Source organism: Canis aureus, chromosome X (genome assembly GCF_053574225.1).
Source record: "Canis aureus isolate CA01 chromosome X, VMU_Caureus_v.1.0, whole genome shotgun sequence".
Taxonomy (NCBI): Eukaryota; Metazoa; Chordata; class Mammalia; order Carnivora; family Canidae; genus Canis; species Canis aureus.
In genome coordinates this window covers 104,902,831-105,019,605 of record NC_135649.1, presented here as the reverse complement: position 1 = coordinate 105,019,605, position 116,775 = coordinate 104,902,831, and the positions used below count along the sequence as shown (strand labels likewise).

General features: G+C 40.2%; 2 protein-coding genes across 21 annotated transcripts; one reads left to right on the top strand and one right to left on the bottom strand.

The window, feature by feature from the left end:
- Positions 1-17,515: 17,515 nt before the first annotated feature.
- Positions 17,516-79,714, bottom strand: APOO (apolipoprotein O). Of its 17 annotated transcripts, XM_077887873.1 has the most exons (13): positions 79,375-79,710; positions 59,108-59,215; positions 57,917-58,025; positions 55,989-56,071; positions 55,337-55,391; positions 52,227-52,322; positions 45,228-45,319; positions 41,208-41,288; positions 30,541-30,606; positions 25,848-26,384; positions 25,464-25,584; positions 19,971-20,967; positions 17,516-19,861 (listed from the first exon to the last, which is right to left on the bottom strand). In XM_077887873.1, exons 1-9 carry the CDS (start codon positions 79,381-79,383, stop codon positions 30,571-30,573), a joined length of 669 nt encoding a protein of 222 aa, XP_077743999.1. In that variant the 5' UTR covers positions 79,384-79,710; the 3' UTR covers positions 17,516-19,861; positions 19,971-20,967; positions 25,464-25,584; positions 25,848-26,384; positions 30,541-30,570. The 17 variants fall into 17 exon arrangements, with proteins under 17 accessions (XP_077743999.1, XP_077744011.1, XP_077744012.1 ...); XM_077887885.1 differs by lacking the exon at positions 30,541-30,606 and adding an exon at positions 44,539-44,712 and having other exon boundaries at positions 17,516-20,967; positions 79,375-79,712; XM_077887886.1 differs by lacking the exon at positions 41,208-41,288 and adding an exon at positions 44,539-44,712 and having other exon boundaries at positions 17,516-20,967; positions 79,375-79,712.
- CXHXorf58 (chromosome X CXorf58 homolog) lies at positions 79,693-105,071 on the top strand. Of its 4 annotated transcripts, none has more exons than XM_077887870.1 (10): positions 79,693-79,901; positions 80,142-80,192; positions 83,151-83,286; positions 86,348-86,447; positions 88,705-88,817; positions 89,607-89,718; positions 96,283-96,414; positions 101,719-101,948; positions 104,098-104,260; positions 104,811-105,071. In XM_077887870.1, exons 3-10 carry the CDS (start codon positions 83,171-83,173, stop codon positions 104,985-104,987), a joined length of 1,143 nt encoding a protein of 380 aa, XP_077743996.1. In that variant the 5' UTR covers positions 79,693-79,901; positions 80,142-80,192; positions 83,151-83,170; the 3' UTR covers positions 104,988-105,071. The 4 variants fall into 4 exon arrangements, with proteins under 4 accessions (XP_077743996.1, XP_077743997.1, XP_077743995.1 ...); XM_077887871.1 differs by having other exon boundaries at positions 80,142-80,196; XM_077887869.1 differs by lacking the exon at positions 80,142-80,192.
- The last annotated feature ends 11,704 nt before the right edge of the window (positions 105,072-116,775 follow it).

Below are 116,775 nucleotides of genomic sequence, written 5' to 3'. Positions count from 1 at the left end.
GAGATCTCCCTTATAAATGTAAATGTTTCTTACAAAAGGGTAATTTCTAGTTGATTTTCAGAGCTTCTCCTGTGTCTACTGTCTCTCTCTCTCTCAAAAAAAAAAAAAAACAACAACAACAACAACAACAGCTCAAGATAATCTTTATGCCAAAGAGACCTATTTTGCGATGACATTCTGCTCCACTTCACCAGCTTCTCAGATTGCTCAGAAGCACAGAACAAGGTTTTATTTCAAACTCCACAAAGGAAGAGTCTCCTAAGCAAGCCAATTCAAAGATTCTCTCTTGGTAGAGATGTCAGTGGTATAATACAGAGACTACTAGTTAAAGAGCATTAGCAGTCATTCAGCTGTGGGTAAGCATAACATTCCATGAAGAGACTGCTCAAGGATTTTGTCAGGATTGGATTGTTAATTACCTTCCAGAAGAGTCTGCAAATTACATTAGACATAAAAGTTCTATCCCCAACCAGATTTAGGGTAATTGTCTCTCTCAAGACCTAAAAAGAAATGGATAGAAATTGCAACTTATTTTATCCAGGTGACAAATTGCTTTATCTAAGCAATTAGAATGAGATAATATTTCATGTTTACTTGAATTGAAAAATGGAAGTGAGATTTTTCTTTGAAGATTTCCATTCCCCTTCACCTAATTAGCTACTATCTCTCCTCAGGGCTCAGCTTAAACTGTCACTTCCTCAGGGAAGCCCTCCCAGACCACCACCCACCCACCTCCTATTGCACATTCCTCTACACTTCCTGACTGGCACTCTGCCCAGTTGTGATTTGTTGTTTGTTGAATTAAGATCTGTCTCCTCTAGTAAAGCACAAGTTCCACAAAGGCAAGGATTATGTCGGTTACAGGTCCACCATTGTTTGGTGAGCACGAAGAAGACTAACATTTTGCACAATTCTTTAACAGTGAGTTTGATTTGTCTGATTGGTTTGACAGCGAGGATTGGCTTTGCCATCAGGTTAACAGAGCATTCACCATCCAATAATTGGATGAGAAATGAGCTGTGCCAAGATTTTGAAACAATAACAACAGATTTAAAGTAGCTGCATGATGTATAGTATATCAGAAATCACATTCTTTGCAATTATTTAACCTATGTTTTTCACAAATATATCAATTTGAAATACGCAAGAGAACATTTAAAAGTTAAAAAGTTAAAAGACAAAATGCATGAGGGGATACACAGTTGTTCAAAATTCTCTTAGGGCATACGTGAGCGGAAATACTTGAACAAAACTGAAATAGTACAGTCACTGCATAACGCAGGACTCTTATCTCAACTGTTCCTGGGTGGGTATCAGTCAGCATCTACTTGAACACATTTGTTGATAGGTAGACTACCTACATGGCAGCTCCAAGGATTGCTGGAAAGTTCCATTTATGCAAAGCTTCAGCTAGCTTGGAGTTGAAAGCTGCCTCTTTGTTATTTGCATTCACCCAACGGTGCCCTTAATTCTGTCCACTGGAGCTGGAACAGCTCTTCATCCACTGAGCAGGCTTTTGATGATTCCAAAACAGATGCATCAGATATCCAATCCTTCAATCATTCTTGATGAAATATAATTTCTAGGCAGGGCACCATCCTTCTTTGAAGATCTCAGTTTCCCTTTGCCTAATTAACTCCTACTCTTCTCAGAAGTTAGTTTAAATGTCTCTTCCAGCACCTCCAAGCAACGTGTCCATTTTCTACACAGGGAAGGTAAGAAGGCAGAGGGTAAAATACCCAGCCTGTCCTCATGTAGCTGGACGCCCTCCCCACCCCCGCTTTTTTTTTTTTTAATTCTGAAGGAAAGCATCTCAGAACACATCTACCTACACTTCATTTGCTGGGATATATCACATGGTAATCATCAGTTGCAAGGGAGGCTGGAAATTCTAATAGTTTGCTTTCCAGTTACTCTTGTAGAGAAAGTCATGGTTGTAAGATGAGCAAAGTGACAAAAGCACACATTGCAAGAATTACAAGCTATAATTTTTAAAGTACTTTGGAGGACTGCAAGGTAAACTAAATAATCAGTTAACAAAATAGTTACTTAAACAAAACAAAACAAAACACACTTTTGCAACTGGGTAATGCTGTGCGACTTTGTAATTGGGTTAAAGCAGAATTATAAACAGGTCACCAAAAATGCAAATTCTCAAAAAAAAAAATAAAAAGCAGTACGTATGGCCTGACACCGCTCTGTTCTCAAACTTTTCTCTTTTTTAAAATTTTTAAAAAATATTTTATTTATGTATTCATGAGAGACACACACAGAGAGAGGCAGAGACACAGGCAGAGGGAGAAGCAGGCTCCATGCAGGGAGCCCAACGTGGGACTCAATCCTGGGACTCCAGGATCATGCCCTGGGCCGAAGGCAAGTGCCAAACTGCTGAGCCACCCGAGCTGCCCTGTTCTCAAACTTTTCCAAGGACTTCTCCTTCCACTTCCAACTCCATCCACCTTATCCCCAGATATTAATGGTTGTGACTTTTGTGTTTCCTAATCAACGTGTAAGTCAGAAATTCTTAAAATACATTTTAAATTGTGGATCACACCAACAGATGACTTGGTCTATAAAGCAACGTGATTTTTTTTAAAGGCAACTTAATTTTAGAAACACACACAAATGTTCAGTTGATTACACTGAAGACCATTTTCTTCTGGTGCGTCAGCATGATTTCTTCATCAAATTAGGCACTTGGTCTGCTTTGTGAAACACTGGCAGTTTCATTTCCTGCTAAGGAAACAGTATCTTCAGAACTCAAATAAATCTTTGCCTTTACAATTTGCACACTGAAAATAAACAAAGAGAAATTTTAAACACATTTATGTACATTTGGGAATAGTGTAGCAAGTGTGTTTTTAGAATCATTTAAAGGTTTAGAAAGGGATTATTGTGATTGAAAGAAACCACTTTTTAATATGAGTATTTACATATGGGAGATCTATTTTTTTTGAGGCGGGGGGGAGATCTATTTTTGAAGTTATTCTGGTTGGTGCTGTTAATTTGTGCCTAGTTTCTTTCTTTTTGTAAAATCGTTAAAATCACATCACCACAATCTACACATGCCCACCTGGACTCTTAGAGTGAAGTCTGGTGTGGGTCTGGGGCCAAGGGCCCCCCAGTATATGTTGCATACAACATCCTAAAAGCTTTTGGGAAAGTTTTTCATTATTAGTGTTTTGTTTTAGAAAGAGTCCAAAAGAGGACATGGTGAAAATCTAAAGGCTAAGTCAAGGAGGAAGAGAAAACACTTAAAAATAGAATCACACAGTCTCCAAGCTGGGAAAGAGCAAGGAAAAGGGGGATTTGGGAGAAATTGTAGAGAAAATATGCCAAAGGTCAGTGAAGAAAGGCAAGCAATGTAGTGAACATTTTCTCAAATGTCTATATAGGGCTCAGTATGACAATGACCTCAATGTAGCATCCAGTAGATAGTGGAGGGGACCATCCACTTGGTTGGTTGGTTTCTGATGTATTTAGGAAACAGTCCAGATTTTTTGGTTTTCTGTCCAGAAAGCAAAAAATCAGAATTCCAAATATCGTGGCCTGTGGTGGCTCATCTTTGCCCCAGCCCACTCCCCATTTCCCTTCTTCGGCTCCTTTGCAAAACTCCCCATCCCATCTTCTTGGCCCTGGTGTTACAGTAAGGTTAGCAGCCATGGTACCCTGCATCTCTCTCACCTCCTGCCAGGAACTGGCTCAGAGCTGGGTGAACCCAGGCTTCACAGCTCCCACTATTTCCAAATAGTTCGCAAGCTGGAGGCTATAGCCTAGGGCTGTTGGCTTCCATCTTCCCTGCCTTGAGGGAGCGTCTGCTGCAAATGTAGCCAGGGCCTGTGGGAATCAGAGCCAGTAACTGAGATAATGGCCTAGCCATTTGAGCTAGGAGGAGTTCTAAGAAGGAGGAATCTGTCCTTGAACTCCCAGGTCAAGCTCCATCCCAGCCCGTGGGAAAGAACCACAGCCTCTGCTTACAGACTGCCTCTTATTATTAAATATATCACACAGGCGTGGCGCTTCTCCCCATCTAGGTAGGTCCTAAAAGGCTTCGTAGGGGCCATGTTATTGTTTTTTCTGCCTCATTTTCCGCACAAGCCTGGCATATAGAAGAGTAACAAATAATACTTGTTAAATTCCATTTTTTCAAAGATTTTATTTATTTATTCATGAGAGACAGAGAGAGAGGCAGAGACATAGGCTGAGGGAGAGGCAGGTTCCCCAACAGGGAGCCTCATGCGGGACTCGATCCCGGATCCGGGATCACGACCTGAGTCAATGGCAGGTGCCCAACCACTGAGCCACCCAGGCGTCCCAATTCAATTCTTTTCTTGTGACAGAAAATATACTAAAACCAGAATGTTTTTCTAATAAGTGATTCCATTAAGTGGCTGCTTAAGAAAGCTTTACTGTGCATAACTTGTATTATCTCATTTAATTTGCACAACCCACCTGGGGAGTAGACGTTCAAGTTAATGACCTCGGGATTCTGAAGTTCTGAGTGATAAACTGCAACGGACACAAATACCGCTGACTCCACATTCTGTTTAAGAAAATGTACCGCCCGTAGTGCCTCCTCTCCAGCCCTCCTGCCAGCCAACAAGCCAACTTGTAGCACAGTACTACCCCCGGCACCTCCAGGGTAAAGGACATTCAGGGACAAGGCCTTACAAGCTCAGTAAACTGGGACAAATCACCCGTTTTGAGTTCTATCAGACGCAGTTCCCAAGCAACAAACTATGGGATTTAGCATAGAAACAAACTAACCATTCGCTCAGATAACACATTTTTTGAGCAAGCCTTTGGCCAACCTTAGTAACCCTGCCGCCGCAGGAGAGGCCTCGGCTTGGGGAAGGAGGGAGGACAAGCCAGTCGTTGGATTGGGACCTTCCAGAACCACAGCTGTGACCCTTAACAAGACAGCTGACCTGGGCCTTTCGTTTGCTTTGACTTCATTTGTGTGTTTAATTCCAAAGTTGCAAATAACAGGAAACGAACCACAGTTTAGCCAGTTCACATCAAAGGTAGGAGACTAGGAGGCTGACCGGGACAAAGAATTAAAAGGGTAAAAAAAAAAAAATCCAGTGAGTCACACCCTTTCAATATTCACCAGAACCACAAGAAGCAAAATGTGTGGGAACCTACAAGTGGACACCCCAAATTGGAGCAGACCTGGAGCTCTTTGAAAAATGTAAAGTTTCACACAAATGTGAGAAATAATACATAAGCTGTAGCTTGGATCAATACTCCTCCATCTGCTGCAAAAACGATTTTTAATGGTCATTAACCTGGGGACATACTGATCTGGAGTGCATTACATTTCATCCATTTTTTATTTTTTTTAAGATTTATGTATTTATTTATTCATCAGAGACACAGAGACGTAGGCAGAAGGAGAAGCAGGCTCCCTGCAAAGAGCCCGATGTGGGACTCGATCCCAGGACCTCGGTCGGGATCATGCCCCGAACCAAAGGCAGACTCTCAGCCATTGAGCCACCAGGTGTCCCTCATTTTTTATTTCTTGTAGAGAGAATAATCCTTGCAGGAACTTGCTCTTGTATTTCAGACCAGAAAAGTCACAGATTGTGTGGCACTTCGACTCTGAAATAAAAGTTTGTATGCTGTTCTTTAATAAAAATGGCAAATTTACAAATCTCGCTGCTGGGAAGAAAGCAGTAGCAATCTGTTCTCTCTTGTCACAGCCGTTCTCAGCCTTGGGAGCTTTACAAAAATACTGACTCCTGCTCGCACCCCTCCCCACAGTGCTCCTGAGATTCTGATGTCACCGGTTTGAGCATCCGAATTTTGTAAATTGCCCCAGGTGACTCAAGTGTGTGCTTAAAGGGCAAGAAGAACCACTGTCTTCAGGGCTTCTTAGGAAGCAAGGCAGCTGCCCAGAGAAGGAAGGAGATTTCTGGAGGTAGGCGGAATCCAGTCTTGATTCCATACCCTTTAGCTTAGCACCCTCCACTCCAAGAAATGTCCTCAGAGGGTTTCTACTACAAGAGATCTGGACTTCAAACAGCACCTCTTAACCTCCCTATTATTTCAGATGTTTGGGAGAAAAAGGTAATGAAGGAAAATTTCCATGGCTGCCAACTGTAGTGCTGGGGTTGCTCGACTCCACTGCTCAGGCTGAGTTTGGACAAAAAAAAAAAAATTCAAAATGAGACTGCTTAAGAGAGGAGACCCTCTTAGAGTGTGTGTGTTAGTTGAAGTACAGTTGACATGCAATAATATATTAGTTTCAGGTGTGCGATCTAGTGATTTCAACAATTCTATAGATTACGAAATGCTCACCATAGGTGTAATTATCATCTGTCACCATACAAAGTTATTACGATATCACTGACTATATTCCCTTGCTGTACTTTTCATTCCCATGACTTATTTATCTATTTTTAAAAGATTTTATTTAGGGCAGCCTGGGTGGCTCAATGGTTTAGCGCCTGCCTTCGGCCCAGGGCCTGATCCTAGAAACCCAGGATCGAATCCCACATCAGGCTCCCTGTGTGGAGCCTGCTTCTCCCTCTGCCTGCGTCTCTGCCTCTCTCTCTCTCTCTCTCTGTCTCTCATGAATAAATAAGTAAAAAATATTTATAAAAAAATAAATAAAAATAAAAGATTTTACTTATTTATTTGAGAGAGGGTGAGTGCACAGAGGGAGAGAGAGAAGCAGGCTGCCCCCTAAGCAGAGAGCCAGATGTGGGGCTCAATCCCAGGACCCTGAAATCATGACCTGAGCTGAGGGCAGATGCTTAACCCACTGAACCACCTAGGCATCCCAACTTCTTTGTTTTATAACTAGAAGTGTTTACCTCCTGATCCCCTTCATCTAGGTGTGTGTGTTTTAACAACCATCAGAGTAACTTGGTACAAAGGTGTAGCACAGCACAGCATAGTGCTTGACATCAAATTTATGGCTAGTACCTCTGACCAAAAGTGCACATAACCTTAGCCATAAAAATATTTATGTAATGATGCACATGCAGGGGCTTTGCTTTCTGTCTTGTTTTATTTCACCTAATAATTAAAGCTAACTAGGAGAGAAAAAAGTGATCTCTCTTATATCTGACAACTCATCCGAGTAAAGGAGAATGAGGTTTAATGAGAAAGGGCCAAAAACAGTATAAAGAAGTGAAAATTGGATTGAAAACAAAGACAAATTGTCAAGAGTCTGATTTCAAAATGAAAGGCTCATTGCTATGACTTTGCTACAACTTCATTTTGATAATTTTGATTTGATTTAAATTTGGCCCCCCTCTTTTTCTCAAGTGTCTGCCAAAAACATTGGTGTTTCCCTGATGTACACTTCTGAATCCGCAAAGTGATTAAGATATCCACACCTCTGGGTTAACACGGAAAGAGGAAAACTGTATGGAAATCTCTCAAAAAATTAAAAATAGAACTACCACATGAAAAAAAAAAAAAAGAACTACCACATGATCCAGCAATCCCACTTCTGGGTATTTACCCAGAAGAACTTAAGGCAGGATCTTGATGAGATATTGGCACCCCCATGTTCACTGCAATATTATTCACAGTAACCAAGACAGGAAAGCAACCCAACTGTCCAGTGATGGATGAATGGACAATAAATTGTAGTAGATACATACAGTGGAATATTATGCAGCCTCAAAAATGAAGGACATCCTGGGGTGCTTGGCTAGCTCAGTTGGTAGGGCATGTCACTCTTGATCTCAGGATTGTGAGTTCAAGCCCCACATAAGGCATAAGGACTACTTTAAAAAAAAAAGGACATCCTATCAATCCTATCACACGCTACTACATGGATGAATGTCAAAGACATTATGCTAAGTGAATAAGCCAGTAAGAAAAGACAAATACTGTATGATTTTATTTATGTGAGATGTCTAAATTAGTCAGATTCCTAGAAACAGGGACTGAGGGGAGGAGGGAATGGGGAAGTTATCATTTATTGGGTCTCAGTTTTGGTTTTGCAAGATGAAAAGGTTCTGGAGCTCTTTTTCATGATAACGTGAATATATTTAATGCTACCAAAATGTACACCTAAAAATGGTTAGGATGGTAAATTTATGTTGTGTTTTTGCCACAAACTTAAAAAAAAAAAAACTTGGTTTCAAGCATCAAAAACAGAATCCGGGCAACCTAAAGGAAGAAAAATTTGAACGTGGATGGAACTGGAGGGTATTATGCTGAGTGAAATAAGTCAGTCGGAGAAGGACAAACATTATATGTTCTCATTCATTTGGGGAATATAAATAATAGTGAAAGGGAATAGAAGGGAACGGAGGGGATCCCTGGGTGGCGCAGCGGTTTGGCGCCTGCCTTTGGCCCAGGGCTCGATTCTGGAGACCCGGGATCGAATCCCACGTCGGGCTCCCGGTGCACGGAGCCTGCTTCTCCCTCTGCCTATGTCTCTGCCTCTCTCTCTCTCTCTCTGTGTGACTATCATTAAAAAAAAAAAAAAAGAAGGGAACGGAGAAGAAATGGGTAGGAAATATCAGAAAGGGAGACAGAACATAAAGACTCCTAACTCTGGAAAACGAACTAGGGGTGGTGGAAGGGGAGGAGGGCGGGGGGTGGGGGTGAATGGGTGACCGGCACTGAGGGGGGCACTTGACGGGATGAGCACTGGGTGTTAGTCTGTATGTTGGCAAATTGAACACCAATAAAAAATAAATTTATTATTTAAAAAAAGGAAGAAAAGTTTGGAAGACTATTTGATCACCCTTGGAATTTCTGGGAAGCCCAAAGATCCATGGTTAGCCAGTCAGAACAAGAAAGGGTGGGAATCTGGAAATTCGGTGTTCCCTTTAAGTTGGAGACCGGAAAGCATCCAATAATAAATCTCAGGTTTGTAAATATCATGAAAAAAAAAAACCTAAAAACAAAACACTAAAAACTACAAGAGGAAGACTGAGCTAAAGGAAGCCAAAGGGTTCAGGCAGCAGGTGCACTCTGTGCTAAATTAGGACGGGAACACTCATTCAGTGGCAGACTCGGAAACAAAGAAAGGCAGGGGACTCGACAGTCCCGCTAAAAGGTACTCCATTATGATGTCAGCATTTTGATCTAAGTCTGAGTCTATTCTCCCAGTATTAAAAAAAAAATCGGCCTCTCTTTGGTGGGAACTAACAACACGATCTGATTCATACTGAATTTTTCCCAAAAGTTACACAAAGGGAAGTAATAATGCTGACTGTGAGAACTGAAGTGGAAATCAGATCTCAGCCCAACCAGAACAACCAATGGAGACAATAGACAATAACTGTGACTCTAATGAAATTCATTTCTCAGCTGAAGGCACCGGGCCCATGTTTCTCTTGCTCTATTCTTAGTACTAAATCTAACTGTTTCCCTTTCAGGGAAACAGCTCTCTTCAGTTTGAAACAATAGATATTCACACTGCATTCCATATTTTCTAGGTTCTCAGTGTTGCCTAAAATGTCATGACCAGCTCGCTTCCCCCACAAGACATGGCCAAGATTTCCCCATCTGTAGGGAGTCACGGCTGTTTTCAGAACATGAGTGTGCAGAGTCAGGCTAAGTGGCCTGAATCTATGCAGCAGGAACAGTAGTGATAAAGGGAGGGAAGCCTTAAAAGCTGTGTCTTACTCATCATTTCATCTCCTGGGCTATGCTTGTCATTTTTTGGCATTCAGCAAATGCTTTTGAAGGAATAGGACAACTTTGGGATCTCTACACATAACACATTAAAAGGAGCTAAAAGTTTTATGGTTAAAGTGGTTCTTGCACTACAACCCCTTAATAAATGTTAAAGGAACATGTGGTTCAATGAACTGGATTTCCTAATGACCATGATAGGCCTAGCTGCCCACCAAATATCTATTCTCCAATTCGCTCTCAAATTAAAAGAAGTGCAGTTTCTCAGTTGGCATATTACTTCCCAGCTGAAAAACCACACTTGTCAGGCCCCATTGCAGCAAGGTTAAGTTATAGTCAACAAGTAAACTCAAGTAATGGGTACAAGTTCTGTGAAGTCTTGAAGGGGTGGTGGCATGTGCTCCTTCCTCTCATCTTCCATTCTGCAGCTTGGAACTATGATGTGATGGCTGGAGTTCCAGCAGCCATCTTAGACTGTAAGGATGATGACCATATCCTAGGGAAGGCAAGGTGGAAAGCTTGGAGGGAGCCTGGGTCCCCTATGACCATGATGCTGTCACAACAGCCCTTGATTGGTACCTTCTAAACTTCTTTTATTTGAGAAATAAATTTCTGTCTTTTTAGCCCTTAGTTTTAGGGTCTCTATTACTCACAGCTGAACCCAATCCTAACTGACACAGCTATCAGAAAACACAGAATTAGGGGAAAGGTCTCAGGAATACACACCCCTTCTCCCCTTCCTCTCCACCAAGACATCGAACTCTGTCTAGGGAAGGTACTAGTCCTATACCTTATAAAGACATTCCAGCTTAGATTGTTTTTATGATATATTCCTATAAAACTGCAAAGGTGGTTTAACTTGACTGGCAATATCTTGGCTCCTGACTTCTCTCCCCTGCTCCTAGACGCCAGTACAGTGCCATGATACTAACCAAAGATTCCCTTTGGCCTGTCCCCCTCACTCCTGACCCTTTCTTTTTTTCTTTTATAAGATTTATTCATTTATTTTAGAGAGAGCGCCCATGTGAATGAGTGAGTTGGAGGAGGTACAGAGGGAGAGGGAGAAAAATCCTCAAGCAGTCTCCCCTCCCCTCGACACGGGGCTCGATCCCAGGACCCTGAGATCATGACCTGAGCCAAAACCAACAGTTGGAGATTTAACTGACTGAGCCACCCAGGCACCCTAACTCCTGACCCTTTCTAAGCCTGCCTTATTCATACAGCAAAATTATCTAGTGCCCCCTTGCAATCTGATTAAACTGATTCACAGTAAGAAAATAAATGACTAATGGTCTTATTCTGACTAGGAGACCACACATTCCACAAGTGTATAATTCAGAATGCACTTGTGACAGGTGGGGGGAGAATGAGAGTGGAACACGGTTGTAAAACGACTTGTTTGGGCCACATGGGCACTGAGGTGCAGACCTGGGACGTGAATTCAGGCCTTCTAGCTTCCAGTTCAGCATTCTTTCCTTCAAGCCAAGGGGCCAGACACCTTGAGGGCTCCACTTCAGAATTGGCGATATCAAGTCCAGGGGCACCACAGGGAGCATGTGGGCGAGATGTGTGCCTTATGAGCTCTGCCAAGTTGGAATCTGTTGACAGAGCTGAAGTCACAGGAAGCCACAGGATCGGGAAGCATGTGGGGAAAATCATGGGTTGAACTTTAAACTCCAAGGCTCTCAGTGGCACATGACAGGAAAGGGAAGTGGCTCACACTGTGTGCACTTGACTTCTTTTTCTGTGTAGCTCTTCCACAGAAGTCTTTTGAGGAAGACATGAAATTGTCCCGAAAGCATCTCTATTGCTTCTTCCAGGGCTGAGTCTGTGTAATGGATCCCCTAGCTTGTTGGTGATATTCAAAAGTAACAGGTTACACAGAAATCTTTTTTTTTCCAATGTGGTAAAATTTACCATCGTAATCATTTTTAAGCATACAGTTAAGGGCCATTAAGTATATCCATGTCGTTGCACAACCGTCCCCACCATCTATCCACAGCTCTTTTCATCTTCCCAAACTGAAACTCTATCCCCGCTAACCACTAACTTCCCACTCCCCTCCCCATTGGCCCTGGCAACCACCCCTCTACTTTCTGTGTCTATGAATTCCACTGCTCTGGCTGTCTCATAGGAGTGGAGTCACACAGTCTTTGTCCTTTAGTGTTGGGCTCATTTTTTACTTAGCATAATGTCTTCAGGGTTCATCCATGTTGTAGCAGGTGTCAGAACTTGATCCATTTTTAAGGCTGAATAATGTCCCCTTGTATGGATATATATAGGAATTATTTTTAAAGAAAAAATACACACACATACATACATAAACACAGCTACGGACTATATCTGATATTGTGCAAAGGGTCTGGATTTTGAGTCTATGGTTCAGGCAGTGAGTACACAAGGAGCTGTTAGCCTGCCACACATCAGGTGCCAGTGAAGAGAGAAAATACGTGGGACTGTCCTCCAAGACAGCTCAGAGTTGACCTGGGATGCGGACACAAGTAGCTTTAATGTAATATGATGAATGTTATGTCAAACCAGGTGACACAGATGAATTCTCCCTAGGAGGTGTCAGCATGATTACACAAAGGTTGACCTTCGACAAAGCCTTTAAAAGCAATGAAGACAAGGGGTTTCTGGGCTGGAGACCTCAATGGCAGGGCTGTAACTCTCACAGGTACGGGGTGGGTGTTTCAGTTGTGACGGCTGTATGACAAATTACCCCAAAACTTGGGAAGCATTTAAAAAACCCATTTCTTACGCTCATGGATTCAGTGAGTTGTCAATTCCATCATGGCACAGCAGGGACAGGTTGTTGTGTCAGCTGGGAGACCGGAAGGCTGGCTCTGTCACGTTTGACAGTTGATGCTGGCTGATTGCCCAGATTGCAGCTGGAACTGCCAGTGGAACACCTACATGTGGCTTCTCCGTGAGACCTGTGCTTCCTCACAGCATGGTGACTAGGTTCTGAGGGCAAGCAGAGCGAGGCAACCAGGTGGAAGGAAGTCACATCACCTTTTATGACCTACCCTCAGAAGTCATGCAGCCTCACTTCTCCTGCATCCAATTTGATAGGAAGAAGTCACTAAGGTCAGCCCGTATTCAAAGGGAGGAGATTTGTACTCCACCTTTTGGTGGGAGGGATGGCTAGGTTCTACAAGAACACGTGGAACCAGAAATATTGCTGAGGCCCTATTTGATCATCACGGGTTTGGCGGTACATGCCTGAGGCTGGAACCACCTTGGCGTGGGGACTCCCTTTGGGACAGTGGCTGAGTCCATGAGTATAAATCAGCTGCTCTGGGAGTGCAGAGAGTGGTAACCTTGGGCCACCGCTCCAGCCCTTGTAATGACTAATTTCAGTAGTGACCAGGCAATAAGAACCATGTACCTATCTTTCATTTAGAACTGATGAATTCAGGCCCAGTAAATCTCTGGGGTTCAAAGACCTGGTGTTCTTGAAAACAATCTGGGGAGGAGGGAGAGGGACAGAGAGAGGGAGAGGGAGGGAGAGGGAGATGGAGAGAGAGAGAGAGAGAGAATGAGCACACAGTACTGGGTTGCCTACTAATTTGGATATGTGAGTGTTTGAGCAATTAACATGATTACAGGGAAGTGACACTTGTACCTCCAAGCTGGTGAAGAGGCCATACCTACTCTAACTTTCATACACTAATTTGTGGGCCCACCTGCCCCTCCACCAGATTGGAAGCTCTTTCCAAGAGAGGACTCTTCTTATCTGGTCTCCCCAAAAGATTTAACAAGCTTGGCCTTCGGAATCACACCTTTGATTTAAATCTCAGCTCTGCTACTTCCTAGTTGTGTGGCCATAAATGTTATTTGATTGTGCCAGACTTGAGTGTGCTCTCCTTAGACTTATTAAAAAGATTAAGATTATTTTGCCCTGCACCTAGAAGGCACTCAATAAACAGGAGACCCTTTCTTTCCCACTAAAAGTGGTGAATGGCCAGGTACACTCAGACTCCCCTCCCCCTGCCCTTCCCCATTCAGCTCTTTTACTTTCTAGGAGTCCTTCCTCCCCAAATGCTCCTCTAACGGTGAAAGTTCCAAGGACTCTTCCTGAGTCCTGCAGCTCTGCTTTTCCCAGGGACCGCCCCCAGGAGTTTCACTCCTTCCCTGTTCCCACCACAGTAGGAGGAGGAGTTGGGGAGGCAGGATGGGGTCTGAGGCCTCAGGACAAAGAGAGAAAGAGGAGTTGGCATGCCCTAGGGGACAGGGAGGAGGTCAAGTTACTAGAGCAAATGAAATCCTTTTCAATCTTTGATGAAACAAATACCGAACGCATCTCTCTAGGACCCAAACATATGAGAAGCTGGGGATACAGCAATGAGGAAAGAGGTCTCTAATCTTTGCAGACTTCTGGAATTTGTATTAGTATTTGTATTTTTGGAATTGTACAAATTGTACAAATTTGGAATTTGTATTGTTATTAGTATATTGCTTATGGAGGGACAGGGGAGACGGTGCAGACAAAAGACAGACAAGCAAAATATAATATAGTGACAGTGTAACAACAACACCAAACACTATGCTGGCTGACCAGAACCCACCCAAGCAAAGACTGATTGGGGTCAAGACCTGGGTGATAAGGAGCTAGCCCTGCAAATGTCCAGGGCACCAGGGCAAGGTTGCTCACCTCCAGTACCATGGGGTCATTTTTTGTTGGGGGCTGTTCTGTGGTTTGGAGGAAGTTTAGCAGCATCCCTGGCCTCTCCCCAGAAGATGCCACTAGCACCCACCCTCCCAAGTTGAGACAGCCCAAAATGCTTCCAGTCATCGTCAAGTGTCGCTTGGGGGCAGAACTGCCAGATTGAGAACCACTGGGCTAAGGCACGGGCATTCCCGGCAGAAAGAACCAGGCCCCCAGGCTGCCTGACTTCACCACTTCCAGCTGCCTCTCCCCCGGGGTGAATCTGTCAACTGCAACAACTGGCAGTAGATCTTAGAGAGGAAAAGGGGTAAATAAACCAGGAAGTTAGAGTATGTTCTGGTTCAACACTTCAGCTGTTGGCTGTTCTGCTTCCTCACTCACAGCCTGAAACAGGCCACACAGCCTCAGAATAGTCTGCTCTGCATCACTTCCCCGAGGATGACCAGGTACCCTGCTGTCCCCTAAACTCAGAGAAGAGCCAGGCAGTCACATTTCCATCATTCAAGACCAGATTTTACCATCTTAACCATTTCCAACTGTGCAGCTGAGTAATGCTAAATGTTCACATTGATCTCCAGAACTTCTTCATTTTGCAAGTCTGAAATTATACCCATTGAACAAGAACCCCTCATTTGCCCCCCCGCCCCAGCTCCTGGCAATAATCATTCTATTTCTATGAATTTGACTCCTTTAGATATCGTCATATCAGTGGAAGCAAGCAGCAATTGTCCTTTTGCGACTAGCTTTTTTCACTGAGCATACTATGTCCTCAAGGTTCATCCATGTTGCAGCATGTGACAGGATTTCCCAACTTAAAAAAATTTGTTTTGGATTTCCTTCCTTTCTAGGGGTAATATTCCACTGTATGGATATCTCACATTTTGTTTATCAATTCGTCAATGGGCATTTGGGTTGCTTCTAACCTCCTGGCTATCATGAATAGTGCTGCTGTGAACGTGGATGCTCAGCACACAGTGTGTATTTATACCTTATTATACTAATATCTCTATTGAGATATAATTCACAAACCGTACAATTCACCCACTTAAAGCATATAATTCAATAGTTTTCCATATATTCACAGAGCTTTGCATCCATGACAACAATTTTAGAACATTTTCATCAGCCCAAAAAGAAACCCATTAGCAGTCACTCCCCCTTCATGGCCCACCCCACGAGTTGTTTTTGTTTTTTTTAGTAGGCTCCACGCCCAGCATGGAACCCAATGGGAGGCGTGAACTCAGGACCCTGAGATCAAGACCTGAGCTGATATCAAGAGTTGGAAGCTTAACCAAACGAGGCACCCAACAATGGTCAGTTTTATGTGTCAACTTGATACTGCTGTGAAGATATGTTGTAGATATGATTAAAGTCCATAATCATCTTTAAAAAAATCCATAATCAGCTGACTTTAACCTAAGTGGGCTTGATCCAGTCGGTTGAAAGGCGTAAGAGCAGAAGTGAGGTTTCCCCTAAGAAGAAATTCCACTTGCGCACTGTGGTTCCGGCTCACGCTCCAGAATCCCAGTGTGTCCTTCCTGATGACTTGCCCTATGGATTTTGGACTTGCCTGGCTAACCCCTACAATCAACCTAAGCCAATCCCTTGCAATAAACTTCTCAATATATATCTCCTACTTGTTCTGTTTCTCTAGTTGAAGCCTGATTGATATACCACACTCCCACCCCCCAGAGTACTAAGTGACCACTAATCTACTTTCTCTATGGATTTGCCTATTCTGGACATTTCAAATGTATAGAATCATACAATATGTGGTCTTACCATATAGTATGTGACCGGCTTCTTTCATTTAGCATAACGTTTTCAAATGTTATCGATGTAGCACATGCCAGTGCTTCATACCTTTTTATGGCTTAGTAATATTCCACGGTATGAAAGATATTTTATCCATTCATCAGTTGATAAGACATTTAATTGTTTCTACTGTTCAGCTGATAGACATAACGATGCTATGAACATTTGTAGGCAAGTTTTTATGTGGATCATGTTTTCATTTCTCTGGGGTATTTACTGAGGAGTGAAATTTGAGTCATGGGAGAACTCTATGCTTAACATTGTGAAGAACCACTGGACCACTGGACCATTTCCTCCCCATCCTCATCTACACTTGCTACGGCCTTTCTTTCTCATCATAGCCATCCTAGTAGATGTGAAGTGCTATCTCATTGTGGTTTTCATTTGCACTGCTGTAACTAACACTAATGACGGTGACAATCTTTTCATTTGTTTATTGGCTACTTGTATATCTTCTTTGGGAAAATGTCTGTTCCTATGCCCAGTTTTAATTGGGTTGTTTTTTATTGTTGAGTTGTAAAAGTTCTTTATATATCTGGATACATCTCTTATCAGATATATGAATTCCAAGTATTTCCTGCACTCAGTGGGTTACCTCTTAATTTTTTTGATACTACTGTTTACATAGAGCACAAAGGTTTTTTAAATGTTGAGGTAGTCGAATTTATCTGTTCTGCCCCTTTGTGCTTTTGGTTTTGTAACTAAGAAAGCATTGCCAAATAGAAGGTCATTATTTACTCCTTTACCAAGATTTACTCCTATGTCATCTTCTGAGAGTTCTAGTTTTAGCTCGTACATTTAAGTCTATGATTCCCTTACAGTTTCCTAAAAGTCTTACCTATTTGGTAGTGCTTTCCCAGAAAATATTTATGGCACTATTAAAAAACAATTAAACTGTTGTGTTAAAAACAAAATGTGCAATGTGTGCTCTTTAGCATTCTAATCTAGCCTGAGAACAATATTTGAAATGAGCCAGTACTCTCTCTGTAGGACAAATAAATGCTTTCATAAGTACGTCACTTTTGAATGGAGTGCAGTTTATGACCTATTTACTTATGAACCAGCCCAAACAGCTTGCTTCCATAGTGTGAGGGAAGGAAGAAAGAGTCTATTGTGAGAATCAGAAAAAATCTAATCGCTAATTTGGTCTAAACAACGGAGCTTAGAGCTTTCTGTGGCTTTCAAAAACTACTTTCTCTTTGCTTGAGAAAGATGAATAAAAACTGTTTTTTAATGTCTTGTGACCTGGAAATATTTAATGTAAATATAACAGTCCTTTTATTTATATTTTTCCTCTAATGCTGAAGGGAAGATAGCATAACATGAATGAAACAAGTATCATCTCAACATGCTGTTTCAGGGGATCCCCAAGATTATTCACACGTGGTAATTCACTAAAATAACTCACAGGACTCGGTATACGGTTGTACTTAGGCTTGATTTATTATACCAAAGGGTATATGACAAGACCAGCAAAGGAAAAAGATACAGGCAGAGTGTGAGGAAATCCATGCACAGGCTTCCTTCATAGGCTTTCCTTCCCCGCCTGCGAGGGATACACTGAATGTGTTCCTTTTCTGGCAGAAAAAATGCAGCCACATTTGTATAGTGCTTCTACCTAGACAAGTCCATTAGAGACTCAGCACCCAAGATTTTTATTGGGGGCTAGTCACATAGGCAGGCTGGCCTAGCAAATACCAAAATTCCCAACCAGAAGGAAATCAAGTATTTGCCATAAATCACATCATTTACACAAACAATATATGTGTAAGGTCTGGTGTCCCAGCTTTTACCAGCTTGGGAAACTTCTGAGAAGCTGAGTTTCCTAAGGCCAACCATGCAAGCAGGTCTTTCTAAAGATGGCAGTCTTGCACCTGCTATGTTAACTGCCTTCTGCACAGAGGCCGTGGTACTTATTCAAGCGGTAGTTTAAAGTTTACTTAAGGAAACATTCAAATTTGGTGTCTAGGACTATTCTGAATTTATCATTATTTCAGTGAGTGGAAGTTTATCCCATCTATGAATTTTTAAAGAGTCAGTATATTACTATAGTAAATACTGTCTAGTGGCATGTTTAAGCTACTAAGAGATTTTTAAAGGTCAGTGGCATACCTTATTATGCAAATGGGTCTTAATTTTAAATAAAACATATCTATTCATTAAAGCAGGACATTCAGGATCTCATCTGGTACTACTCTTAGGCAGATGTTGAAATTCCCATTTGTACTTGAAAGTAATAAAATATTAAATCTTATCTGCAATAACATTAAGAATGAGCTAGAGGAATCCATCAAGGGTGCCCCCAAAGCCCAACCCTAAGGTAACTTTTGCCAGTCTTGCTGGGGACAGAAGGTGTTCTGAAAGGAAAACAATAAGCACACAAAGAAAGCATAGGTTAGGTCCTAACAGACTAAAAAGTAAAAACATCCATATAAAAGCAATATCCTGTTGTACGAGGCTTGTTTCCTCTGATTACTCTTCTTCCTTCTCTAAAAAAGTTAGTGTACAAAAAAAATGTAAAATCACTCCTAGGCACCTTATGTTCCCGTTTTAGACAAACATCCTTGGGTGCTTTTTTGCATAAGACCAATACATGGAATCACTATCTGTCTGATAGTTAATCTGTACGTTATGATGGCACTGCCTCTAATTACTGTTTTGTGTACTTGCTTTGTCTTCACATCTGAACTGTACACTGTATTTCTCTTCCCTGCACAATATAACAGGATATCTAGACCAGGCACTCAAGGGGTGCTTAATCAATCTAAGGGGAAAAGTCACAGGGATTAAAGGCCTTTAAAGAGTACCAAGCTCAATCTCCTCTGTTTTTAGATTCCAAAGTCAGAAACAGAGGGACACACACTCTTGGATCGGTGGCAATCAAACAAACCAATGCTTATGGGTATCCTCAAAGGCTCAAATAAAACCAAATCATAATGCTATTTTGAACATTAAAGAATACCCCCAACACACATTTGGCCACGTATACGTCGGTGCATTCGGTCAGCGCTGTGGGCACGCTAGGGAGAAAGACACTCGCCCTGGTCTCAGGGAGAGCAGTCTGCTAGAGAGCAGGTGTAAACTAACAAGGGTAGAACATGCACGAGGACGCGGAAAACCTACAAAGTGATCCAGGACTTCAGAAAGAGGAGGTTTTCATGTCAGGAAATTTAGTTCTTTAGAAACGGAAGAGCAGGGACTCAGTGCTCAGCAGTTGAGCATCTGCCTTCGGCTCAGGGCGTGATCCCAGGAATCCCAGGGAGCCTGCTTCTCCCTCTGCCTGTGTCTCTGCCTCTCTTATAAATAAATAAATAAATAAATAAATAAATAAATAAATAAATAAATAAATAAATAGTAAAAAAAAAAAGAAAAAGAAATGGAAGAGTGATGGTGAATTCAATAGGAATGCCAAACAACTTAAAAAGGTTTTATAAAGGTGCAAGCTTTTCCTACATCTCACAACCTGCCGAGAAATGAGGAACAAGAACAGAAGAAGGAAACCCAAGGGAAAAGGAAGAGTTACACAAAGAATCTATTAGTAAATTAAGCATCTTTAGATCAGTGGGGCCCACAAAGAGCCAGGAGCACAAAGCGAGGAGCAGAAAACAATGTCACAGGGATCCCTGGGTGGCGCAGCGGTTTGGCGCCTGCCTTTGGCCCAGGGCGTGATCCTGGAGACCCAGGATCGAATCCCACGTCGGGCTCCCGGTGCATGGAGCCTGCTTCTCCCTCTGCCTGTGTCTCTGCCTCTCTCTCTCTCTGTAACTATCATAAATAAATAAAAATTAAAAAAAAAAAAGAAAACAATGTCACGTTGCCTGACAGGACAGAGAGGAGATGCAGAAAGGAGGACATGCGTCCTCAGCAGCCTCACCAGCAGGAGGCAAGTGCGGACTGCGAAGTGGGGAAGGCCCCAGGGCATGATGGCCGCTTCCAGGTCTAGAGAGCTTCGCCTAGTCGAACAATACACGAAGCAGTTTGTCTTTCTTCATGGAAACAACACGACTTTCGATCCTGGGGAACATGCCCCCAAACGAATCAGAGCCTCCCTCTGTAGTAATGTTGTAATCAAGGGTTGCATTCCTGAAGAAGGAATCAGAAAGTAAATCAGAGAGAGATGACCCACAAAATGCCATAGATAAAAGTCACACCAGAACCTTCTAAAAATTGACAAAATGGAGAGCAATGGATCATACTGCACTCATGACAGGAAAGGCCCCATTGAACGAACGCACGGAACCGAAGCTTACGAAGTAAGTAGGAGACTTTTAATGTTAGCTTCCTTGCTTTTCTTAGAATTCTTTTAAGAAATGTTTTTGTTACTTTTGTTTGTGTCACTGTTATATGGGTGCAGGGTTTCAAGGGTCAAACAGTTCCACTAAGCGTGTTGCAAAAACCAGGAGTCCCATTGTTTCCCTCTCCCCATCCTTTCCTTGCGTGCTAATGCCAACTTAAAAAATCCCTCTCTTCCTAAGGGGGAAAAGCATTCCCTCTCTTACCGTCTTCCTGGGGTCTCAGGAGAAAGTCATACATACGTGCATTCAGACACTCATTACCTGAGGGCCATTTTCTCCCAGTTTAGAAGATATGAAAAATAAACCAGACAGCTGATTTTTAAAAGCAGTATTTTCCCTGCAGCGAACAAAGCATCTAAAATCATGCCCCCAACCACCCTGAAATTTGGAGTCATTAACAAAATCTGAGTATCGCGTCCTCTAAGTTTTGGAAGGACTGGCTACGACTTCACTTTTGAGTGTGGGGAGCAGTCTCCGAATCCTGGATTCTTCAGCTTTGCCTTGACTTCTGTGCCCACTTGTCCTTTACACTCCCAAGGCAGGCCAGCGCTGGACGGAGAGTGTTCCAAGGTGTACCTGAGAAGAGAGAGTTTACGGACTGACTCTGCAGGTACTGAGTCTGAAGACTCTCACAGGTTGGGGGTGGGCAGGGAGAAGAGTCACGTCCTACGCTGTTCTGCCTTCCAGAAGAACTGTTGCCCGCAATAACAAAGCTCTAGAATTAACTGAGAAGACAAAGGCCCTTAAATATGAAATACAGGTCACTCATTCAGCACTGCTAAGTGAACAAAATGTAAAACAGTGAAACTCTTTGCTTATGAAAACAAACCTGCTCCATCCAGAAATTTCTTTGGCTATCATTTCCCAAATATAAATAAGCCTGAACTTCGGTCATGTCTAGAGTCTGATCTAATTGTACCTTTAGAACTATGTCCAAGCTAATTGTGGACTTGCAATTTGAATCTATCAAAAGGGAAACAAAACATCAGACAGGAGGTGTACAGGGTAAAAACCAAAACCGCAAGCAAGTTTCTTTCAGCTGGTCGTGAACGAAAACATTATTTCTTTTATCATTTTTTTTTTCCATCATGATAGGTGTACTCTTTAATTTCCATCTCCTATTTCACCCATTCCCACACCCTCCTCTCCTCTGGTAACCATCAGTTTGTTCTCTATAGTAGAGACTCCATTTCTTTCTTAGTTTGTCTCTTTTTCTTTGCTCATTTGTTTCTTAAATTCCACATATCAGTGAGATCATACGGTATTTGTCTTTCTCTGACTTATTTCACTTAGAGGAACTCTCTCTAGCTCCAGCCATGTTGTTGCAAATGGCAAGATTTCATTCTTTTTCATGGCTGAATAATATATATATATATATATATATATATATATATATCTGTATGTAACTGTAACCACTTCTTTATTCATTAATTGATGGGACAGTTGGGCTACTATTTCCATAGTTTGGCTATTGCAAATAATGCTGCTTTAAACATACAAGTACATGTAACGATCGGAATTAGTGTTTTTGCATTTTGGGGGGTAAATATCCAGGAATGCAATTATTGGATCATAGATAGTTCTATTTTTATTTTTTTTTTGAAGAACCTCCATACTGTTTTCCACAGTAGCTGCACCAGTTTACATTCCCACCAATGGTGCACAAGGGTTCCTTTTTCTCCACATCCTCACCAACACTTACTGTTTCTTGTGTTTTTGATTTTAGCCATTCTGACAGGTGTGAGCTGATATCTCATTGTGGTTTTGATTTGTACTCCCCTGATAATGAGTGACGATGAACTTCTTTTCATGTGTCTATTGGCCATCTGGATGTCTTCTTTGGAGAAATGTCTGTTCATGTCTTCTGTCCACTTTTTTTCACTGGATTATTTTTTTTTGGGGTGTTGAGCTGTATCAGATATATATATATATATATATAAAATACTAATCCTTTATTGGATATGTCATTTGCAAGTATCTTCTCCCATTCTGTATGTTGCCTTTTAGTTTTGTTGATTATTTCCTTTGCTGTGTAGAAACTGTTTATTTTGATGTAGTCCCAATAGTTTATTTTTGCTTTTATTGCCCTTGCCTCAGGAGACATACCTTGAAAACTGCTGCTACTGCCAATGTATGATAAATTACTGCCTGTGCTCTCCTAAAGAATTTTAAGGGTTTTATTTATTTATTTGACAGAGAAAGTACAAGCAAGGGGAGAGGCAGGCAGAGAGAGAGAGAGAGGGAGAAACAGGCTCTCTGCTGAGCAGAGAGCCTCGTGGAGGGGCTTGATCCCAGGACCCTGGGATCATGACCTGAGCTGAAGGCAGATGCTTAACTGATTGAATCACCCAGGTACTCCTCCTAGAGGATTTTTATGAGTTCCAGTCTCACATTTAAGTCTTCAACCCATCTTGAGTTTATTTTTGTGTATGGTGAAAGAAAGTGGTTCAGTTTTCATTCTCTTGTCCTGTTTTCCCAGCACTATTTGTTGAAGACTTTTTTCCCACTGTATATTCATCCCCTCTTTGTCAAAAATTAATTGACAATATAATTGTGGGTTTATTTCTGAGTTTTCTGTTCTATTCCATTGATCTAGGTGTCTATTTTTATGCTGGTACCATACTGTTTTAATGATTACCCTTTTGTAATATAACTTGAAACCTGAGATTGTAATACCTCCAGTTTTGTTTTTCTTTTTTCAAAATCACTCTGGCTATTTGAGGTCTTTTGTAGTTCCATACAAATTTTAGTATTATTGGTTTAAGTTCTATGAAAAATGCTCTTGGTACTTTGGTAGGGATTGCATTAAAGGTGTGGACTGCTTTGGGTAGGACAGACAACCCAATTCTTCCAACCCATGAGCAAGGAATGTCTTTTCATGTCTTTATGTCATCTTGAATTTCTTTCATCAGTGTTTTATAGTTTTCAGAGTATAGGTCTTCCACCTCTTTGATTAAGTTTATCCCTAGATATTTTATTGTTTTTGGTGCAACTGTAAATGGCATTTTAATTTCACCTTCCGTTGCTTTATTTTTAGCATACAAGAACACAACAGGTTTCTATACATTGATTCTGTATCCTGAGACTTTACTGAATTCATGTCATTGATCCACTAGGGAAGTACTTTGCAGTACAGGGGCCACTTGTGGGCTGGGATCCAGCAGTGCATTTATAATAAAAACTGCTAACCCACTGGCCCAGGCACCTGCTACTGTACCACCAAGGTAGGCATTCCCTCAGCTGGCCTTGGTTCTTCTAGCTACTACTATTGTTTTGATTTTGTCCCAAATGGCAGCACAGGTGGTAAGATTGATGAAGGCATTCTTTAGCATCTCTAGTCCCTTTCCTCCCACTGAAACAACTGCTTTACAATCTTGATTTGCGATAAAGCAATCTTTCTTAGGACTCCAACCACCACATTATTACAGAACAGACTACACCACATTTGTCTCTTCGGAGTCCCTTAAATCACTCTGTATGGTAGACAGCGTTCCCTCCAAAGTCTCTAAAGTTATTAAAATAGAATTGTCCTGGGCAGCCCGGGTGGCTCAGCAGTTTGGCGCTGTCCACAGTCCGGGGGATGATCCTGGAGACCCGGGATCGAGTCCTATGTTGGGCTCCCTACATGGAGCCTGCTTCTCCCTCTGCCTGTGTCTCTGCCTCTCTCTCTCTCTCTGTGTCTCTCATGGATGAATAAATAAAAAATCTTAAAAAAAATAGAATTGTCCTGATTAAGTCACAGATAAACTGAACTGAGATTCACAGTTTTATCATAAGGGTAATTGGTCATAAAAAACAATAAAAAGGGGGATCCCTGGGTGGCTCAGCAGTTTGGCGCCTGCCTTTGGCTCAGGGCGTGATCCTGGAGTCCCGGGATCGAGTCCCGCGTCAGGCTCCTGGTGTGGAGCCTGCATCTCCCTCTGCCTGTGTCTCTGCTTCTCTCTCTCTCTCTCTCTCTCTCTCTATCATAAATAAATAAATAAATAAATCTTTAAAAAAACAATAAAAAGTATAAACATAAAAACAGAGTACAGATGTACTGATGTCAGGAATAAGCCAAGGAAGGAAAGATATAAACTAGTACTGTGAAAACTAGAAAGAGCTGGAAAAATGCAAGATCTTATAATATGCAAATTTTTTATTTTCTACAGTTCAGGGTTCATGGAAGGCAAGCAAAAAGTGATAAATGTAAAAGGCAGGCAGCATTGGATAAAAATCACCAGATAAGGAAAAGATTATATAGTATAAAGAGCAACTGAGTTAGCCTGGTTGGAAAGTGATGACCTTGCTGACCTAAACAGAGACCACATACTGCTCCGAGCCGGCTCTGTGACCCCCCACCCCCATTCCCCCCACTTGGAGGATTTAAGAGGTTTTAAGGCAATGTTTCAGTATCATCTAAAGGATTAAAAATGGAAGTAAGGGATCCCTGGGTGGCGCAGCGGTTTGGCGCCTGCCTTTGGCCCAGGGCGCGATCCTGGAGACCCGGGATCGAATCCCACGTCGGGCTCCCGGTGCATGGAGCCTGCTTCTCCCTCTGCCTGTGTCTCTGCCTCTCTCTCTCTCTCTCTCTGTGACTATCATAAATAAATAAAAATTAAAAAAAATGGAAATAATACTTTACAGTTAGGAGGCACTCAAATACCTTTTGATTAATGATCTCAAGAGCAATTTCTTCTCTAGATAAGCAATCTCAAGAACGAGGAAACTTGGGGAGTTTCTACTTTCTGTGGGTGATATAGGAAGCCAAGCCAATGGGAAAAGGCTGAAATAATAATAATATATTTATGAGATATTAAATTTTGGGCACAGTAACACAAAAGTATCTCAGCAAAAAAAAAAGAAATACAGACTTCTGGGTCACTATGGGGATTATTCTAGGGACAAATTTGCTTCACCTCATTAGTCCGGTGATAATGCTGGAAACATTCTTTGCCATTTTGGCTCTATCATATGTATTTAACATTAACACGAGCACATTCCATTTGTGTACTGCTATCGTACCAAATGCTATCAAATCTGGAACGTCAACAATTAGGGATTAAATTGACACTACAAGAATACAAAGATACCTTTTAACTTCCAATCTCATTTCAATTCGGAAATTCTCAATTTTGCTTCAGAGGCCGCTCCCCGGCCATCTTCCCTCGCTGGCTGACATGTCAAAAGGGGCTCCTGCTGTTCCCATTGGCACTGAAAATACAAAGCTTAATAAGCTGCACATTCAGGGGTCACAAAAGTGAATACACAGCCTACATACACAAAATCAACACACATGACCACATGTCATTCCTCTGCTGGCAGAGGACAGAGACTACTTCATTACGTATCTCCCACTGGCATTCAAGAAGTGCAAGATCTGTATAAGCTGGGAGGCAACAGAATGCAACCAGGGGTCACGGTTACTGTTTTCTTTTGTATGTCTTCTAATCCCCATCAGGCCAACTATTACTTACAAGTTATGTTCTCGTGCTGGCCATTGAAGCATTATCTGTCAACTCTAGAGCCACTCTGCTTGACTCCACACTTGTGGGGCTTGGATCTGGGGCTTGGACTGTGCAGACTGCCAGCTGGTGCTGCCCTAAGGGGAGTTAATGGTTTTCTTTAACACACACCCACATCACACACATACATGTACAGAGAGACATACCACACGTACAACCATGCATACATACCACACACATGGGCACCAGATATGCTTAAACTGTCACTCAATAATACATATTAACAAAAACCAGAACAACTTTTTTTTAATTCAGAATTTTAATTATGTACATAAATAGCAACATGAGAACCAGGAGTTCTAATGCTGGACATTATCTCTAGGTGAAAGGATTTCCGATTAGTCCACTGGTAGTATGGTATCACCCAAGATAACAAAGAAGCCTGGTATAATTTTTCCTGAAGAAGAAAGCCAATTTACTACATTCAGTACTGACTTCTCTGCCATTTTTCTGTAGAAAATGCATGGAGTTTCCAATGTTTACCTATAACTAAAAGAAAAAGAAAACCATAAGTAAATTGCCAGGAAAAAAAAGACTTTAAAATTTGGCTTTTTGAAAATTCACTAGGGTTAAATTGAGAAACCATATCAGATATTTACATTACCATTATATGACCATGAGGATCATAATGAGCCATAAAAAAACTTATTTCCATTTTACAGACACTTAAACTACAAAGCAGAAAGGTTTTGTGTTTCATCCAAAGTACATTCAGATTCTCAACTGGCTATGTACCTGAGCATAATTAAACAGATGGATGGATGAATAAATAAAAAATAAATGCTTAAATGGCACAGCACACACCACATGTCTCCCCTTCTGAAAAACCAAACAACTACATTTCCGTCCATCTGCTGAAGGAGAACGTGATTATATCTCCGTCTGTCTGACGTATGTATACCTTTCTTCATATCATCCCATTATTCTTCTCTGGAATGCAACACACATCATCCAAAGACACATCAAAGACAAACTGATTATTTTTTCCTGCCCCGCCCCCTAACAAACTGATTCTTCTTCAGATTGCTTTTTTCCCCTAATACGTAAGTAATCTACTTAGCAGTTAGAGATTTTAGAGATATATTTTTAGACATAAATATATCTTCTATTTTTTTAAAGATTTTTATTTTATTTATTCATGAAAGACACAGGGAGAGACAGAGAGAGAGAGAGAGTGAGAGAGTCAGAGATATAGGCAGAGGGAGAAGCAGGCTCCACGCGGGGAGCCCGATGTGGGACTCGATCCCGTGGACTCCAAGATCACGCCCTGGGCCAAAGGCAGGAGCTAAACCGCTGAGCCACCCAGGGATTCCCAAATATATCTTTTAATATAAAACCAAACCTTAAGTTAAACATATACACCTCTAGCTTACCTTTTCCATCTCAGTTTATTGATCTGTTTTGGACTTATCTAAGAATCCAATACATTTACTGAATTGTTAAAACTGCAAAATGGAAATGACCAAATTGATAAGGATTCAATAGGCCATGGTAGTCCATATTAGGAAGTTATTAAGCAGCTAAGAGGAGGAATGAGATAGATCTCTAAATACTATGAGAAAAAGCAGCACATAATATATTAAGTGAAAAAAGGCAAGTTACTTCATTTGTTCAACACAGCTAAACATAGCACTGTCTATGAAGTATCCTTACCAAAACTAAACCTAAATCTGATGGAGCCTTCGGATCTATCATCTTATGGGAAATGCAGAGAAGAGAAGAACCAAGAGATAAACAGAATGACACTAAATGGATGCCCTCAGCCAGCCAGAATATGGGATCTTCTAATGAATAGGCCTGTTTTTCAAAAAAAATAATGACAGGGGGGAAATGAAGGAGAAGGAACTATTACAGTTTATTTTTTTAAGATTTTATTTATTTACTCATGAGAGACACAGAGAGAGAGATGCAGAGACATAGGCAGAGGGAGAAGCAGGCTCCATGCAGGGAGCCCAACATGGGACTCGATCCCGGGTCTCCAGGATCACACCTTGGGCTGGAGGTGGTGCTAAACCACTGAGCCACCTGGGCTGCCCCACTGTTACAGTTTAAAAGGGACTTCAGAGACCTTCGGTCAACTGTAATGGGTAGATCTTGTTTGGATCCAGATTCAAATAAACCAAGTGCAAAAAGACAATTAGGGAAATCTGCATACTACCTGAATATGAAATATTAAACAATTAGTGTTAATTTCTTTAGGTGTGATAATAAAATTGTGATACGTTCCTTCATGGAGGTTTCAGTGTACTTGCAAAACAATTCAAGAAATATGAGCTCATTCTGTCAAAAAAACAAAAGCAGGTATGGATGTGCACACATTTATTTACATAGAGAAAAAAAGTCAAATGGTATGCCAAACTATTACTAGAAATTAACCATGGAAAAGGAATAGAGGATAAGACAAATTTTTAAAATATTTATCTAAGAAAATTTTTTTCTTAAAGATTTTATTATTTATTTGAGAGAGAGAGAGAGAGAGAGAGAGAGCGCGCATAAGTAGGGGGAGGGGCAAAGCAGACTCCCTGCTGAGCAGGGAGCTGGACTTGGGGCTCAATCCCAGGACCCTGAGATCATGACTTGAGCCAAAGTGAGACACTTAACCAACTGAGCCACCCAGGCACCCGTAAACAAATTTCTTTACAACAAATATGTATCACTTTTATAGATGAAAACTCCATCTCCAATAGAGAAATAAAAATTAATCAAAAAATCAAAGTTGTGCATACAGTAAGCTGAAGTCTGGCCCAGAGTATTTTGGAAAGATGAAAGAGATATTTAAGTAGTTTCCCTATATTCCAAGTTTCATGTTTCCTGAAGAGAAACATAATATATTCAATGTCAAGTTTCTGGAGGACATATGTTGTTTCCTGGCTGCTCGTGTTCTAGTCTCTCTTCCAATAGCAGATCCATCCAGTGCACATCTGGCCCTGCTCTCCAGAGATGCTGAGGATTCTTGGGTGGGGCTTAGGCCTCTTTTAACAAGCTCCTGCGGTAATTTGTTTGTATAATAAAATTTGGGAAGTACAACTTGGGGTTACCATATGAAGGGCTGTGATGTGAAAGAGGATCTGTGTTTGTTTTCTGTGACCTCTACGGCAGGATCAGAACCACTGCACAGGAGTTACAAAAAGACATATTTTTGCTTAGTGTAGCAAAGTGATTAGTAACACTTACTGATTCCGAAAAATCAGAAGCATCCCAAGATGGCTGCCCTGTGGGGTGAGCTGCCTATCAGTGAAGATGAAAGGTGAGACCACACAGGGCTACAGGGTATTTATGCTTGAGACTTGCTAGGGGGCCAGATGACCCCTCTCAAATTCTAAGAGTATATGACTCTGGATCTCTAAAAATATGGAGAAAGCTTGAAAAAGAAAGACTTCACAACTGAGTGCTTTCATGGACTGTAAATAGCAGTCATGATTTATAATAAATATAGTGGTGATTTAAAAAAAAGACTATAAAAGAAAATTCATATTTGCTGCAGAAAATTTTAAAACATAGGACGTTACATAGAAGAAAAACTATTTAAAAAATCCATAATTCTACCATCCCAAGATATATACTTAAATTTTTTGTTGTATTTCCTGGTCTTTATCCTCTCTAAAAACGTATCATACTACCTTGTTTTTTTCATTTAACAAGTTTCCATGCAATTAAGTATTACTGAAACATAATAACATTCTTCTTCATGGATGTACCAGAATTAAGCCACTTTTTAAGAAGATTTTTATTTATTTATTCATAAGAGACAGAGAGAGAGAGAGAGATGCAGAGACACAGGCAGAGGGAGAAGCAGGCTCCATGCAAGGAGCCCAATATGGGGCTTGAACCCGGGAATCTGGAATCACGCCCTAGGACAAAGACAGGTGCTCAATCACTGAGCTACTCAGGCGTCCCAAATTAAGTCACTTTCGGCAGCTAAATATTTAGATTGTTTCCAAACTCAATATAATCTTATATAATGAAGAAATCACAAGTGCCATTATATAATTTTTAATATATATAAAAACCAATATTAATATAACTAGGGTTTTGTACTTAGCTGGTACTCATGAGTAAATATTGAATAAATGAATGAAAATAGTGAATTGAGTGTGAGAAGGAATAATACTGATTTTTCTGACTTCATCTGGTATCCTAAATTTCTCTAGCCTCAGGTTACTCAATTTTTAAAGAAAGAATAATTATACCTATGAATTCCCTATGGCACTTATAATAATATTTCTATATAATCTTGAGCTTCTCTACAACCATCATTCATTCAATAAATGTTTATTTAATGACTATCAGATGAATACAAGGGTACCTACTATAGTAAAGTGCTATTTGAAAAAAAAACATAAACCTAAGAAATAATGACACTTTTCAATTGTTTGAAACAGTTTTGTAGACAAATCCCAACTGCCAAGTTCTAGCTTGTCTAAAAAAAAATAAAAACAAAAAACCCAGGTGCTTAAGAATGAACACAAACAAGTGAAGGCACTTAAGTCCACAAATTAAGGATGGAATGAAACATCATCCCAGCCCTTTTATGTATCTACATGAGGCTGAAACTGATATAATTAATTAAGTTAAATTAAGGACAAGTCATTTCAGCTGATGCTAACAATACTAAAAATGACTATAGCGTTCTCTTGTTCTTTACCTGATTAAAATGGGCAGAGCATGGAGCATTCTACTTATTTCCAGGTGAATTCTTCACATTTCCTGGCTTGTAAGACAAAAAGTAAGAATATTAATACAGTTTAAAAAGGAAATAGTGAAACTTCTAAAGAAAGAGTGGAATGTCTCAAAGTGCCCATCTTTAGTATTTGGCTGAATACAACATTAAATATTCTTATAATGCAACCTGACCTACTTCTTAGTTAACTGAAGGAATTACTAGGGTTCCCTGAGGGCTCCACTGTAGACAGTGACTTAGGCTTGGAGTAGAGCTGGGACTAAAGCTTCATTAATCCTCACCACAGAGAACAGCTGATTCTATAAAAAAATCAACAGTGAAAAGATCTCTTTACTATTTCATGCTGCTACCATTGTTCAAGTATAAAAAAATCAAGAATAAAGCTGTTCTGTGTGCATCATCCACCATAGGGGTCAAATCACAAAACACGTTTACAATGAAAGTGGTTATAATTGGACCACACCCATTCCACCTGGCCACATCTGGGAATGTATAATTAGGTCATGTCATCTACCAGAAGTGATGTAGGAAAGTTTCTAGTAGGAAAATTACATGCGCCAGATGTTTAAGGCTTTACTTCCTATATGTTTTCAATACTCTGCGAAAACATGTTGGTAAGAACTGATATCCACCATGGACGTGAACGCTCATGACATGGCAACTGCAAACAGTAGGCTGCAAGTGAGTGGTCAATGGGGCTGGAATTCTGGAGTCTAGACTGGGCGCAGATTCTCTTGGTGGCCTTCTCGCAATTATCCATGGGTGAAGGAGCAGGGGGAGTGAGAAAGCAAAAATACATAACTAACCCCATAATTTCAGAGCATGGTTTCTAAGCAACTCCAGGCTTACTGAAGTGATTGAAAACTGGTCTCTCAACACAGTGATCATATATCCCGGCTTGCCAAGTTATACTGGTTTATACCCACTGTCCTAGCATAATTAATAGCACCCCCCCTTCACTTTCAAGCCTATCCTGACTTGGATGATAAATTATATGGTTACCCTGTCTACAGACCACATCCATTTGATGATGAACTTCTGGGCAACAAGGCCTTATGTATTACTTGGTGGATCATCATACAACACCCATGTCTTTTTGCTCTGAACAGAGCTCTACAGAACTCAGTACTGTGTGCCTTGCTGTATTCTTTGAGAGCCACAATCACACAAACACAAACACACACCCAGAGGCCTTCTTGCTGTTGCTTTTCCAACCTGCCAAGCTCTTTCCTAGGATGAGAACTTTGCAAAATGTATCTCTTGACCTAGATTGGTCAATCTCAATTTCTGCCTAGCTAAATGTTATTCATCCTCTAGATCAAGGCTGTCACATGTCCTTCAATTTACATGAGAACCTTTTATTCACATTCACAGCATCATATGCTTCCTGATTTGTATAATTCTTCCATTCATTTACTAATACATAAGTTGAATCATTTACTAATATATAGGCTTCATGAGGGCACAATATTCCTAGGACCTCCTAGCACATGGTATTTAAACATTTGTTGAATAAACAAATTAAATGCAGTACAACCTAGAGATCTGATGAGGTTAAAAAAATGTTTGGGTATGTAATTAATGAAGAAAAGAAATAAAAAAAAAAGAGGCTTCATTTACGAAGCTAAGTGAGATAACCACGTGGCAGTGGGGTCTGTCATAAAAACCATGGAGTTCTCTACCTAGTTAAATATATTTTAGGTGCGAACTACCTTATGTAATGCTTGCCAAGTACTTCTAGTGATAGTCTTATATATTCTACTATCTATACTTGCCAGCATCTCAATCTCAAAAATATAATTCATAAGTTTTTTTATCTTTTGGACATTAAGAAAATGAGCACATGAAATATTCTGGTTGAGGAAAACAACTCTGTTGCTAGGAAATTTTTCTTGTTTGGTTATGTATCACTTATAGTATAACAAAACATGACAGTCAAATATCTCACTAAAGAAATATTGAGCCCATCCACCCTATTACAAATCAGATCTCTCTTGGCATAAACTGACATGATCTCAGAAAAAAAATAACATTCTCCAACTTCAAAAGACAGATTGTGATTTAGTACAAGCCAGAAATTAATTTTTTTGCATTTTTCAGACAGCTGTATTTGAAATATTTTATAACTGATTCTCCTTATAATTTAATTTTGATACCTATCAGGTTTCATTGGTTTTTTTAAGATTTATTTATTTAGGGGTGCCCTGGTAGGGCGCCTGTTCTCAGATTTATTTATTTTAGAGAGAGACCACACACATGACTGGGGGGGGTGGAGAGGGAGAGAATCTTAAGCAGACTCCCCACTGAGTACAGAGTCTGACACAGGGCTCAATCCCAGGGCCCTGAGACCATGACCTGAGACAAAATCAAGAGTCCGAAGCTCAATTGACTAAGCCACTGAGGTGCCCAGGTTTCATAATTTTTAAGCAATTATTATATTTTATTTAACCCAACATATCTAAAATACTATTATTTTAACATATCAGTATAAAAATGAGATAGTTTACATTCTTTTTATTTGTACCATGTCTTCTAAATTTGCTGTGAATTTATACTTACAGCACACACCTCAATTCACACTAGCTATACTTCCAGTCCTCAATAGCTTGTGGCTGCCATATTGGACTATATAGAGCTAGAGGAATAAGCTAAATAGCACTGTTATGGTTAGTTTGATGTGTCAACTTGGCTAGGCTAGAAAAGAAAATGTATTTCCTTTCCACATCCATGAACATGAATGATCATTTCTATTAGCAAAATCAAAACATTTGTTTTAGTCTAAACATTTATTCCTAATTAGTATGCACTGCCATGTAAAGAGGGATTTCTGGACAAATCTCTGAGGTATAGCATCCCACTGAAATGTCTGAGCCCCTCACTAGTTGATTATTTTAATTACTTAACTTCCCCAAATGCAGTTTCCTCATTTGTAAAATGGAGATAATAACAGAACCTGCCTCAGAGACTTTTCGTGAACAAAGAGTTTAGTACCCAGGGCCAAGCTCACAGCAAGTGCTCGATAAACATTACTTATCCTATGTAAAAAGTCACTTAACTTTTTGACGAGGAAACAAAAGGTACAGATAAACAATCTGTTAAAGACCCCAGTGAAATCCCAGTTCACTGATACCATCAGCAGAATACTGCCTCCCCCAAAGATGTCTGCATCCTAATCCTGGAAACTGTGACTCTGTTACTTTACCTGGCAAAGGAGAGTTTATGTGGCATGGGGATTTGGGTTGGTAATCAGCTGACTTTCCAACAGGGAGATTAGTTTGGATTGTTACATGGGTTCCTATAGTCAAAGAGGGAGGCAGAAGACAGGGGCAGAGAAATGGGACATGAAAAGAATTTAACTTGCAGTGGCCGGCTTTGAAGATGGAGGAAGAGGGCTGTGAGCCAACGAAAGCTGTAGCCTCTAGAAGCTAGGAACAGCCCTCCACTGGCAGCCAGCAAAACAGACCTTGACCCTACAACCACAGGAACTGAAATGAGTTCTGTCAACAACCTGCATGAGGGGGGAAATGGATTCTCCCCTGGAGCCGCCAGAAAGGAATGCAGCCTTGCTGACACCTTGATTTAGCGCCAGACTTCTGACCTACTGAGTCTAAGATAATATAAATTTGTATTACTTTCAGCCACTAAATTTGTGGTCATTTGTTATGGCAGGATAGGAGACTAAAACACGGGGTGGGGGGGGCAGGACTCTTGACTAATGGATATAAGCCCTATGGTTCCATTTCCCATCAGAGGATGTTATCTTCTCAAGCAGAAGCAAAACTGTGCAGTGTCCTGTGACATCTGTCATGGCTCTTGTGTGCTAGGGTCTGTCCATTTTATAAGTTTCTTACAAGGATAAACTCATTTAGTCCTCAAAGCAGCCCCTGAGGTCCTACTCGCATTTCCCAGAGTGCCAGAGCAATTTCCCAAGGTTTCATGGTTTGTAAGAAGTGGGGACGGGGCGGGGTGGGGCGGAGCCTGGAGCACTCATTCCAGAGTCCAGTCTCTTGGCCATCAGGCTATGCTGCATTCTGCTTGGTCCACCTTTTCTGATACGAAAGCTTTATGCCTTTCAAAAAAGGAGATGCTCCCCACTGCCCCACTGCCCAGAATTTTTAACTTTTTATTTTGCTAAGTAATGATGTTAAAAAAAAAAAGAAAAATCATTGCCCAGGACCTTGATTTTTTAAACAGCCAAAACTGGAAAGGGCACGAATTCAGAACAAATTTAGCTTTATGGAAAACCCACCACATTGTCCTTATGTTTATTTTTATTTTTTTGGGTTAAGAACACTTAATATGAGATTTACTCTCCTGACAAATTTTTAAGTGTATGCTTTACAGTACTATTGACTTACAGGCACTATGCTGTACAGCAGATCTCTAGAACACATTCATCTTCCATGACTGAGACTTTATACCCATTGTACAGGAACTCCCCAATCCCCTTCCCTGTAGCCCCTGGCAACCAGCATTCCTCTTTCTGTTCCTATGACTTTGACTCTGTCAGATACTTCATATAAGGTGAATTATGCAGTATTTCTCCATTTGTGATAGAAATATCCGAGAGGATCACTTTGAAACCACGTAACTTATGGAGAGCTAAACTTGAGTGTGTTTAGCAAGCTGAGGAATTTGGAATGGAGGAAGAGAAAGCAGGGCATATTTACTCAGGGTGGTGGCTGCTGCTTCCCTTTCATTTTCCTGCTGAGCCAGCAGGGGCCTGCACACAACTATTAAAAGCCCAGCTTTAGAAGTTCTGCTCAGTTTTCACGTTAGTAACAGGTTTATATTTCTTCATGGATTTTCTTTCCCTTTAAAGACTTATTAAGATTTTGCTTTTTAGTTATTGTTGGCCTTTAAGAGTCATTCTGCAATTCTTTCAATAGTAACTTGTTATATTTTTTTAAAACCTAGTGAAAACTAAACATGCCATTTACCGAGACACTGCTGTGTTTGGCTAATTATAGGACAACTCCAAAAGAGCCATCTGTAACCCTGGGGCCCCACGCCCACAACTGGCTTCCATCTCAGATACTCCGATGTTGGGCTGATACTATTGTGAAAGGGTTTCAGATTAGCAATGGACAATCAGTAAATAGTTTCAGGCTTTTATTAAGCTCCTAGACTCAGAGTGAAAACCATAATGGAAAAAAATCAATAAAACCAACTACAATAAGAACTTCTGATGGTTAAAAGACACCCAAACTGAAAAGAAGCCATCTGCCAACACATGATGAACAATATTAGCATCTAGGAAAAAAATAAAGAACCTTTATAAATTATTAAGGAACGAACAAATTACTCATGCAAAAAATGGTCAAAAAACATGAGTAGGCGTTTCAAGGAGGAGAAACCAATAAACACGTGAAAAGATGTTCAACCTCATTAGTGATCAAGGAAATATACATTACAACTACAATGAGAAATTCTGAGACCATTGTGACATGCTAGATAGTGAGGAAACTATCATATTTAGGTCATGTCAAAAGGACTCAAAGCCAACTTCTATCAGCCAAAGTGTGACAATCTGAATTTTAATAAGGAGTAAGAATCATGAAACATTCAAATCCAAATATATATAAATCTACAAATTCATAGCTATATTTAAAAAACTAACTAGTGACCTTCTGAGGATGAGAGGGAACCAATCCATTATTTTGAAAACTGGATACATAGGAGAAAAAATAAAGCATCTATCCTGTCTCTCCTCTAACTGAATGAGTAAATAGTAGATGAGGGGAAGTGGTTCCTTATTAAAGTATTCCAGGTAATATGTGAAAAATGACATGACAGAGGTCAGTGAATTAATGGATCTGGGCACTGGGCATCAATAACCACTAACCCCAAAACAGCAAAGTAAAAACCAGACTTAGGTGCCTACATAGATCTACAGCCTTGCCAAAAGGATCAAACACAAACCTCATCAAACAGTCATCTGAACCCAGCTGCCAATCTGCAGGAAATGCAGAGAAGAGAGGAACATGGTCAACTGCATCTTAAGTGTGCCATCAGCAAAGCTCAAACTAACAGAAAGTCTCTAGGTCCAATATGCTGGGTTCTTTTAACAAATACATTGTAAGGAAAATAAAAAGCTAGAAGAAACTGTAGATTAAAAGTGACTTAAAAAGGGTGAAGGGAGACTTAAAAGGTATCTAAAGTCAGAAATAATAAGAGGAAAAACTCAAGTGACAGGGATAAATACTTGGGTGATAAAACCATAAAGAAAAATAAGAAGGCTATTACTATAGAAGTCAGGGTAGTAGGTAATTTTGGATGGAGGGAGAGAACTGTAATTGGAGTAGGCTACATGGAACGGGTTCTGGGAAGGCTGGCAAAATTCTGTTTTTGTCCTTAGATGATGGTCATGAAGGAGTTTGCCTTATTCTAATTCATTAACTATAAAAAAATGACTTAAGAACTGGGGAAACCTGAATATGGACTGCATACAAGGTAATGTTTATATAAACAAGGAAATGTTACTTTTCCCTGATGTGATAATGGTATTGCGATAATAGTGTCTGCATTCTTTGGAAATACATGCTGAATTGCCGATGTGTAGAAAGCACAATGATGCCTACAACTAAGTCTCACATAGTTCAGAAAAAGAAAATACACGTGTGTGTAAGCACCCACACGTGTAAAATAAGGCAAAGCAAATGTAGAAAATGTTAACTGGTGAATCCAAGTGAAAAGGATAGTAATTATGTACTATTTCTGCAACTTTCTGTAGTTTTGAAATTTTTTCAAAATAAAAATTGAAGAATAAAGCAAAACCACACACACACACACACACACACACCTCATAGTGAAAAACTATTTTAAAGCTACCAGAATGGCAAAATTAGAAATAACCACTTATTAAGTAAGACTATTTAACGTCACCTAGTAAAACTGATGTGCAGACCCTATGAACCAGGGATCCTGCCCTAGGAACACTCTTAATAAAACAACTAGTCATCAACATGGCTATTTTCCCACAAAGGAATATTTTATAGGAGTGAAAAGGAATCAACCATAGACATATGTGGCCCATAAACATGTTAACAGGACAAAATGAGTTACAGAATAGTACAGATAGAAAGACTCTATCTAGATAAAAATCTTTATATGTGTATTTGATACGTTTATTTATATTTTCAAGACAAAAACCAGGCAAGCTCAACTACAATGTTTTAGAAGAACAAGGAAATGAAAAACTAAACTCTGGACAGTAGTTCCCTCTGGGGAGACAGAGGCAGGAGGAGGAGGGCATGAAGAACTTGGAAGGCACTGGTAATTTCCTATCTTTTATTTTTTATTTTTTTTTAATTTTTATTTATTTATGAGAGAGAGAGAGAGAGAGAGAGAGAGGCAGAGACATAGGCAGAGGGAGAAGCAGGCTCCATGCACCGGGAGCCCGACGTGGGATTCGATCCCGGGTCTCCAGGATTGCGCCCTGGGCCAAAGACAGGCGCTAAACCGCTGCGCCACCCAGGGATCCCCAATTTCCTATCTTTTAAAGGTGGATGGATGATTGTATATATGTGGTCATTTTTTTTTAATTTTTTATTTATTTATGATAGGCACACAGAGAGAGAGAGAGAGAGAGGCAGAGACACAGGCAGAGGGAGAAGCAGGCTCCATGCACTGGAAGCCCGACGTGGGATTCGATCCCGGGTCTCCAGGATCGCGCCCTGGGCCAAAGGTAGGCGCCAAACCGCTGCGCCACCCAGGGATCCCATATGTGGTCATTATACTGTTGGATTTTAAACTCTGCTTCTGTGTGTTTGTCTATAAACAGAGGTTTTGTTAAGATTTTTTTTTAAGTAATCTCTATAGACACCCAATGTAGGGCTCAAGCTTACAATCCTGAGATCAAGAGTCGCATGCTCCACAACTGAGCAAGTGGGGTGCCCCTGTAAACAGAGTTTAAAATCCAACAGATATCTTCTATCTGAAAAAACAAACAAACCCTAGACCACACTAGGCTGACAAGATTTCTGGACACACCCAGCATTGCTTCACAGTTCTGACAAAGAGTTCATTTTAGCTGAAGCAGATAAATTTCTCTTAACTGACCAAAGACAATGACAGAACTGAAAGACTACCTCATCCGAACTTTATTGGTCGAAGACTCAGTGCAAACAAACATTTAGTGTTAATTCCTAAAAGGGAAAAGGAATGTGGCAGAGCAGAAAAATGCCACTGGCTTATTTAGGGTTTTTGAGAGTACTACAGCTCCACAGAGCAAATAATATAATTGAGAACTGAGCCATCATTCATACCATTGAAAATTTCAGAGCCCTGTTTTAAACACGATGTCCACAATTTCCTTTTGACTATTTAGAAACAAAAGCACATACATTTGTTAGATCACTACAGTGATAACTACGAACCACCATGAGTTAGACTGCATCTAATTGAGACTGCTAATTTCAAGCCTGACTTGAAAACCAATTTCCAAATAAGCTAAGAAACAAACAAAAATCTCAATCATGAAGTGTCCTGTCCCCCAGGTCTCCTCAGAGACAGTTCCTGGGCCCCAAAGGATTCCTGTTCCAGGGTAACTTAAATCTTTGCTCTCATTAATAAAACAAAACAAAAACCACTGAAACCCACAAAATTCAACAAGAAGGGGGAAGAGCGATCAATAAAAAACAATGGCATTTCACTATCAAATAATTCCTGAAATCTAAGTATATCAAAATTTGATTAGCGCTTTCTGTTGTTCTTCATTTAAAACTTGTGCTAAAGGTTTAAGTAGTCAACATCAATTTTATTACCTCCACCAAGAACACACAACCATCAGGAAGATTGTGCTTTCACAGTTAACAAATGAAAAACATTACATTCTCAGTGACTGAAGAGGACAAGGGTGCAGAAGACTAATGAAAAAAACTGCAGGCCAACCATGAGCTAATTAGACATCTTTACTATCTCACTCCCCAAAGACTCACATATAAATGTGAGTAGCTTTAATATCCAATGTTTTCAAATTACCATAAAATGCTACCCTGTTTAACTTACATCCCAACCACAGTCCTGTTGCTTCTGCCCTGGGCTGAAGTAGAGAAAGCTATTTCCAAGCTAGACGCTATGGAGGGATTCCCTCCCTGGTTTTCATGTGCAGCGGGTCTGAGCTGCCCACGGACACCACAGCAAGCACTCAGAGGCTCCAGGGGACACCTCCCAACTGGCTTTGGTGCACATGTGTCTGTGTTACCCCCACAGTGAGCAACTGGAACTGAGGATGAGTTTCGTTTTCCATGTTTCTTTCTAGGGCTCTGTAGAGCTTTCCCGACATTCTATTTCCTTTCCCATATAAAGCTCAGTGTGGACCTAAGGAATTCTTTAAACAGGAAAGCAAGCTTCCAAAGAAAATGTCAGAGGAATGAAAACAAAACTATGAGTGTTTATTCTTTAAAGGGGATTGCCAAAGGGCGCTTGATATTAATGTCGAACTTCCTACTCAAAGCTAGCTTAAACAGGTTCCATAGAGACTAACTCCTTTAAATACCACTAACACAAAAATGAGTCTTTAAGATTTCATTGGTAGATTATTTATGTAAATAATGAGGAGGGCTTATGACTTTTTAAAAATTTTCATTTATCCATTCATGAGAGTCATACAGAGAGAGAGACAGAGACACAGACAGAGGGAGAAGCAGGCTCCTGCAGGGAGCCCGATGCGGGACCCAATCCCCAGATCTGGGATTATGCCCTGAGCCAAAGGCAGAGGCTCAACCACTGAGCCACCCAGGCATCCCTATAATTGATTCTATAATGTTACATCCAAATTCCAGTTCAAAATTCTGGATTTCAATTTTGACAGAATTCTTTATATTTTTTAAGAGTATTTTGATTTGAGATGATGAAGTCAAAATGAATTTCCTTCAATCTATAATGCAGAAGGTATGTTAAATGTAAAAACCCTAATTCTTCCTTATTGAACAGTGCCTCCAAGGGCTTGGAGGAGACATGTTGCCTTGTTCTATATTCATTCTTATCAGAGGAAAGAATGTTCCAGCAAACAGGGGCAACATTCAATTAGCTATGGGCTGCAAGAAGAGATGAAAGATGACACCTTCTTACAATTATACAACGTTCTCCCTCTGCTGCTCATCCACCAGTCAGCATAGAGAATATGGTCTGTAGCTGGTGGCTGATTCCCAACACACCACGACACATGCCCTTAAATGGGCCAAGAAGGCTAGGGGATGAAGAGATACGGTCCTGCTAAAGGAAAGGAGGAAGGCAGTAATAAGTGAAATAGCAAGAGGAGGAGACTTGGTTAGTTTTCTTGCCTGGGAACACAGTACGTTCCCTATGAATCCAATTTTGATAAAACTTTCAGATAATATGCTACACTTTGAACACATTATAAATACAATAGAGAGAAAATTATGACCTAAGACTACAGTGGAATGCCTTTCATGGTCACCACTTATTCAGCCCTGCTGATAATAACCAAAAGCACAGAGGTTCTATTGCTCCTCCAATAAAGGCCACCAACAGAGAATCTGAACTAGAGGTGTAATGAAAAACAAAAAAAGCAAGTTCAGGCAATGGGATTATCAAGAATCTTACAAAATCCTAGAGAAACCATATATTCAAACCAAAAGGAAGATAATGAAAAAGATCTTTCTCACCTTTTGAATGTTCTCCTTCCACAAATCTTCTACGACTATGTATCCTCGTAAACCCCAGTCATATAATTTCTCCCCACTGACCTTGAAACAAAATATAAAAGATCCATTGCTATTCCATACATGACTGGTATGAATGAGAATATTCCACTTTCCTTTTTCCTGTTTCCAAAACAACTGTATTTAAGCATGATGACCCCAGAAGCCCTGGGACATACACATTCAGGCTGTGCAACGTAAGCAAATAAAAAGATAATGAGAATCGCAGCATAAGAAGAAAACACAGTTTGGTCATGTAGTTACTGTGCAAAATAATCTGCCATAAATTATAGGTGTATAAGGAAAAAAAAAGTAGGAAGTCAACTGGTGATATGTGAAACTCCTGAAAAAGAGACATAGAAAGAAGGCTTCCGCCTATCACATCTAGCACGTCAGAGCCAACCAAGGCACATTTGCCCAGCTGAAAATCAATCATTCATTTCAAGGGCCTGGGTAAAAAATACGTGAACCTAATGAAGATGTTAGTTTTCCCAGGTCCCCCAAAACATAAAATATTCAAGTTTCTACAGGGATTTTTGCCTCTTGACCGAAGATTCTTTCTACAATATCCTGAGAGGTAGGCCCCCAGGTCAGAGAATACTTCGGAGCCAAGGAGCTCACTACTTAGTATGATATTGTAATAGCACTGCACAGTGATGGATGGTAGCTACCCTTGTGGTGAGCATGGAATAATGTAAAGACTTGTCAAAAAAAAAAAAAAGACTTTTCAAATCACTATGCTGTACGCCTGAAACTAATGTAATACTGTGTGGCAACTATACTCACATTAAAAAAAATTTAAAAATTAGGGGCGGCCCAGGTGGCTCAGCAGTTTAGCGCCACTTGCAGCCCAGGGAGTGATCCTGGGGACCCAGGATCAAGTCCCGCGTGGGGCTCCTGGCAGGGAGCCTGCTTCTCCCTCTGCCTGTGTCTCTGCCTCTCTCTGTCATGAATAAACAAATAAAATATTTAAAAAAAATAAAAATTAAAACCACTGGTCTACCTTTTGCTAGCTAACTTTAACTGTTGGAAAATTTTTTTAAGTACTGAGCTTTTTTTTTTTTTTTTGATAATTTTATTCATTTATTTGACAGAGAGAGCACAAGCAGGGGGAGCAGGAGAGGGAGAGGCAGACTCCCCACTAAGCAGGGAGCCTGATGCAGGGCTGGATTCCAAGACCCTTTTTTCCAAGAAAAAAAAGAAAAAAAATGCTTCTAGTGGGGCACCTGGCTGGCTCAGTTGGTAGAGCATTCAACTCTTGATCTCAGGGTCATTGAGTTCAGGCCCATGTTGGGCATGGAGCCTACTTAAAAAAATGCTTCAAGTAATTTGCATTCATTGGTCCTACATATGACAAACTATGGAGTTTCCACTTCACATTTCTGAAAGCAGTTATTATTCTCTCTCATTTTTGTAATAATTCATCTATGTATGGCATTTTAGTTTACAAAGCACTTTCACATGAATTATCTCTATTCTAAATAACAACTCTGTGCAGTAAGTACATAAAATTATAAGGAAATATTCAGAGGCTAAGTGACTAATCTAACTAAGGTCATGGTGCTAGTAAATCCAGTGGTCATTGCAAGACACTGGTTTCTTACAATTTATATTCTTCCAGTTGTTCTGTTCTTAAAATATATGATTCTCAGACTCACTGGGAGACATAGCAAGCATTTACCACATATATGACACTACTCTTGGTGCTTTAAATTTGAGTGGAAAACAACATTTGTCAGGTTTTTTTACAATACTTCTCTCCAAACATGACTGAACAAAAAACAATGTGAGCAATTAAGTGGCTGGTCCAAGGTCAGGGTATTCCTTAAAAAAAATTAAAACTGTGAAATAGGAACTAAATGACACTAAAACAGTAACAGAAAATCTCTTTTAATCACTGGTGTCTCTTTTGTTTTACTGTAGCAAAATATACATACAATTTACCATTTCATCCATTTTGAGGTGTACAATTCAGTGGCATTAAATACATTCACAGTGTTTTGAAACCATCACCACTATCCATTTCCAGAACTTTCTCATCATCCCAAACAGATCACTAATGTTTTATATCTAGTGAAAATAAAGTTAATTGTTGTGTTCTGGCTTACTCTGAATACAAAATAAAAGACAAAATTCCTTCCCACTGACTTTAAAAATAAATTAGAATACAACTCATAGTTGCGTCCTACTATCTTGGCTGTGAATACAAAAGATCTTTTGCAACATATGCTGTGGAATATAAATAAAAAAGACCTCTCTACTCAGGGGGCAGCCACATATGCTTCTCAACCAGCAGCTAAGCCCACTCTCCACACCCTACCCATTTACTGTTTAAACCACAACACACTGAGATGATGTATGATTATGTTTATGATCCAGGGCAGGCAGACGTGATTCACTGTTCCTGAGCTGGGGCTGAAGCAGGCAGAGGGATATTAACTGTCTGCCTCCAGGACTGTTATAAACAATGTCAAGCCCATGCTATAAAGATCTTACTGGCATTTGCTAACCAAAGCCACCAATTTCTCACAGCTGGAGCCATTGGCCTCCCACATACAATGGCAGTGCAATCTAGGAATCCAGACTCAATCCTGTCCTAAGCGCTCCAGGGAGCTCAGCATTGGATCAGTCTGGCTCAGAGCCCCGAGGGCCCAACTCCAGTGACGGCACTGCTGCTGCTCCTCCTGGGACCAAGCCTCCGCGTGACAGAGTACCTCCAGTGACTGGGTCCATGTCTCCATATGCTGTCTAGGACTTCAAAACCTAGAGCTTGCCTTGTCCTTGCCAATTTTCCATGGCACTCTGTGTCTAGAGTTGCACTAAGTCCAGACACCACTGCCCTAAGGAAGTCTAGTCTATGTCAGTGGTTCTCAAACATCAAGGACATCTGAATCCCCTGGAGGGCTGGCCAAGACACAGATCACTATCCCTAATCCTCAGAATGTCTGAGTTAGTCAGGCCGAGCTAGGGCCTGAGAAATGTGCATTTCTAACAAGCCAAGTGATCCTGATGTTGCTGGGCTAGGGACCAGATTTTGCGAACAGTTGGTCACACTGAATTGTGTCCCTGGAAATGCACATGTTGAAGTCCTAACTCATAGTATGACTGTATTTGGAGATAGGGCCTTTAAAGTAGTAATTAAGGTTACATGAGGTGATAAGAATAGGGCTCTAATCCAATATGACTGGTGTCATCATAAGATGAGGACGAGACCCCAGGGATGTCCACACATAGTGGAAAGTTGGTCACCTACAAGCCAAGGAGAGAAGCCTTAGGAGAAACCAACCATACTTACACCTTGATCTTGGACTTCCAGCCTCCAGAACAATGAGAAAATATATTTCTGATGTTCAAGACACTAAGTCTGTGGTATTTTGTTACAGAACTTTGAGCAGACTAAATCATTGCTTGACCCATCTTGCCTGCCAACTCTGTTCTCTGAATTGACAGGATGCCATCAATCTGAGGCCTGAGGGGAAAGAAAGGAGCAGCCAACTGAGAGCCCTGAGAGGGGCATTCCCAGCAGAGAGGACCATACTCCTTGAAGGCCCCAGCAAGGAAAGTGAGGCTGGGACCAGGACCAGGGAGAAGGTGCAGAGGGCCAGGGCACAGGCCTACGCCTGCAACTCCAAGGAGGACTAGGTACATTCCAAATGGAAAATGACCCGTTCTAACCATCAGCATTGGAGTCTGAGTCTTCATGTACTTGAGACTTCTATGTAAATGTGCCAAAAAAGTATCTTAATTTTCTTTGACTAATATTCAAATTAGTGTGCACTCTCTGAATACTGACACGATTGGAGAGAAGGCCAGAAGTGAGGCACATGGCAGAGAAAGACATTTAAATTTGTGGTGGTTAAGTACATATGCAAACAAACTTTAGCCTCATGCTATAAAAGCTGCAAAATAAAATATATTAAGCCATAAACCCAAACATGCATAAGCAAGAACAAGGGACACTCCAGCTTTCTGGGTCTAACTTACCTGGACAAATACAATGGCTTGTTGTGGATAATAAAGAGAGGCAGCTAGTCCCATGAACCCAGGTGGATACACCAGCTTCTTTATTTTTGACCCTATTAAATAAAAGGTTGTAGATACCATCAGACAATTCACTACCCTTAACATCACAGTTTGCCCTGGACACCTAACACTGAAAAAGACTAATTTTCTTTGGACCTAGATTAACAGAGAACATGCCTGATAATGTCATATGCACCAAAAAGAACCACCACACTTTCACAGCTTTTGTGAGATAGATTCACATCACTCACCCATTTAAAGTGTATACTCAATGGCTTTTGGTGTATTCACAGAGATATGCAACTAGCACTACAATCAATTTTAGAATATTTTCATCACCCCAAAAAGAAACGCCATAGCCATTAGCTGTCACCCTCCCTACTCCCCCATTCTGGCATCCCTGGGGAACCACTAATGTACTTTCTGTGTCTACAGATTTGCCTACTCTGGAAATTTCACATAAATGTAGTTACATAATATGTGGTCCTTGGGGACGGGCTTCTTTCATCAGCACAATGTTTTCAAGAGAACCAACACTTGTAAGGGAGCAAAAACAAAGAATGTTTTGAAAAGAAGCACACGGCTGGTTTCTAAGGTTTATGTTCTTTTAGAGTAAACTGGCTTCCTCTTTAAGTACTCAACCCAAGCACTGCTCTCCTCTCCTTTCTAATACCCCATAAAAATAACAGTAAAAGGATAAAATACAGGTAATAAACCCAAGACCAAGAGGAAACGAGTGGAGGGGCCATGGGGAGAAAGAAGTCTCATCCAATTTACAGAAAGTGGAGAGCGGACAGAAGCAAGAAGACACATGGCTTTTAGGTCCAGATGAGGGGCTGCAGGGAAGGAGGGAGCAGAATGGCCCTGGCAGCCCAGAGACAGCAGGTGCTGTGGAGACCTGAGGGCAGCCACAGATCAAGGTGAGTGGAGGCGGGGAAACAGGAGGACTACCAACATGCAAATTCAAGTCCTGTGCAGAGCCTAGGTGATTTTCTCCTTCTTCTGTGCTATCTTAGTGCAAAACTGCCTGTGGCTAGGCAGTCTATCCAGCCAGAATTTTACAAAGGTGGACAAGTGTCTCTAAAGAGGGGCGCCTGGGGGGCTCAGTCAGTTAAGCATCAGACTCTTGAGCTCAGCTCAGGTGTTAATCTCAGGGTGAGTTCAAGCCCTGCACTGGGCTCCACACTGGGCATGGAGTCTACTTTAAAAAAAAAGAAAAGGGAGTATCTCTAAAGAAATGTGATCAATTTTCTGCTGAGAACCAAAACAGCTGGTGTGTGTGGTGCGAATGTTACTACTGAAGAACAGAACTTTCCTCGCACAGAGCCCCGACTGTAGGCACCTTCCATGTAAAGTCAGTTTCTTTACAGCTCACCCTGAGGTAGAACCTGCTGGCCAGTAAGCCCCACCTGTACACAAAAAGATCCTATTAGCATTTCAATCACCTTGCTCTTAAACATGACTGTACAACCAAGGATCACTAGTCATTTGAGGAAAGCCTACAACATAAAAGAGGAGATAAAGACAAGCAAGAAAGGGGGAAAAATGACCCTACAGGAAACAAAAGAACTTAAAAACAAAACTATACCTGTTATTAAGTATCACTGAATAAATCCAAGAAGCTACTACCTTAGAAGAAAAAAAAATGTTCTATGAAAAAGGAACAATCAAAGAACAAGAAAGAGCTACTTGGAAATGACAAAAGTAAAACAAATCAAAAGGAATACAACAAAATTATCAGGAAAATAAAAGAGACATATTAGGATTGCTTAAACAGGCCCATTGCTAATTAACAGGAGTTCAGGAAGGAAAAAGAATAAGAGTAAATTGTCCAGGAAATACAAAACAGATCATCTTCCTACAGCTGAGGGCTGCAGGCCACCAAGATGCTCATCCAGGAATGAGATGTCAATGTGTTAGTCACAATACCCTGGAAGTCCAGAACACTGAAGATTAGAAGATCCTCAAAGCTTCTGGGGGGATGATGGAAAGGAATGAATCACTTCAGAAGGAACAAGCATCCAGACTGGCTGCTGACACTCACATCTGCAATGCCAGATGCTAGAAGACATGGACTTCAAAGTTTGGATGGAAAACAAATTCTATATCCAACCAACTTGATATGAAGGTAGAAAGTAATTTTCAGATTTGCAAGGATTTGAAAGTTTCCTTCCGACATGGGCTTTTTTTGAAAGTGACTTGAGCATGTAGTTCAACAACATGGCAGAGCAAACCAAGGAGAAGATGACATGGAACCCAAGGGAATCAAACCCAAGAGAGTATAGAGTCCTGTCTCAAGACCACAGAAGTATTGAGCCTCCATCCAGATAGCAAGAGGATGTATGAAAGAGGGCTTCAACTACCTCCATTTTGACCTCAGTCTGCACTTTGCAAAATTTTTAAAGATTTTATTTTTAAGTAATCTCTACACCCAATGTGGGGCTTGAACTACAGCTCTGAGATCCAGAGTCACATGCTCTAAAGATTGAGCCAACTAGGTACCCATCAATCTGCACTTTCTGAAAGATTAAATTTCCCTTTCCAGCTTATCTTTTAACTCAGGCAAAAGACCCTGCATGCAAAACATCCCCTGATAGGAATCAAAACTACCCCCTCAAACAATAGGGACTGCCCTGAACCAGCAAGACTCCATGTGACTAACCCTATGACAACTATGGGCTTGACCTTCACTGACTACCTGCACTTGCCCACTGAACTTTGTCCCACATTTTCCTTACATAAGCCTGGAAATATTTTCGGCACTTTGGAGACTATCTCTGAGACGCAAGTCCACTGTCTTCCAGGTGCTGGCCTCACTGAAATAAATTCCTTTCTTGTTTCAACACCACTCCCTTCCCCGCCTTTGGATTTTGTCAGTGACTACTGACCAAACCTGGTCTATTTAAGACTCCCAACGACAGCTGCTCTTACACCCCTGTACCCCAGCTACATGTAGAGCCCTGGGAAAAGGGGAATGGGCAGAAGAGGCAGCAGCATGGAGAACTGGAGAAGCCTGAGAATGAGGTGAAGAAAACTGGTAGAGGGTGAAACAGGAGAATCCTCTAGAAATGAACTTGGACCTAGAGAGTCTCTGCTGAGAGGCACAGGGTTTTTCACATGGGACACAGATGATAGTGCAATGTATGTTACTAACACGCAGTCAGGATAATCTAAGTGCTGTTTATTGGTTTTAAACTTTAAACAGACATATCTCCAAAGATGGAACTGGGGTTACAGGAGACAAAACAAACATTATCAATCTAGACTCTTCATAAATTAATATTTCTCTCTTAATCCTACTGCCTTGATTGAAAGGACAAAATTACTCTAGAAAACACTCTCTTATCCCTGGGGTCCCACCTGTACCCTTGAAGCTTTAAGTTCCTGAGCAGCTCATACAAGTGAGGTCCAGGTGAAGGGCAGCACACCTGACAACCAATCATTTCTGGGTCATTTACAGAAAACTGATAAGCAGCAGCTCTTGGGCCTCCAGCTTCTAATGGTTCCTACAATGAGCTGGGGGCCCCAAAAATTCAGGAAGGAGGTGGGGAGGGGAAGAGCCACCAGAAGACAACAACAGTGGGCAACAACCACCTGCCACCCTTGAGTGACCTGGCTGAGTCTACTTTCTTTGAATGATCACCCGCTCACCTCCTACTAGAGAGGTGCCTCTTGTCACCACCAGTCATGGCCATTCTCATCAAATGAGGAGGATTACCTTCGCATTTATGCTCAAGAAACCCTATCATATGATCCAGTAATCCCTCTTCTGGGTATACCCCCAAAGAAAATGAAATCAGTATCTCTTTTTTTAAAAAAAGATTTTATTTATTCATTCATGAGAGACACAGAGAGAGAGAGAGAGAGAGAGGCACAGGCAGAGGGAGAAGCAGGCTCCATGCAGGGAGCCTGACGTGGGACTCGATCCCGGGTCTCCAGGATCACGCCCTGGGCTGAAGGCGGCGCTAAACTGCTGAGCCACCCGGGCTGCCCAAAATCAGTATCTCAAAGAGATATCTCTGCTCCCATGTTCACTGCAGCATTAGTCACAACAGCTAAGACACGGAAACAACCTAAGTGTCAATGGATGAGTAGGTAAAGAAATTGTGGTACCTATATGAATGGAGTATTATTCAGCTTTAAAAAAGGAGACCCTACCATTTGCAACAACATGGATGAACACAAAGGACATCATACTATGTAAAATAAGCCTTAAACAGAAAGAACAAAAACTGCACTATCTCACTGATATCTAGAATCTTAAAGAATCAAAATGCATAGAAGCAGACAGTAGAAGTGTGGCTACTAGAAGCAGAGTGGTGGGGAAAATGAGGAGATGCTGGTCATGGGGTACAAAATTGCAGTTATGTACAATGAATAAGTCTAGAGAGTAATATACAGCAAAATGACTACAGTTAATAATACTGAATCTTGGAGATTTACTAAGAGAGATTACAGGTGCTTTCATCTCAAAAAAAGTTAACTATGATAGAAAATATGTTAAGCAGCTTGACTGGAGTAATCATTTCACTATGCATATGGATATACATACATGAGAGGGAGCTGGGGAAGCTTATATATATATATATATATCACATCATACATCTTAAATACATACCATTTTTACTAAAAAATAAAATTTTTTAAAAGTTAGACAAAAAAAAGAAATGAAACTGCCAGGAGGAATCTTCTGAGCCCATCCTGCTGCTGCCAGCATAGGGGGGCCATCCACCTGGAGGTGGCTGTAAACCACTGCAGACACCCAAAAAACATACCTACCATCCTGCTCATCTTACTCAGTATCTTTTTTTTAAGATTTTATTTATTTATTCATGAGTGACACGGAGAGAGAGAGAGAGAGAGAGAGGCAGAGACACAGGCAGAGGGAGAAGCAGGCTTCACGCAGGGAGCCCGACATGGGACTTGATCCCAGGACTCCAGGATCACGCCCTGGGCGAAGGCAGATGCTTAAGCACCGAGCCACCCAGGGATCCCTCTTACTCAGTATCTTATTCAGTGACCAAACCTGATGTTGTTTATCTCAGACCTTTTTACCCCAGCACCCCGAGGAAAAGACCCATAGTTGAATATTTGTGCATGAATGTGTGTGCACATACATACTTTTTTAAAAAAGAGTTATTTAGGGCAGCCCGGGTAGCTCAGCAGTTTAGCGCCACCTTCACGCCAAGGCGTGATCCTGGAGACCCGGGATCGAGTCCCGCGTCAGGCTTCCTGCGTGGAGCCTGCTTCACCCTCTGCCTGTGTCTCTACCTCTCTCTTTCTCTGTGTGTCTCTCATGAATAAATAAATAAAATCTCTAAAAAATTAAAAATAAAAAAATTAAAAAGATTTATTTATTTGAGAGAGAGAGCAAGAGAGAGAGAGAGCATGAGCAGGGGAATGGACAGAGGGAGAGAATATCCAAACAGATTCCCACTGAACTCAGAGCCTAATGCAGGGCTCGATCTCACCACCCATGAGATCAGGACCTGAGCCAAAACCAAGAGTTGGACGCTTAACCAACTCAGCGAACCAGGTGTCCCCATGTGTACTTTTTTGAAATAGAATTATTGGAGTTTTACATTATTTTAATGCTACTGAGTCCTCCGTGGAAAAGGAAAAGGAGAGAGGAACAAATAAACCAGCAAGCAAAAACAAAGGAATAGAACCCACTGTAGTGGGTGTCCTTATATTGCTGTTCTGCCAGGGAAAGCATAGTCCCCAGTTTTTCTCAGGATGGTCACCCCAGTGGATGTGCAGGGGGATAAACACCAGACAGCACAGCAACGCACTGCAAGTATGTGCACACGCACAGCAGAAGCAGCTCTCTTTAGGGCCATGCTCTAACCCTGAGAGGAAGGTGGGGAAGCTAATTTCACTTGATTCCACATTCCTGGCTCCCTAACAGTAGCCAAGACTCCAACTCCCTGGCCTTGAGAGCTTCATAAATTTCAAACACTATATAAATAAGATAGGAATGCTTTTTGGGACAGCTTTACAAGAAGGAGGCGAATAATGTTTCGAATAATGGGGCAGGGGAGAAAAGTTAGTTCAAGTCTTCCACAAGTTGATTAGTAAAAATGAACTCTAACTTTAGTTCTTCTATATTGTGCACAGGCTGGGAGGAGGGGCATAGAAACTATGACAGGAGGTCATTGTAACAAGTTGAGGGAGTGGCACCAGTGCCGCCTGGCTCCAGATTCTGAGATAACACTTAAGGCATGCACAGAAGAGCTTTTTAAAACTGGAGGAATGGGTACCAAAGCAGTCATGATAGTTAATCTTTTATAAGAGTCTGATCACAGCGTTCATCAATTCTCTATTTTAGGAATTTTTGTAAAGCCTGAATTTTATCGCCAGTGAAAACTCAGTAGTTTATAACAAATTTATGTCATTATAGTGAAGTACCTTGTCACCCTTTATCCTATAAATTTTACAATCCAGCAGCATAGTGTAGTAATATGTTTCAGTTGACATTCGTTAGCTTTTAAGTGTTTAAAAAATTTAATATCCTCACTGATGACTGAAGCTATGACACATCCAGAAATTAATAAAATTTCTATGAAATCACTATTCTATTTACTGTGATTAATAGCCTGATGTCAATAGTGAAACAAATAGAGACAGTTTCTCAGGTGTGACAGACTTTAGTTAACAAAAATTTACTCTTTTGTACCAGAGGGATAGTAATTTGATCAAGTAAATGTGCCTATAAAGGATAACTATATTCTATTTTTAACCAGGAGTATACAATTTCTTCCATTTCATATTTTTATAACTTCTATATATGCTTAAAATCAGATATACCAGAGAAAACAACCATATTAATTATATATTAAGAAGTCCATATTTCAGGAACCAACTCATTATTCTGACAGCCAGCAAATAAAAAGAACCAAGTATCCATCTTATCTTTCCCTTATGAGCTGTTTTTTAAAAAACCCACAAAATTGCACCTACCTCTAGCCAAAAGAAGTCCAACAATGCCAGCAAAACCAATAACACCAAGTCTTGGAAAAAATCCAGGAGGTGCATTTTGTAGATATTCATAGCTGTCTACAATAGAATCAGACCAGGAAACAGTTCTGTAAATTGCCCATTAAGAAACAAACCCCAAAAATCTTACACATGGCTAGTATATATAGTATCAAATGCTTCTCAAATAATGTGTTCTTTGCTCTATGCTAATATGTTTATTTCAACATTCTTTTTACATGATATATACACATGGTTTATTATTCACATGGCAAGTAGCCAATTTCCAAACACTTCTGGTCTGATGACCTACTGACAAGAAAGTAATGTTAGATTATCTTCATATTCCTGAAAGCAACAGATCTGAATCTACGCACAGGGGGAGAAATACCAACACAGGGATTCCTTGCCTTCCAAACACAGAAACAATAGGTTTGGATAGATCTGCCGTTATCTTGAAGCTTTGCTGTTTGTTCTCTGAAACTCAGGAACCAGATACATGAGGCTTGGGGGAAAAAACGTGTCCTTTGCCATCTGAATTCATGACTCAAACTCGAGAACAGAATCAATCTGGAGAATGAAGGAAACTTGTAGCGCAAGTATATGTGGGAAATAGTCACCGGTGATAGATAAACACAAAGAAATGCAGCATGTCCAGAAAAAAAAATAGAGATGCAGCATGTGAGCCTGTGTGCCATGCCTGAGCATGCCTTATGACCTCATCTGAATGATGACTCTTCTTCTATCTGCTGAACCAATCCCACCAAGTAAGAGCCATCTGCATTCCTAACCTCCTCAGAAAAGCCTTTGCTAGACTTCTCAGCCCATGCCTCCCTCCCTCTCTCCCTCCCTCCTCTAAAGTCCCATTGTATTTCTTCTCTGTACCATCACTTGCTACATAATCCTATTATGTAATCCTATATAAATCCTATATCCTATATTCTATATGAAGCACCCTGTGCTTCATTCTTCAGGAGTGAATGTTATGTCTCCTCAAGGAGAACATATGCTCCTCAGTGGTACACTGTATAGACTTCTACATTATTTTCCCTCAGTGGGAAGAGGGGATGTTCATCTGACAGTTACTAAAAGCACTGCTAGGTGTTGAATGTTTCAGAGAGGCTGTCACTGAAAAACCCTGCATGTCTCTCTCTCTCTCTATCTGCCTATCTGCAGCACTCCCAATCTGCTTCCAGTTTCCAGTGCGGGAAACAAAGTCACTCCTCCGAGCCCGGATTGTGCTGGGCCCTCCAAAGTGGAATGCTGCCGAAGTTCCACCTTCATGTAGCAGCGTGGCTGACTCAACTCTAGGGTTCATCTCAGAAATCCTTCCCTGACTCTTCCCATCCCTCTGAACTCTATGAGACAAATATCCTTCCTCTGTACCTTCCACAGTGGTCTGGTGGTCTGGGACTTTCTCTGTATTTGTGCTCATGTTGAAAATGTGTCATGGGCCCCTCAGGGGCTGTGACCACGGTCTTAATCAGCCATGATTTTCCATGCCTGCCATGATGGTGACTTAACAAATGTGTGCAGAACTGAACTAACTTGAATACTCAGTAATCTTCTCCCCCAGAAATGAGCCAACACATGCTGGTTTATCATTTCCTGGGCTGTTTGGGAAACTCAGTGATCATTTTAAATACTTCTACAGGGCTTGTGCTATGCACACAAATTCCTGTCTGGCCTTGTACTTATTTTGCTCTTAACTTAGTTTTCACTTTCCATCTCTTTGTCTGGGTCATCTGAGGCAATTTTCTACTTCCCTTTATTTTTGCCTACCAGCACAGTGTTTTAGATTCAAGACGTGCACACAGAGCAGTTGATAGGAAGTCACCCAGATGGCCTTGGTGAACTGAGCTGAGGTGGGTAAATCACAGAGAAATGGCAAAGAAGATATGCTAAAAGGCTGCGATGAAGCCTAAGCCCAGCTTCTGGTAACATGTCCTGGCTGTGACTGCCGGGAAATGGACAGATTGCCTTGGCAGACAACAACACAACTCATAATGGAATGTTTCTTCTTAAGAGCTTTTGCAGTAACCAGTCCAAGAGAAGAAAGACAAGATTTAGGTTGCAAATAATGCCTACCGCTATGCATCAATGGGAAGTGATAGGTAACAATGAAGAGACCCCTCCTCCATCACACACGTACTGACAAGAGATCAGGAGTTCTTTAGTCTCTTCAGATTAAAAGATGAAGGTAATAAAAGCACTTTCCTGTCAGGGTTATGAGGATTATACATAAATTAATATTTTAAAGCACTTAGATTAGTTCCTGGCATGTAATAAAAATTGAATAAGTGCTTATGAAATTAATAAAATTAGGGTGTTACTTATTAACATACATATTATTCATGGATGCTCAAATCCTGTATCAGCACATCAACACTCAATGATCTTCAGAAGGAAATAAACTTTACTTATCTTTGTTTTATGTGGTCATGAAAGCAAACACTTATAAAAACATGAGTTTTTGTTTGCTGAGATGCCCAATAAAAGAAATTAATCCAATCAGTGTCCATTAATTCACCAGTTTCTGATGGAGACAAGTCAGAATATGGACTATGAACCCAGTTTCTGAGGGTATGGGATAAGTGGGTGTGAACAACAGTCAAGGACAAGAATAACCCAATTTAAAAAATATAAGAACACTACTCATGCAGTAGGCCTTTCCTGGGCACACCAGCCCAGTTCCTTCTTGCCTCTAAACTTCTGTAGCATGTATTAACAGTCATACAAATGAGCTACCCTGATTCTGAAAACCTACTAATGAGCTAGTAGGGGTGAGTATGTGTGAGTCAGTGTCACTGAACTTGGAAATTGATTTCAGAAAAAAAAAAATCCAGCGTATCTGAACTTGTTAGCCCAAAAATCTTAATGATTGTGAAGAGACTTCCCAAATATTTAGGGACACTAGTCCTCTGAAATCTGATGAACACAACAGATCTTCTTTCGAGAAAAATCCACATAGCTCTAAGATTCTGCGTAAAATTTTAAGGAATTCCTGGATCTCCTGGAGCCCATCCATGGAACCCCTGTTAAAGAGTTCAATGCTAACGAAGAAACAAATTGTATTTAATTAAAAATCAACTTACCTAACCCCCATTGAACCAAGCTCTGCATCTTGGGCTTTGTTTGTAAGTACATTTCCTAAAAAGGTGAAAAGAAAATGAATGAGAAGAATATGCTGATTAGAAAGCAACAATAAATATATTTGTCTTTACTGCATAAATTATCATGTTATTAACACTTTTTGAACAAAGGGATATACTGTCTATCTGGGTTTTTTTTGTCTTTTTCTCTTGTGTAAGTTCCCCTTCACCACAGATTGCTCAGTAGAACAGTTTATTATTGCCACAGGAAGCAAAGATTACAAGTCGAATGATTTCAACAACCCAGTCTTTTTATTCTTCTATTAAATTCAAAGAGAATGGACAAAAATCAATCCCTCTGATCATTAAAGTGGCAATCCTTTCCTTGTGAGATTAAATCTGTCTTTCATACTAAGTCTATTTCTTGATCTGTCATGATTTTAGAGTCTGTATCTGAAAACTGCCCTTCAGAAGCAGGAATGATCACCTTGAATGGGATGTAAGGAGTCTACATCCAAATTTGAGAGACGCTTACCCCAATCCCGGAGCAAATGAAGTATTAACATTCTCTTAACAACAACAACAATAAAATGGCTTTGTACAAGAATAACATATATCCTAAAGAAAACAACAGACTAGCTAGAAGGTATCCCACCTTCAAGAAGTCTACAATAAGGGCGCCTGGGTGGCTCAGCCGGTTGGGCATCTGTCTTCGGCTCAGGTCATGATCCCGGAGTCCTGGGATTGAGCCCCATGTTAGGCTCCCTGCTCAGCGGCGAGCCAGCTTCTCCCTCTCCCTTGCCCCCCCCCCATGTTCTCTCTCTCTCTCTCAAATAAATAAAATAGTTTTAAAAAAAGAAGACTAAAATAAAGATAGGAAAAGAGACATGTGGGCATCAAAAGGTATTAGAACCAGTTGCCACTTGGAAAAGGATTTGTTTTATTTAATTTGGTCCAAGTCAGAATAAGTTATGCAGTATTGTTAAATGCCTTTAAACAACAAATAGTGAATTTAGGAGAGGACAATATAGAACATTAAAAAATTGAATACTGCTTCATTAAAATCCATTATTGGTATTTTATGCCCATAAAAAGAAAGAAAACCTACAGATAAATGTCTAGGGTGATGACCTATTTCTTTTGCTGGAATATCTTCTCACTAAAAAGAAAAATTAAATTAGTTATTAAAGAAAGGGGCTAGAAATTATTGGCCTGAAAAAGGAGCCAGGAAGTAGAAATACTTCTATTGAAGAAACATCATTCTGTAGAAAAATAAAGCCATTGTAATCATAAAACTTTTTTTAAATTTAGAAGTAGTACAAACATGTTGATAATTATTCTATCATTTAACGAGGTATTTTGCTGCACTGAGCATCATGCACGGATGAAAAAGTAAAAAACAAAAAGCAACCTTAGGTTGAAAGGTTAAGAGACAAAGTGCTTTTATAATCCAAAAAAAAAAAAACACCCACAAAATAATAGCAGTCATACCTACATGACACATGTTTGCACAAATTTGCCGACCTTATCTTAACCAGCAGATGGTTTAAAAATCTTCTAGAATGAGACAATAAAGTCTAAGCTTTTTACAACACACTATGTAAAAGATAAAGATATTTTTAGATATTTGTAACTCAAGAATATGGTTATGATACTTAAGTATACTGGCCTAATTTATATTGTTGACAGAGTCTATGCTTACTATTTTCTTCTAAATTGGTGACAGGAAGTTCAGCACTGGCAGAGACATTGAAATTAAAAATTTTAAGACAAGTTCTGGATGAAAATTCAGTTTGTAAATCTCAAGCAAAGTATAGCTAGACCATGTCACACACATCTACATGATTTTTACTAATCTGCCATCAATTTTTGAAACCAAGATCAAGTATGGCAAATACTTTATGTATCAAAGCCCACAAAAGCATTCTGTAGACTGTAAACTTCCATTTCAGGTGTTAAAAATTGCAGAAATGCTTCCATGAACATAATAACCAGGGCCTGATCTAAAACCTGAGCAGTGACAGAAGCCCATCTGTATACGTAGCTCTTTGGTCACTGGGACAAATAGTTCAGTACTCAAATACATAATCCCACACTTTTCTAGTTATCTACTCTATTACAGTATTCAAAATGTTCTGTAACTGTTCCTGTTAAAATGGTTCTGATGTGTAGACTCTCTGGGAGGAGAAAAACTTTCCAATTTTGATATAAATGCTTACATTATATCTTTTTCCTTATACTTGACTTCTAGCCCCAAGTCCTCTCCTGGGAAACAATCATGCTTTCATAGCTGCGACCAACAAGATAGTCACAGTCCACTCTCTAGTCAAGGTACCACACCTTGGTAGGTGCCTGGTAAGGGAAATTCTCTCTGCAGCTATGACAACAGCCACTACCAGGAAGCTGGGGCTCTCTGTTCCCCTCAGAAATGGCACTGATGACACTGCAAGTCAGGCACTCTTAAGCTGGTGCCCACTATCATGCCTTTTTCTGAAAACACGCAGCCAATACAGACTTTTCACTACTGACTCTAAAACAGAAATGTGTCACTCTACTTTTAGAACAGCTGTACCTGACACCAACTCGTATATGGCTCGCAATAATGTCGGAGATGTGAAATGCTTTCTTCAAGCTGGGTCCTTGGCTCCTCCACATATTTAGATTGACCCTCAGGAACCGAGTAGAGTGAAAGCTGTATATGTTAAAAACAAAACAAAGAAAAATTAAAAAGTAGATATAGTCACGAGATAATGTAATCAATTGTCAAATTTGTAAGCATCATTATCTCTAATAATTCACGAACTGCAGTGACTCTAACGGTTTCGTGCACCCTGAACTTACGTCCGAGGATCTTTGTACCTGGTTTATCAATACGGACAAGTCCAAGAGGACAGGACTATGAGGGGTCCTGCCCTCCTCCCACTCCTGTAGTAGCAGAGAAAGCAGCCCCCCTTTCTCCATTTTATATACTGGCATTTGGTATTTCACCTTAGATTCAGTCTGGAAAAAGGATTCTACTAAAGTGGTGAGGGGATGTAAAAAAAAAAATTGAGTTTAAATGATTAGTCTGGTGCTAATCCAAGCAGGATAGCAAGTTTGTTCTCCACCCAGAGAAGAAATTGTTCAGTCACTACTGGCTGCCTTCTTTGCCCACAAAAAAACACATTGCTCCAAGGTCTGAGAAGAAGAGTATAAAGGGCAAAAGAGAAACTCATATTAGCCTTATGTCAACACCATTCAAGTAACCTGGTCCATGATCGAAGGTAGGTCTTTTGTCTACTTTAAGTCAAAAGAAAGCAAATATCCAAAATAATCAGTGGGAAGTACAGACAAAAAGAAGGTAAACAATGGAGAGAAGATTTCCTGCTTTATTTATTTAGTATTTATTAAGCATCTCCTTATGAGCCTCTAATCTGGCCAAGAAGAAGAACATACCCAGGTGTTTAATTTCTTAGAGAGGGAAAATGCAAATATTTTCTTGGCTTGAAAGCAGTCTTGGAATGAGGCAAATCACTTAGAGGTAATGAGCAGACTTCCCACAAAAAAAATCTAGGAAATATTTAAGTATGCCTTTAGCTAACATCATTAATTAAAGTTTATTTGTTGAAAAAGCTACATCTTAGTAGCTTCCCATGAAGAAAAACTAAGCAAATATATTTCCTCTTTTTAAGTGTCTTCTAAACTATCTTGTCTCCTGACATACAATTTGTATACTTCGTATAGTAACTAATAAGCAGATGTTCAAAATATATCACAACATGAACGGCATGTTACCTCATTAACCTTCACAGAAGTTTTGTGAGGTGAGTCCCTTTTAGGTGACGCATACACTTTAAAGGTGAGCAGACTCAGGCTGGCTGGCCCCACAGACCTCCGAATTACCTGAAACACAGAAGTAATCTTAAGCCTTGTGTCAGTGCAATAAACTGGATGTGCATAACGTGAGCACATTTATAACCTCAGCGACTTCTGCCCTGGAAGGCTTATTATGGTTTATGAGAAACAGATGCATTCCTGAAGTTTTATGGAAGTCAGAAACTAAAAAGTATATAGTTGTGGACTTAAAATTTCAGGTCACCTTCACCTAAATTTCTAAGACAGTAAGTAGTTCCCAAGTTTTTCTACTTAGCTTGTCAAGTAAAACAGAAGATACTTGAACACACATATACCCATGTGTGCCCTTTTAAAAATAAGAGAAATGCTATGGAATGATTTTAAAATTATAAAATAGTCTCGATCTCTCTCTCTCACACACACACATACACACTCTCCCCCACCAACCAACAATGGATGAGGTTTCTTTTTAGTGATTCACTGAACACAGTGAAGATTATTTCTGTAATTCTAATAATCAAACTTTTGCAAGCTTTCCCTTTTCATTCCCACACAGAGCTGGTCTCCTACAATCTAAGTTCCCTGAGTATCTTTTTGTGCCTTGCTCTCCCCTACTGGGTCACTCACACCCAGGAGCTGCAACCTGAAGCCAGTGCCTCCCAGATATGCAACCCCAGCCCAGAGCTCCCTCCTGACCTTCACTTATCCCATACTCTTGGACATTTCTACTTTTCTACAAGCCATGTCCAAAATCAACTCATCAGGATCTTGTCTGTGTCTCCAAATCCACATTTGGCCTGATGGGTGGGTGTGTGCTATGGAATCAAGTCAGAAACTTTTTTTCAATAATAATCCCCTACCTTTACACAGCACTTGACCATCTAACGTCTTTACCCCAGACCTGGCCCTTCTTCCTCTACTTCCTCTCAGGCATGGTGGCACCATCCAACCAGACAACCCAGTCAGAAACTCTGAGGTCACATTCATCACCACCTTGTCTCATTGGTCATTAAGTCTTGTTAATTCTGTTACACAATCTCAATTCACTCTCTCCACTTTATCCCCTCCTGTACAATCTTCCCTTGGGCCCTCATTTCTTTCTTGGATTGTTTCTAGCGCATTCTAACTGCTCACCTGGCCCTCTGATGACTCGAACCACCACAATGTAAAAGAATGAGGTTTCTGAACTACAAACTGATTATCTTCTACCCTTATTTGAGAGTCTTTGTTATTTATTTTCTACTTATGTGGGCCAAAGAAGGCCCATTCTGAGGCAACTCCAACCACCTTCTTCCACCTTATCTCTGCAGCTCTGGCTTCTCCCACAACACACCAACTCCATAGATCTCTCCCATGCTATTGCCCAGCTTCATGGGTTTGTACATGCTGCTTGCTCTGCCTGCAATGTCCTATACTTGCTTTGTCCTTCTGTACAACTGCCTAAGAGCAGGGAGATATATTGCATTTTTCTTTTCTTTTCTTATTTCTATCTATTTATGGATATCAAGTTCTCCCTACCAGATGGGAAGACCTTTCACTACTGTGTCACATCTCACTATCTCACTTGTGATCCTGACTGTGCATAGCACATAAGAAATGTTCTGTAACCATTTACTACCTGCATGAATGAATGGAACAGAGATGGAAAATAAATGAGTGGCTGATTTGTTTTAACTCTGTAGGCATGCTTTAGCATCATGGAAATCATATTACTGAGATCTGCAGTGCCTACAGTGTGAAATGCCATAATGCTCACAAAACATATAATGCTAAATAAAACATGACAAAAATGTCTGTTGAAATGTATGCCAGGAGTTACACACAAAAAGGGCAATTCCTGTTTCAGAAGCAAATAAAGAGCTAGAAGCTATTTTAAAAAGAGTGGCTATGACTTTAACTGGTTTAAAAATAATTAACATACCCTGAAGTAGTACATGTTCATCTTGAAAGGACTTAGTTTCAAGGCAATATTGCTACAAATTTTTCTTGTTTCTGTAGAGTCAAGGTTAACCAGCTACTGCAGACAGTGTGGCCACTCCAGGCACCCGAGGAGAGGGCCTACTAGGCTGCTAGTACGTGGAGGTGCCAACTCAGTGCTCTCTGCCCCCTGGGTCTGTCCACAACCTACCAACAACACTGCCTTTAACTGGGGACTTTCCACTGAGCCAGCTGGCCCCACTCTGGATTTTCACTCTCTTCTTCATTGGCAAGAGCTGGCGTCTTAACCTTTCCCACTCCTTATCCAGCACTGGAGCCCCCAAGCATTGGAGTTCATTCTGTCCTCTGCCTCCATCCTTCTTTGATATAATGCTTTATGCTGGCATTTTAAATTCTCAAGTCCTACTTTCAATCCTTAATCCTATCTACCGCTCATATATTTCATTTTTCATCTCATAGCCTTCTGTTGTTTTAATTCAGATTTCCACCTTTCTGTTCTTAGTGATTATTTTCACTCCCTTTCATCTTTTCTTTTCAATCTCAACTTATTGACTTTTTAAATGTAACATTTTATTGGACTCCTGATTACTTTTATTTTTCCCTCTCATCCACTTTCCTAATTGTAATATTAAGCAAAGCCTGGCCCTTCATTGCTCAAGTTGTTTTCTTCCTCTTCTCCTGCCAGTCTTCCACACCATTCAAAGCCACCCCCACTTTCATCCCACAGCAAGAACTGTGGCCACAAGGGCAGGAGCACCCAAGAAAGGCTCCTCCTGCAGTTGCCCTTTCAGCTTCCTGAAGACCCTCAACAAATAAAAAATAAACAAACCTCACAACAGGAGACTTGGGAGATCTACAGATTAACACTCTCTAGAACCACAATTCTCCCTGCAGAGAGAACATAATTTACTTCAGGGATTCTCATTCTCAACAATATTAACACTTTGGGCTGGATTATTTTTTGATGTGAGGGCTGTCCTGTTCACTACTGTTGGGTTGCCTTGTGTGAGCCTAGAACACAGAGGCATTCTCTTTCCATGAAGGGTCTTGACCTATTATGTTACAACCAGACTGAAAATACCTCCTGGGAAGTGAGATCTCCCCTGGACCTTTTCTGGTGAGAGGCTAGAACCTCTGGGCTGTAGCACTCCCTGCCCCACGTGACAGTCCTTGAGAATCATTGTTTGCGAGGTTCACACTCTACCCAGGACAGATGGCTTGGCTCAGAAAATGGGTACATATGCACCTTCCAAGAGCTGATTAGACATGCTCTAGTTCAGATTCAATGAGTTTGGCTTGATAGACCGAAGTCGAGCCCACTCTGTTGAGAACTGCATCTTCAATGAGGGGCTAAACTACAGCTACAGAATAACTAGATTCAACAGCTTTACTGCTTCAGATCCAGCCTATCCTCTGAAATGTATCCTTCAGCTACTAGATGCCTCTTCTGGAACACAGACCGCTGGGGGTGTCAAAGTAAGGACTCCAATGTGTTGACTTGTCTGAGGTTTTGCATATAGTGGTATGAGACCCTCAGTCATAGAGAAAACTAAAATCAATTTAAAGGTGAGTTGGTGACCCCTAGGCTTTGAGTTCCCTGGCTCATGTGGCTAAGCCTTCTTTCCGTCTGATTCTATTCCCCAGTGAGGTATCCTAACCTTTCCCTTAAGGTATATTCTCAACCTCAGACATTTGGATTCTTTGCCTTTCAACATCTATTTTTACATAGCCCACAGAGGGTTTAATCATCAGTGTAAACTGAGCACTAGGATTGGCAGGTGGTAGGATGGGGCTCTAACAAGGCATTTTGTAAATGGTGTAGGCCAGCAGTGTCTTCAAGGATTTCTGCTCCTTACTCTCTGCAGTGAAGGTCATCAGGGACTGGCAAGAGCAAAACAAATCTGGCTGGGGAAGCAGGGTTACATATGACAATACAATTAGAAGAGGTCAACTGCAATTTTATTTCAAAAACAAGTATTTTTTGTAGACCTACTTCCATGTCGGGCTCAGTGCTAAATATGACACAACATTTAGGGAGACATGGTCCTTGCCCTTACAGAGTTTCCAGGAAGCTAATGAGTTTACTCAAAAGGACTCAGGTCATAATTAAAAAACACACACACAACACAACTCGGGCCTGAGATGGAGTTCAGCCTTCTGCTCCAGCAGCAAAGGAGATTCTTGGACACAGTTAATCAAGATATGAATCTAGTGAGGTCATAAACACTCAGCTCATAATGGGTACCCAGAAGGCTAACCTGTCCTTGTTTTGCAAATAAACACTGCCCTAGACTCTGTAGCTCCAGGACCACTTTCTGATTGTATGCCAGTAAAATTGCCTTCAAGACAAAAATCTCAGGCTAAATAAGCCATTTTCAGAATTACTCAAGGATGTTCATGAACGGCAGGGTTTAAACCCTGACAACTTGTTTTGTTTTGTTTTGTTTTTAACTTTATGGAGAACCCAGTATATAGTTTCTCTCATTTTTAAGTAGGGTGACCCTTTATTCTCCCCAAGTTAAAGATCTATTATCTTATTAGGCCTTTCATTTAAAATATATAGTTTCCTTGTGGATAAAATCTAAGCCTCACTTTGCAAACCTGCATACACAAGAGGTTTTAGAATCACCTGGGGAGTTTTGTTTTGTTTTAAGGAACAGAGATTCCAAATATTCCTCCCATGGTATCTGATTCAGTAAATCTATAAGGGGACCCAAGAACCTATTCCCACTATCAGCCAAGTTTAGAAAACCAGTATTCCACAAGCAGATGCTTGGGAAACAGTTATTCAGCTTAGGTTTGTATAAGCACTCAAACATAGTTACCTTTAAAAACATATGAAAGTATGAAATGAAAATTGCCCTAAACATAAAAAATAAAACAGTGACTGGACACCCACTACTAGAGAAGTTATGGGATTTATTTACATCCAAGAAAATCTTTCCCATCGTAAACACAACACAATCAATGCTCTCCACCCCTAATTCTCATTCTACCATCCCATCCTTCTATCTCCCTTCACTGATAAATTAAAAATAGACTATGGTTAGGAGGGAGAAGAGTGAATATCCTTGGGGCACCTGGGTGGGTGCCCAGCAGAAAGGGCACGTGACTCTTGATCTTGCTGTTTTGAGTTTGAGCCCTACACTGGATGTAGAGATCATTTAAATAAGTGACTATTAAAAAAAAGTGGATGCAAGCTGAGTGACAAGAAGGACCATGAGGGGTTATAGAGTACTAGTTATGCTAGTATGGTAGGTTTGTAAAAATTCATTTGTGATCTGGGCACTTTTCTGTATGTGAGATCTCAACACAAAGTTAGAAAAATGGATTCTTACTTGCTTTCTTTACTTCATTCTTTCCTCCCTTCACTACTCAAGATACCTAAAATCATTCTTCCCAAGGCCACCCATGGCCTACCAATTGCTAAACTCCAATGGACATCTGGCATCCTGGCTGAACCCTGAAACTGGTGACCCCTCCAACATCTTCATACTCTCTCTTGCTTCCATTGCCAAGATTGTACTCTAGCTCCATTGTACATGCTTTATAGGGCCCTCTTTCCCTCTCCTTTTGGGCCTTCTCTTCCTCTGCCCTTTCTTCAGAGTTGGTGAGTCAGAGTAGTCCTTAACCCTCTCCCCTTCTCACTCTAGAGCAGTTTCATTAAAATCTAAGCCTTTGACTTCCACCCTACACTACTGATGCCCAAATCAGTATTCCCAACCCCAGCCTCTCCCTAAGCCGCAGGCTTGTGTGTGGAACTCCCTGTGGGCTTCCTCACTAAGTGTTTCAATTGCCACCTCATAATGAATTTCCTTTATCCAAAACCCTGTTTTTCTCAGTTTCCCTCCCTCATTTCATGGCCCTACAAGCCACACAAAGGACAACATCAAAGCAACTCTTTGATGAAACCATGAAAATGGACTTCAAAGACCGTAAGATGTGGTTGCTGCTTCCATCGTCTAAAAAAGTGGACAAATAATTACACTGCTGTGATGAGGGCGCTAACCCACAGAGGACCAGAGTAACACAGAGAAGAGAATAATGAGCCACAACTGGAAATGCTGGCAAACAGCTGCAGGGAGAAGGCAAAATCAACAATCGAAAGTTTACGCATTTCTTTCTCTTGGCAGCCACCCAACAGGCTGATGTTAAGACTTAAGTGTCACTAGGACTGGCCTCTGTAAAGAGCAGTAACAAGAGAAACCAAAGGTTTGGAACAGGAGGATGGTTTTTTGTTGTTTTTTCTTAAAGATTTTATTTATTTATTTATTCATGAGAGAGAGAGAGAGAGAGAGAGAGGCAGAGACACAGGCAGAGGGAGAAGCAGGCCCCATGCAGGGAGCCCGACGCGGGACTTGATCCTGGGACTCCAGGATCATGCCCTGGGCTGAAGGTGGCGCTAAACCGCTGAGCCACCCGGGCTGCCCAGGATGATTTTTTGAAACACCACACTCTTCAGCTATATCCATGAGTAGGTACAATCTCTAAACACAGCAAATACAGAATCATAAACCATGGCTGCTGCTTTAATAATACCAAACATTCTTAATCAAGAAGTTTCCTTTTAATATCAAGGCCAGACAGGTTTGGATGATAACATACTCAAAATTATTTGGTATCAAAAGCTGCATAAATAAACTTAATGCCTAAATTATTGCATTTTAGCTATTATATAACTTAGTGGTCATACAATCTGTACATTAAAATGCGCAGCTGTTTCCAAAGTTATTATACAAGACCATTTTTATATCTGTCACTGTGGAAAATAAGTGCATGTGGGGACATTTTTATAGTAAATGTCATTTAAAATTAGATATTCTCCTATTTATAGGAAATGAGGCATAATTATATATTTTTCCTCCAAATGTTATACTGGTTCTTTGATCTTCGGTCAACCTTTCCTGTAATAATTTCCATCTGAAAGCATTTTCCATTAAAAACAAAATTGGCGGGGGGGGGGGGGGGGGGGGACCAGGGTGGCTCAGTCAGTTAAGCATCTGTCTTTGGCCAGGGTCATGATCCCAGGGTCCTGGAATTGAGCCCCATGTTGGGCTCCCTGCTCAGCGGGAAGTCTGCTTCTCCCTCTCCCTCTGCCACTCCCCCTGCTTGTATTTGTGCTCTGTCAAATAAAAAAATAAAATATTTTAAATAAAATTTAAAAATGTTTTACATATGATTCTTTTTAGTTATTTAAGAGAGAAAAATCTGAAATGGATTTTAAAAAAAAGATCTATGGAAACTGACAATACTTTTGAGGATATTCTTGTTCCCAAAAAAAAAAAAAAAAAAGGACATAAAATGAAAAATAAACTACATGTGGGCAGCCCAGGTGGCTCAGCGGTTTAGCGCCGCCTTTGGTCCAGGGCGTGATCCTGGAGGCCTGGGATCGAGTCCCACGTCAGGCTCCCTGCATGGAGCCTGCTTCTCCCTCTGCCTCTGCCTCTCTCTCTCTCTCTCTGTGTCTCTCATGAATAAATAAATAAAATCTTTAAAAAAAAAACTACATGAAAGAATTTAGGGTCAAACAAAATGATGAAAACAATCAACAATTTTGCCCAAGTCTGGCTATACTGCTGCCCTTAGTAATGTATTGTACACTGAATCAAAAATAAAGATAAATGAGTCCATATTTGTGAAATATCAAAAAAACTATGCCTTCCTGTCATAATGATCGTTCAGTACAGTACCTACATTTCTCATCTGGAGGCCACATGCCAACTGGTAATAGAGGCTTTTCTTTCTCTGAGAAGGGGGCTAGAGGGATACAGACAACGGGAACCTGAAAATTATCTTCACTGTACTGTTCTGACTTTAGACAAAAAGTTGATTCAGTATTACTTAGACACTATTTTTTAAAAATAGGTATTTTCTCGCCTCATATGCCTTAGGATGGCTACTATCAAAAAAACAGAAAATAGCAAGTGTTAGCAAGGGTATATTATAGAGACAGTGGATTCCTTGTGCACTGCAGGTGGGATTGTGAAATGGTGCAACATCTAAGGAAAACAGTGTGGAGGTTCCTCAAAAAATTAAAAATAGAATTATCACACGACCTGGCAATTCCATGTCTGGATATGTATCCCAAAAAACTGAAAGCAGGGTCTTGAGGATATATTCACGTTCACAGAAGCATTATTCACAATAGCCAAAAAGTGGAAGCAACCTGTCTGTCAAGGACATTATGCTAAACAAAATAAACCAGTCACAAAAGACAAGTACTGTATGAGTTCATTTCACAAGGCATCTAAAGTAGTCAAATTCATAGGAACAGAAAGTGAAATGGGGGTTACCTGGGGGTTAAGGGGGGGAAGAAATGGGGAGCAGTTTAATGGATAGAGAGTTTCAGTGTCCCAAGATAAAAAATTCTGGAGATTATTATGCATCAATTTGAATATATTTAGCACTACTGAACTGTATACTTCAAAATGGCTAAGATGGTAAATTTTTTGTTATATGTGGGGTTTTTTACTTCAATACAAAAAAGTGAAACTAAAAAAATGGTTAAGATGGTAAAAAAAAAAAAGTGAATGCAGCCAGAGAGAAAAATAAATAGTACACCCCCTCAAAAAAAGTTTTTTCTCTTCAAAGTAGTAACCTGGATAGATCAAATAGGGAGCCAGAATTTCTTGCAACTATTTATACAACAAAGTAATAAAGGGAATCTAGTTTTGATATACGATCATATGGCTTCCATTTCTAAATGCTTTCAGATCCAATTTTAAGCCTGTAAGAAAAACAGTCTCTGTACATTTGAAATACAAGTGAGAAAAGCAGATTAGGAAATGGCATTGTTTAAAGGGTAGGGGACTGTAAGTTTTCTGAAAATGTGAAACTGAGGATATGTGTAAGTATACCCACAAACAAGTCTGAAAAGATGTTAACAGTGGCTATCTATAAAGATGGTGGAATTAAGAGCAATTCTTTAGTGTCTTCTGTATTTCCTAAAGTTTTTATAACATACATTGATTCATTCTTTAATATGCAAAGAACAAAAGTGGCTGACTCCAGTGTATAAAGTATCTGTCACAAAGTATGAAGATAACTCCAAATGAAGAGAGGCTGAAATATTTTGATGAAGATATTTTTCGAATAAATCTACTGCTCAGTGACACCATGTCTAGGGAGAAATGTATTGCCAGGATAATTAAATCTGTCCTCTTAAAATGACCACCTGGATGGGCATTCATTTGGATGTCTGAATTTGGGAGCACTTATACTTTTATTTTACAACAGTCACCACAATCATTTCAATGTCTGTTTCATAGTAAATGGGTCATGAAGTCAGTATTTTAAGAGTTCAGACTTTAACCTACAAATAGAAAAATGGTCCTCCAACTATGATAAATATAGAACTATTTTGTGAGAAACTCCATTCTGTAATTCTGTGGTACAGTAAGTGATATCTCCCAGTTCTTTCTCATTCAGGACAAACGAACTGTGATCTAAAGAGATAAGGGAAGAAAATGAGGCTATCTTCAAGATTAACATTATCTTAGGCTTACATAAAACCAACTTCTATTTTATCTTTGGAGGGCAGAACTCACCACAGAATTAGGTCAGCAAAGCAACTACCTTTCATCTGCAACTGTTTCACATTCTACTCTTTAAAAACAGTCGCCAGTTTTTGTTAAATTCATGCAAAAAAGAATAAACGTGTCTGATAAACAGGAAGGAAACTTCAAGGCCAAAGAGTGAGATTACTGTTCCTTCAAGCACGTTTTGAGTCATCTGGTTGCGCTGAACTGGCGTCACAGACTTATAACACACATGACACATAATCTACCACGTCTCAAATTCATCTAGAACTTCCTCATTCAGACAGAAATTTACCGCTGCTTACCTAAACTCCTATGCATGTCTCCTCTTTCTCTTTCGGAATGGCACCCCAAGATCCGTTCAATCTTTTCTGAGTTAAGGGAATACAGGGAGGAAAAAAATCAGAGGGGAACAACTTACCTCAAGAATTATCTTTCAAACGCTTTTTCAAGTAACTAAAAAATCTACATTTTCTAAGAGGAAGAGCTATTTTGTCAAAGCAAAGTCTATCTAAACCCAGGTTTCATTTCCTAAGAAACCACTTTGGGTACAAAGAACACCAACTGCAACTGTCTCCAATCTCATCTCATCTATTCACAGATTTTTCTTCCTCAAGGAAAAAAAAAACTTCACAATTTTTCTAGAAAAAAAGTGGCTGTGTAAGGCTCAATTCAGCTGGTGATAATCCAGATTCATAATGAAAATCTCTGCAAAAATACAGCACAAAAACAAGAAAAGTCAATATTTAGACTATACACAGCAACTTCTAACAGTGCTCCCAAATGATGTGACTCCACAAACAGGCTCAGGGTCAATATTTGCCAAGTGAGGTAAGCCATCAATAGAGGATTCAGGAAACTTGTTGGAGTCCTAGTATCACTTGGTGCTTACTTACTCAATTGCCAGTTTTACCCATGTCATAACACAACACATGAATCAGCACCTCTAATGGGAGAGGAGATTCATTTCAGCAAGCACAAAGAAAAACATTCTGTTATTTCACAAGTACTGACGTCTATGGGATGGGGGAGAAAAGAAAAAGAAACCTTTACTATTTTCATATATCCTATTTTAAAAGACTAGTCAAAATTCAAGCTGTATTACAAAGTTGTGATCATCAAGACAGTATGGTAATGGCACAATAAAGACACATAGATCAATACGACAGAACAGAGAACCCAGAAATGGACCCTCAACTCTACTGAAAAAGCAGGCAAGAATGTCCAATGGAAAAAAGTCTCTTCAACAAATGGTGTTGGGAAAATTGGACAGCCACAGGCAGAAGAATGAAAAATGGACCACTTTCTTACACCATACACAAAAATAGATTCAAAATGGATGAAACACCTAAATGTGAGACCGGAATCCATCAAAATCCTAGACTGGAACACAGGCAGCAACCTCTTTGACCTCGGCTACAGCAACTTCTTGCTAGACACGTCTCTGGAGGCAAGGGAAACAAAAGCAAAAACAAACTTTGGGACTTCATCAAGATAAAAAGCTTTTGCACGGCAAAGGAAACAGTCAACAAAACCAAAAGGCAACATATGGAATGGGAGAAGATATTTTTGCAAATGACCTATCAGACAAAGGGCTAGTATCCAAAATCTATAAAGAACTTACCAAACTCATGTTGGCAAGTTGAATTTCAATAAAATACTAAAAAAAAAGAATTTATTAAACTCAACATCCAAAAAACAAATAATCCAATCAAGAAATAGGCAGAAAACATGAACAGACATTTCTCTAAAGAAGACATACAATTGGCCAACAGACACATGAAAAAAGGCTCAACATCACTCGTCATCAGAGAAATACAAATCAAAACCATAATGAGATACCACCTCACACCTGTCAGAATGGCTACGATTAAAAAAAAAAAAAAAGAATGGCTACGATGAACAAATCAGGAAATGACAGAAGTTGGCAAGGATGTGGAGAAAGGGGAACCCTCTTACACTGTTGGTGAGAATGCAAGCTGGTGCAGCCACTCTGGAAAACACTATGGAGGTTCTTCAAAAAGTTAAAAATAGAAGTACCCTACAACTCAGCAATTGCACTACTAGGTATTTATCCAAAGGATACAAACAGTCATTTGAAGAGGCACATGCACCCCAATGTTTACAGCAGCAATGTCCAAAATAGCCAAAATATGGAAAGAGCCCAGATGTCCATCAACAGATGAATAAAGAAGATGTGGTGTGTGTACACACACACACACACGCACACACACAGAGGAATATTACTCAGCCATCAAAAAGAATGAAATCTTGCCATTTGCAGCAACGTAGATGAACTAGAGGGTATTATGCTATAAGGGAAATAACTCAATCAGAGAAAGACAAATACCATATGATTTCACTCATATGGAATTTAAGATACAAAACAGATGAACACAGGGATAAGGGAAGAAAAAAAATAAAACAAGATGAAAACAGGAGGGAGGCAAACCATAAGAGACTCTTAACTCTAGGGAACACACTAAGGGTTGCTGGAGGGTAGGTGGTTGGGGGGATATGGTAACTGGGTGATGGGCATTAAGGAGGCACATGATAATGAGCACTGGGTGTTATATGCAATTGATGAATTCCTAAATTTTACCCCTGAAACTAATATTATTATACAGTATATGTTAACTAAATTGAATTTAAATAAAAAACTAAAATGTAAATAAAATAAAAAGATCAAATGAATGAACAGACACTTCTGAAAAAAAGAAACCATTGGCTATCCCTCCCAACCAGAGCTATTAGCACATTTGTGAATCTATCTCTAACTCCCACAAAGGGCTCCTCATCCTCACTCAACCAACCAAAGACATCCTTAAGTTGGAGCCAGTGTGGTCTTTGAATAAAACACTGCGTTGCTTCAAAGAGTCAGAAATAAGTAGGAAGACAAAGGGTGCCCGTATTTAAAGTGCCTTTAGGGGCATCTGGATGGCTCAGTGGTTGAGCATCTGCCTTTGGCTCAGGTCATGATCCTGCGGTCCTGGGATCGAGTCCTGCATCGAGCTCACCACAAGTGAGCCTGCTTCTCCCTCTGCCTATGTCTCTGCCTCTCCCTGTGTGTCGCTCATGAATAAATAAAATATTTTTTAAAGTTTTTAAAAAGTAAAAAAATTTTTAAGTGCCTTTAAAACAATATTCATTCAAAATACAACTATACTATCTATAATGATATTATGATTAAAATACAGCTTAATATTCAAAGTTATAGGCTCTCAGCTATTGAAAACTCTCCAACCCTTGCTCTAAATTCTTGCTGCTGCCACTTTTAGTACACAATGAACACAGGTTTTAAAATCCACACATTAAGAAATTGGCACTGTTCAAGTTTTCTAAAAGAACTGGCATAAGGCCATGCAGAAATTAGGAAAAACTCACAGTGAAAAAGAAGTAACTTCCAAATTCTAAGATTTATCTTCAGACTGAGATTTTTTTTCCCCTGAAAATATCTAATTGAACTTTCATGTTGTATGCACTAACCATAAAATTCCACTTACGCATTACTGGAGAAGATCAACTCTTTTAACTTTCATTTCAAAAATCTTTTGGCACTTTCCTGTCATAATATAAAAAAAGTCAACTGTCAAGTTTTGGAAATGGATACATTTCTTCGCTATAGAGATGTCTTATGCATCTGATTACTTGCAGTAATTTTAAATGTACCACACAAACAAATCTCAAAGTTCATTTGTTAGCCTCTAAAAACTCCCATTCTAGCCTAGAAGAGACAGAAGGGTCGAGCACGTATACATAAAGGTCCTCTAATCAGGAAAGTCTACAAATATGTACAGGCCTCATAGGGTAATAAATTCATTTATCATAAATATCTAGTCAACTGTATGCTATTCCATTTGTCTCTGTTCCCCATGCTTTTAAGGTACAATTCATGTACATCTTCCTTTTCCAGTGTTAGTGGCACACAAGAGGCCATTAGCATTTTAGACGGAAGAGCGTTATGGTGTCCTAAGAATTCAGTTCTATATGGGAAGTGAATTTATCCAAGTTGCATCTACTTTTGACAGTCCTAAGTCCAGGGTGCTAACCTGAAACTCCAGATCACTTCGGGAGACATGGGTGATGCAGAAGGGATCGAAAATAGCTTACATTCATACAGTACTTCGCAGTTTATGGTTCTTTCCATATGTTATCACATTTGAACCTCCCAACAATCCTGTGCCAATTGGAGGGGCACGTTACTGTCCTCACAGTACCTTGATAAAAGGGGACTCTGAAAAATTAAGAAATCTCATTAAAGTTGCTCAGCCAGAAACCAAAAACAAACCTGAGCCCACACTTTCTGACTGCATCCAGCTGGGCAGTTTTTCTTCTTTGGGATATACCACCCAACATCTTTGAAGGGTAAGAAAGGAAAAACATCTAATTGATACTGCACATAAATACATATATATTATATACATATATAATAAATATATATACACAGTAAACATATATGTGTATGTATGAATGTATGTGTTCACTATAATTTCTCAAGAAGCCCTTTGGAGATGCTTACATTGTAGAGGAGATATCTTTATTTCTTTCAAAATATGCACTATTTAAAATAATAGTCAAGTAAAATAAAGTTAGAGCACTTCTTTTGCAATTTACAGGTGATTTTCCTTTTTCACTTAGCAGTGTTAGTCTCCCCTCAATTTGTACTAGTGATATACTATTTACGGTAAGTAAAATAATTTCAGAAAGTCAGACACGCAATAAAGGCATTACATCAAGACCAAACAGCCACAAAGAGTGTGTGAGGTAATAACGCCTTAGAGCCAAGGACACGGTCACCTCAGGCTCCTCCGAGCAGGGAGCTCTGAGTGCAGGTCATAGATAGCTCTGTCCTTCAGGAACGAACTGCCAGAGTTTTCTTCAAGAGGCCAAGTTTTCTCCCTCAAGGTGGCTGACAACTCCATCTCCAACCCACATCTCTTGTGAAAACGTCATAGCCTTGGGTTCCACGTCAGCTGATCACTACATGATAATATCCACAGATAGTTCAACGAGGCCAACTTGTTCAAAAGCAAATTATCACCTCCCTCCCCCCCAACCCACCTCAGCCTTCTTCCACTTTCCCATCTCACCGAGTGGTTCCAAGAGCCACTCAATTTTCCAGGCTAAAAGCCCAGGCAGCATTCTTAAATTCTCTTCTCCTTTGCCACATACAGTCAACAACGCCATTTTGAAATTAAAAAATACTTCTGGAAAGCCCTAAGATCATGCACCATCATAATACATAATACATCATAGCTGCCTCCTACGAGAAGCCAACTAAAAGTAACAGCTCATGGTTATCCATCCCTCACTTTATCCCAAGCACTGCAAAGTTTTGGGTCTGAGTCAATTTAACCCACACAAAAATGTGAGGTCAGTGCTAGTCTCATCCTTGTTTCACAGATAAGGATGCAGTTAGAGAATTGGAGTATCTTGCCCACGGGAACACGGTGAAGCCTAAGGTCTTAGCAGAGTGTCAAATTCTTCTGGAACTCCTCTGTGTCCTCACACTCGCTTTTCTGCTCAGCTTGGAAGGGGCCCCATAACTGTGTCCACCCAGCTTCAGAGGTCAGCGCAGGCAGGTTCTCCTCTACAAAGTCTCTTCATGCCCCCTGCTGGCACTCACTCCTCTAAGTCAGTGGTTCTCAAGGTTGGCTACACACACTGCAAACTAGATCCCTACATCTCAATTCTAAAGATTGGCGTGCGTGCAGCCTGGGCAGCAGGACTTGCTCCCTAAATTATTCTAACGTGTAGCCAAAGTTGAGACCCCATTGCTCTGTATTTCCCGCAACTCTTTCACATCAGAACACTTACCATGCTGCATCGGAATGGGCCATTTCTGAGCCACGGGGGCAGGGGGTATCCCAAAACCAGAGGTTCCTGGACCTTCACTTAAAAAGGAAATCAGGGGACGCTGGGGTGGCTCGGTGGTTGAGCATCTGCCTTTGGCTCAGGGCATGATCCTAGGGTCTGAAGACAAGTTCTACACCAGGTTCTGTGAGAAGCCTGCTTCTCCCTCTGCCTATGTCTCTGCCTCCCTCTGTGTCTCTCATGAATAAATAAATAAAATATTTAAAAAAAAAAAAAAAAGGAAATCAGACCTTTGGGCAGGGCCCTGGAAAATGTCTATCGAATAATTCTGGTGTGTGGCCAAATCTACAGACTCTCTCCTAGGTAAGAACTAGGACTTATTTGTACCCACGAAGGTGTAGCACAGTGCTCAGTCATAGCTGGACCTTGATAAACATTTGTGTAATGAATGAAGTCTAGTAACATGAATCTGGGGACTGGGTGTATATATATTCAATTCCAACAGCAGCACCTGGAAAAACTACTTCCTGGAACAGAATGCAAATTCAGACTGGGCAGCTTTTCAAATGTGTTTTTTAATCCACCAGTGCCCCCTACTGATCTGAAGATGGATAAATCAAAACAATGGTTACAGTTCAACTATTTTAATTGTATATGCACATAACTAACTAGTCACACACACAGTACACTTTTTTCCACCAACACCTATACTATCAATTCCTTTCCGCTCCAGTCCTAGTTAACTTAGGCTCATAACTCTCAAACCTAGATCTATCCTACCATTTGTTGGTCCCCACTTCCAGGAGGCAGTCATGATAGAGCTCCAAAAGTAGTTCTCGGAAAAGTCCTCAGAGCCTCTCACTGATCTTTTTTGTTCTTTGGTCAGTGTCTCTTGCAAATCCCACCACACTCATAAAATCACTACCTTTTTAAAAACACAAGAAACCATGGGACACCTGGGTGGCTCAGTGTTTGAGTATCTGTCTTTGGCTCAGGGCTCAGGGGATCAAGTCCCACATTGGGCTCCCTGCAGGGAGCCTGTTTCCCCTCTGTCTATGTCTCTGCCTCTCTCTCTGTGTGTGTGTCTCATGAATAAATAAAATCTTTAAAAATAATAAAATAAAAACACAAGAATCCATTCACCTACCAATCTGCTTCAGTTCCAGCTATTCAAAGTATAATGGAGCACCAGCAGCATCTATATCATCCAGAAGCTTGCTAAAAAATGGACACCCTGAGGCCCCACCCCAGACGAACTGAAGTGTACATTAAAGTTTGAGAAGCACCAGTTCTCAACTTTCTCAACTACTAGACCTAACACCACCATTTTTATGACAAATATTTGTCTAAGTAAGTGTTTTGCTATCTTGAAATAAAAGTTATCACCCATCTACACAAGTAAGACCAAAAAAAAGAGAGGCCACTATACTGATCTGATGGAAATGTAATGGGAGAACAAAAGGGCAAGATTTATAGTAAGAATTGTATTTCGGCATATAAATGTTCAACACAACTAAATAAAAGACATGCAGAACAATCCAAGTTCCCAAAATATATCCCAAATGGGTGGTACTGTCTGGCTGAGAACCGCTGCTCTACTAACACTCCCAATCTTTTCTTTCCAGCTCACAGAAAGAAGGCAACATCTTTCTTCCTTTTTGAAGCTGAGGGATTGATTCTCTCTTCTAAAAGCCCCCTTCCTACATTCCTCCCTAAGGCAATAAACATTGCCAAATCTTGAATACCAAAACAACCACAAAAACAACTCTACAATCTTGACCCAACATGTCCCTCTAGTTACCATATTCTTACTCCTTCCTTTGAAGGAGAAAGTCAAACTTATCAACCCTACCATTGTATCCACTTACTCATGTCTCAAGTCACCAACCCATTATACAGCTTTTGCTTCCATCAGTAAATCCACATATATAAAGGTCATAAAAGCCTTCCAAATTGCCCAAATTAACAAACACTTCTCGAAATTCATCTAACTTATCTCTCTGTAATGGGCATTGCTGATCACACATCCAAACTCCATTCCCCACTATATTCATAAATTCATTTCTCCCATGTGACTAAGACAAATTGACCCCACCCCTAGCTACTCTTGTTTAGTTCAAGCCAATCAGAGCATGGCATTCCCCTGGCACTGGCTATCAGGTCAGGGGCAGACACATGACCTAGGTTGGTCCAATCAGACTGAAGGAAGAGTGTAATCCAAGCGTGGGAGTTGTCCTCTCCCCTGCTTTAGTGAATGAGAAAGCATGTGTTACTACTGCCAGACATGCTACAACTATAGGGGGACTCGACCTTACCTTGGAAAGCCAAGAAATGAGATCAGGTCCTTGACAACACTGTTGATCCACTGGAGTCCACCCTTCCTCTAGACTTTGTGAGAGTTTTCTTCTTACTATTTAAGTAACTGTATTTTCCCAGCTGAAAGCATCCTAACATGGCCTGTCCTCCTTGAAACGTTTTTCCCTTGATTTTCTAAACATCACCCTTTTGTACACCTACTTATCAGAAGTTGCTTCTCAAACATCTCTGGCTTCCCCTCTTCTTCTGTCTATTCTTTACATTTTGGTGTCTAGTAAGGTTTGTTGTGATCTCTTCTACTCAAACTACATGTTTGAATAATTTAAGCTGAGTTATATTAGCACTTCCCCCAAAGGAGTACCACTGCTGATGCTCCCCAGCTCATCCACCTATGGAACTCCTACTTGTCTTTCAAAGCTAAATGTAAATGTTTCCTCTGTGAAGCCTCCCCTGAAGTTCCCAGGGGTTCATTGCCCCTTTTTTGTGCCATAGACCCTACGGACCCGTTCTCAAAATAATGCTTCTAACTGCATAAACTGCCAACTATACTTCAATAGTATAAAAACATTTTAAAATCACAACATATGATATAGTAATATATACTAATTACCTCATTAAATAAAAAGACCTAACAGTCTTACAACTACTATAATTTTGAAGTAGTGATGACCATAAATGATGCCTTGAGATCTATAACAACTGTGATATGAAAATGTCTGTGACATGTATTGGTCCTGTGACTTCTACTGATGACAGGTACTGTTAATATTACTGTGATTTATTGCTGTACTAGCTTATTAAATTAATTGCTCCCAATGAACCTCCTTATATCCATGCTCTTGTGTAGTGCCCCCATACTGACTCTGGGCTTGGCTATGTGACTTGTTTTGACATGAGCAAATGTGATACAAGCAGTTAAGTGTTTATGCAATCAGACTTGCCTTCTTGGAACCCAGTGGCCAGGTGAGGAAGCTTAAGGTAGGCACAATGAGGGGCACCAAGCCGCCATATATGGCAGTAAGGCCACCTTATAGTCTAGCCACCAGCTGAATTCACCCACTAGGGATGCCAGCAAGACTGCCCAGGCAACCCACTGACAGTGAGAAATAATAAATCATTGTAGTTTTAAGGCACTGGTTTGCACTGGCTTGTTATCCAGCAACATCTAACTGAAAGTTACCTACACTCACAACCGAAGTAAATGCTACATTTCAGCTCCAGATTGGTAAAAATAAAGACTTTTTCCCATCAGAGTTTAAGGACTGAATTCTATCTACAGGCCCTCTGAGGGGCTGAAGACCACATTAAGAACCCCCACCCAGTGCAGAAGGAAACCCCTGAAGCAGAGGACATCCTGCTCTCCTTTCTACTACCATAGTACATTATCGATACCCATATAAACTGATCACAGCATATCCTTTGCTGTTGCAACCCTAAAATTAAGCTGAGCTCCTAGCACCTAATAGGTATTCACAACACAAATTCATCGAATGAATGCAAGTTGCTTATAGGATCTGCCGTGGTAACTAAACTGGGAGCAGCCTGAAAGCAAAATAAAAGCAAATACTTAGATGGCACCTCTATATACCAAGGGCTGTTCCAAGTGCTTTACATATACTAACTTATTTATTCCTTATAACAACCCTATGAAGTATATGCTATTCCCTCCAATTTCATGGATAAGAAAACAGGCACAGAAAAGTGATGTGCCCAAGGTCACCCACCTAGAAAGTGGCAATGGCAGAATTGGAAGGCCAAATCCATGCTGATTTTATAACCTGTCCTAATGTGCCCAAAGCACATTGCAGACGCACAATAAAACCTTTCAATGAGTAGTACAAATTTGAGATTTCATTAGCACTATCTTATGGGTGCTAGGCTTCTTGAAGACTCAATTTTGTAGAGTAATCTCTGGTAGCTTGCAATTCTCATGATGGAAAACATTGTTTACTTTTTTAAGAAATAGAATAATGGCTTCAGGTTAAAAAAGATTTTCGAAAATCTTCACTGTGAAATGCGATTTCTTTCAAAAGACATAAGTTTGCAAAATGTAAAGGAGGGGGTCGACTTGTTCATACTAAATAATGCCCACTCAGGAGGGGAACTAAGTTGTAGCTTCCCACCCTTCCAGCCATTCCCATACCAGCTTCCCCAAATCCTGCAGTAGCCTCTCCAAAGGTGACCCTCCCCCATTCACACATCAGGTTCTGAAACCTGACTCCACCAGGCAACCAAAGCCGAACTCTGCAGTGCCCTGAGCTGGCCTCTCCTTACCCACGAACCCAACAGGGCACCATTGGACGGTGGGGTGGGTGACTACTTTGGGGGGTACTTTAACTTTTCAAAGTGTTTTATTCAAGAGAGTAAGACCCAAAGGACCCACCCACCTACCCATCACGGGTCTCACGCCTCCGCCCGCCAACCTCTAGCTCCCCGCGGACTAGTGAATGGACCATGAGGTTGGGACGCAGCCGCCCCGGAGGCGTGAAAAGCCTTGGGGCAAACTGGGCCTGCCCTCGGAAAAGCCCACGAGAGCGCAGCCAGGGCTCCGCGAGGCCGGGAGGGGGCGATGACAGCTGTGACCCGGCTCCACGCTCTCACCTTGAACATGTTGCTGGCAGAGGTGGCTCCGGCGGGGTCACCCCGGCCCCGGCCCCGCCCACTACGGAGAGGCGGCTACGGCGGCCGAGTAGGGCCCTGATTCCTCTGTCCGCTAGTGGGCCGCGGGGCGGGTGACTGCCGTACAGCCAATTCGATCCCGCGAAGGATTAGCTCGGAAGCCTGGTCTCGGAGCGGCGTCGCTGAGCTGTAGCGCGTAGCTCCTCAGGCCTCGAGCGAACGCAAGCCCCGCCTCCCGGAGGCTCCTCCCCTGCGGCGGTCGTTGCTAGGCGGCAGGAAAGCGCCAGCTCAGTGTGGGCGGCCCGCGGGGGCGCCGGGAGGGAGGTGCCGGGCGTCGCGCCGCGCTGGGAATCGGCCTTCGCTGCCGCGATTGGGCGCCCAGAGGCGTGGGCTGGGAATCCTGTGCGCCGAGGCCGCCGGGCGGGGGCGCTCGGCTGGTCTCGGGCGGCTTTGAAAGTCTCACAGCCGGAAGCAGCCGACCCCTGGGGCCTGGAATTATCTCACAAAAGGTTTTCAGATTTTTTTTTTTACTGTAGGCTGGAAGTTCCTAAGGTTTTGAATTTAATCTAATTCGCCATGTCCTTTAGTCTCGAAAGGCCCTGGGGTTTTTTTTTCCCTTTAAAATACTTAAACATATGCCCCTCTCTGGGAATCAGATGTCCCTTAATGCTACTAGAAAAGGCAATAATGAGAATAATTATCTAATTAACAAGAATACCAAACACTAACGGTGCTTACTATATGCTCAGCTCTGATCTAAACTCGTTACACATACTCATCTAATCTTTCCGACAACCCAGGTAGGTGAGTACGATTATTATTTTTAATATAGTAGAAGACGAAACCGAGGCACAGAGAACTAATTTGTACAAGACCACATGGAAAAAGTGGGAAGCCTGTGATCTCGCCTAAATAATTGTTATACTGGGATCCCTGGGTGGCGCAGCGGTTTAGCGCCTGCCTTTGGCCCAGGGCGTGATCCTGGAGGCCCGGGATCGAATCCCACGTCGGGCTCCCGGTGCATGGAGCCTGCTTCTCCCTCTGCCTATGTCTCTGCCTCTCTCTCTCTCTCTCTCTCTCTCTCTCTCTCTCTCTCTCTCTCTGTGACTATCATAAATTTAAAAAAAAATTGTTATACTGTCTCATAATGGGGGTGTGTTTCAAATTTCAATCTGTATTACACGTCCTCACCCCATAGAAAGTGTAAATTCATCCAGGCGAGCATCCGCAAGATTGTGGGGGCTTGTGTGGGGCCGTGTCTCTGCCCTCCAGCCAAAGACCACTGGGAACACATCTGTAGTTGAACAAGTTGGGTTTATTATGTTTCGTTGCTGCGAGGAAAACACGCAACTTGGCACAGCGGGGCATCTCAGTGAGTGCGTGCTAGATTTATTACAAGATGTGGGCTGATTTGCCTGGGGTGGCGCAGTGTTAAGGATCCAATTGTCCATCTCAGCTCCGGTCTTGATCTCAGTGTCTTGAGTTCAAGACCCACCTTGGGCTCCACGGTGGCCTTGGCCTTGCAGCCTACTTAAGAAAAAAGATTTGGGCGAAGCCTCAGCAGCTCAGGGGCTGAGCGTCTGCCTAGGGCTCAGGGCGTGATCCCGCGGTCCTGGGATTGAGTCCCGCATCCGGCTCCTCACAGGGAGCCAGCCTCTCCCTCTGCCTGTGTCTCTGTGTGTCTCTCATGAAAAAATAATATCTTAAAAAGAAAATTAATAAGAAAAAAGATTTGGGCTTTGATTGGGTGATTTGGGGGCAAATTCAAAGAAGCCAGGCTTTGCTCTAGATTGGGTGTTGTTAGGAAGCCAGGATAGCACCAAAGCCCAGCTGTAAGTGCCAGGCCAACTCCCAGATGTTAAGGGCTGCTTTTTCTCTTTCTCGGGAGAATCATATGTGCCAAGCCATCCCCATTCCTATACCCAAGGACAAATACTGAGAAGACTCTGAAGGCTCTGCATTTGTAATGGAATGTCACGTGTATAAAAGTGTGAAGTATAGTGATAAATTAGGGCAGGAGTTCTTAAATATTTTTTTCCCAAGATTTATTTATTTGAAAGAGAAAGAAAGCAGGGGGAGGTGCAGAAGGAGAAAAGTTTCAAGCATACTCCTGGCTGAGCATGGATTGTAGTGGGGCTTGATCCCAAGACCAATGAGATCATGACCTGAGCCAAAAGCAAGAGTTGAATGCTCAACCTGACTGAGCCACCCAGGCACCCCAGGGCAGGAATTCTTGATTCAAGCAGTATATGAACTTAGATGGGGAAAGAAATTACAACTTTATTTGCGCTCATCTCTAACTGAACTTCAGCATTTCTTTCAATTTTAGTGTAGGCAATAAAGCACAGAAGTATCAGCAGTATCTGGGACTTTGTCATCGGTAGAAAGCACAGATATTTTCATACAATGTTACACTCATGGCAGATTTCTTGACATACCATTTCTGCTCATTACCAATTCACAAATACAGGAGTTATTAGAGCTCTCATTTTATTTAATGCATAAAGAGGATAGGTTCCTATAATTTTGTTTTTGGAAGTATTTTGCAGTGATTTCAATATAGAGTCCTTTGTGATCCTATGTGTTTTATGTTATGCATTTAAAAAACGTAATTCTTGGTAGTCGTCCATAAGAGTCCATCCATAGAAGTCCACAACACCAAAAGAAAATTAAGAGCCCCCGCTTTAGTAGAAGAGAATAAGCAGTGAGTAAGAATTTGGGAACCGCATCCAAATCAGAGTAAGGCATCAAAAGATAGAAAACCAAAGATAGAATCAGTTCATTTAGTACACACCCTTTTAACTTTACCACAAGGGGAATTGAGCTACCAAAAGGTTAAGGAACTTGCCTTAAGTCCCACAGCTATTCCATGATAAAACTAGGACAGAAATTTCTTAGACAAGCATGTAAAAATTCTCCATTCTCACTAGACATGGAGGATTCCATAGTTAGCAAGATGTTTCTGGCCCTCAATGAGCCTTGTTGGGGTGACAGCCAAGAAAACAGATTATGGCATAATATGAGAAGTACTGTAAAAGAAAAACATGTACAGTATTATGGGACCTTGGAGATAGGGTGAACAGTTGTATGAAAAAGAAGATGGAAAACATCAGAGAAGAGACATCAATTAGCTGGGGTCTTGAAAGGTAAATTGATGTTTGCTGGCGGTAGGAAAGAAGAAAGAGAAGAGAGAAGAAATGGTGCGTCAATGGCACAGAGTTGAAAAACATTAATTTTGCTGAGAAGTTCTTGTTCTCACAGAGTCTAGAAGATGAATGCTGGTGAAAGTTGGTATTTTGATATTTGAAAGAGTAGACCGTAGATGGAGAAAAGTCTAGAACACCATTCTAAGGAGTCTGGACTTCAATGTGGAGGAAATGAAGTGTCCCTGAAAGACTTTAAGCTGGGAAGTAAGAAGGCTGGATTATTGCTCTACAGAATTAACTCCAGCTGCAATGTGGAGGAGGGCCAGAAGGACACAGACTAGAGACTGAGGGACCAGTTAGAAGACTATGGATAGATGCACTTGTCTTTTCCACATCCCTCAGAATATTTTTAGTACCTAAAACATGTAAACTGAAAAAAAATAAAAAATAAAAATAAAGCATGTAAACTGTAAGCAACATTAAGACATCCATGGTGCCTTCCTTTGTAAAGGATTCTGGAAATAGCCCAACAATCATATAGCACTTGAGCCTTGTCCAAACGGTGCAGTAATGTAGACTATGACCTCAAATGCTGAATCTATGTACTTTCAGAATACTTCATCATAAGGAAAATGAAGCACTCCTCAAAGGTGTCAGTTAGTGGTGTTCCAAAATCAGATAATCCACGCTCAGGAAAAGACTACAAAATGCATTTGTCAAATATTGGAAAGAGAAAAGCAGTACAACAGTAAGTAGCCATCTTTCAACCTTTATCATTTTCCACAACTGGTCAGTTTCCATACCGTATTTGCCCAGCTAACATCAAACACTTCTTGTTTTGTAAATTAGAGGGCTTTTTGTGTGTTTTAAAATTACTTTTGGGAAAAAAAATAAATAAATAAAATTACTTTTGAATTGAATAGTAATTATTATAATTAGTTTTTCATAATTTGCAAAGCATGTTAACACACATTTCTTTGATCCTGACAACTCTGTGAAGCAGTCTTATTACATTTTATAAGTGAGGAAGCAGCAACTGGGAGAAGGTAAGTGATTTGCATAAGGTTAAACAGCTAATAAATGGCATCATCTAGGAGTTAAAGCTTTGTTTCTGTAAGTCAAGCCTTTTCTTTTTGTTTGTTCTATCTGTTAAATAGGACTTATTTTTTAAATTATATTCAAGTAATTAACATGTAATATGTTATTGGTTTCAGGGGTAGAGGTCAATGATTCATCAGTCTTATATAATGCCCAGTGCTCGGTAATATAGACTATGCCCTCCTTAATGTCCATCACCCAGTTACCCTGTCCCCCACTTCTCTCCAGCTATCCTCAGTTTGTTCCCTATGGTTAAGAATTTCTTATTGGTTGTTTCCCACTCTGATTTCATCTTGTTTTATTTTTTCCTCTCTTCCCCTATAATCCTCTGTTTTGTTTCTTAAATTTTACATATGAGTGAAATCATATGATAACTATTTTTCTCTGATTGAGTTATTTCACTTAGCATCATACCCTCTAGTTCCATCCACATTGTTACAAATGGCAAGATTTTGGTTTTTTTTTTGATGGCTGAATAGTAGTCCATTGTGTGTGTGTGTGTGTGTGTGTGTACATCTTCGTTATCTATTCATCTGTTGATGGACTTCTGGGCTCTTTCCATAGTTTGGCTATTGTGGACATTGCTGCTATAAACACTGGGGTATGGGTGCCCCTTCAGATCACTACATTTGTATCTTTGGAACAAATGCCCAGCAGGGCATTTGGTGGGTCATGGGGTAGCTCTATTTTCAACTTTTTAAGGAGCCTCCATACTCTTTTCCAGAGTGACTACACCAGCTTGCATTCTCGCCAACGGTGTAAGAGGGTTCCCCTTTCTCTGCATCCTTGCCAACATCTGTCATTTCCTGACTTGTTTATTTTAGACATTCTGACAGGTGTGAGATGGTATTCCATTGTAGTTTTGATACCTATTTCCCTGATGGTAAGTGATGTGGAGCATATTTTTCATGTGCCTGTTGGCCATTTGTATGTCTTCTTTGGAGAAATATCTTTTCATGTCTTCTGCCCATTTCTTGATTGGATTACTTGTTTTTTGGTTGTTGAGTTTGATAAATTCATTATAGATTTTGGATACTAGCCCTTTATCTTATAAGACATTTGCAGATATCTTCTCCCATTCTGTCAGTTGTCTTTTGGTTTTGTTGACTATTTCTGTCGCTGTTCAAAAGCTTTTTATCTTGATGAAGTCCCAATAGGTCATTTTTGCCTTTATTTCCCTTGGTCTTTGGAGACATGTCTGGCAAGAAGTTCCTGTGGCCGAGGTCACAGAGGTTGCTGCCTGTTCTCCTCTAGGACTTTTTAAATTTTTTATTTATTTATTCATGAGAGACACACAGAGAGAGGCAGAGACACGGACAGAGGGAGAAGCAGGCTCCATGCAGGAAGCCTGATGTGGGACTCAATCCCGGGACTCTAGGATCATGCCCTGAGCTGAAGGCAGATGCTCAACCACTGAGCCACCAAGGCATCCCTCCTCTAGGATTTTGATGGATTCCTGTCTCACATTTAGGTGTTTCATCCATTTTGAGTCTATTTTTTTGTGTATTGTTTATGGAAATGGTCCAGTTTCATTCTTCTGCACTTGGCTGTCCAATTTTCCCAACACCATTTGTTGAAGAGATTGTCATTTTTTTTCCATTGGAAAAAATACTCTGTCAAAGATTAGTGACCACAGAATTGAGAGTCCATTTTTGGGTTCTCTGTTCCATTGATCTATGTGTCTATCTTGGGCCAGTACCATACTGTCTCGATGATTACAGCTTTGTGATATCGCTTGAAGTCTGGAATTGTGATGCCACCAGTTTTGGTTTTCTTTTTCAACATTCCTCTGGCTATTTGGGGTCCTTTCTGGTTCTGTACAAATTTTAGGAGTATTTGTTCCAGCTCTGTGAAAAAAGTTGATGATATTTTGAAAGGGATTGCATTGAATGTATAGTTTGCTCTAGGTGGCATAGGCATTTTAATGATATTTTTCTTCCAATCCATGAGCATGGAATGTTTTTCCATTTCTTTGTGTCTTCCTCAATTTCTTTCATGAGTGTTCTATAGTTTTCAGAATACAGATCCTTTAGTCAGACCGTTTCTACTCTACATCTTACAGTCTGCATTTTGCCAGCCAATGGTGACATTATACAGGAGTATCTTTCTTCACATGTAGCTTTGTGAGGGGTAAGGATGGGATTGGGGGGTTTTGGAGAGAGTATCCCTACAATCTGCTGAGATGTGAGCAAAAGTAAAATGATTCTCTGACCTGACTGGAATGAGCCTGGTTCAAGCCAAGATCAGAGAAGGGGGTTTCTTTTTTACGGCCTGGTTGTCTGTTCCCAGAAAAGAATTGGACCTACTGTAACTTTGAGTATTCTATGTTCTATTTTTATAGCACTTGGACTAGTTGGACAGTGTTTTTAAGAACTAACTATAATGAAATCATTTTAGGTCATGGATGTTTTTAGAAAGCAAATTTGTCTCTTCCTACATTTTTAGTTATAATATATATGCCTTTTGCTGATAAAGTTTTAGCTGGGACTTTTTTTATCTCAAGGGAAGATTCTCAAATATCTTATATCCTCATTCTGACTAGATTCTGCAAATGACCAGTTCCAATTACCACATCCAAATGTTCCTTATCAGATCAGTCTTAGGGTGGAGAATGGGAGGGTGCAGGGGGAAGAAGCATAAATTGAGTTCCCCAAGATTTTAGGAAAATGAAAACTACTTCACTAATCTTAATCTCTTGTTTTTCTTCTCAGAACTAATAGAGCTATTTCAGCTCGAAGGATACAGAGAGCTTGGTTATCTCATGTGAACAAAAGAATATTTAAACTCCTAAAGCACACAGTTTGTGCAGCGGTATGTATTTTGCTTTTTGTTTTCTCTGACACATCTAATTACTTATCAGCTAAAAGGTCTGTTAAGTAAAGATAAAGTATGTAACCTTTTAAAAATCTCTTCTATATGAATATGCATGGGATTCTGAGATTGCTCCTTTGTTTATCCCTAAATGAATATTTCTGGATTTATTTGTAAATAATGTGGGTGACTGTTATTTCCTTTTCTGAAACTAAAATGATGTTTTTAAAAAAATCAATTTCTTATTTGAAGATGTGGGACACTGATCTTCCAACCAGAAAAATCTCTGAATTAAGTGCCCTTACCTTCCACCCAGCAATTTTACTTCTAAGAATCCATTCTACAATATATGTACAACTTCATTGCAGTATTGTCTGTAACAGCAAAGAAAGTAAACCATAAAATGTCCACCAATGGGATGCTGGTTAAATAAGTATTTATACTTATTTATAAGTATAAATGGTGCTTTCATAGTGTTTAACCTTGCAGCCTTATATGTGACTCTGCAATATAAAGATAGCTAAGATATCTCATTAAGGAAAGAAGCAAATATAGAATAGTATGAATAATATGGTCCTATTTAAGCAAAAACAAAAACCTCCAAAGGTGCATATCCCCTCACCCCTCTGAAAAACAACTCTGGCAATGCTAATAGAGTATATAAAGCTTTCCTTCGTATAGTACCAAGTATTCTAATAAAATTACCCATGATTACAATAGTTTATAATTAGTAATAGCCACATTAAGGGAATTTTAGCAGCTCTGAAAAAAATCATGAAGTCTGAGCAGTTTATACACTTCTTCACCATCTGACCCACAGATGCATTTCTGATGCCAGTAAAAGCGGAATACCTCAGAGAAAACCCGCTCAGTAAAGAGGTGACATTTCAGGTCCATTACCCATTGTCTTCACATATGGAACTTGCATTTAATTATCATAATACTGATTTTGTTATAACTTTAGATGTTTATAGTAACAGAAAGAAGGAAATTAATTCTTTTTAAAAAATCTGTTATCCTAACACTTTAAATTCCTACCTGACATTAATAATGCTTTGTCATTTTAAAAGCCCTTTGGTGTACATTTTTATGTGATTGTCATTGACATAGAGGTTGGCAGGGTCATGTTGGGGTGGAGTGGGGGCTTTATTTTTTTAACTTGCAAACACTATTTATTTATTTATTTATTTATTTATTTATTTATTTATTATTGGTGTTCAATTTGCCAACATATAGAATAACACCCAATGCTCATCCCATCAAGTGCCCCCCTCAGTGCCTGTTACCCAGTCATCCCCACCCCCCGCCCACCTCCCTTTCCACCACCCCTTGTTCGTTTCCCAGAGTTAGGAGTCTCTCATGTTCTGTCTCCCTCTCTGATATTTCCCACTCATTTTTTCTCCTTTCAAGTGGGGGCTTTAGAGTCAAATAAATCTCTATTTGTATCTTGGCTTGCCCATGTACTACCTGTATGCCTTTGAATAAGTTACAGACACTCCCAGAGTCTCAGCCTGCTCATTGGAAAGATGGGAATGATAATATTTGAATAATACTGCTGAGTTATAAGGATTAAATGAAGTTATGTATATAAGGCATGTAACAGAATATGCGGTATATAAAAGGTGCTTAAAAACTAGTAGCATTACTATTACCATCCTCATTTTACAGTTATTTTTTTTAGATTTTATTTATTTATTCATGAGAGACACACAGAGATAGGCACAGACACAGGCAGAGGGAGAAGCAGGCTCCATGCAGGGAGCCCGACGTGGGACTCAATCCGGGGTCTCCGGGATCACACCCTAGGCCAAAGGTGGCGTTAAACCCCTGAGCCACCCAGGCTGCCCATTTTACAGTTATTTATTCAATATCAAATACTTGCTAAACCTGCTGTGTTCCAAGGACTGTACTAGATGCTAGGAGTATGGTAAGGAAGAAAGACATGATCAGTACTTTCATGCCACTTACAGTCTAGTAGAAGACACAGATTAATTCATAGTTAGTTATAATACGTGGTGAAAAGTGTTGTCATAAGGAAAGACCTGTGCCTGGGATGTCAAGGAGGGACACCCACTCAAGCTTGAAGGCTAGAAGGATAAAGTAATTGATTCAAGATTACACAGGTACTAAATGGAGGAGCCCAGACCAGAACCCAGGTCTTCAGAACTCCAAGCCTGGTGCACTGTTCACTTTACCATGCCACCTCTGTTATTCTCAGTAAGTTACACCTGGACAGAGTACCATTTTCCATTTATAGCATCATCATCTATTTCAGGAATATTGTGTGACACGTGAAATACTGAAGAAAGTGAGCCCCTTAGAGGCTGAGCTTGTGAAAGATCCTAGCATGAAGTATAAAGTTAGATTCAGGTAATATTTCTATACTGGTTTATTTCAAGAAGCACTTAGTTAAAATGAAAAAAACCTTATAAATGTATTTTCTTTTTTTGAAAGATTTTATTTATTCATGCGAGACACACAGAGAGCGGCAGAGACATAGGCAGAGGGAGAAGCAGGCTCCCTATGAGGAGCCCAGTGTGAGACTCGATCCCAGGATCCTGGGATCACAACCCGAACTGAAGGCAGACGTTCAACCACTGAGCTACCCACATGCCCCTAGAAATGTATTTTCTTAAGTCCTCATAAATTCTCAGGGTTGTTCTTAAATTTACATTTATTATGTGAGGAAACTGAGGTATGACTCTTGGGCTAAAAGTTGGCTTGAGAGTGGCTCATCTCCCATGATGTGTCCAGTCTGACACGTGAATGAGAATAGTTTTGAGCACACACACCCCAATGTGGCTCTTTCATCTCTGTAATCGATTTCATTACCCATTCTTTTTTTTTTTTCTTAAAGATTTTATTTATTTATTCGTGAGAGACACAGAGAGGCAGAGACATAGGCAGAGGGAGAAGCAGGCTCCTCGCAGGGAGCCTAATGTGGCCCTCCATCCCAGACCCTGGGATCACGCCCTGACCCGAAGGCAGACACTCAACTGCTGAGCCACCCAGGCATCCCTTCGTTACCCATTCTTTCTGTGCTCTGGCATAGACTTTACCCTGCAAGCAGGAAACTATGAGAATAATCTTAAGTAGAGGAGGAAGGTAACTAAGCCCTAACCCTGATGCCAAACAACTAATTTTTGGTCTTTATTTCAGATTCAGTGGTGAAACGTTTCCACCTTTCATCGTATTTAAAATTTTTCTGCATACTGAAGGCCATGGTAACAAGTATTTCAACGGAAAAAATTTATTAAAGCCATCAAGTGAGGTGATGTTTCATGATGTACACTTTATGTTACTTTATTTTTTAAAGATTTTTGTTTATTTATGAAAGAGGGAGACAGAGATAGAGCATGAGTGGGGAGGAGAGGGAGAAGCAGGCTCCTCTCCCCAGGATCATGACCTAAGCCAAAGGCAGACGCTTAACTGACTGAGCCACCCAGGCACCTCCATTTTATATTACTTTAGCTTCTTAATATCTGCATGGTATCTGAATTGCATTCGAAGTATACAGACTAAGTGATTTCACCATTGCACATCCCAGCAGCCAGGTAGCATTTTTTTTTAATCTCATGTTTCAGGGTGTCTCTGTTTATTAGCTAAAAAATATTTGGAATGAATTACTGATAGAGGCCCTAAAAAATACTGATCAGTTTTCTTTGTATTAAAATTTTGGTTTAAAAAAATAAAAATAAAAATAAAAATAAATAAAATAAAATGTTGGTTTGTGGGACGCCTGGGTGGCTCAGCGGTTGAGTGTCTGCCTTCAGCTCAGGGCATGATCCCGGGATCCAGGATCGAGTCCCACATCAAGCTCCCTGCGAGGGAGGGGCCTGCTTCTCCCTCTGCCTGTGTCTCTGCCTCTCTCTCTCTCTCTCTGTCTCTCATGAATAAATAAATAAATCCTTAAAAAATAATAAAATAAAATTTTGGTTTGTTCATGAGAGACTCTTTTTTTGGTATATTTTTTTATTGGAGTTCGATTTGCCAACATATAGTATAATACCCAGTGCTCATCCCATCAAGTGCCCCCCTCAGTGCCCGTCACCCAGTCACCCCATCCCCCTGCTCACCTCCCCTTCCACTACCCCTTATTCATTTCCCAGAGTTTCTATGGGAAAGAAACTGAGGGTTGCTGGAAGGCAGGTGGGTGGGGGGATGAGGTAACTGGGTGACAGGCATTAAAGAGGACACGTGATGTGATGAGCACTGGGTGTTACATGCAACTGATAAATTAGTGAACTCCAAATCTGAAACTAATGATGTTCTATATGTTGGCTAATTTAATTTAAATTAAAAAAAGAAAAAGAAAATTTTGGTTAGTAATGGACTAAAGTGGCCTATTAGGGCTTTTAAATTATGCAGACCATTTGATGCCATTCTATTTGTTTTAATGGTATTTTATCATTGTTTCTTTGATTCTGGTAGCATATTCAGAGAAAAGTGAACTGGACTATTGAAAATGAACTTTTAAAATATTTATCTTTCTTTATATGAGTTCTCATACTTTTAAGTTTCAAGTATATTTACCATAATTGTGTCTGCAGGATAGGAATCACCTGAGAGTATTGTTAAACAATATAGTCTCTGATTCAGTAAATCTGGGATAGGAAATGAGAGTCTGCATTACTAACCGGTTCCCAGGTGTTGCTGCTACTGCTGGTTCTTGGACCCCACGTTTAATAGCAAGGATCTGCAATGCTACTACAGCATAGATTTTGCTCCTTTGGCCCTTATACATGACTATAATTGAGAAAAAATGCATGCATTCTCATTCTCAGCCTTTCATAAATCATACATCAAAGGTTATTTTCCTATAGCCTTCTGGAGATATTTTACTTAAAAAGTATGGCCCATCTGAAGTCATCAGTAATGGTATGTGTTCAGAATAGAAGACCACATAGCCTGGGAGTTTCTGATCAGATCCAGGATGTACAGCATTTATTCTCTGAAGAATGTTAGAAAAGAAAAAGAGACTGCCTTTCTCTGTGTTCTCAGGCAACGTCAGAGAACATTTCATTCAGTTTCAGGATATATCAAATGGACTATGTGTTTTCATATGGAATATGGTGTTGCAGAGTCATTAATATTTGTTCATTTATATAAAATGACTTCACATGGAAAAGTTGATATTTATCTTACATTCAGGGAATAAATTCATGCCACATTTATGTACAGAATAAGCTTATCATACCTATAAAATATCATCAATTGTTGCTTTTCTGAGATTACATGATGAGACTTTTCCAGGAACAGAAATTCTCCTGGGTCTGCTCCCGGTGGCCCCTGCTGTCTGCAGGCTAGAGCAAATGAGAAACTTAGAAGCCGTGACTGGAAAGGACTCTGTGTATATTAAAACTCATTAAAATGCTGCATAATAACTTCAGTTTTTATTTAAATTACAAAGTAACTTGGGAAAAAAGGAAATAGCACAGAGATTTTTTTAAAAAAGGAAACTATGCCTCATGCCTTTCTGTGCTGTGACTTTCACTCGCCTGGGGTTATCACTGTTAATAGTTTACTGTGTATCCTTCATTTTTTTGCCCATAAAAATACACAAACATGTTTTTAAAAAATTTTTGTTTTTATTATGAAAATGTAATAGCACTAGTTTGAGTATTTCACTAAACATTCTGAGAGGATTTAAATGATCAGAACATGAAAGAACAGTTTAGGATTCCTTTTTGAGCTACATAACAAACTCTGGTAACACCTGGATTCATGGTTGATAGAAAACCTATAGAATTATTCTTACTATAAGTTTACGCCAGTCCTTTGAATAGAAATTGTGTGTTTAGCAAGACAATCCAACTTTCCTAAGTTCATTTCTTTCTTTCTGTTTATTTATTTTATTTATTTTTAAAGATGTTATTTATTTATTCATGAGAGACACACAGAGAGGAAGGCAGAGACAGGCAGAGGGAGAAGCAGGCACCATGCAGGGAGCCTAACGTGGAACTCGATCCCAGGACTCTGGGATCAAGCCCTGAGCCAAAGGCAGATGCTTAACCGCTGAGCCACCCAGGTGTCCCTCTTTCTTTTTTTTTAAAGATTTATTTTTTAAAAGTAATCTCTATACCCATCTTGGGGCTTGAACCCACAACTCCAAGATCAAGAGTTTCACACTCTACCAACTGAGCCAGCCAGGCACCCCCCCACTTATTTCTTAGTATGAAATAAATAAGTCAGTTTTAGTTCAGACATATAATCTAAGTTCACTTATGAAGAAGGGGAGTTTCACAGTTTTGTTGTTGTTCAGTCTTTTCCCTGGTACTTATTTCCATTTCTAGTTTCATTTTCTTATCATTTCCCAGTAGCATTTCTCATGTGTTCACACTTCGCACGTGCATGTGCGCGGACACACACACACATACACAAAGTGAAAACAAGTGAAAAGATATAGAATAGCCTAAGCCATTTTTGAGAAGAACAAAGATTTACATTAACTGATTTCAAGACCTAAAAAGCTGCAATGATCCCACAGTGTTGTGATGGCCTAAAGACAGACATGTAAATCAATGAGATAGAATAGAGAATTCAGAAATACACCCACTCATAGATGATCCATTGATTTTCATCAAATGTGCCAAGTCAGTTCAAATGGTGCTCGAACAATTGGATAGACATGTGTACAAAAGAGAGATCTCATTTCAGTTACCTACTTCGATGATCTATTTTCAGAGCAATGCTTATTTACAGAGGGTTGTCACTATAGTTCATCCTCCAACTATATTTAGAATATTCTAAAGCCTTGCTACTCAAGAGTGTGGTCTACAGACCCACAGCACTGGCATTCCCTGGAACTTACTAGAAATGCAGACTATCAAGCCCCTCCCCAGACCCACTGAATGAGCATCTGCATTTTAACAATCCCCCCAGGGATCCCTGGGTGGCGCACGGTTTGGCGCCTGCCTTTGGCCCAGGGCGCAATCCTGGAGACCCGGGATCCAATCCCACGTCAGGCTCCCGGTGCATGGAGCCTGCTTCTCCCTCTGCCTATGTCTCTGTCTCTCTCTCTCTCTCTGTATGACTATCATAAATAAATAATAATAATAATAAAACAATCCCCCCAGATGATCCTAGGCACAAACTAGTTTGACAAGCACTGTCTTACAGGTGCCCCCCCCCACACACACACACACAGCGTGGCCTAGAATGTCTCTGGGTAATTGACAGTTCTTAAACATGAACATCCAGCAACCATTAGTTTAAATTGAAGATCCCTGTTCTTTTTGAGGATTAGGCATTTATGTAAAAAGAAAAAACACCATTATTAATAATAACTGCCCTCATTGAGCACCATTGAGTCCTGTGTTAAACATTTTGCGTGCATTATCGTTGAATTCTCATAAACTCTAGAATGTAGATTCTGTTATCTTCAGTTTTAAAAGACCAAGTAACTTGCTGAAGGTCTCAAGCTAGAAAGGGAAGGAGCCGATATCAAAACCCAGTGATCCTGACTCCAGAGCCTGTGCTCATAATTAACTACTCCTGAGCCAGCATGCCTGCTAAATACGTTCCCTTATACGGGCTCCTGATAACTCCAGCACAGTCCATGTTATTCCCATTCAGCCTGTGAGGAAGCCGGGACTTGGAGAGGCTTGCCAGGGGCAGAACTGACACTTGAATACTTCTCCATCTATCCACTGCACTGTGCACACTTCGAGGTTGAAACCACACCAGCAGCTGTGCTGGTTTCATTAATTCTGAACTCACGTATAATTGAACTGTTCCAAACCGAGAAACCCTGCTCCTGTGCAGGATACCAGTTCATGCTACCTTCGTGAGAATTTCCAGCTGGGCGGGGAAGTGACTTGAGATAGTCGCTTGACAAGGGCAGGTGTGGATCTAGGCCAGCATGTACCTGTGGGGCCGTGGGGGCTTCTGGGCCACAGTGATGCCAGGTATCAGGGGAAGTGTCAAATTTAGAGTTGCCTGCCTTTGACCTTTTGTTTGAGTCACCCACTAAGAATGGAGCCTGCCTCTTGAATCCTAGTCTGATTGGCTGCTGTCCTGGACTCTTCGCCTCATTTCGGCCCTTCCCTTTCACCTGGTGCTGGGCACTTCTTTCCCATCCCTTCCTACCCAGAAGTACTTTCCTGAAGCTAGCCATACAGCAGATGCCTGAGAAAGAAAGAATGGCCTCCATGCTGGCTATTGGAGGCAAACTTTTTTCAAACCCCTGTCGCAAGTGGGCAGCGAGCCCTCCCCGTGCTGCCCGGCATAGGGATTTTTGGCTGGATCCCGGGATGGGCCTCACACAGCTGAGCCACACAGCTGAGGCAGTGTACAAATAAGGAAACCGGGGCTTGGAGAGGTTGTGGGTGGTGGCTGAGTGGAGTAGAGTGGGGAGGGACTGGCAAGAAATACCCTTACTAAGTAGCTTGAGCTAAAGTAAAATACAGTTATATCTAAAGAAATTCTCAAAGCAGAAATTATACAGCTTTCAGATGTGTTCACTGTATAGTTTATTTGCTTTTACCTTTAGCATCACCATGAGGGTAGTTAATGAGAACCCACGGGAAATTAATTGCAAGAAAGCATAATGGTGACACGTGCCAATACTGTCTTTTCTTTAGATGCGTAGTATGTAAAGAAACTAATGAAACGGAAAACAGAGATGATCTGCCTAAAGGAAGGTTCATCACAGAAACTGTTTCTGTCCCTTCCATGTAGTACATTAGGAATAAAACTACCACCATTTGAATATTCTTTCATTTTCCATGTATGTCCGTGTGCTAAGCTTTGGATTTAGAAAAATAAATAAAAAAGGAATATTCTCAATAACAAAAGTGAAAATTGAAATGGAAACTATATCCTCCAGGCTCATTGTCGTATTGTGTGTTAAGTAAAAAGATTCCAAATTCTGATCTCATCTCAAGCGGCCTCACATCAACATTATAACCTGGAGTTCCCATGTTTTCACAAATACACATTCTGAGATTCAGAGGGAAAGAGAAACTGATCTGGAATCCAAAGATATTTGAATTTTATTCTACGCCAGTCTCCATTCTCATAAGCATATGCTTTGTGGCCAGAAGCATAGATATGTAATATAAATATGTGTTAGAAGAGTCAGCACATACTTATGGGGGGTGGGAACGAGGGTGGGGAGTACTTAAGTCTCTACTCAGTCTATGTATAGCTCTTAGCAAAGGATGGGCGTATGTGGAACGGTATGGTACAGACAGGGCCAGATGAGATTTGGGCCTCCATATTTTCTGGCATTCTTCTACCTCTGCCCTCCCAGGTATTTTCCTTTAGTACAAAATGCCAGCGTTTCGGAGAGAAAAAAAAAATGCTTCACTACTCTTTGGCCACAGAGAATGAAGTCTGAAGGAGAGGAAGGTCTAAGCAATGTGAAACATACATGTTTCCATTTGGGGGTGAGGTATTAACTAGCGCATAAAAGAGAGTTGGCCCAGTAACACCTTTCACTGCAGTTCCTAGGGCAACCTGTTTAATAACCAAGGAAGTTTTCTCTGCCTTGACAGCATGAATGACGCTATAGATTTGTTTTGTTAAGGGAAAAGAATGTTTTTTAAGAGGGGAAAAAACATTTTTAAAACACTGTGGTTCTCTGAGGGTTGGAGACTCAGCTACATTACATTTTAAAACTATGTAGATATGGTTATGGAAACGAATTTTAAATGGTTTAAAAACTCTTATACAATCTTTTCTTTGTAAATACAGTCTTTTTATTGAATAGCAAGCTGCTAGAAGAAAGGAACAGTATTTGATGTGTTTGTCAGAAGAAATATGTAAAGTGTGCACTGATAATTATTGCTATTATACTACTGTTTTAAAAATCTGTTTTCTATTCTCTTTATAGGCAGTGGCAGATGCTTGCAAAATTATGGGGAAAAAGAAGTTTTACCATCAGGTTATGGAAGATGAATGTCTTTTCCAGAAGTTCAAAATAACTGATAAAATAGATATTGTCACCCTGAAAGACTACATGCAAGTAAGGAATTGAGATTTAGATATTAGAAACAACAATTTTTTAAAAAGCTTTCTGTGGGCACCTGAGTGGCTCAGTTGGTTAGGTGCCTGCTTTCAGCTCAGGTCATGATCCCAGGGTGCTGGGATCGAGTCCCACATCGGGCTTCCTGCTCATTGGGGAGCCTGCTTCCCCCTCTGCCCCTTACCCTGCTCGTGCTCTCAAATGAATAAGTAAAATCTTTTAAAATAAATAATCTTTAAAAACTCTTCTGACCTTATCCTCCAAGAGGAAAGGATCATACATTTTTTGCACTATAGAAAAATAAGCATAATATAAAATTTACCATCTTAAATGGTATAATTCAGTGACATTAAGTATATTCACAATGTTGTTCAGACACCACCACTATCTAGTTCCTGAACTTTATCACCCCAAAAGGAAACCTCCCTTGTATTAAGCTGTCACTCCCTGTCCCTCCATCACTCCAGCCCCTATCACTCACTAATCAGCCTCTTGTCTCCCTGAGTTTACCTATTCTGGATAGCTTGTATTCATGGAATCATAAAATATTTGGCTCTTTGCATCTGGAGAATGATAGCTAATGAATGTGGCTTTTCCTTTGGGGTTGATGGAAATGTTTTGGAATTAGATAGTAGTGCTATGTAGAGTTAATTTACTAAATGCACTGAATTGTGTACATTTAAAATGGTTAAAATGGTGAATTTTATATTTTGTGAATTTTATCTTGCTAAAAAGTAAAAAAATCAAGTACGTGTTGCTAAGAGAGTACATGATGGAGATTTGACCTATTGAGAAGGGGTTATTATTATTATTTGGGTGCTTTGTGGTACAAGTGACAGATTATTCCCAACCACAGGAGGCTTAAACAGCAAGGGAATTGTACTGTCCCATGTCTGAAGTCTACAAAGAGGTGGGTCTCAGGCCAGCTAATAATACAGCAGCTCAAGGACATCAGGGTCCTCTACAGTGCTCTTGTCTTCCTCCACATGGTAACAAGATGACTATCACATTCTTAACTTCCTTTAAAGTCAGGAACAAGGGGACTCTTAAGCACCATTTTCCTTTTTATCTCAAGAAGAAATATCTCTGGGGGTGCTTGGCTGGCTCAGTTGGTGAAGCATCCAATTCTTGATCTCAGCTCAGGTCTTGATCTCAGGGTTGTGAGTTCAAGCGCCCCATGTTGGGCTCCATGCTGGACATGGAGCCTACTTAAAAAAAGAAAGAAAGAAAGAAAGAAAGAAAGAAAGAAAGAAAGAAAGAAAGAAAGAAAGGGAAAAATCTTTGCCAGAAGTCCCCAACAGACTTCCCCTCAGATCCCATTGATCAGAATCCTAACCTAATTGCTGATAAAGGAAAATGAGATCATTTTCCACCATTGACTTAGAACCATCATGGTTCATGTGCTGGGGCCCTCCTTCCTAGAACACGTGGCTGCTCCATACTTGAAAAAAAAAATCAGGGCTCTGGAGGCAAGGAAGAAGTGGGAAATGGTTGATGGGCAGGCAATCAACAATGTGTCACAGCCTCAGTCTGGGGCTGAGCAGGTGCTGTGCCCCAGGCAGAGGCTCTGTGGCAGGAGGAACTGCAGGTCTGTGGAGCTGGAGAAGAGAGAGCAGAGGTTTGGGCAGGCAGCCTGGAGGGCTGGCAAGAGAGCATCAGACAGGCCTTTTGACAATAGCAAGGTATTTTTCTTTTTCTTGATCCTGTGTGCAGGTAGAAGCTGGTGCTTCTTAATGTGTTAAGAAATGAGATGATCTAATCTAATGAGTGAAGGGATCTGTCTGGCTGCAGTATAGGGAATGGATTAGAGTACAGCAAGAGCCTTCTCCTAGTTTGGATGTTCCTGCTGTATTTCAGGAGAGACAGTGGTATCTTGGCTGAGGGCTGTGAGGCTGGAGACACAGGAGATAATTAGAAAGTAAAAGCAATGGGCCTTGGTGACAGACAGCAAGGCAGGCTAAGGGGAGGTGTCCGGCATGACTCCTAGGTTCCTGGTTTGCATAATGGATTGGACAGCAGTACTAAGTCAGGAACCTTAAACTAGATACCTGAATAATAATAATAATAATAATAATAATAATAATAATAATAGCAAATGCTGGTGTAGTACCACCTCCTTTTATTCTCACAACTCTAAGAGGTAGGTACTATTATTACTGCCATTTTACAAGTTCTAAAGAAACAATGGATACAAAATTTCTGGATAATAATAATAATAATAATAATAATAATAAATGGCCTTAACTGTCCACTCAGCTAGTTCATTGTGACACATGAAATTAATGCAGTGCCTTGGAGACTCCCAATTCTGTTTTCTTTCCTTTAGAGTCTTAACCTGGAAAATGAGGGAATTCAACCCTCATTTGAAATAATAGAAATAAATAGCACTTTGGGATGCCAACTATCTTTGCAAAGTACGTGGCTCACATACTTGGAGCATATGACTGTGCCAAGGATTGGTGTCTTAGGAAGAAGTCCCCAATAAATATGTTGGGAGAAGCATGGTGATTGCTGACAATCATTTTATCAATTTATTATTTTTTCTTTTTTTATTTTTTTATTTATGATAGGCACAGAGAGAGAGAGAGGCAGAGACACAGGCAGAGGAAGAAGCAGGCTCCATGCACCGGGAGCCTGACGTGGGATTCGATCCCGGGTCTCCAGGATCACGCCCTGGGCCAAAGGCAGGCGCCAAACCGCTGCACCACCCAGGGATCCCATTTTATCAATTTATTGAGCCCCTTATGGATACAAGCACTATTGCTGGCTCTTTTTATGTATAGTATATCTCCTTTAATCTTCAAGTTTGTAGATTATGTGACCCTTTAACAGATGAGAAAAATGGAGTTTAATAAGATTTCTTAAAACTTGGGACACCTGAGTGGCTCAGCAGTTAAAGCATCTGCCTTTGGCTCAGGGCGTGATCCCTGGGTCCTGGGATCGAATCCTGCATCAGGCTCCCTGCATGGAGCCTGCTTCTCCCTCTGCCTCTATCTCTGCTTCTCCCTCTGCCTCTATCTCTGCCTCTCTATCTCTCTGTCTCTCTCATGAATAAATAAATAATTTTTAAAAAAACTTGCCCAAGTCACTTAGCAAAGCACAGAGCAGGTCATTGACAGTTCTGAGATGTTTACTCATTTTACTACTACACTCTGAGCAAGTAAAATATGTAGTCAGTCCTCACTTTGCACAGTAGTGCAGGGTCATGAAAATGTGCAGCAGTACCTCGCTGGCTTGGTTGGTGGAGCATGCCACTCTTGATCTCAGGGTTGTGGGTTCAAGCCTCACAATACATGTAGAGATTGCTTAAAGATAAAATCCTTTAAGAAAATGACCGTGCAGGCAGCCCCGGTGGCCCAGCGGTTTGGCGCCGCCTTCGGCCCGGGGTGTGATCCTGGAGACCCGGGATCGAGTCCCACGTCAGGCTCCCTGCATGGAGCCTTTTTCTCTCCCTTTCTTCTGCCTCTCTCTCTCTGTGTCTGTTATGAATAAATAAAATCTTTTTTAAAAATGACCGTGCAAGCTGAAACCACGCAAATCGAATTTAATAATCAATGGGAAAAATCATGATGTTCCATACCTTTAAAAAAAAAAGCTTGTCAAAACTAAAAACTCTCTGTCTGTTATAAATATATAGGAAAATGAAAAACAAAACATTTACTACATGATAATTTAAAACACTGGAAACGTTGAGGATTAAAAGTGTTTTATTTCCTTGTAAAAACTTTATCAACGATAAATATACTAAAAAACCATTGAACTATATACTTTAAATGGGTGAATTGTATGGGATGTGAATCTCAATAAAACTTTAAAAAAACAGTTTATGAGGAATAGTTTAAACAGCGCTTACCTTCTTAGTCTTCTCATATAACTTAAAATACATAGTAAGCCTCTTTTCTATGCCTTAGTGAATCGCCACACTCCTTTCTTTTTTTTTTTTTTTTTTGCCACACTCCTTTCTAAGTGCAGATTACCTACCAACATTTTATCCTTTGCACTTTAAATGTTATGAAATCTCTCAAAGTTCCTTTAATGTGAAGAGTCTTTTGTCAGCGTCACTTCCTCTGGAACAGCTGCATCCTTTTCGTCACAACCACTTGCCTCATTTATGCCGCTAAGTTCACCTTCACCACTTTCCTTCCTCTTGCTGCCCACCCGCAGTCTCTTGAATGACGGCAATGTCAATATCCCTTATTTCTTCTAACTGCATTTACGTTTAATTTGAATTTCATTTCCAACATTATCACTTTTTTGTTTCTCTGTTGGCCTATTCTTTTGATTATCTTTTTATTTTTTTGGTAAAATGGCACATGTGTTTATTACTGGGAAACAAAGAGGTGACACAACTACATACTTTGCTCTCTGTGTGTGACCTGAATAACAGATCATCAATGGCCAATCACTGACACTTTGGAAGAAGGGACATGATTTGTCACTATTCACTACACATATCTGTTATTTCTGTAGTGATCTATGGACTGTAAAGCTATCAGCAAAGTTTGTACTTCATACAGTTATTGAGTTATACTGCAGAAACTGAAATTTGAGACATGTTGAAGGACTGGGGTCATTCAGTCAAATGGTAGTAATTAAAATCTGTGCATGCCTTAATGATACAAAATAAAGACTGCTTGTGGGGGTGTAGGGATGTGTGTGCATGTGAGAGAGAGAGAGAGAGAGAGAGAGACATACCTTAAATACCTAGCTGATATTCTGTCCCAGCATTGTAGATCCTCTAGCCCTATTCCTGTCTCTTAAATGAACATTTTATAAGGTTGATTATATATATTTGCATTTTAACATTCCTAATTTGTTATTTTAAATTTAAAAATAAATACATAAACGTGGGATTTCTACGAATGCTCCAAATGAAAATAGTGAAATTCACCACTTGATACCAGAGGTGAACTCATTATTTCTTGTGCAAATGTCCTCTTGATCCAAGCATATTATGAACTAGCACTACCAGGTATGCAGGTCATGTATTTGGCATTAAAATGTTTATTCATTAAATTAAAAAATATTTATCATTAAATAAAGATTGAGTGAGTGGGGTACTATGTGTGTGATGCTGTATGACAAGGATCCTGTCTTGTGGTGGGGGCGCTAAGTACACAGAGAGCTAAAACATCAAGTAGTCAGTAATAAGCCATAGAAGAAAGTTGCTGATTAATTTCAGAGATGGGATCAAGGAATACTTTTTGGATGAAGTGACATTGGACATTGGAACCTTGGGAAATGTGTCTTAAAACATTCTGGAGTACCCACAGCCGATCATTCTTACTTGTTTTTTCCATATAGTATTCCAGTCTTCTGGACGAGACCCCTGCATCTTCTGGTGGTAGAAATAACTACTGGCGAAAATTAGACCTCAAAAACATCCCCAGGACAATGATAATATATGACATAGTTGATTATGCAGAGTCTGGAATAATATCAAACCGTCTACAAAAAGAAATGAAGTATCTATTACAGAGACCACAAACAGAAGAGATGCGTCAGCATCAGCTACGGATTGTTTCTGAAGTTAGGTAAAAGTAACAGTTTCCTGGGGTTACAATACTAGAGGTGTTTCTGAAAATGTTCACATTCTGCCAAATAGCTCATGAAAGATAATAATAGGGCATATGGGAAAAATAGGGTTGGGGCAGATTGCTCAAAACGTACACATCTTTGTAAGTAGAGCACTAACCAAAAGGACAATTGGAACCTGGGGAGATAACTCGCACCACCAGACAGGCAGCTCAGGATGGCTAGAGGGGGCCACAGCAAATATTAAAAAACGGACAATAGAGTTGAAATGCAGGCAACTCTTTAATTGGAGCGGGTAGTCAACACAGAGGTAATGCAGATGGAGGTGGAGCCCTGGGCTGGCATGGCTGCCTTTTCAGGGTATGTGAGAGGCAGTGCAACCCGCCAATAACCAGAAAGCAACCCCCCAAGGGTGGGGAGTATGGTGGGGGCAGCAAGGGTGGACTGTGGGGTCAGGGGTGCCTCTGGGGCGAGAGCCCTAGATGCAGGTGCTAATTCTTGTTTTCATAAATACAGCCCAAAGGGCCCCCGTTGCCTATGCGACACAGAGCTGAGGACCTTTTCCTTTTCTGCTGAAGGTTATAATTCTACTCTTGCGATTCTGGCTCCCCTTGCTGAGGACAAATTGCATATAAATTACAGTGACATTATTCTCTTCTTTAGCAATAGCATGTGAGCCAATTCACATTATAGAAGCTCCTGTTGTAGCAAAAGAAACTGTATTATGATCTGAAACAATGCAGACAGAATATGACTGCTCCAATTATATTCCTTTTTTCTTTCCATTACAAGTCTCACCTAGCCCATCTTATTTACAAATGAAGCTTTCTTTCTTAAGAAAAAGAGATAATCAGATTGAAGAGCATCTATTGGTAGTCTATTTCCATGGAGTCATATTTGAAATGAAAAAATACTCCTTCGGTACACAGAGGAGGCACTGGTCTTCTTGTCAGGCAAACACACTGGGTTTTTTTCAGGGCTAGAGATGAGTGGTGCTGACCCAATAATATAATTTAGCCCATATATTTTATGATTGAGGCTATACATTTGCCAGACAGATGGCCTGGTGTAGGGTGCAGTCTGTCATCATGAAATAGATTTTCTCTAACTCATCCATATAGACACTGAATATAGAACTTAACCCTATTACCACCAAGGTCAAATAAATGATGTAATTTTCCCTGCCACCATATATAACCCTAGGCTCCCTGCTATTTGGACTCTTGCTACTGATTATCTAAGAATGAGCCACTTGAAGAGCCAAATTAAGTAGCCAAATTTTAAATCAATTAAAGAGGGAAAAGTACTTTCTTGCAGATTTCTTTGAATGCGGTGTTAGTTTGGGATCTCTCATATCAAATATTTGAATATGAGTAGTTTATTTGAGAGGTGATTCCCAGAATCACTGATGAAAGGGAGACAAGGAAGGGCAGGCAGCCAAAACAGCATGTGTTAGCAAACAGGTTACTTCTGCGGGTGAAGGGAGCTTAATCCCTCCTGGGAATATCCAAGCCATTACAGAACGTGCACCTCAAGTTATCTAGTGGGGGCAAGGAAGTTGGGATATTTATAGGCTGATGTGCATCACTCAGTGGCTAAGGACTGTTTCTGAGGGAAAGTGTTAATTCTCAGGCACTTTCCCAGAGCATGGGCTCTCGTTTCCACAAGAAAGCTGTCATGCCAAGAGAGGCCAATGCTGGCAGTTGGAAGTTGGGCCTATGTACTTTGTGGTGGTAAGGCCTAGGGGACTGTGGGCATGGTACCACCTGTATCTGATCCCAACACTGATAAAGACAGCTTGTTTTTTCAGCCATTATGAAATTTAATACTCTTTTGTGTTACTATGACTACTACATGGTATTTTCCAGGAAAACTGATTTTAAATTGATACCATGTTCTATAATTTTCATCATCATTGTGATCCACATCATCATTTATACACCTTCATAAGTGCCAAATAAAGAGCTATGCCCTATAATTTAAGCAGAAATGATGCCTTTGGCCTAAAAACTTACATACAGTATTGCTCCAAATATAGAGGCCTATGATCTAGTTGCTAGAAGATGCTTTAATAAAATTTGCAACTTGCTTTACATTTAAATGTTATTTTGTGCATTTTTTTCTGTCTACAATTCAAATCTTTTCTAGATGCCCTTCATCCGTTTCAGCTATCAAACCTTTATATCGGCCCTACCAACAGCAGAATCAAATTAAACATCTGGGTCGTCAATCCAAGCAAGCTCTAATGAATGTGGAAAAAATGAAAAAAGCTTATAAGATGGCTAAAGAAAAAAATGCTTCCGTGGGGACTGTAAGTTGAACTCGTACTGAATTCATTGTTTTGGACACTAGTCAAACTGTTAGTAATTCTTCTTCTGTAAGTAGAATTTTCCTAATTTACAAGTTCAAGGCTAAAACACCTTTGGTATATATGTGGATAGTATAAAGCTGTGTTCCTCTTGGTAACACATGTTTTAAAAATTCTTCAACAATATAGCTAATCTGATAAATACCAGCTGTTTTGGCCTCACATCTGTATAAAGTGGCAAACAACAACAGTCATCTCTGTATGATGACACTATTGATTCAGCACATCTCAAATAGTGCTTTTCTCAAAATAAAAGTCATTTCTATCTAGACTTATTTAAAACTATATGCATAAAGTCTGCCTCAGTATATTCCTACATTGTAGGAATATTTACAACTAACATAGCTATGTATTACTTTGTAATTCTTTAAAAATCTATATACGGTATAAATTTTTTGAAATGAGGCTAAGTATAAACAGTCCATATAAAAACAGAAAGTAGTAAAAAACCAAATGTAAAATCCTTTCCTCTTTTATTTATAATTCTACTTAGGAACCACAAACGGACAAACCAGGCACAAAGCAACAACAGTCAATCATCTTCTCTACCCCATCTTTTGACATTGTGAAAGTTGATGAGCTTGTGTCAGATGAGGAATTGAGAAAAGAAGAAAAGGAATTATTTGCCTGGTATCAAGACTTGTATATTAATAGTTCTCCATCATGTTAATATACAGCTAACTGATAGAAAACCAAATTATTTAACAGTCTGTCTTGCTAATATGCATATTAAAGGAAAATGAAATATAAACAAGCCCTCAGAATGCTCTCTTAACCAAATGTGTGACCGATTTTTAAGCCATTTTAGTCTTACCATAAATACTAATATTTTTTACTGACAGAATTTTAATCTGAATAAATTATTTCTACTAGATGCCCTTGAACTAGCTGTATATAGTTTTACTCAAGAAATGATTAGTAAATTAATCCCTGGAACTTTTATTCAATTCTGATTTTCCTTCATTTTTAAAAACATCTGAACAGGCCATGCTTAACATAAATATTAGAATTCACAGAATAAAAGGCTGCTCTTGCATCAGCTTTTTTTTAAACTGGCATGTTGTTTTTACAAAGCACCTTTTGATTGACCTATTCTAAATTATAATACAAATAATAATGAATTTGTTACTATAGTAGACACGACCTAGCATACCTAATCATTATTGAGGATTGTAAGGACCTGGGGCAGAATGTCTCATCTGCTTCAATGTTGTATTGGGATATTTTTCAAGTATAAAAAAGGTTTTGAGTAATATTTACTGATCTCCTTTTGATCTGATCATCTTATTCCTGGTATAGTACAAATTATTGATATTTTTTGTGATCTAGGCTGTTAGATTATATCAAACCTTACCAGGAACTACGATAATTAAACAAAGTACATTCTTTTTTTTTTTAGTTTTTTGCCTTTTTAAAATATTTTATTTATTTATTGGAGAGAGAGCAGAGCTAGAGAGAGAGCATAAGCAGTGGGGGTGGGGGCCCAGAGGGAGTGGAAGAAACAGACTCCCCACTGTGCAGGGAGCCCAACGTGGGGCTTGATCCCAGGGCCCTGGGATGGTGACCTGAGCTGCAGGCAGACACCTAACCAACTGAGCCACCCAGGCACCCCAACAAAGTGCATTCTTTATTGAACTTTAAAAATACAATTTTTGGGATCCCTGGGTGGCGCAGCGGTTTGGCGCCTGCCTTTGGCCCAGGGCACGATCCTGGAGACCCGGGATCGAATCCCACGTCGGGCTCCCGGTGCATGGAACCTGCTTCTCCCTCTGCCTGTGTCTCTGCCTCTCTCTCTCTCTCTCTCTGTGTGACTATCATAAATAAATAAAAATTTAAAAAAAATACAATTTTTGATTTTGTTTAACATTTAAAATATGGAGGTTGATAGCTGATTTAACTCAGGCAAAGCAGTCTATAAATAGATCTCATTCTCTATTAAAACATTTTCTTAAGTGATAAGGAATATTGGAGTAAATGTGTATGATTCCCACTAGAATATATTTAACATAAACATGTACTCTTCCATATTAATGTATTATTATTTGATATCCAAAATTAGGATGGATAATCCCCTTGTTTTCAGAGCTTGTACTGGGCGCCAGTTGAATAGAAAATATGTATTTATCCTCATGAGTCATACATACTCATTCATTAAGTTGGGAAGCAGTCCCTCATCCAATCAAATTCCATTCAGGTTCAGTCTACCCATAGTATGTGCAATAACAAAGCTAGGGAAGATTTCAGGTAACAGGTTGAACGAAAAAGACAAAAGAACAGACTCTACATTTCAGGGCACCCACTTCTCATATTTCATTAGCTCTGACTTTGTCCCATTGTAATGCCTAGCTACGAGGGAGGCTGGGAAATGTACACTTGTTTTAGGCAGTTATGTACCCAACTAAAATTCTATTGTTATAAAAGAAAAGGATAATGGATATTAAGGCATAAATAGCATCCACTGCCAGACAGAGATCAGGTCTTCTATTGATTATTTTAACTCACATTAAACAGTGTAACCACATCACAGAAAATCTTTTTAAAGGTAGAATTACACATAATCTCATCACTGTAAAATAACAACTGTTTTCATTTGCTTATATCTTTCTAAATACATACATATTTTCACATGGTTGTAATCATAAGTAACAGATTTTAAATTTTCACTTAATATATCTTAAACATAGTCCATTAAAAATTAATTTTTAATTTTTTAATTATTTATTTATTTATTCATGAGACATACAGAGATGCAGAAACATAGGCAGAGGGAGAAGCAGGCTCCCTGCAGGGAGCCTGATGCAGCACTCAATCCCAGGACTCTGGGATTGTGACCTGAGCCAAGGGCAGACACTCAACCACTGAGGCACCCAGGTGCCCCAATTTTTATTTTATTTTATTATTTTTTTTCCAATTTTTATTTTTGAAAAATTTTTTTTACTTTAAATTCAGTTAGCCAACATATAGTACATCATTAGTTTCAGATGTAGTGTTTGAGCACCCAGGTGCTCCAGACGCCTGGGTGGCTCAGCGGTTGAGCATCTCCCTTTGGCTCAGAACGTGATCCCGCGGTCCCAGGATCAAGTCCCGCATCGGGCTCCCTGCATGGAGCCTGCTTCTCCCTCTGCCTCTCTCTGTTTCTCATGAATAAATAAATAAAATCTTTTTAAAAAAATAACACCCAGCACTCATCACATCATGTGCCCTCCTTAGTGTCCATTACCCAGTTACCCTCTCCCCCCCGACCTCCCCTCCAGCAACCCTCAGTTTGTTTCCTATAGTTAAGAGTCTATCATGGTTTTTCTCCCTCTCTGATGACTTCCCATTCAGTTTTCCCCTCTCTTCTCCTATGATGCTCTGTAAAAAAATAATTTTTAATGGCCACATGATAGCCCATCGGGTTGATGTGGCACAATTTACTTCGGGTTGATGTGGCATAATTTTACTTCTAATTTTTCATTTTTGTTGCTAATTAATGCTAGAATGAATATCTTCATACAGTCTTTTTCCTTTGGTTTTCTTTCTGATACTTATTTTTTACCTAATTGCACTGTAATCAGAAAACATGATTTGTACGATACTGATTCTGGGAAAATTGTTGACTTTATAGCCAAGTATATGATCAGTTTTCATAAATGTTTTTTGAACTTTTAAGAAAGAATGTACATTTTCTTTAGCTGGATACAAGGTTCTACTCATGTCCTTTTGATCAAGCTTGTTAATTATATTATTTCTGTTTTCTATATACTACTAATTTTTGGTCTATGTGACAAGAGTTACTGAGGAAGGTATATGTTCTATAAGTTTCTCCTTGTGTCAATTTTTGCTTTTTGTTTTTTGAAGATATCATCAGGTACATACATAGTTTCGGAATTAATGTCTCTTGAATGTTATCTTTTTGTGGTTACTATCTTTATTCCTAATAACCCATTTTGCTTTGGAGACTATTTTGTCCAATATGAACAGAGCTACTCTAGCTTTCTTCCGGTTAGTGTCTATCTGGTGTATCCTTTTCCATCTCTTCATATTTTCATCCTTTTTATGTTTCAGAGACTGGCTAGATGCTCACTAATTCCATTTCTTCTTCCTGGAAACGCAGGAAGAAGCCCAGCTCTTTGCAGTTATGTTGGGACCACCGGAGAATGTGGGTAGCAGTGATGTATGCCACTTCTAGGCTTGGCCCTTAAAATGCCATCCATACTCTTTATATGTTCTCTCTCCCTTGCTCACGTGGCTCAAGGCAAAGAACTCCAAGACTGTGGAACTAGGATCGATGGATCCCAGATTCCTATATCACTGATTGAAGGAGTGACAGCCAGAGCAGCAGCCTGACCTGATGAACTGTGATGTGAGCAAAAATTAAACCTTGTTGTGTTAAGCCCCAGTGATCTTAGGGGTCGATTGTTCCAGCAGCTAACATTAATTATTCTGATATACTATGTCTTTGTATTTTAGGTTTTCTCTACGGTACCACAAATATCTGGATTGTTTTGTTTTGTTTCATTTTAGTCCAATCTGAGGATATCTTTCTTTTGACTGGTGAGTTTAGAACATTTACACTTTACTGTGATTTTAATTGATTGTTGGCATGTGCCATTCTCTTTACCATTTTATCTTGTGATATCTATCCTGCTTTTTCTATATCTTCTTCCCCTTCCAAGTTTTTTTCAGATTATTCTTTTGATTCCACACTGTTCCCTCTATTGGTCTATTCCTCTTCTTTGTAATTACTCTTAAATTTTATCATGTGTGCTTAAAATCTAAATCAATAGCTCCAGCCCCCTCCCAAACTATCCAGGGGCCTTCAGATGGCTAATCACCATCCTCTTGGTCTTAAAAGTCATTGTTTATACAATATTTGAGCACACCATCTTATTTTTAACCTCCAAATTAGACGTTGTTTTATAAATCTCCAACTTTCCTTCTGGGGTCGTTTCTCTTTATCCTAATATGTACTCTTAAAAGTTCCTTTTTATTTATTTACCCATGAGAGACACAGAGAGAGGCAGAAACATAGGCAGAGGGAGAAGCAGGCTCCCCACAGGGAACCCAATGTGGGACTTGATCCCAGAACCCGGGGATCACGACATGTGCCAAAGGCAGACACCCAACCACTGAACTACCCAGGTGCCACTTCACCCTATTCTTAAATACATAATTTAAGTTGGTATCAAATTCTATGTAGATGGTGGTATTCTCTCAGCAATCTGAAGTTAATGTTCCACTGTTGCTGCCAGGCTAGTTGTTGCCTTTTACCTGACCTCTCTTTTCTGACAACTTTTAAGGTTTTCTCTTCCCATTTTGTGTTCTTCAGTTATGTAGAAGATTGTCCCACATTCTCTCTCATCTACCTCCATTTTCTTTCACTTTACTGTCCTGTGAGAGTCTGACTTTATGCAGATGTCTCAGTTCCAATTCCCTACTTTCCCTGTTCCAAGATCTTGTCTCACATACATACATGAAGTCATTCAAACCCAAGACTTAAGGTTCCTGAGAGGTGATGGATATGCTTAGGGTCCTCAGTCACAGACCATAGTTAGTTTGGAGCTCCCTCTTTATTTCTCACTCCTGAAGATTTTCCTACTTACAAGTTTAATGATACCTTTTTTTTAAAAGGTTTATTTATTTGAGAGAGAGAGAGAGAGAGCGCAAATGCACGGGGCGGGGCAGAAGGGAGAAGGACAAGCAGATTCCGTGCTGAGCAGGGAGCCTAACACAGGGCTCAATCTGAGGATGCTGAAACCATGACCCAAGTTGAAACCAAGAGTTGGACTCTTAACCAACTGCACCACCCAGGCAACCCTCGATGATACCTTTTATTTATTTTTATTTTAGAGATTTTATTTATTTATTTGAGAGAGAGAGAGAGGGGGAGAGAGCGAGAGCAAAAGAGCACAAGCAAGGGGGAGAGGCAGAGACAGAAGGAGAACCCGATGTGGGGCTTGATCCCAGGACCCTGGGACCACGACCTGAGCTGAAGGCACAAGCTTAACTGACTGAGCCACCCAGGCGCCCCTCAACAACACATTTTTTTTTCAATGACACATTTTTTAAAGATGTTTTTCTGTATTTTATTTAGGGTTTCTGTGGTTTTTGCAGTGGAATGGTTTTTCAGAATATTTAGTTCGCCATTTTCTCATCATAAATGAAAGTCCACATTGTCGCTTCATTCTTTTGAATTATATCCTCAGGATTAAAATCTTGAGTGGTACTACTTACTGCATCAGAGAATTTAAACATTTTTATAACAGTTCACATGCATTGTTGAACTGCTTTCCAGCCGTTCTCTTTTTGAGGGGTAAGTACTATATTTGTTTATCTACCTCATGGAGGCAGAGTGGTATCAAGAGACTATGGGCTTTGAATCAATTGAACTTGGCTCTCCCTCCCCCTACCCCATCTCTCTCTATTTTTCCACTCTTCACATATATAGAGATTATAGAAGTATTTTCCTTAAATGTTTTGTGGTTTGAGATGTCAGAGAATTAAGAAAGAAGGCACCACTTGAGAGGCAGAGAATGAAGATACACGTAGAAGAACTTCTGGCTAAAAATGTAGGCTTCGATACCTTAGTTTCAGCTGCATGCTCAAACTCCAATAAAATTACAGTGAAGAGATTTTTTTTTAAAGGTATAAGCCTTCAATGATAAAGAGAACAGAAACAGAATTTTGTCAGTTGGAAAACTTCTAAGTGGTAGTTGACGTAGCAGATCTGAGAACCTAACTTAAACTGGCCTTAAGGAAAGCTAAGAAACCACTTTACCCCATGGGACCCCCACAAGACTCGAGAATTGGCAACAGCAAACAAGTTACCTTTGGAAGCGAAGGGTGAAGGAAAAGGATTTGGCTGAAAATCTGTAAGAAGTAATTAGAACACCAAATCCCTTCCCCACTGTTATGGGTTGAATTGTGTCCTGTCCTCTCCCTGGGAAAAGATATTTTGAAGTCCTAACCCTCAGTACCTCGGAATGTGACCTTATTTGGAAATAGAGTTGTGGCAGATGCAATTAGTTAGGATGAGGTCATACTAGAGTAGGGGGGCCCCTAATCCATTTGGACTGGTGTCTTCAACAGAATTTGTTAAAACAGGAATTGAAATGGTTGCCTCTAAGGATCAGAAAATGGGGGAAAGAAAGGCAGAGCCTAGTGGATTTTATAATAATCATTGTAGAACCATCTGACCTTTAAAACTCTGTGCAAGTATACATTTGATTTTAAAAACAAAAAAAAAATTTAAACACAAGAAAACAGGAGAATTGTTGGGACGGAGATACAAGTGTGCCAGAATAGACCATGTTTAGCTTGCTCAAGCTGGTTGTGAAATTTCTGGAAATTTCATGAACCACTTGTTAAATACAGCCATTATTAAAACTAAAATTGTATAACCTTACAATTAAGTAAACTATTATATTAAAAGCACAGTTAGTTACTCAAAACTCATCACTTCTGGGGCACCTGGGTGGCTCAGTTGGTTAAGCGTCTGCCTTTGGCTCAGGTCGTGATCCCAGGGTCCTGTGATTGAGTCCCACATCAGGCTCCATGCTCAACGGAGAGTCTGCTTCTCCCTCTGCCTCTCCCTCTGGCTTGTGCTGTCTCTCTCTCTCAAATAAATAAGGAAAATCTTCAAAAAAGAAAAAAACACCTCACTTCCTAATTACTTTACATTTTACTATGATCCTGTGGTCTCGAGGTTATTTTTATGTATTGCATCTGTCTGGTAGAAATGCCAAATAACAGCGTGCTACTGGACATCTCTGCTCACCTCTGTGTTGTGATATCTTGCTGGTTGTTTATTTCTTAAACTTTTTAATTAAGTATAACACACTTACAGGAAACCATATAAAACAAATACACAGTTTAATGAATTATTGTAAGGCAACAGACCTTTGTAACTACCATCCATGTCAGAAAAAGCAGCAAGGCCAACCACCACAGAAGCTCTCCACTGGCTCCCCCTCCCCTAGGAGTACCATACTTCTGATCTTTATGGTAACCGTGTCATTACTTTATAGTTTTATCACCTAAGTATGCATCCGCAAACACAAACACTATGGTTTCGTTTCCTCTATTATTTTTATATGGCTTTTACCTCTTTTTAATCTGTAGGTGCCCATCCACTTCTTTTGTTCCTCCTTACAATTTGTTGACAAACCAGAGTGTTTATCTGTCGCATCTCCCATGATCTTAATTTTGCTGATTGAATTCCTGTGGGATAGCTTAATATGTTCTTTTGGCCTCTGTGCTTCCTGGAAATTGGTAGGTGGACCTAGAGACTCGTTCTTTATTATCAACAACAATGACAACAACCAAAATACTAATTGAGCAACTAGGTATTGAACATTTAGTACACGCCTGAATGGGATGCTATAAAAATACGAAGTAATTTTTGAAGAACTGTCATTAATTCAGGCAACTGACAGAATGTCCTCAAGGGACGAATTGCTCTAGCTCACTCTGTAACATTAGCTTGGTTGCCAACTCAGACGGCATCTCCAGAAGTGTTAGGCCTTATGGGTGAAGCATATATGAACTGACAAAGGGGAGGTACTACTGATACTAGTGCAGCCATGCCTTCCTGAAGAAAGAATTAAATGTAGAACCACTTGTACAGAAACCTCTGGTTTTCAAGGCTGGTTTTAACACCAGTACATTTCCCAAGCGCTACTGACAGTGATCACAAATTTCATAGGGACAGTTTGTAGGAACTCAGCAAGAAAGCGTTTTTTAAAAACAAGAGGAGGAAATATCATTAGATATTTCTAAGTAATCAGAGCCTTAAATTAACAAAAGCGCACAGATTAATTTGATGTTATAACTTGATGCTCTCTACAACTTCTTCCTATGATAAAGCAATAATAGTCTCTCTAATTAATGCTAATGACTTTTAGTATAATACTGACAACTTGAAGAAATGTTGATTTGCTGAAAAACCAAACATCAAGGCTTCCTACTCATGAACAGTACTTGGCTGGCTAAATTGTTTTAACTGGTTTAATTTAAAAGAGTTTTGTGGCTTATTTTCATAGTGTACTAGTGAACATTTTATGTTACATATATATTATGTTTACAAAATGGGGTTTTAGGAACATGAATTTAATTCACCTCTACTATTAAATCTTTGCTTAGAAGTAAGGTAAGATGTTCAGATTTGTGGACCAACAAGATAGGAAAGAGTGAAGATTGCTCCAAACCTCAAAATTTTCAACCCTACTCTATAATTTTACAATATTATATTCAGCTATGATTCATAGAAATGACATTAAGTTTAAAATATTCATGTGTATCATTTTTTAAAGTTCTCCAAGAGGAAGTCATTTCCTTCTGTATTTTTGGAAAAGTGAATATTCATTTCTCCCTCATAATATTAAATTATGACAATCCTTGGCATTCAAATTAACCTGTCAAATTATATGCTTCAAAATTCTCCAGGATTTGCAGAGATATGAGAATTTCTAAAAGTGAAAAATATCAAGATATAATGGCTATCAGCCAGACTAAAAAAATAAACATGAAAAATTATACCATCCCATCATGGAATATTAAGAATCAAACACAACCTGAGCTTATTTTGGATCAATAATTATAACGGGTTTCTATAAATAAAAAGCCTCCAGTGTTAAAAGATGTTGGATCAGCATTTCCGGAAATCTATGACTAATGCCATTATACTATCTGTCCCAGGGAGTTTTATTATGACATCATCTCTTCAGAAACTTTAAATATTAATCCATAAGTTATTCTCAGCATGCAACCCATCGCTTTTTTTTCTCATTCAGAGTACTTTCTCATTTAGCACAAGCAAGTTAATGTAATTCTTTCAATATTCTAAAGAAAATAGGATCAGATCATGATATTCAGATTTATGTCAATTTAAAGTAAAAATGCTCGATGCAAAGACTATGCATTGCCAGTCCCTTTTTGCCTTCCCAGATTATTTCTGAAAGCACAACATCAAAGGAACATTATTTCTGACAAAAATTTTACAGTGTCACTCCCAGGAATATATTTCTACAGTTTGAGCAATTTTGGAATAAATTAAATCATGATATTCCTATTTTCCTGCTTAAAAAAAAAACAAATCTTTCTCTGGAAGGTAATTTTTCTCTCTGTCTCCAAAATGTGATTCCCCTACCCAGCTGTGGCAGGTGCTGTGGACGTCCTGCCATTTCCCATTCGCCTTTACTGCTTTGCAGCAGGCAGCCTAACTGCCAACTAGCAGCCCCTCACCACCTTTCTTTTCTTATTCATAAAAATCTCTATTCATATTTAATGGTATCATTAGGAAGACCACTGCAACGTGCTGATGATAAACAGCTTTTCACAATTAAACCTGAAAGAGTGCCTGGGTGGCTCAGTCAGTTGAGCTTCTGCCTTTGGCTCAGATCGTGATCCCAGGATCCCCGCATCAGTCTCCCTGTTTGGCAGGGAGTCTGCTTCTCCCTCTGCCTCTGCTCCTCCCTTGCTCATCTCTCTTGCTCTCTCTGGCTCAAATAAATAATATCCTTAAAAATAAATAAATTGAAATCTGGGAAATTGTGATTTTGTAAATGTCAGTATAGAGAAACAGCTGCAAAAAGAAGAACAGAGGGCAGCCCGGGTGGCTCAGCGGTTTCACACTGCCTTCAGCCCAGGGCGTGATCCTGGAGACCCGGGATCCAGTCCCCACGTCAGGCTCCCTGCATGGAGCCTGCTTCTCCCTCTGCCTGTGTCTCTGCCCCCCTCTGTCTCTGTGTGTGTGTGTGTCTCTCATGAATAAATAAATAAAATCTTAAAAAAAAAAGCAGAGTGGATTGAAAGACAAATGCAAAACCTGGAAAAGGAATATTTATTCCTTTCCTACTTGGAGCAACAGGTAAAACTGATGGTTTTGCTTTTGCTTTTGTTTTTGATAAGCAGACTGACTTTGTTCAGGGGACTTTGCTGCTGGAGCCCACCGCTGCTGGTTTTTGCACTGCAGGCCCGAAGTGCCAATTAATCCCCCTCCTGAGTGACCCTCACTCGGCTCCCAAAAGAAGTTGGTGGATAAAGATCCTGGCTCCTGTCTCTGGTAGAATAACTGAGATGTGTGTGTGTGTGTGTGTGTGTGTGTGTGTGTGTGTGTTCTCAGAACCTCCCCTGCACAAGTAAATCCTGGTCACCCTCAGTGGTGAGAAACTTAATAACACACATTATTGGCTGGCTGGTCTTCCTTGTCTTACTTCTCTAGTAACTTCCTCATTCTCCTACTGAGATTTCCATTCATTTGTTTGTTTTTGTACCTTCCAGATAAACTACTTGCCCTGGAATCCTTAGAGTCGGCTTCTGGGAAAGCCAACCTAAGACAGACCAGCCCTTACTGCTTTGGTTCATTCTTTCCTCAATATTTGAATTCAGTTGTCATTTCCTGATTTTATAGTGCAGTGAAGAGAGCAAATGTCAACCGTAGTTAGGAAATGAGTCTTCCACTCCTCTGACCATCCTATCTTCTTTGGACTCTGTGTCAAGGATAGTCACTTTAGTTCCTTTGCTAATGCTCCAAAATGATTTGGGAAGTATTCCCTCCTTTTCAATTTTCTGAAATAGTTTCCATAGAATTGGTGCTACAACTCATAGAATTTTAAGCCTGGAAGACACTCATGAAATTACCAAGTACTTGGCTGGACCTTGATTTGACTATAGAGACCCCAGAGACCCCCCTCCCTTTTTTTCTCTACAATTGAATATGGCTACCTGGAGAGAAGAATCATTTTGAGCATAACATAGTACCCCAAACAGACAAAAGCAGTACAAAAAAGAAAACTACACAATGGTATCACTCGTGAGCTTAGACACCAAAATCCTGAAATACAGTTTAGCAAATTAGGGACGCCTGGGTGGCTCAGTGGTTGAGCTTCTGCCTTCGGCTTAGGGTGTGATCCTGGGGTCCTGGGAACGAGTCCCACATCGGGATCCCCGCAGGAAGCCTGCTTCTCCCTCTGCCTATGTCTCTGCCTCTCTCTCTATGTCTCTCATGAATAAATAAATATTTAAAAATTAGCAAATCAAACCCAGGAATATGTAAAAAGAAGTATACACCATGATCAAGTGGAGTTTATTCCAGGATGTAAAGATTCAATATCCAAAAGTCAGTGTAATCCATCATATCAACATGCTAAAGTAGAATAATCACATGATGATATAAGTGAAGCAGAAGCATTTAACAAAGTTAAACACTCATTCATAATAAATACTCTCAGCAAATTAGGAAATAGGGGAAGTTCCTCACTTTGATAAAGAGCATCTAAAAAATATTCTATAGCTAACCTCAGACATAATGGTAAAAGACTGAATACTTTCCTCCTAAGATCAGGAAGAGGACAAGAATGTCCACTTTCACTACTCTTTTTTGTAAGTTTCCATTTAAATTCCAGTTAGTTAACACACAGTGTACTATTAGTTTCAGGTGTACAATATAGTGATTCGGCCCTTCTGTACATCACCGG

Bases quoted from the DNA above. Each gene is read 5' to 3' on its own strand.
- APOO (XM_077887874.1), bottom strand. The intron at 52,323-55,336 runs GTAAGTTGATTT...ATTCTATTGTAG, and splicing joins CTTGGTTCAATGGGGGTTAG to ACAGCTATGAATATCTACAA. The intron at 45,320-52,226 runs GTAGGTGCAATT...TTTATTTAATAG, and splicing joins TGGACTTCTTTTGGCTAGAG to GGTCAAAAATAAAGAAGCTG.
- CXHXorf58 (XM_077887867.1), top strand. From the start codon at position 80,713: ATGTTTCGTTGCTGCGAGGAAAACACGCAACTTGGCACAGCGGGGCAT. The intron at 88,818-89,606 runs GTAATATTTCTA...TCTTTATTTCAG, and splicing joins AAGTATAAAGTTAGATTCAG to ATTCAGTGGTGAAACGTTTC. The intron at 101,949-104,097 runs GTAAAAGTAACA...AATCTTTTCTAG, and splicing joins CGGATTGTTTCTGAAGTTAG to ATGCCCTTCATCCGTTTCAG.